Source organism: Xyrauchen texanus, chromosome 44 (genome assembly GCF_025860055.1).
Source record: "Xyrauchen texanus isolate HMW12.3.18 chromosome 44, RBS_HiC_50CHRs, whole genome shotgun sequence".
In the NCBI taxonomy this organism is placed as follows: Eukaryota; Metazoa; Chordata; class Actinopteri; order Cypriniformes; family Catostomidae; genus Xyrauchen; species Xyrauchen texanus.
Window position 1 is genome coordinate 15,943,501 of NC_068319.1, and position 144,179 is coordinate 16,087,679.

The window sequence follows — 144,179 nt, forward strand, 5'->3', positions numbered from 1 at the left end:
TCTCAAAAATGCTTCAGGATATCATAATGTTGTTAAAGCTTTGGCCAGAGATGATAGATATGGTCATAAATGACTAAAACTCAAACATTTTGTGCTTTTTAATGAGGAAAACCATGGCAATACCGCCCCTGATTTCTCTGCATTTGAGGCAGTCTTTCTCTGGCAAAGGCTGTGTTGCTTTGCATTATTTTTTATCTTTACTCTGAAATGCACTAAAAGCTGCCAGATTCTTTCTTTTATGTACCTTCAAAGTCAAAATGTGTGTGTATTCAGTTCAATCTGTTATTAGTAGCATTAGTAGCCTTTGATGATCCATCAGGATGCTGAATGAATAAGTTACTCATTGATGCCCTCTGTAGGTGATGGAGTTTTACTGCGAGTCGTGTGAGACGGCCATGTGCCTGGACTGCACTGAGGGAGAACACAGGGAGCATGTGACCGTTCCGCTGCGGGATGTTCTGGAACAGCACAAAGCAGCGCTAAAGATCCAGCTGGATGCCATACGCAACAGGTACAAATTCTCAGTGCATAACAGTCAGCTGCTATATACAATTCATCTCTGATGAAATAACTCATTACATATTGCTCTGTGGCTGCAAAAAAAGTTCAGATTAGTCTAAATACATAACATAATGACTTTAGTGGAGCTGCAATTACACACTTAATCATTAATGATCCTTGATGGCACAATATCATTGTGAAAATGTGTATACCTGAATAAGATTGCTGACCCGCATTTCATTTTTTCCTTAGTCACTTTTTATCCATTAATCATTCTTATTAAAGATAGGCTTCTTCATGGGACCTATATTCAAACCTGCATTTGTTCTATTTTTCCTTGGTCAGGCTGCCCCAGCTAACAGCGGCCATCGAGCTGGTGAATGAGATCTCTAAACAGCTGATAGAAAGGAAGAGCGAAGCAGTCAATGAGATCAATTTGACATTTGAGGAGCTGGAGAGAGCACTGCACCAACGCAAAGCTGCACTCATAACAGACATGGAGAACATCTGCAGCACCAAGCAGAAGGTCAGAAATCGCACAGTGGATCAATTCTAAGGCTGTCAATTTAATGTTAATCCAGTTAATTAATTAAACTAAAAAATAACATGTTAAAGAATTAATACATTCAATAATACCCTGACCATACATGAGCAATTCAAGCTTGAAATACCACCTAAATCATCATTTTTTTGTGAGTCAAACACTGAACCACACTTAAGCCTAATTTATATAATGGAAGTAGTCAATTTTTTTATCACCTAAATGAACTAAAGCAACCCTAAGCAAATTAAACACTATTTAATCAACAAAGGGTCGAATCTATAGTAGTAGTGCAATCTATTGACAGCCCAGACAAATTCACATATTGTCACGTATCTATCTCACTCGCTTTTCTGGTGCATTCTCTGCAGGTTTTGCAGGCACAGTTATCCTCCCTTCTGCAGGGAAAGGAGCACATCCAGAGCAGCTGCAGTTTCACCGAGCAAGCCCTGAACCATGGCAGTGCCACCGAAGTCCTACTGGTACAAAAACAGATGAGCGAGCGTGTTGGCACCCTCGCCTGCCACGAATTCCCTGAACGGCCGCATGAGAACTCTCACTTGGACTGCCAGATAGAAACAGAAGGCCTACGTCGCTCCATTCAAAACCTTGGTGTGCTGCTGACGACGGGTGCTGTGGGACACATGAGTGTAGCCACGGGCGAAGGGCTCAGACATGCCCTGGTGGGTCAACACGTGACCGTAACTGTTACCACTAAGGATAAGGACAGCGAACTTGTGCGAACTGGTAATGCGGTGCTCCGAGGGGAGATAACTGGGCAGGAGGGAGCACGGGTGACTGAAGTAGAAGTTGTGGACAATAAAAATGGAACTTATGAGGTAGGGTACACACTTAAAAGTGAAGGAGAGTTTTTGTTTTCTCTGATGCTGTACGGACAACCCGTGAGGGGCAGCCCATTCAGGTTACGGGCGATAAAGCAGTCCGATGTGCCCCAGTCTCCGGACGATGTGAAGAGGAGGGTAAAATCACCCAGCGGGACAGGTGGGCACATCAGGCAGAAAGCAATGCGGAGACCCAACAGCATGTACAGCACAACTAAGAAGAAGGAAAATCCTATTGAAGATGAGCTGATTTACAGAGTAGGTATGTAAAAGTAGAGCCAAGATGGAAAAATCATAAAAAAATCTGTGAAAAACCTAACGCTCATTACAAACAAATCAGATCAAGTCTTGACAGTATGGGATTAGATTTAAAAATGTTGTATACAATTTGTAAATGATTAATATAGTTGAAAGTGTACACTTCTTTCATCTGTGCCATGGCCTAGCTTTTATTATACAACAGTTAGTTTTTGTCCTCTAATCTGATTTGACATTGATATACATTGAAAAATAAGCAAAATTTGAAAACAAAAACTGGCCAGATTGTGTCTAAAGTGTAAGTTACTCTATATTAAATTCTTGTTTATCAAATAGATGTGTAAAAACTATATTGAGCCATGGTTCTCATGTCGGAAATGCAGGTTTAAATCTGGCTCCTGTCACGTCCAGTTACCTTCTCTCCATGTCCTGTTATCTCTCCACTTTGACTATCAATGAAAAAAATAATTGCAGAAAGTCCCAAAACAAGTAACTACTGTTAGCATGTCACAGGAATTATTCTCTGGTCTTGTTGCAAGTTGTATTAAGTAGTAGATTTCCTCCAAATCTTTGTCTGACCCCTCAGGCTCTCGGGGTAGAGAGAAGGGAGAGTTCACTAATCTACAAGGCATCTCTGCCTCCACCAGTGGGAGGGTCATTGTAGCAGACAGCAACAACCAGTGTATACAGGTTAGTCATCTGGCAATGCATGGCAATATTGTATCTATACCAGTTTAGCAGACATTAAAGTAATGAACCAGTACGTCACTGTAATTAGTCTTGCATCAATACAGAAAGATCTTTGTGAAGCTTGATTGTAAAATCTGATCATCTGTTTTTATAAAGGTGTTTACAAATGATGGCCTGTTCAAAGCACGCTTTGGGGTCAGAGGCCGCTCACCGGGTCAACTGCAGAGGCCAACAGGAGTGGCAGTTGACACAAACGGAGACATTATTGTAGCTGATTATGATAACAGGTGGATCAGCATCTTTTCTCCTGATGGAAAATTCAAGGTAATGTTTATATTCAGTTATACACGATACAGTTGTCCGTGGTGATTTAAAAGTAGATTTTTAAAAGATTTCTTATTTTCAACACGTGACGATTTTGTAGAAATGAAATCTTTGTGTCCATGTTGGTTTCGTAAATGTTTTTTGAAAAACCGTTCTAGCATTTTCTACAACAAATTTAATGAATCACTTTGAAAGTGGTGTAACCAAGTAAAATGTATCAAAATACTTGTTTTACTCCTTGAATACATGTGTGCACAACTTGAATTTCTTAACTCAATTAAAGTTAAAATGTATTTTCCTCTTTAAATTCAGTGAATGTCATTTAGAGGTATTTTAAAAATGTTATTTTGTCCTTTTATTTTTAGTAAGCAAGTTTTAATACAACATTTTAAGTCGGGACACAAGCTGAATAATTGGTTAAGAGCTAATGATTAATTGCCAAATAATTGTTTGATTAATCGATTATCAGAATAATTGTTAGTTGCAGCCCTAATGGAAACCCAGCTATTTACTGGGTAGACATTTTTTCCCAATAATTTTTTTTTTAAATGACTTTGAAATCAGAAATTGCAAACCATTATATGTGACAACCAGTGTTTGGTAGCGTTACTTTTTAAATAACTTGTTAGAATATTGCTTTACTCCATAAAGTAACTAAATGAAGTTACATTCTGTGGAAAGTAAAGCGTTACATTACTTTTTTTCTCGCCGCCACACACTTCTGCTGTGCATTCAATACAAATACAAGAGATATGTAGAGACATTACAGGTCATGCTATCTACTGTACAATACTCCTGTCAAAACAACACTAAACAAACCGATATTTAGAAAGTCTACAATCAGTAGGTCTTCACATCATATTTATAATAAAAGACTCAATAACTGGAATATGCATGATTTGTTTTTCCATCAACATGGCAGCCAATATGAATAATGAAGAATAACCACTGTCTTACCTAAAGCAGCAAAGTCCAACACTTGAACCTGCATCATATATGTCATCATGTGCATCATGAATGTCATCATGTGCTGTACCCATCAACAATATCGGAGTCAAATGAAGATGTTTTTCAAAAGTCAGGATAAAATTCAGTGGGGAATGCCAGCCTAAAATTTTCAAGGAATAAATCTGATGAATCAATATTTTTCACTTAAGTCATCTCCGTGCACGCTTGTTTTTTGTTGATCCATGGTGCGTACAGATGCCACTGGTTGATCACAGAACTGCAAACACGCATGTTGATGCACCATGAATGGAATCAATTTTAAAGCTACCAAAATTTTGTTCAAAACTTTGTTTCATGAATCAAATCACTTGTTTATTATAGAACAAAAAAATTGTATCTTTTAAAAAATTCTGATATTTTTGATGTGGAACATTGCTTGCAGTTGCTGATCCAGAGTCAGCTTTCTCATCCCAGTTAATCCCTCTGCCTAGAAGTGTTTGGAAATTTTCTTTTTTAATTAAATGCACCATGTATTTACACATGAATCAATCATGTTTCACTCAACCAAATGTTAAATGCTTTAACACGGCAGTTCGAATGCAATGATTCTAGAGTAGTAGTTACGGGCAGCTTTAAAACAAAGCAATTCGGAAGCACAAACAGTCAGCGATCATTCCACAGTGAATGTATCTGTATAATCATGCTGTGGCAATGGGAAGACTTCTCCGGGCTTATGACTGTGATGTATTATACCACGAAAATGTGTTTACTCTCTTTGATTCATGTAGGCTGCATTTAAAAATATCACTGTTCAATGTTCAATTTTTGGCAAAATGTTGCTTTATGAGAACACATTTCTTAACTCTTGCTGTGATTTGTCTTGATGGCAAAATTTATGACGGTTTCTCAAGTGCACAAAAAAATCCACCACTGCAAATGATGAGTACAACTGGATTCCACTGAAGCGTTCAGTTTACATTAATTTACCAGCAATATTTAGCCTTTTTTTTTTTTAAACTGAACAAAATCTCAGGGTGGGCAAAAAGAACACTTGTTGTGCTTTGCCATTGCTGATAAGCATGGCTCATACTCTCTAGAACTACAATGACCATCATGCCCCTCGAAGTTTGCACACTTTTACTCCTGCTTTATCACATACAGGGAAAGGAGAGGTGTACTAAAGTATTACTTATTTTCAAACAATAACTCTGATATTATGGTTTAAAATAAAAATAACTATGTTCCTAATAAAGTGCCTGACGTGGTCTTCTGCTGTTGTAGTCCATCCGCCTCAAGGTTTAATGTGTTCTGCATTCTGAGATGTTATTCTGCTCACTACAATTGTACAATTGAGTGGTTATCTGAGTTACTGTAGACTTTCAGTCAGCTCGAGCCAGTCTGGCCATTCTCCGTTGACCTCTCATCAACAAGGTGTTTCCGTCCACATAACTGCCGCTCACTGGATGTTTTTTGTTTTTGAAACCAGAGACTGATGTGAAAATCCCAGGAGATCATCAGTTACAGAAATACTCACCCCAGCCTGTCTGGCACCAAATATTATGCCAAGGTCGAAATCACAGAGATAATTTTTATTTTCCCCAATTCTGATTGGTTGATTTGAACATTAACTAAAGCTCCTGACCTGTATCTGCATGATTTTATGCTTTGCACTTCTACTACATGAATGATTGGCTGATTAGATAATCGAATGAATAAGCAGGTGTACTTAATAAATTGGTCAGTGAGTGTATGTGTTCTTATAACCCTCCCTTTTTTCTTTTTGTCCATGTCCCATGCAGAATAAGATCGGGGCTGGCCGTTTGATGGGACCTAAGGGTGTGGCTGTGGATAGGAATGGTCATATCATTGCAGTAGACAACAAGGCCTGCTGTGTTTTCATCTTTCAGTCCAATGGCAAACTAGTGACCAAGTTTGGAGCCAGAGGCAACTCAGACAGACAGTTTGCAGGTGAAATTGCATTAAATGTCAATAGATCAGACATTTATGTCACGCAGCTCTTATATTGTGGTGTATAACCTGTCTTGGTTTGAACAAAGTTTGGTCTTTAAATGTGTATGGTTGTGATGCACAGCTGCATTAATGTTTGCACTTAACCAAGTATGAAGCCTTTTCCAACTCAAACACCCCATGTTGTGTGTTTTTACCCCCTCCTAATACTCACCATACCTCATTTTAAGTGTTTATTCAGTTCAGGAACTCTGGTTGTGGCCTAAAATGTCAGCATTGAACAAAGAGTGTGAAACAGGATAGAAAAAGCATTTCGATTCACGGGAACAATTATTGCTGTTTGCAACAACTGGGAACCATTCTGGGAAAACAAACAATGCTGTCTACATATTGGAGTGTTTCATAACACAAAAATGGCCAGATTTACCCAGGCTTCAGTTCCAGTGTTTAAAGAGATGTAAACACAGACATCTCCCTTGCCTCAGTTCTATTCCTGCGTTTTCTACTTAGCCTTCATTTTCAGTTGCATCTTATGCCTTAATGGTAAATAATGAAGACTAGTTTATGCAAATACAGTATGTATGAACCTGTATGCTCTTTCGGAGATTGACATTTCATGGAGACTTTAACTGATAGATGCACTCGCATTAATCATGCTTTTTAGTTTATCCAACAATTTTTACTTTCCTCCTAATTTAAACTGTTTGAATATGGCAACATACTTATACTAACCCCTATTTTTTGCATGTGGTCTCCAAGTTATGTGTGGATTGAAATGCGACGTCTACATTTCTCAAGGCATTTTAAAGATGGTTTTGCATCCCTGCATCACTTGAAATATTTTTGAAGTAGCTTGTGCTCCTTTTCTTTGTGGAAACTCCCTCTGCTCTATCATTTATTTGTTTCAGCTTACCCTTGTTTGTGTTTTTCCCATTCCTTTGTAGAAAAAAGTGTTGCAAAGTTTGCACTGGAGCAAAAGTTTAGTAAATCTGGTCCTGTTTTCAGTAAGTATTGAGTGAATTCTCATCCCTGAAATCTGGTGAATTGTCTAAATGAATATTCTGGATACCTCAATTGGTAGACATTTGTTTTCTTATTAATCTGGGAGAAAACACTATATGTACAATGATTAAACTTCATGGGATCTTTACTTGTCAAGTGTCACTCCAGAACTGAATTCAAAAGAATATGATTTAAATGAATTAAGTCCAAATCAAAATGTAGCCTTTAAAAACCAAATCACTCAGCAGCGATCAGTCCAGTGATAATGGATAGTTGAAGTCTTCCCATACACACTTGATCACCTGTGGGATCTTCTAGATCACATGACATCTCTTTTCCCTTCTCCTTACTCTATTGTCTCAACTCTGCATTCCATCTGTCGTCTTGATCTCTTGTTTTCTCCCAATCAGGTCCACACTTTGTTGCTGTTAACAACAAAAATGAAATTGTTGTGACAGACTTCCATAACCATTCTGTTAAGGTGAGCGTGTCTCATTTATATAGATACATGTTCAGTATTATTGTCAAAATATACATTGATTATTATGATATTATAAGGTATTCATTTACTACTAACTGGATTTTGAATCCTATTACAGTCAAAGATGACGTATGTAATATCTGGGCCTCTAGTGGCAACAAATGGAATTACAAAAATAATTGCTGCTCAAACAAACTGGTGTTTTGTTGGCACCATGATGTTTACAGTTTTTCAGGGAAATGAACCTACCGTTGGCTTACTTGAGGACCATTCCAACTGAAAGCCTTTTTGCGGTTAAAAAAACTATGCTGCACCAAATGATGCACTTACATTTTATACTGTGCACTCGACCATGTAGTGTATGAATTTTTAATGTAATGGTACTCTTCTAAGTGGAAAACTAACTTTTTCTTCTTTTTTTTTGCTGTCAGAAGTGACTTCACACACACAATGTGTTGCCACTAGCTTTAGTTTAACACTTCTATCTCAAATAACGTCTATAATCACACAGTGTGGGGTGATACTAGTGTTCACTCATGTTTGTAAGATGCGGTTTACACAGGGTTTTGCTAGTTGCCACATGCACGATTTATTACAATTGTTTTGTTAGACCAGCGTTGCAGCCAGATAAGCCCGGCCCTCTGCTACGCCTAGTGTCCAACATTTCACACACCGTTTTATCATTTGTAGTAGTACATCTTTGTTGCATTTTCAGTGTGAACCTTATGTGCACTAGCTGTCAACTGATATTGCGCCTTGGACGATGTTTGGTATTTTTTAATTATTAGCCGATACATTTTTCTGTTTTTCCGATTAGTTTCAAAAGCTGCACTTGCACCAAGAATCAACTGTATCAACATCTCAGAGCTGTTCATGTGCATTGTGTTGCTGGTTCATACATCTCTAAATGGTAGAAAGTCATTTGTGACGAGCAGGGTGTGCCCGGGCTATGATAACGCATGCCTGGCGCTGAGTTGACTTATCAGTGGGAGAGAGATTATCCGAAGATAAGAGAGAGACGCACGCAGCAGTGTTTGTGTGTGCATCTTATTTTTATCAAAGTTTCAGCACTTGATTTTTTTCTTGTTGCTCTGGTGTGAAGACAATAATTTCACAAGCTAAATGCTAAACCATTCAAAAGGCAAAGCATCCCATAGAGGCTAAGTAACCGCAGCTTTGCACACTGGTGGTGGAGACTTCCCAGTTCACTATGTAAGGCGCTTTCACTGTAGTGTCAGAAAAGCACTACAAAATTGGTATAAGATATTAATAATGCACCGTGTGAACAATTCTGTATAGTTGTCTATGCGTATTTAACTGGGATCTGAGAAATTATTTTAACTGAAAGTTCATAAGATATCAAGACATGCATCACCTTTAATTTGTGGTAAATGTTTATGGCATATATTGTATATGAAATTCCCCACTGGAAAAATAAAGGTTAAACTGAAATGGATATTAATAAGTGACGATGTATTTGTTTTGCAATCATGTTACCATTTGTATCTTCTCAGGTCTACAGTGCGGATGGGGAGTTTTTGTTTAAATTTGGCTCCCATGGAGAGGGAAATGGCCAGTTTAATGCTCCCACAGGGGTAGCTGTTGATGTTAATGGCAACATCATCGTAGCAGACTGGGGCAACAGCAGAATACAGGTAAGGAATTCTCTAAACTCACATTTCTTTTTTACAATCTCTACAGAACATGTAAGGAGTTATTAGAGGACAATCTTTACAACATTGCGTAAGGAACATTTTTCTGTAGCACTAAGAACTGGCTGCTTCAAATCACTTAAAAAAATTGTGTAATTTTTTCCCCCTCAGGTGTTTGACTGCTCAGGCTCATTTCTCTCCTACATCAACACAAGTGCTGATCCCCTGTATGGGCCGCAGGGTCTGGCTTTAACTTCTGATGGCCATGTTGTGGTGGCCGACTCTGGTAACCACTGCTTCAAAGTGTACCGTTATCTGCAGTAATGCACGAGGCCTTCTCCACCTCAGGACGTGCCACAGGGAGCCAAAACCTCTCCAGCAATTTCATCAAAAATACTCCTATCAGCTAAGTCCTCATCTAAACCAGAGAGGATGAATCGAATGAACAAAAAGCACTTTTCTTTACTCTTCTAATTTTCATGTTCCAAAAAGGACTGCCTCTCTACTAAACCAAGAATGTTGATTTGTAAATAACAGAAACCATATCAATAAGCACAGATTCTTACTGGACATCAACATGTAATTTAAAGTTGTGTATAAATAAAATTAATATTTAGCAAAACATTTTATCCACGTTCTTTTAACCCTTCCAGAAACGTTATTTCCACGATTATAAACTTGCTAATAAAATAATTTACTAGAATCATATCAGTTCCTATCCTTTCCCATAGTGATCACTAAACTGCAAAAAAAAAAAATCTGTATATTTGTCTTGTTTTCCATTTAAAAATATCTAAACATGCTTATTAAGAGATTTACTTGAGAAGAAAAACTTTAAGATAATAAGACTCTTCAGAGAATTATATCTTTATATATTTGTTTAATGTTATATTAAATATTTTAAATATCAATTACACTTATAAAGTATTATATACCGTTCCTAAAATAATTCTTAAATCATAAAAAAACACACAAAGGAACACTGCTAGTTTTATGCATCACACAAGAAAAATCTATTTGACAGTGCGGTAAAGTCACTGTCAAATAGGTTCATCTTGTTTTACTAAAGTTTATGTAATTTTACTGTAAAACAACACAAACACTGATTTAAATGACTTTTGCATTCTATACCCAACCACTGCAAGAGCAAATGTGAAATTTTGTTATTGCTGTTATGTTTTGCATTTGTAAATACTCATTTGTGTACATATTGTATTTGGTGTATGTTTCCTGTAAATGACACTTGCTTCTTGTATTGTCCTAACTATGACAGCATTTACCACTAAGATTTCATTATACCTGAGCCAATCACAGTGAGCACTTTTTGTCAGCCTATTGTTCAAAACATGCGTACTGCAGCCTGTACCGCTGCACTCATGGCACACATCGACAGCACAGGAAGTGAAGCGCACCTCTACTGTGTGCTCAAACCAATAGGAGCCAAAAATGAAATTAATTTTTCTTTCATTCCAAATTTGTTTAAAGCACAAGGCTACTTAACAAGGAGTAACCCAACTATTTCAAGTATATTGCTTCTGATTTCTAATGTTCTATAAAGATGCTTGCCTACAGAGATATATAAATAATCATTCAGATGCATTTATCATTCTGTTCTCTGTGTAGCAACCAAATGTTGTCTTTAGTCAGTATTACAGTTTTTATTTATGTTTTATAAGAGTTTTTTTTTCTCCTAACAGTTTGTTTTCATGTCCCACATCTTCATCGACAGCTAAAGATATAAAATTATTCCTCCTTTTAATTGTGAAAATGTTCTTTTCTCTATTTGAAGATTGATGCCATATCTCCTTAAAGGGATAGTTCACCCAAAAATGAAAATTCTGTCAATTACTCACCCTCATATAATTCCAAACCCATATGACTTTCATGATGAACTCACAATTTAGTGCTAAAAAAAAACAATGCTAATTCTCAGGTGAACTCACAAGCCACAGTGAACAAGTAATGGACATCAAGATTTTCACTGTACACTTTCGGGTTTTTATCACTAAAAGAGTAGGTCTTCAGAAGACTTGGAATATCTGCATGAGTTGCATATTTCAATTACTTTTATGATATTTTTGGGTCCTTTTTCAAGCTTTAAGTGAGTCTCTATCCACTGCCATTGTATTGAAAAGATGGACCGGGATAGTCATAAAAATATTTCCATTTTGTGTTCTTAAGATACATACGGGTTTGGATTGGGAACAACAGTATGGTGAGTAAATAATGATTTTTTTTAATAATATATTTTCTATATAATACTGTTTAGGAAATGTGGATTACAGTAGAAATGGTTAACATATATCGTAATATCTGCGCATAGAACTTTTATTTTTTTGGCATGTTAACAATTATTTTACTAGCAGTCTAAATATGTTTTCACCAGCAGTTAGATATGACAATAAATGTTAAACTTAAAATCATATGTACAGTACCGTGTACAAGGTACAATTAAATTCTTGCTTGAATGCTTCTCCACAGACTATAGACAAGACAGGATACTATAGATACTACCACTAAGCTTACCAGAGGGCAGAAAAGTGCTACTGAAGGTCTAGAGTGCAGCTCTGTAAAATGACTTCCACATTCGTACACCATGCGTTGTTTATTAGAAAATATTGTTGTTCACGGGAGAGGGAAGGCAGCAACTCAAGCTCTCTAACACCAAAAACTGCATCTAGTCAGACCATTTCATCTGTTTTCAGAAGTGTTTGGCGGTCATAAGGGATAAGAGCGTAAACTGGCTGAAGAATTTAATAATTCCTATTGCCAGGCTGGCAATTTAAATATCTAATAACCAAAAAATATTCTATATATTGGTACATAATATATGCGAATGACAATCTGATATAATTAGTTGCCTCTGTTTACACAGGGTTGTCTTGAATCATTAATTCCAAGGTATGATATAGTGCTTGGATATATGATTTAACAGCGTATAAAGAAGATCTTGTATAACACATGAAGAATCAAGGGTGTTCAATTTAGTGGTCATATTAAAATATACTCATATTTAGATCGCTTCTTCTGTCCCTCACTTGAAATGATTACTAATCGCAGAAGATTTTAATATACAAAGATTAAGAATATCTCAGCTTAGAATTTCGAGAAAAAAGTCGAAATACAATCTTGAGAATAAACTCATTAAATATCGAGAATAAAGTCATTATAATGCGAGATTAAACTTAACGAGTTTTTTCTCGAAACACAACGACTTTATTCTCGATATTTAATGAGTTTATTCTCAAGATTGTATTTCGACTTTTTTCTCGAAATTTAACGAGTTTAATCTCGCATTATAATGACTTTAATCTCGAGATGGCTTTATTTTTTTTATTATTGCTTGGCCCTAATCCTCTTCCGTAGTACAGTGACATCTGCAGTCTCCTCGGCAATCATTTTTTTTTAAGCTCGATTACACTTCCTAGTGCTTGATTTATGCTTAGAGTGCTAGATGGCGCTGTGGGAAGTGTAACCGAGCTTGAAATCATGATTGCCAAGGAGACTGCAGATGTCAAGGTTTATGGTGAAAAATAAGTTATATTATGCTGACTTTATCTCCTTTTTGGAGCTTTTGGAGTTCTGGTCACCATTCACTTGCAAACAGGCTAACAATGGCTTACTTCCTACCATCAAGATTGATTGACTTCTCGTAGTCCTCCTGAGTGATTTCAGGCATGTAGGTGAAATCTGTTGATCTCAACTATGCTTTCTTCTATTTTAATCAGTGTTGATGTAAAACCATGAGGTTCGATTTTGGTGCCAAAATTCTGTGAGAAGTTTTATCGCTGATATTTCACCACACACATAAAGAAATCATGAAACACAACAAAACTTTATTCGTAATGAATGCAGCATAGCAAAAGACCATTAAGAACCTATAACTTTAACTTTAACTTAGTTGCTTCAGTTTGCAGTTGAGTACGATGCTTGAACCGAAACGCTCCATTATGTTTGCAGATAGGGATGGGCGGATTGATCCTGAAGTATCGATACTTCCGATACTGATGTGTCGAAAATATCGATCGTTGCATAAAGATTCTTTACTAGTGATATTATTTAATTACATTTATTCATAAAAATGAATGCTTCTCATATCTTCAATGGTATAAGTAGTATTGGTAAATGGTTGCACTTGTGCTCATCGAACAGTAATGACATGAAACAAATGGCATCTGGGCAATTCCTCAATGTCAAACGTACCATGGAATAATGGTGATTTCAAACTTCAGTTCATCATGCAGCCTTAAGTATAATCTCAGAGGTCAAAGTCTGCATATTTCAAAGTGTTTTGAATGGTTCCCCTCATGATGTATGCTGCTTTCAAAACGGACACCTCCGTCACGAAGAGATGTCACATCTGTAACACCGGTTTTCCCCATTTATGTGAAAACGACAATGAAGAACATGTAGGCCTAATATAAATTTTTTATTCAGAGTGCCTAGTCTTCTACATTCTGTGGCCATTACTATATCTGGATTGTGCATTTCACTTCACAGAGTTTTTACAAAGTATTTCCCATAAACTCGTGTCTATTTTTTGTCACATCCATAATGCAAGCCCATTTCCTGATCTAAACTGGGAAAAAAAACTCCAGACTGAAACTTTTCTGATGACTGGACTCTATCTGCAGGGGTCTATGATTATACATAAAATAGTTTTATATACTGCTAATTAGATTTTTATCCCTAAAACAGGGAACGTGCACCACAAGATGCATACACTTTTCTTATAGGGGGTGTAAGAGTGTTTCTCACCCCAATCTTGTTATCATTTATCATAGTTGGGTCTGTTTTGAGAATGTGGGTCACATGACGATTCAAATTTTCTGTGATGTTAAGTCAGCCTGATCTAAAACCAACATGGCCGCCATGACGCAGGACATGCTGACTTTGTGATAATTCATTGTGTATTAATCTTACTTAAGTAACATAATAAACACAATAAAACTGCTAATATTCATTGTGAAAATTGTCTTAAGATGCCGAAGAAGAAAATGAAGTCATATGTTGTTCATGCTCTTATTTAGCACATTTTGAATTGTGCATATCCCCTGAGATACATTGCCAGATTAAGGGAATAAAAAGGGTTCATCTGCAATATTACACACACACACACACACATTTATTACACTTAAACATGCAACATGTCGTACATGCAACATTAAATCTAAACTTTTCTCAGTTTTGTTACACACAGTGCTGGGTAGTAACAAATTACATGTGAACTGGATTATGTAATCCGATTACAAAATGAAGTACTTGTAATTGGATTAAATTGTAAAAAATTTGTACTAGGGCTACCATTACTTTTTTGGTTTACATGATTACATATAATGAAGGCAACAGCAGTAAATGTTTCTGTTGTTTTATGCACTTAAAATCTATACCTTAACTGTAACGAAGGGTGAATGACATGAGAAGTTGGTCATAGATGTCGTACAGAGATATTTTTAATGACTTTGTGTTGTCTCTCGGAGTTTCATATCAGTACATCCACAGCAAGTAGGATTTGTAGATAAATGAAGTACTCTTGTTTTAACATCTCCCGCTCTGCTTCCAGAATGGAGCACAGCCGGTAGTAAACACCATTTTGCAGGCTAGAGCTCCGTCCAGAAGATGCCTCTGCATTAAAATGGCACGTGTTTAAAGATTGATGTTCCTCACACAACAAGGAACCAGTGAATTGCTCCAGAGCTTACATTCCTTGAAGAGCAGCAGTACGCAGGTCTTACTCCATCAAAAGCTGATCACGCTTATGGCTACCTGTCAGCAGCCTAGTGGCGGGACTTCAGACTGTCTGCAGGCGAGACAATGAAGATTGACTGACTCCGATGTAGAGAGAATTACAGTAATCCAATCTTGAGAAGAAGAAAAAAAATGCTTGAATCACCTTTTAAAAATTGGCAAAAAAAAAGTAAGGGCTTAACTTTTGCCAATAATCTTAAATGAAAAAAACTAGATTTGACAACTGAATTTACCAGTTTTTCACATTTCAAAGAGTTGTCAAATACAACACCTAGATTCTTCACCACTGGTTTATAATGCTTCTAATATTGAGATGTTATGGACATCAGAGCCTCCGAACCAAGGGGCTGAGGATGATAAAACATGACCAATATTAATTGAATAACTCTGTTGGAAAAGAAAGACTTAAACCATTTAATGGCAGTGCCATGGACATGGGACCGACTCAAGGCGGGAGATAAGGTTACCATTATCTGTGGTGTCAAATGCTGCATTTTGTCTCCCACGTCAACCAATAGCAAAATATCATTAAGAACTTTTAAAAGTTCTGTAATATGGCGTGATCTAAACCCAGATTGAAAGACCTTAAAATCAGAATATTTATCGAAGTAACTCAAAAAGCAAAGAGCAACCTTCTCCAGGACCTTTGAAAGAAAAGGCAGTTTAGAAATCGGTCTAAAATTGAAAGTAGAGTGGGGTCCAGATTAGGCTTTTTAAGAAGTGGCTGCATGTTTAAAATATGCCGTAACAGACTCAGTTACAAGACAACTGTTAATTATATTCAGGATACTAGTTCCAATAGTATCAAAAACTTCTTTTAGACACCTGTATGGAATAATGTCAAATGGGCAGTTGCAAGGCTTCAAGTGGTCTATTATTTCTGCCAGAAAAGAAATAGAAACAGGCTCAAAATGATTAAAAACAGTAGGACTTTTAAGAGACAGAAGGGTCATAAGTGGAAGACAAGATAAGAAATCTAATATCAGCAATCATAATAACATAAAAGCAGCTAAGATCATTTTTACACGTATCTAAAACACATCAATACATAATTTAACCAGAGCTCAGATTTGGGTTTAACACACTTTACTTTTAACGGAGCAACAGAATTTAAAATAGTGGAACTGCCCGGCGGACCCGTGACCTCATATACATATTCTTTTACAAGTGCTTATACCCTGGTGTATCTCTGACGTCATGTAGTGCGGCACGATGGGACTCTGTTCTCCAAAAGCATTTACCGCAATGTTGAGTAAACTGTAATTGAAAGGGAACACCTCCGGTGACACATGTACCCTTGGTTCCCTGAGACATTGTGAAAGCTGGCCACACTACTACTTCAGAGTTTCGAGGTATGAGCGATGCACTCTTGTCCTTCAGTCAGAAAATTTGGAAGAAATGGTGATTGAGCACCCACTTATATAGGCCAACTACACGCCTAGAGGCGAGGCTCAAACACCACATCCAATCATAGGATTGGCGCCATTACAAAAGATCTTCTATTAGGTCATCGGAGAAGGAATTCCTCAAAAGTGTTTACCACAATGTCTTGTTCTCTATCTCAGAGAACGGAGATTAGACATGTACCCGGAGACATTTTTCACACCATCTCTGGCCCTGTTTGAAATTCTGTGTTGCCCCTTTAAGACTTCAATATTCACACCCACTCTGTTACGATTGGCTAACATTTTTGAAGCACAAACACACTTTCCAAAAAAGAAAACATTATGTTTGTGACAAGGGGACAATTACACTCTTCATCTTTTAAAATACAACTACTATGGTTGCGGTTTGTGACATTGAAATATATATATATATATATATATAAAAAATAATAATCATATTTTAATATTTCAGATATTATTTTCAAGACATTTTTATTACTGCAGAGGAAAAAACATATTGCAGTGATTTAAACAAGTAAAACACAAATAAAATGTACACATGGTGGCATCCAGCAGTTAGCTCGATGATGATGACGTAACAGTTCTTACATCACTGATAAAGGAATTAAAGTCAAATCAGATTACACATACAGAGATTACACTCAATGTCTTCAAGTGGAACACATTAGAAAGTAGACAGTGATTAATAAAAGTACTCTAAATTTTAAAGCTTAGATCATAGAAATCACCATAGAGTTAGACAAAAGAAAGTGAACATCACAGATTGTATTAAGTGTATCAGAGCTGGAAATCTCATCATTGTAGAGCAAATGGTTGTAAAATACCATATGTACACAAAATCATTATATTGAGAAGGAATCTCTTCTGGTGTTCTTCTCATTAACATTTTGGTCCATTGAATAATTATAGCAGTAGTTCTTTAAATATTAACGTGCCAAGAAAAACAACCCATCTGAGCTCCAGTCAAAAGGTGCAAGATTGTGACCGATTCTTTGTGCTTATTCCAGTATGTATGAGAAGTGGACATGTAAAAACAAGTATCAATTCTAAGCACTTAACCAACATTTTTTGGTAGTGAAATTAAAACTGATTTAAATAATGTAAAATAAAAGCCCATGAAAATTGCTTATCAAATTAAATCATAACATGAAATAGCACACAGCTTTATGACACTTAATTATGCAGAAATAAACTTTAGTATGAATATAGGGATATTCCTCACAGGATATCTGACCTACTTTGTCGTCAAAAACTCGCCACACGTACTTAAGTTGCATAGCACCTATTGAAATCTGAGCTATTTAGATATTAGGATGTGATCTTACAACGTAAAACCTTAACTCATACATCATGATGGGGTAAATCAAATATGCCGTATCCCATAAGCTGCGTTCACACTGCCAGCAACTTTGTCACTGCATGTCGCCGGTTCTAAACAGCACTGTTTCTTTACAATTAATAATATTATTATTAAATATTAGGATCAGGTGATCGCTCCCGAAAGTTACCATTTGCGTTAAGTTAAACATTTCTCAACTTTGGCGCGTTGCTGGCCAATCGCTCGTATTGCCGGCTCTCATTGAAAATGAAGGAGATGAGGTTGTGTCGCTGAAAGTGTGAACGCAGCTTTACAAATACAGATGAATAAAATAAGGTTCAATAACAAATAAAAACAAATGTCTGAATATATGCCATATAATGGGATACATAGTGTTGAGAAAGTTACTTTTGTTAAACAGCAAATTTAATCACTTGCTGATTTTCTCTGTGGATTTAAATTCAGTTCATATCAACTGCTGATACATTTCTGACCTGACAAACAGAGTTCAAGCCTTATTTTCACCTGTATATTGATGTACAACAGACAACACTGAGGTCAAAGACTAGAGACTACATAGAGCAGCTAAAGTCGACACTAATGTGAAAACCTGTAATGCCTCTACCTGAATTTCAGTGGGGCTACATCATAATTCAATAGTAAGAGAAATTCAATGAACTCCTTCGGATTATGGTGCATCAAAGCTCTACACCGGTTCTTAATTCAGATTAACTGAATCCACTCCCTCCCTCCCTCCCTCCCTCCTTTCATGAGAAAAATGCCCTGACATTTTTACTTGGGATAGAAGCAACAACAGGAGTACAATGTTCAGTAGAAATGACATATCTGTAGTCGACTGCCTGGGTCGTTTTTGCCAGGGCTAAAGAAAGGTGACACAGGCTCGTCAAAGTACGTAACAAAGTTATAGATGCGTTTCATAGTGACGGCATCGAAGAAAGTAACATGACCCCTGTCGTAATCCAGAAAGACTCCAACACGCGGGGAGTTCCAATAGTCTGCTACGGGCACGCGGGAGTCCTCCTCATTGGCGTACAGTCGGTCTTGGAGACACAAGCTCCAGTACCCGGCTGAGGGCGAAAGGTTAACGAAACCTTTGCGGTTGCTGTACTCAGTGGTGACGCCCAGATACCAGACCCCCTTGTCCCGTACGTCCACCTCCCAGTAGTGCTGCCCGCTGGAATACTGAGCAGTGGCGAGCACCCCAAAGAAACGTGTGAAACGCTGCAGCATGTCGGGCTCCTGGGACCGACCACGGCCCTCCTCTACTTTGGTGTCAAAGTCGCTGATGGCCAAGGAGGGGTGGGCGGTGTCTAAATCTAGAGTCAGATTCTGAGGCACTGGAGGACAGAGAAACATTGGTTATCTAAATTATATTTTAAGGGTCTTTGGTACAAATGTTTTTGAAATAATATTTTTTTTTAATTATTGTTTCACTACTTAAAATAAATAAATCCAAACTACTAATTTCTTTTTCCAGAATTTCAGGTTTTAATGATAATTGCTATGTTTCATATCACACTAGAGGTGTATGCAAGTAATTGACTTTAACCTTGTGCAACCCTATGTGCACATACGTGGATGTTGTATTTTAGCTTTGCTATACACGACGCATAATTTTAATTAATTTAAACCAACTGATCTCAGTTCAGGAGACTCTGTGCTGTCATTAAAGAGTTACACACACACACACACACACACACACACACACACACACACACACACACACACACACACACACACACACACACACACACACACACACAGTCCACTCGGCTCGCTTCTCTCTCACGTTTTCTCCGCTGCATTTGTGTGTCGCAAGTTGACGAGTCTGACAGGCAGACAAGAAGGAATGGAGATGCGCATACGAGATTCTTCGTCCGGTTGCATTTTTTTCTCAATACCGTAGATAAGCAAATGTACATGGTATGATAACAGTCCATTTTCAAACCGCGGTATACCGTGAAACTGGTATACCGCTGCAACCCCAAGTGCATCTAGACTGTGATCTGTGTCATTCTTCCTCTTATCAGTCAGGCACAAGCAGCAGAGCTGCTCTCGTGCGCCATCATTAGAGTTTAATGTGATCTCATGTTACGTTAAATTAGATCAAATGACTATTCCACAACGAAAATGTGTTGACAATTGTTTTTATTGTTGACATTGTAAATAACGTTGACTAAATGTTTCTCATGATCTTAAAAATCTTTTGATCTGAAGGTGAATGCTTAAATGTTTGAAATAAATTTTGTAGACAAAAATATAAGTGTGCCAACATATTACATTTATTTAATTACAAAACTAAAATAATAATAAAAAAAGTTAAAGTTTGTGAAATTGATGACTTGGAAAGCAGCAACTAAGTGCTCAACATAGATGGGAACTCCTTTAATACAGTTTAAAAAGCATCCCAGGGTGATACCTCAAGAAGTTGGTTGAAATAATGTCAAGAATACATGTCTGCAAATTCTAGGCAAAGGGTGACTACTTTGAAGATGCTCAAATATAACAGTTTTTATTTATTATGGATTTTGTTTAGTCACAACATAATTTCCATTTATGTTATTCCATAGTCATGATGACTTTACTATTATTCTATAATGGGTTTTTTATGAGTAAGTGACCCTAAACTTTTACACACACACAATATTCCTATGATTAAGATTTGGCCTGGAGATCACAATTCTGAAATTCCCTTACATTTCCAGGTTTTCCATGACCACGAGAACCCTGCTACTTTCCAGTGTATTTTCACTCAAATCACATGACTAGACGCAAGATATCTGAATCATGGGAGCCAATCATTTGCTTATAATTTGGGTCATAAGGGACAACAGCTGTCAGGTCACCAAACACCCACATGTCACAGTTGACATATAAGCCAAGTAATGAGTTAACAGCACTCACTTGTGTGTAACACATGCATCATTTTCTTCCACATGATGAGCTGAAAGGGGCCTGTGAACTCAGAGTAATCTGGAGGGCTGTTAGACACTTGAACACTGACATTGATGTGGCAGGGGCTAAGGGGAAGATAAACACATTATGGGAGACAAAATCCCCAAAATCCCCAGGATATAGGTTAAGGAATTAACTTTCATTCAAATAGAGATCCACATACCTGGTGTATGAATTACTAATACTCTGGAAAAAGAACACAAAAATGTTAAGTGTTAACAAATAAGAAAATGACATTACAGCACATTTAGTCAAATTTACTACAATTAAATAAAGATAGATGACAGGAGAGTTCTTCACCTCAAAGTTAACGCTATCACTCAGCTGTTTCTGAATTTCAGTAATAGCTTTGTCCACTTTGGCAGCTTCGCTCTCCACAAGCTTCAGGTTCCCATCGATAAGCCCAATAGTGGCCACTGCTTCAAACTCCAAATGTTCCAAGAGATCATCTTTCTCATCCAACAGAAACTGAACCAGGGCACCAACATCTTCCTCGATCTTCTCCTTTAGGGCTTGTTTCTTGAGCTGTTGTCAAGTAAATGTAAAATTTAGGCCCCTTTTCTTGGGAGCATACAATTCAAAACGTGTTGTCTAACAGTGTGGCGAGTCTGTCGTACCTTAACATCGGCTTTGACCTGCTCCTCAGTGCTCTTTACTCTGGCACACATGGACTTCTGCCAATTGAGCTTGATGAGCCTTAGCTTGAGCTCACTCTGCATATGACATAGAAATAAAACAGAGAACTTAAAATGCAGTATTATAGCATCTATTCATCCATTTATCTAAAATACAATCTGATGATACCAAATAAGAACACAATTTACATGAATGATTTTACACAGCATTTGATAAATGTATTATCTATTGACACAGCAGACCGTAGCTTTTAGAATTGACACTAAGAGCAATGACGACAACTGTTAAGTTATTAAAAATATTTCAGATTTTAATTTACGACTTGCGCGTGTATATATATATATATATATATATATGCATGTACATTGGGTACGGAAAGTATTCAGACCCCCTTAAATTTTTCACTCTTTGTTATATTGTAGCCATTTGCTAAAATCATTTAAGTTCATTTTTTTTCCTCATTATTGTACACACAGCACCCCATATTGACAGAAAAACACAGAATTGTTGACATTTTTGCACATTTATTAAAAAAGAAAAACTGAAATATCACATGGTCTTAAGTATTCAGACCCTTTGTTCAGTATTTAGTAGAAGCACCCTTTTGATCTAATACAGCCATGAGTCTTTTTGGGAAAGATGCAACAAGTTTTTCACATCTGGATTTGGGTATCCTCTGCCATTCCTCCTTGCAGATCCTCTCCAGTTCTGTCAGGTTGGATGGTAAACGTTGGTGGACAGCCATTTTCAGGTCTCTCCAGAGATGCTCAATTGGGTTTAAGTCAGGGCTCTGGCTGGGCCATTCAAGAACAGTCACGGAGTTGTTGTGAAGCCACTCCTTCGTTAATTTAGCGGTGTGCTTAGGGTCATTGTCTTGTTGGAAGGTGAACCTTCGGCCCAGTCTGAGGTCCAGAGCACTCTGGAGAAGGTTTTCGTCCAGGATATCCCTGTACTTGGCCGCATTCATCTTTCCCTCGATTGCAACCAGTCGTCCTGTCCCTGCAGCTGAAAAACACCCCCACAGCATGATGCTGCCACCACCATGCTTCACTGTTGAGACTGTATTGGACAGGTGATGAGCAGTGCCTGGTTTTCTCCACACATACCGCTTAGAACTTTTTGGCCTTAATTCTATCTTGGTCTCATCAGACCAGAGAATCTTATTTATCACCATCTTGGAGTCCTTCAGGTGTTTTTTAGCAAACTCCATGCGGGCTTTCATGTGTCTTGCACTGAGGAGAGGCTTCCGTCGGGCCACTCTGCCATAAAGCCCCGACTGGTGGATGGCTGCAGTGATGGTTGACTTACTACAACTTTCTCCCATCTCCCGACTGCATCTCTGGAGCTCAGCCACAGTGATCTTTGGGTTCTTCTTTACCTCTCTCACCAAGGCTCTTCTCCCCCGATAGCTCAGTTTGGCCGGATGGCCAGCTCTAGGAAGGGTTCTGGTCATCCCAAACGTCTTCCATTTAAGGATTATGGAGGCCACTGTGCTCTTATGAACCTTAAGGGCAGCAGACATTTTTTGTAACCTTGGCCAGATCTGTGCCTTGCCACAATTCTGTCTCTGAGCTCTTCAGGCAGTTCCTTTGACCTCATGATTCTCATTTGCTCTTACATGCACTGTTAGCTGTAAGGTCTTATATAGACAGGTGTGTGGCTTTCCTAATCAAGTCCAATCAGTATAATCAAACACAGCTGGACTCAAATGTATGTGTAGAACCATCTCAAGGATGATCAGAAGAAATGGACAGCACCTGAGTTAAATATATGAGTGTCACAGCAAAGGGTCTGAATACTTAGGACCATGTGATATTTCAGTTTTTCTTTTTTAATAAATGTGCAAAAATGTCAACAATTCTGTGTTTTTCTGTCAATATGGGGTGCTGTGTGTACAATAATGAGGAAAAAAAATGAACTTAAATGATTTTAGCAAATAGCTGCAATATAACAAAGAGTGAAAAATTTAAGGGGGTCTGAATACTTTCCGTACCCACTGTATATAATGGTCTATATTTGGCCATTTTGAGCTGAAATATTTTAAAAATAATTTGACTTAGCTAAAATGTTTTGCTAAGTACAATCAACAATAGAAATAAAGGCTATAGGGAGAATCTTGTGGTCAAATTGAAAATATAACTGATATTAACCTAAGGAATGCATTACAGAGTTGCTTTTATATTAGGGCTGGGTGGGTATTGATACAGATGTTCCAATTCTGATTCAAAAGTTCTCGATTTGATTCCATATCGATTCAAACATTGACTTGCATTGTAGAGGGTTGCGCATAGAGTAAAAGATTGATCTATGGATTTAAAAACTGATAATGTGATCGTTCAAATGAAGATCGTGAGGCATCGTAAAATGTATGTTTTTACCCAGTCCTACATAGCATGATGTTGATATACATACTCATTTTCAGTTCTCTCAACACAACAAAAGTGCATTTCTTCATTTTGATACGCCCTTCTGTTGCTTTGCGCTTGCAACGGCACAGCGGTTCAATATCTGAACATGTTTGATCAAGTAGCATCACTACGAGCCTGAAGAATAGATACTGCTATACATATGAAAGAAGTCTGGAAAATAAAAAGCAATCTAGAACTAACCTTCATGTCTTCAACAACCTCTGGAACAGGAGCAACATCATGGTGTCTAAAAAAAATAAATACAAATGTTTTATTAATGATCCTAATTTTGAGGACAATTTCAATAAACTGCTACAATGGTAGATCAGGTCTTCTAGACAGTGGAAGTGCCACAAAACCTAGTGAGCAACCTACCTATACAAGGCTTTGGGCATCATAGATGCCTTTTATGCCCAAAAATGATGTTTATTTAGGCAGTTCTCGAAGTTGAGACATTCTGAGGTTTAGCTTGATGAAAATATAACGATTGTGAATGTGTTCAAACACAAAGAGTCGGCTTCACCTGTGGGTTCTAGACTCTCTGCAGACCACGCATATGGGCTTTCTGTCCGTGTGGCAGTACAGTTTGAGTTCCTCGTGGTGTCGCTCACATTTTCCGTCCATTTTCACCGGTTTCGCGGGTGCAGAGGGCCTACACGTCTTCAGGTAATCGAAGTCGCTCAGTTTATCCACCAAGTTCTTCACTAAGTAGTTCTTGGTAAAACTGATTTTGGAGAACACCTGCAAAAAATGAATAAATATATACAATTTGGCATAACGCTGCAGAGTACTATGTATGATTTAAAACAACCTTTAAAATACCACATTAATGACCGGATCGTCCCGACAGCTCATTATCTCATATGATGCTTATTAGACTATATGTTTAGAATCGTTTGCATTAAATAGACACAAACTGTATATATTGTCGTTATTTGCGTTCAAACAGCTATTTAACTAACCAACCCTGAATCAAGCAAGGTTTATCAAAACAAACAACACACCATCCTGCATTCCGGACACTGGTAACCCACATCGTCGCCTCCATTTTCCTCCCAGTGCATCAAAATGCACATGCGGCAGAAATTGTGGCCGCATTTCAAAATCACAGGGTCGTCGAAATAATCGAGGCAAATTGAGCACACTAATTCCTTCTGCAGTTCGACCCTCGAGTCTCCAGCGGTGGCCATGTTTCCCCGAGCAACCGTTGCGTGCTGCAACTGCCTAACGGGGCCAGAGATATTCTCGACGGAACGAGGATCCCTCTATGTATTCACTTCCTGCTCCAGTCACGTGGTGCTCACAGTGGCGAATCAGATTGATTTGTATGATCGAAGCTTGCTCATGTTTTGCACATTAAATCTGACAAAAGACAGTAATGTCTCATCAACCAAGATTTTCAACCAGCGTTCCGTGAAGATACTTCTAACTAACATTATTACACAACATTATATTTTATTAAATATTTTTCTGAATATTTATATATGCCATTTATTTTCCAGATGTGTATGACATTCTTTCTTCTGCTGAACACAAACGAAGATTTGTAGAAGAATATCTTGGCACTGTAGGTCCATACAATGCAAGTGAATAGTGGCTAGAATGTTTAAGCCCAAAAAAGCACATAAAGGCAGCATAAATGTAATCCTCAAGACTCCAGTGGTTAAATCCATGTCCACTGGATATATTATAGTAATTATAGTAAAAATAATTTACTATAATTTAAATTCTAGTCACCATTGGTGACAGTTGGGTTGTGTGCGTTCATATGCGGTTTCGTGCATCTTGTGAGTTATTGAATACGTCTATAGGACTAGTGTGTCTCGCGACTCTTCTCATCCCTTCTGGTTCAGACGAGCTCGCTGCACCACACGCAACAACAATCCCAGAACAAGAGTGTCGTGAACAAATGACTCTTTTGAACCGGATCTTTTTATAAAAGAACTGAGGGTTTGAACCCAGGAGCTCAGGTTAGCAGTTTGAATCAGATTCACTGTCACAGCGAATCAGCCATCAGTGAACTCACAACTGGGAGTGCAGACATTTCAAAATAAGAGTTCCATGTGTTATTTTTCTCCATTAACCAACATCTTATGGAGTTTTGTGTTCTTTGTCACAGTCGCCTTCAGCTTGCTCACTGGGTTTCTAAATACAATTATTATTTAATTATTAAATTTTTATACATATTTTACAATCATATTTTATCAAACTACACAATGATGACTAAGACTTTATAGATATTACAGTTTCATTTTTTTGTTAATGTCTGATCTTATGTAAAGCTGCTTTGAAACGATGAGATGTGAAAAGTGTTATACAAATAACAATGATTAAACCACTGGAGTCATGTAGATTACTCCTATGATCTGTTTCTTACCCACAGTGAAATCAAGTTGTTACTTTTATGCTGCGTTTATGGACCTTCTAAGTTCTGGCCACCATTCACTTGCATTGTAACAGAGTTGAGATATTCTTCTAAAAAATTGTGTTTGTGTTCAGCAGAAGAAAGAAAGTCTTAACACATGTGAGATGGCATGAGGGAGAGTAAATTATTTTCAATTTTGTGTGAACTATCCCTTTGAATGAGAAGCTCTTTTTAGTCTGTATTTATTAAGTTGTTTAAAAAAATTAAAATTAAATTCACACAAAATAATAACTTGAATACACCTGTACTATGATAAATGTTGAGTTCAAAGCCAATTAGATTTTTTTCTTTTCTTTTTTTCTGGGGGCTACAGTCATATAAGTCTAAGTGGTTTAACCATCCAGAGACAGTAATAAATAAATAAAAGTCTCATTAAAGGTGCACTCAGTAATTGTTTCCAAATTAAAACAGTTGAACTCCTAAAGACATGAATTGTAATTTTGCAATATATGTATGAAATCATGAGCACTCACATTAAGATGAAGACTCCAGTCATATCAGTAACCTTATAAAAGCTGTTTTATTCTACATGGAGAGGGTCCACACATGGGGGCTGCCATGTTAGAATCACATGACCAGCCGAATACTACTCGCTTAACCTCAGTAACCATCCTGTTATTTGACACTTTCACTCATTGATTAAAGGAATCATGTCTGACTTTGAATACTAAAGTTCTACAATAACATCTGAAACTGAAAACTATTGATTTTGAATGATGCTGCATCCAAGCCACTAGGTGTCAGTGTAAGTCCAAGATGACAAAGACAAAAGTTACTGAGTGCACCTTTAAACAGACTTTTTAAACAAAAGTCAGTCTGTAATGACAGATGAGAAAGACACAGGAAGGTCTAAAAACTGAAGCAGGAGAGCCCAATAAAAAAACATGCTGTCGAATTCCAATTTCAGCCTGTTATAGGCAGTTTGAGCCAAGAGTTTTGTCAAGTAAGCTGGAAAAACGAGGCTAATTCTGGTCTATTATGTTAAGTGCTTTGTGGTGAACTTCCTCCAATCTAGGGAATTCTTTATTGCTATTCTTATTTAAATGCAGGCTATTTTATTTGATATACCTCACCAGAGATTTAAAATGGCTGCATTTGCTCTAAAGGTAATTCAATTAGATTCCTCATGCATTAAATACATTTGCATTGCAAAAATAAGTCTTTCAAAGTTACTGAGACTCAAGACTTCGTTTATTTTGTGCTTCAAGGCCCATTACATAAAAACTGCATTTAGCATTGAAAATATTAAGCAGTGAACAATGTACAAAAGCACAACATATCACCATAAATACAATTTCACACATAGAAAAGAATATTTAATTGTGCCCAAAGTGTCGTGCTTATGTCTGTTAGTCAGCCTCACAATCCTCTGCAAATACTGTATGGGAAAGTATCCACAGATTTCATTGCATAGCACATTTCTTTTTAAATATCAAAAGCCTGATGATGAGTATATTAACAGTATTTGTTAAATGAGACAGAAAATTCTAAACCAATTCCTTGTTTGGATGCATACACAAACACTTGAATAATTGTCTGGCAATGACAACACAAATGTAACAGTTAATACAACAATTTCAGAGATTAGTGTACTGAAGCGCATAAGAGAAAAGTGAAAAATGGTCATGAGTGAAACAGATCAATTTGGAAATCTAAATGATTTCCTGAATCACAGTTTTCCCCTTGGTTTATAACACTCAAATGAATCCTCTCAGAGTGTAAAATTGCAATATTTAAGATTTAATGCTTGAGTATGCATGCAGCTCTCAAGAATACTAATGAACAAATCAATATTAATACACAACAGAGGCAACAATATAGATGGCATCACATCTGACTTAAATGTAAACTTAGGAATGACTGTAGTTTGTGTCTGTAGTAAATGTATGAATGTAAAGTGAAACACAATATCAGTACCAGTGTCAGTGTAATTATCAGTTCATACCTTTAAGGAATATTCCAGGTTCGATACAAATTAAGCTAAATAGAAGGCATTTGTGGCATAATATTGATTACCACCAACACCACTACCAAATTCTGACTTGTCTTTTAAAAAATTTCTTTAAAAAAAAGGCAAAAATCTAGGTTCCAATGAGGCACTTACAATGGAAGTGAATGGGGCCAATACGTAAAACAGTAAAATACTCACTGTTTCAAAAGTATAGACACAAGACATAAACAACATGAATTTTAACATGATTTTAGAGTGATAAAATCACTACCTAGCCTTTTCTGTGGATAGTTATAGCCAATTTTGTAACTCTGTTGATATGGCGACGTAATGACGTTAACACTTAAACCCTAAAACAACCATAAAAATGATGATTTAAACAACTTTATAGCTTAAATAATATACGCATTTTAACAGAAGAATTCGTGTAAGTGCTTTTTTTTTTGTGGTAATCAACATTCAGTCAATTTAGCCTAACTTGTATCCTTTCGGAAGTACATATACTTTAGATTCCCTCTTTATCATCCATTTGCAGGTAGACACTTTGCCCATGATTGATAAGCATATTGACTATGAAATAAAACCTCTGTAGAACATGGCATGAGGACTGAATGGAGAATTCTTTGGGCTGGTGTTGAACTCTGTCATGAGCTCTTCTTATGATCACACCTGTCAGAGGCACTTGTTTAAAACAAAGAAAACAAAACAAAAGAATTCATCCATCGTATGATTAAGGAGTCCATTAGTTCCTCAAACCTCCGAACTGTCACCAACATCAAGGCTACTTCGAACTACAACAGGCTGCATTCTAGACAAAACCCTTGGGGCCTGTTTAGCAGGCATCCGCCTTGAGCGAACCACCAGTGCCAACACTACAACAACAAGGACAGTTAGAAGCAGTCCGACAAGAGCTCCCGCCACTGTTACCGCATTCTCTTCTGCATCTCGTCCGCTGAGCTCCCGTGGAGACAGTCCGTCTGCGAACAAATCCTCCCCAGACGCAGCACGCCAACGACTGCGGTCCAGGGCTATGTGCATGATATTTGTTCCTCGGTTGTTATCCGGTCCGATCTCCTCTGCCAGTATGGGGTCTTCTCTGTTGGACCGCTTAGCACGTCCTCTGGCGTCCATTGGTTGAAGATCACCTGGTGTTATTGAGTGGTACTTTACACTTCGCTTGCCAATGCCACGTTTGGCGTTGTCTTTTGAACGTACTGTGTAGATGGTGTGAATATACCACTCCCTCCCAGCTGCCACCTTGAGGATGAGGAAGATAGTTAAGTATTTGCACAAGTCTTGACAATCTTTAACACATGGTAAATAATTTCTTCTATTACAATAACCTAAAGACCCCATGAAATCAAGGTTTTGAGGCTTTTAGTTCATGTGTATTAGCTATATGCAGAAAAGGACAGCAAGTAGCAAATAATAGTTTATTACTGTGACATAAAGCCTATCTTAAAAAAAGGTTTTTGATTTGTTTCTGTTTTTACTATGTAAGCATTAACACAGGAAAGAAAACGGTCAACTGATTTCATGGGGTCTTTAAATGTAATTTAAACTTCTATTAAACATCATGAAGATTAGACCTGGAATAGGGGAGTTGAATCCAGCCTAAATCCATCAGAGCCTGGCTGTTTCACCAGAGAGAGGGCAGAGGGGTCGTCCACAGCCAGCAGGGCATTGAAACCCACGTCTCCAAAACTCTTGGCCTGAGTCTCCGGCTGAGCTTTGTCCTAGAGGCAAGGTGGATTCATGGGACCATTTTCACACAGAACAATTTAAAATGTACCACACATCAGCCAAATATTACAGAAAACTTTATTTACATTATAACCATTTGAAAAAATTATTCTTTATTACAATATATTATATTGTGCTGACCTTCTTATATGGATGTTCTTATTCTTATTTGCTCGCATTTTATTTTGAAGACTACTCACAATAATTTTGAATCGGTAGAGGAGGGAAGGAGAGTCTGCGAGGCATCCAAACTCAAACTTGGTGGGGTTGTATTTTGGAACATATCCATCAGCTCCAGTGCACAGATGCACCTTCTCAATGTTACAGTAGAAGGAGTCACCCAAGTTCTGTACAGGGTCCACCATCACCCGTCCATAGATTGTGTCACCTTGAGGAGAATAAGTGTCAGCATTACACAGTATAATCCAGAACTGTGACAGAAACATAATTCACAAAAAATGTGATTGATTCTAGGCTTTCATTGTAAAGAATTACACACTGATTAAATCTGGTTTGACTAAAACAGGAAGCCACAACTTCCCTTACTGTGTGAAAAACTCTCAACTCTAGACAATAAAGTGTATTTCATTTAATTTAATACCTGATCAAGTCTAAAAAGATTTAGCTTGACAATCTACACACATACACACACTGAATGAATTACATAGCGACATGCATAATTACCAGGGCTGTCAATCGATTTACATTTTTAATCGAATTAATTACATGGTATGCCAATTTATTAACCAGATTAATAACATTTAATCACATATATAAATACTTGCGGTGAAAGCCTCCTAAATAATAATAATGTAATATATAATGATGAAATAATTATAAATATATATATTTAAATAATTACATATAAAATATATATATTATAAAAAAATATTAATTCCGATAATTATAATGATTCACATTATTGTGGCAGATGAGTAAGCAATGATAAGACAGAACAATAAGTGGCTTTAGAATATAATTTATTGTTTATTTCCATATTATTGAACATAAGCCTATCTTTGGCCTGAAATTCACAGCAATCTGAGAGCAACTTTTCATGCTACAGTCTCCTTAAGATAGCTTATGTTGTATCCTGGATACAAGCATCTGCTAAATGAATGCCACCTAAATGTAAATGTAGCAATCCATTTTGCAATTGCAGATTGAGATTTATTACATCCTTTACTAAGGATGTGCCAATGTACGCCTGCGTCAGATCACTTTACTGCCCCCTGGAGAAAACAGGAGGTACTTCAAGATTGAATTGCTCCGATGGTAGGAATCTTCCTTATTATGGTCAGGGAACATGATTAATTGCGTTAATTGTTTATATAATTAAATGAGTTAAATCGACAGCCCTAATAATTACATAGGTGTTTGTAGTGTGGGTACCCTGAGAGAAAGCCGCATCACTCTCTTGGCTGAAGCCCATAGATCCATCTGACAGCCACAATGCTTTCTTAGACAACAGGAACATCTGTGTGTTGAGACTGAACTCCACAGCGACAGGGTCGCTCACCTAAGTGAAGAAAGTGAAGAAAACAAGGCTGTTTTAGGTTTAACTGTTGTCTATAGATCTGCTCATAAAATCCTATATATACAATTAATCTGCATATTATATAAAGAGATATAATCATTTAAGCAATGCATACATATGATATATATATATATATATATATATATATATATATATATATACAAATATTAGATTGTCAATAGAAATTATTACATTAATTACATTACACATCTATCAATAATTAACAACAATTAAAAATGATTAAATATATAATGATTAAATAATGATAAATAATCATATTGAAATAATATAAACATTATATATAATAAATATTTCACATATTAAAATACACTACATTATTGTGGCAGATAAGTAGAGCAATGATAAGACAACACAAAAAGTGGCTTTGGAAGGCAATATATTGTTTAATTCCATAATACTAAACACAAGCCTATCATTGGCCTACAGTCCACAGCAACCAAACTAATCCCAATTACAATTGTTTTACCTGCTGAAAGCGGATATCAAGATCAAAGGTAACCGGCTCTCTAGGGTTACAAACTGGAAGTACAGAGTACTCCACCTTCAGCGCTGCTATACAGGGGATCAACTTCACTGTGTATGTGCCCGAATAATCACGAACCTGCAGGTGATGGATGGCACAGATGAGTTAATAATAAATACTAACAAATGAGACATTTATAACACTTTACATAATGAAAACTGTTTGTATTTGTGTTGTTTGATTAAGCTCTGTGAGAGCACATGGTTAAAAGAGACTTACGGCAAAGTCAGATATGAACATCCATTGCTGGACAGGCTGACTGTAAGTGGGCTCAGTCCTGATCAGAGAGAGGTTAAAGGTCAAGCCTGGGTGGTCTGCACTTAACACCATGGACCTCACAGGGGATGCTGGGTAATCAGGTGAGATTAAGTTAATATATTAAACTGGAGAGATAATTTAGTTTTGAAGTTCTATATGTTGTATTTAACCACCTCAGATTTACTGCTAGAAAAAAGACAAATTATTGTTAAAGCACTTGTGCTTCATCTTTGTTTTCAGAAAAAATATATTAATGAATGAAATAGGGTAACTTTGAGCATCTATTTGGGAGGAGGATATTAAAAAACCTACCAGGATGTGCCACCACAAACAAGCCCCTGAAGCGAGCTTCTGTTCGGAAGTTTACAACAATTCTCCCCTGCTCATTAATCCTCATGCTGGTTGGATACATGGCACCTGCATAAATGACACATTTTTAAAGCCTTTAATTTAGCATGTGGCTACATGTGACATCTATATCACTAAAATATACAGGGGCCCCTTAAGTATTTGGATACTTGAGTGACACTGAACGATCACTTCTTAAAGAAGCATAATCATGTAGATTTACATCCCATCCGTGAAGCAGACTCACTCTCGGTCTTCAAAAAATTGCTAAAAACACATCTTATCCATGACCACTTAACCATGCATTCATCAAATGATGTCTGGGATCCTACTATACTGATGCTAGTGAAACATTGTCATGCAGCACTTTTCATACTGCGGCCTCCTTAAGATGAATCGCTTATGATGTATTATTCCTCTTTTGTAAGTCGCTTTGGATAAAAGCATCTGCCAAATGAATAAATGTAAAAGTAATGTAAATGTGTATGGTAACTAGATCCACAACTTATGATTGGAAAGTCAGATTTTCCAACTTCCTACTATGAAAAGTGTAATGGAACACCACTTGAAGACGGAATTACAACTTGAGTCCTTGTGTGGAAATGTTCAACTCGATTTCGCCGAGATGCAGGTGTCAAACATGTCGGCACTCAGGAAGATATACACTGATCAGCCACAGCCTTTAAACCACTGACAGTTGAAGTGAATAACATTTATTATCTCGTTACAATGTCACCTGTCAAGGGGTGGGATATACACCTATCAGCCACAACATTTAAACCACCTGCCTAATATTGCATAAGTCCCCTTCGTGCTGCCAAAACGGCTCTGACCCGTTGAGGCATGGACTCCACAAGATCTCTGAAGGTGTCCTGTGGTATCTGGCACCAAGACTTTTAGTCTTGTAAGTTGTGTGGTGGGGCCTCCATGGCTCAGATTGAGATCTGGGGAATTTGGAGACCAAGGTAACTACATTGAACTCTTTGTGAAGTTCCTCAAACCATTCCTGAACAATTTTTGCAGTGTGGCAGGGCGCATTATCCTGCTGAAAGAGGCCACTGCCATTAGGGAATACTGTTGCCATGAAGGGGGGGTACGTGGTCTGCAACAATCTTTAGGTTGGTGGTAGGTGATGCTCTGGCCTCTAAATTCCCAAGATCTCAATTCAATTGAGCATCTATGGGAGGTGCTGGACCAACAAGTCCGATACATGGAGGCCCCACCTCGCAACTTTCAGGATTTAAAGGTTCTACTGCTAACGTCTTGAAGCCAGATACCACAGGACACCTTCAGAGATCTTGTGGAGTCCATGCCTCGATGGGCAAGAGCTGTTTTGGCGGCACAAGTGGGACCTACACGATATTAGGCAGGTGGTTTTAATGTTGTGGCTGATCGGGTTACATCCAGAATCCAGAATCCAGAATTGGTCTGTCTTCGCCGGCCAAAGGTGGTCAGCGCAGACCACAACGATCTGCCCAGGTCTGTCGGTCCTGGGCGAGTCCCATCCAATTGTGTTCCAGATCTTGTCGTAGCGAGTCGCGCCATCGTTTTGCAGGGCGCCCGCGTGGCCGCTTGATGTCGATCGGCAACCAGACGGTGACTTCGCGTGTCCATCTTTTTTCGGCCGTCCGCCGCATCAGGTGCCCAGCCCAGCGCTTCTTGGCCAGGTCCACCGCGTTGGCCACCCTGGTCATGGCCCGCAGCTGCTCGTTGCGGACGTGGTCGATCCTTTTAACCCCGACCATGTGGCGCTCCATTGCGCGTTCAGTCACGGCCAGCTTTTGTCGGTCGGCCGCCGTTGTTGCCCAGGTCTCGGCCCCGTAGAGCATGGCCGGCAGGAAGGTGCTGTTGAATAGGGCGGCCCTGATGTCCGGGTCGATGGCTCTGTTAGTGGCCGTCTCGGCAATTGAGCCAAAGCTGACCCAGGCGGCTCGGCGTCGTCGTGCCAGTTCTTGACCAATCTTGTGGTCGGTAGTCAGCTCCTGGCCCAAGTAGATGTATCTATCGACTTGCTGGAGCTGGTGCTGACCGACATGAAGGGTAGTGTCGGCCACCTGGTCGTTGCGCATCCACTTGGTTTTGGCCAGATTGATTTTGAGGCCGCACCGAGCGCCAGCCTGGTTGAGTTGGTCGAGCCGCTGCTGTACATCGACTGCCGAGCAGCCTATCAGCACGATGTCGTCGGCAAAGCGCAGGTGATTGAGCCAGCGGCCATTGATCTTGATGCCGACCTCGTCCCAGATGAGCAGCCGGAAAATTTGCTCGAGGCAGGTGGTGAAAAGCTTGGGCGAGATGGTGTCGCCCTGCTTGACCCCGCGGCCGACCTCGATGTTAAGCGGCCGGTCGAACAGGGTGATAGTAGTGGCGCAGTTGCTGTTCAGCTCCTGCAGCAGGGCCACATGCTCGTCCCCGATGCCTTGTTGTTGGAGGGCGAGCAGCACGGCGTTGATCTCGACCGAGTCGAAGGCCTTCTCGTAGTCGACGAAGGCCAGGACCAGCGGCATCTTATACTCCCTGGCCCGCTCGAGCAGCTGGTTCAGTACCTGCACATGGTCCATGGTGCTAAAGCCAGATCTGAATCCGGCCTGCTCGACGGGCTGCTGTTCGTCCAGCTGCTTGACCAACCGGTTGAGCAGCACCTTGGTGAAGATCTTATATACGGCCGACAGCAGTGTGATCGGCCGGTAGTTACTGAGCAGCTCGCGGTCGCCCTTCTTGAACAGCAGTACTGTCTTGGCCGTCTTCCACTGTTTGGGGATTTGGCATTGTGCCATGTAGCTGCTGAATCGGGCTGCCATGGCTGTCCAAAGTGAGTGGCCGCCGGCCTTAAGCAGGTCGATCTCAACGCCGTCCAGGCCGGGCGCCCGGTCCGCCTGTGCCTGCTCGACTGCATGTCGGACCTCACTTTCCAGCACTGGCAGGATGGGTGGCAGCTGGTCGAGCTGAAGGTTAGGTGGGGGGACGGGGACCTTGCTGGCGAACAGGTCACTGTAGAAGCGCCTGCACTCGGCCTCAATACCGGACCGAGTCCTGGTCGTCCGCCCGTCGGCCGTCTTCAGTGCTGGTATCTGGCCGCGCTGCTGCTGCATCGCCCGCCTGCACTTTTTCAGGCTCTTGCGGCTCTCGGCTGTCGCCAGCAGGCGCCTCTGTCTGTACTGGTCGAGGTCGGTCTTGAGCTGCTGCCGGATCTGCTTGCACAGCAGGCCGTACTCGACGTGTGTGGGTCCGTCAGCATGCATCTGCCGCCGCCTCTGCATCAGGGCCTTGGTGGCGTCCGAAATTCGGCTGGCCCGGCTGTTGGTCGGCACTGTAGCTGCATCGCGGCTTGACTTGAGCAGGCCAATTGAGCATCAATTGATCATCAATTGAGTAATAAACATTACATTTTATTCAATATTATCAATCAGCCAGTCAAAGTTCTTACATTACATGACATTAAAGCTTGTTTAACAAGCGTTTGCAGAGAGTTTGCTAAATTTAACATGAATGCCTTTATGGTTGGATATTGGAAATATCATGTAGGAATTTTCAGTGAATGTTACATCACCCTCTTGTGGTCTCCCAACGCCATTACGCCATTACATTAATCAGAAGGCACACTGACAATGAATTGGAAAGCACACAAATTAGGCTTCTAATATAAATGCCCAATAATGTTAATATATCAATGCCTTAAAAACACAACGATGTAATGATATTTTGTGACATGCCTAATATTTTGTTTTCATCAGTGTCAGAAATGAACTTCTCTATTAAGGGGCAATTGTTCTTGGAGGAATTTTCTTTTACCTTAATAAGGGCAATTTTGTCTTACCTTATAAATGTAATCAATTAATTAAATCCCCAAAAAAAGAGTCACTATAGGCCATTACCAACTAAATGAAATCAAAATGAATGAATATTTGTAGGGCTGGGATTTGGCACTGATTTCCGGATTTGATTTCGATTAATTTGGAAATATTTCAGTCACAATGTTAACAGGCAAGTTTCAATGTTATTGTTCTGTTTAAGTATTAATAATGCAATAACACAGAATCAAGAACAGAATATTAAAAACTATATCAGATGTTATATATAATACAATATAAACAGGGAGTATGTTATTATATTTAGAATTTTGTTGGCATTTTGCCCCTGACCCTGACTTTCATACATTTTTAAGTGTGGCTTATGTATCAGACTTCTTTTTGGGGCCATAGTATGTATATGTGGTTTTAAGCCATGTGTAATTGGAACCCTATGAGATCAAAATAGACTGAAATACTTGTATGTATCATAAATGTGGAAATCCTCCTCATGACTTGCCTTGCAGTTCTGTCAGCGCAGGGCTGCCGACACCATCCTGCCACAAGATGGCAGTGTCATACACGAAAGTGAGCCTCAGCTCAGAGTGCAGGTCAAAGTGCTGCCATCCTCCTGCGCCAACAGGGGAATGAAACACGTATGAGATGTGGAGAGGGACTCGCAGGGTCACATACGACTGCACCAGGTTCAGCACCTATTAAAAATCACATAGCAAAAGATGATTAAGCATAAATATACATTAAGTGTCAAAAAGTTTGGACACATGGTTCTCATGATCTTAAAAACCTTTTGATATAAATGCTTATGCTTAAATGTTTTTGTATACCAAAATATAGCAAACAATAGCAACAAAGAATGAGTAGGTGTTTAAAAAAAAAAAGGAACCGTATTGCAGCGATCGGTGACTAATTTTCCACTAGAAGAGTCCATGAATCAGTTCTTTGCCAAAGCAAATTTCATCAATAAGCCAAGATGTTTTTTTTTTTGTAATTGTTTTTTGTCATTGTTAGAGGAAAAGATGTTGTCTTGATGCAAAATCTGTTCTGATTGAATGAAACATTTGTTAATTTCCATAGTCAATTATAATCAAAATACCAGGCTATAAAATGTGCTCTCCAGTAATGAGGCTGGTCTGAACACCTGCTGGATAGAGTTAAATCAAGACTAGAAAAATCCTCAAATCCTCAAATTGCCATCCTGAGGGATGACAGTCAGGCTTTTAATACTCAACCAGCTCAGCTGGTCATTCAGATCCTCAGCAGGATCTGAAATACTTCCTTTAAATTAAGTGTTTTTTAATCCATGTCTTGTTTCAGAGGGAGCTATTGCTGATTTTAAGAATTATTTTTGTAATAGCAAATATCATTCTGAGGTTAGACACTAGACTGCGGCTAAGCCATTTAAGCTAGATCTCAAATAAAATGAAACAGAATAAATATTAAAGCACAGCGGGTTACTGCAAAGTCATTCTTGACAGCAGAACCCAAAGAGAGCTACACTTGTCAGATGGCACTGTGCATAACATATTACAAGAAAAAGTAACGAGAATGAAAGTGCTGTTTGAGTTTGAAACCCAGTCGTTCTGTTTCATTCAAATGCACTTTTCATCCATAATCACTGTTTACGAAACACCAGGTGACAGTCTGTGTACCTATAGGAACATTGTATTGGTCTTTCATAGCTTGGAAGGCTTACTATCAACTTTGTCTCAGATGTTCTTCTAAAATTTCTTAGGAGATATAAATATTCATGGAGATAAAACACTTGTTGACATTCGCGATTTATAAACCTCTCACCTGCCCATCTGTCCCGATGGTTCCCCCGCAGTCTGTGAGCAGCTCAGTCATATCATAATAACTCACAAACTCCCACAGACAAGCCTCCAAGTTCAGGTTCCTGTAAAAGCGTAGCGTGCTCGGTCCCCTGAGAGCGCTGCTATACTGATAGGGCAGAGACTCTCCGACGCTCTCTATATGCCGGGTGGCCTTGGTCAGGAAGCCGTGGTGTGTGGAGACCTCGTTAAAGTCCAGCAGATTGGAGCACCTGTGATTTCCCACGCGAGTGCCATCGGGGCTTAGGGTCAGCTCAAAATTGGACAGAGATCGAGTGGAGACCACCGGGAGCATGCCTGGTGAGCAGAGAGCAAAGACGATGATAATTAACAAACTAATACTGTAGAGTGGACTGTCGGAATCTTAGAAGGGTTAGAAGCCAAGCAATATGAATTACCTGAAATATATCCAAAGAGACGCTAATTTAGAAAAATATTAAAAGGGATAGTTCACACAAAAATAAAAATTCTGTTGCTATTTACTCATCCTCATGTTGATTCTAATGAGTATGATTGTCTGTCTTCTGTGAAATACATGAAATAAATGTTAGGCAGAGTACAATGAAATAAAAGTGAATGGAGACTCCAAAAATGTATCTATAATCTAACAAGGTTCCCACTCTTTCAAGGCACAATATTCCAGGAACTTTTATTGTGCCCAAACAGGTGTAATATTTAAGCAAAAATACATGCATACATTTAAACCGAGCTTTTATTTTGACATTTCAGTGTGTTTTGGATTGTAGATAAACAGTTCACTACATGGTCTAGTTAACCACAAAATATTTGAGTTATAAAGATCAGACACCGGTGACGGTCGGACCACTGATTTTTAAATGTTTTAAATGATTTCACACCTTGAGTATGTAGTGAGGTGATTCCGCATTCACACCTCGGGATGTGAATTAATTTTCAATAATTCGATGATCGGAGTCTACTTATACCACTGTTACCACATGTAGAATGTGGAAAACATGGATGGAATCATGGAATCCAACCATGAAAATGGCATTCGCTGTAAAATGTCACTAAATGAAAATTTTTTGAATGCACAATTCATCTTATTAAATTTGCAATATATCCTAGAGTGATTTTGTTGAACCACCTTTAGCTTTGATTAATTGTGGCATTGTTTTGACAAACTTATGCAATGTCACAACATTTATTTTCATCCAGTGTTGCGTTAATTTTTGGCCGAGATCTTGTATTGATGACGAGAGAGTCGAACCACTCCGTAAAGTCTTCTCCAGCACATCCCAAAGACTTTCAATGGAGTAAAGGTCAGGACTCTGTGGTGGACAATTCATTTGTGAAAATGATTCCTCATGCTCCCTGAACCTTTCACAGTTTGAGCCTGATGAATCTTGGCATTATCATCCTGGACTATGCCCGTGCCATCAGGGAAGAAAAATATCATTGATGGGATAACCTGGTCATTCAATACATTCAGGTAGTCAGCTGACTTCATTTTATTGCCACATAACGTTGCTGAGCCTAGACCTGACCAACTGAAGCAACCCCAGATCATAACACTGTCCAAGTCTTCTGGATTCAAATGATAGGTTTATAGTAAGACATTTAAAAAAACGCTAATCACTGAAAACCTCTCATTTGCATTTATTCAAATATGATACGTCAAAACATGCTGCACCGAGTTTAACGTCAACGTTTCAGCATCTTGGTTTCGGAAAAAGTTTTCCATACATTTCTTTCCATCGGGATTTCACAAGCATTCTAAACCATGAACCAAATCATCCAACTCTGAGATGAATCACAACATTACAACTTTACTTTGAATTGAAGCAAAAAAGTATTTGAAAATTTGAAAAAAAGGTGAATGTACAAGGTAATCAACGTCTTTAATGAGAGCATGAACTACAATCCCATAAAGCATTGCTAATGACAATCTAATTAATAACAACGGAAAAATATAAAACTATTCATTTAAATGTTAATTATAAGTATATAAACAATATATTTTAAGTTTATTGTAAAATATTCAGATATTTACAAATATATAAGTATGAGACAAATATATATAGGAGACTGACTCAAATGCGTCATTCACAGTGCATCATGGAAGTGGCCGATCGCTGCAGAGTTTGTTACATGCGTTTGTTTGCCGCAGTTCTCTGATTGGTGGAGCTTTTACAGCAGGATCATGGATAGTGTTGTTCTAAAGGGGCGGTCAGACTACACTTTGTGCTCTATTCACTCTAATTCAAACGCAATCGAATACGGGAGATCTCACAAGCTCATGTGGAAAAAATGTCATACCCCTCTGCGTATATGAGTATCCGTATGACGAGAGGCCGCGTGACCTAAACGCCATACGCTGATCACTTGGCTCAATACAAAGAGTACATATTTCAAAGCTGCATGCTTTATTGCTGCAGGAAAGTGAGTAGACAATATACTTTATCATTTTATTTGATATTTGTAATGTATTATTTACTTATACCAGAAGCCCTCCCGCGTGACATCATATCCACGTCCGTTGCATTGCCTAAAAAAATGTCCAAGCTTAAAGCCTAGTGTGACCGCCCCTTTAACCAGAAATTCTGCTATTAAACACCATTTAAAAAAAAAAATTATGAAATAACATACACTTATGACTCAACAGATACATATAGCATTGATTAGCAACATTAAAGCTTGGACTGTCTTTAACAGGTTATCATTAAAAAGCAATTAGTCTATGGAGAAAATGAATGGGATTTTTTCTTCCAGAACCAGACTGTTGTGCTATTTTGGTTTTCACTTTTTGGCTCAATTCACTTTATTGTATGGAAAAGAGCAGCAAGGGCATTCTGCCGAATACTTCCTTTTGTGTTCCACGAAAAACCAACAGCATATGGGTTTAAACAACATTAAGTCGACAGAATAATTTGTTTTTGGTGAACTATCCCTTTAATTGCACATTTTGTAAGCCGTAAAGTGAATTGTTGCCGATTATCTTCATATTGTAGGAAAATCTATGATTTCTTTTTTTTTTCTTTTTTTGAAAGGGGAAGCAGCTTTTGGTGCATTGCATAAAAGTAGCATTAATATACCTATATTTGTTAAAATACTTTTGTGCTAGATTCCTAACATGCAATAACTTTTGACAAGAATGTTTCAAAATACTTTAATATGATGTTTGCACCTTTGTATTGTTTCCATCTCAGAAATAATTTGGATGGAAGAAAAACATGTTGATGGAAAACATCTGATAATTTGCGACATGACGTTTGTTCATGTTTATGCATCATTCAGGCTTTAATTCAGTTTTTTGAGGAGGAAACTGTTTTACTTTTTGACAGCAAATAAAACAAATCCAACAGTAATACCGTTTTTTCCCCAGGGGAATGTGTTAAGATGTATTTCTCTGAAGGGTTTAACTAAGCAAACAATCTTTCAGCCAGAGGGGAAAATGATTCTCTCACCGTCTATGTGGGGCATGGTGACAGTAAGCTTGATGAGATTGGCATATTGAGGGTCTTCAGCGCCTGTATAACGTAGTTTTGCAGAAAAGGGCTCAGCACCTACTGTGCCCAATTTACGTGGCTGGCACATCCCTGCTCGGAACATCAAAGACATAAACATAGCCTCAAGCATTGTACCACCTACTGACAGTCTAATTCCACATTGCAAATGGTATATTATAACCAGCAGTTCAGGAAGAGTGTAATGTTCTTTGGTTCCATCATACAAACCAAAGCATTTTCATATGATCCCACTTAATGTGACTGTTTCAGCCTTACCTTCTTCTATGCTAATAGACACAATAGGGCTGCTCAGCTCCAGCCCCTCATTCCTGTTAGAATTCACAGCACGGGCCACACACTGAACTCTAGAGCCCGCCTGGAAATAAATGGAGTCTAGGGTGATCATCTTGGAGGAGGTAAAGAAAGTGTCAAAGTCAGCTTCTTTCATAGGGCTGGTGACGCCATCCGGGCCACTGGGGGCGCTAATGAGCCATCGGTAATGAGTCAGGGTGTCGTTGATGTGTTCGCTAATGCAGATGGAGCCTGTTTTGTCGTAGTCGGGATATTTGGGGTTGCAGGCCTAGAAGAGTCAGAAAAGAAAACAGTTCAATTAACAATACCATACCATGGTACATGAATAACATGGCAAACATTCAGTACCATCTGATACCATCATTGAACAATGGAAAAACCACAGTCATTTTTTGTAAGACAATGGGTGACATTTATTTGAAAACAAAAGCATTTATCACAAGGCGCAATATGAAGGATTTAATGATTAAAAATAATTTGAGCTTCTTGTGCTCTTTCAAGAATATCATTTCCTTTTGGAACCTTTATCTTTATTAAAAATGTTTTATAATTAAATATTAAAAAGTCTAACAATCGCTACAATCTATTTTATTTGATTGCACTTCAAGGACCTATTGAACATTTGATCAAAAGAACCCCATAATTGTCATTACGATTTTTTTTTAACAATTCTGATTCAAAGGTACTTTATAATTCTTCTGCAAATAATGATGTGCTCTACTGATATGAAATTAACAGTTACTTAGTTACAGATAACAGATACAACTAGTTTTCTCTGACGATACTGAAAAACCCACCGTGACACAGACAACGGGATATCCTGCAGGTGGATGGGCATTCTCTTTAATTTTGCTGACATCATCATAGTGTACCAGTGACACAACATGAGGCAGAGAGGGGAATGTGACATCAGCCATACTGTTGGTCTCCTCAATATAGACTATAGCTTTAGTCATCTGCCAAAACAAGAGGCTCAGCTTTAATTTAAACAAACTTCTGTGTTAACAATGTGTTAAAATATGTTAATACTTCAAAAATCAAGCAACTGTGATAAAACAAAGAAATAAGCCATGAGAAGCTGTATGTTACCATAATTTTACCATGGTTTAAGGGTGTTGTTAAGCACAGCACAAGTGGAGTACCATTATCCATTAAGTGGCCTATTGCTTTGTGGTAACAATAATATGATATAAAACTACATTTATTAATTATAATTGCAAAAAACTATTACTATTATAAACTACACTATACTAACATACTTGACTTTTCTATACTTATAAATATAGGCTTGCGTGTGGATCAGAAATGAACCAGAGACCAGGGAAAAAAATGCTAAGGAAAGTGACATAAATGCCCCAAATATTTCATATGTGGGTGCAAAAAAATCCTTCTAAATTTCACAGCTTTTTAAAATCTGTTATCTAATCTTTATATATATATATATGTGCACACCGATCAGCCACAACATTAAAACCACCTACAGAATATTGTGTAGGTCCCCCTCATGCGGCCAAAACAGCACCAACCCGCATCTCAGAATAGCATTCTGAGATGGCGCTGTTGTGGCGACACGAGGGGACCTACACAAAATTAGGCAGGTGGTTTTAATGTTGTGGCTGATTGGTGCATATATAAATGTTGTGGTTGATCGGTGTATATATATATATATATATATATATATATATATATATATATATATATATATATATATATATATATATATATGCACCGATCAGCCACAACATTAAAAACACCTGCCTAATTTTGTGTAGGTCCCCCTCATGTATATATATTTACACACACACACACACACACACACACACACACACACACACACACACACACACACACACACACACACACACACACACACACACAAATTAATTCTGCAATTAATAGTTGACTGTTTAATGCGTTAAACTGAAATATTATTATATTATATTATATGATATGCCAATCTAGTTTAGCAAGTCTTTGAATATTTGACAAATGGATGACATGCTGTGTGCTTTTATATGGTTAAGAAAAAATTCCCTCATAAAAGGAAAAGATTTCCAAGGGGGCAAGTATTGCTTAAAAAGATAGAAAAGTTTATTTCTGGTCCTCTTGTGGGTATGTATATCTGTCACTTTACAACAGCTGTGAATGTGGCACATCAGATTTTAGAGCAGGAACTATCTATTTTTACAATAGAATGTACTTTATACACACTGGACATTCAAGACATTTTTCACCTGGGTTTCAGCAACCATGTTCTCATCTGGTTTCAAGTGAACAGTGAAGGCCTCTCTCATCTCTCTTACACCATCAAACAAAACCTCCACCTCCACGACGTGCTCTGCATCACCCGCTTTAAACTCCACATCTACACAAACACAAAAAAAGCTGATTACATTACTGAAAAGATAAACACCCTTGATAAGTATTCCACTCTTGTGCTCCACCTAAACACTTCCGCTCTTGATTGCACCTGTCATTTGCATCCTGAACTCTATAAAACCTGATTTAGATAAGAACTGCACGCACATGGTAGCTGCTTGGGTGCAGCTGCTGTAAAGCATCTGCCAATCTACAAAGGATAATTAGATGTGGCATATTCAAAATGCAAACGAAGGGGTCTAGCCTTGTGAATTCTGCACGAGCCTCTATGGATTCCTCACCCTGAGAGATGGGATGATAGTCTTCTCCAGATATAGCAGAGCCATCCTTGGTGTGCACTCGCACCACGGACACCTTTGAAGTGTCTCCTTTCCTGTGGATGGGGATTTTCACCAGCATCATATGTCCTGACTCTTTTGGTTCACTCACACTGTACTTTGTCTCAGCAAACTTGATGATGGGCTCTGAGATATGAAGATAAAGGGTTTGAGAAGATATAAGAGAATCAAGAACTTGCAAAGAGCTTTTGTCTCTTAACTAAGAGAATATATCAGTTTGACCCAAATTCTGGAGATCTTAACCTAAATGTCAGGTATTTCTTTCAATACTCATCTAAAGTGCTTTTTAAATGAAAACCGCTTTGATGAATAATGCCTCTGTGTCTCTCTTACTGTCAGAGTTGTCTTTGATCTTAATGAGCATTTCGTTTTGATTGCCTATTGACGCTTCATACAGTGAGTCACTCTTCGCACTGCCCAGAACCAGCCTGAGTTCCTCCTCTTCCTCATGAATTGAGTCATCAACCATTTTCAATACACATGGCTTGTCAGCCTCACCTGGGGAGCAAAAAATGAAGACCAAAGTGTGAACACAGAAAACACATCAATATTTTTCATTGCTCAATACTTCAGGAAATAGAACCTAAAACATTACAATAAAAAACAGAAATTGTCTTCGGAGATCAAACTTGGGTAACATTCACACAGCAGCAAAATAATATTGTCAGGTCTGTTTGGAGGGCTAAAGATGGTTGAAAGAGTGTGACGATTGCTTTCTATAACAATACGTCTTCCTTACATTTTCAGGACTCACAGCTGAATTTTGAGAGTGAGTTTGGTTGATACGTATGTGCTGTAAGAACCGCAGTCAACAACTAGTTGTTTCTATTGTATCATTGACACGAGGCATGCACTTTATTCTCTGCTGTCATTCACTAATGTGAGAACTTTCAATCTCTCTCAGGTAATAAAAAATGGCAGAAAATAGGAAGTAGTGTTTAGTTGAAAAAAAAAAAAAAGCTTTTGGCTGCATATCTGAGGGGACAAAATCAGTGGCAACTGCCCGAAATAGTTTGTTTGTTTGTTCTTTAATGAATGAATGAATGAATGAATAAAATTATAAATTCATCAGTTTGTTGTGTCCCCTATAGTCCACAACCCTATTTATGTAAATGTGTGCTTACCAGCCAAGAAAGTTATGATGGATGCATCAGTATTGGGTCTCTCATCAAAGTCGGACACCACCTGTGCAGAGCCCTGCCGTGTGTAGCATCGTACAGTGGACTTGTGTCTAATGTCGCCGCTGCGGTGGACCATTGCTGTAATGTGACCTTCACTCTCCTCTGCAGTCACCACAGCCTGTTTAAACTGCACCTTTGGCACTGAAGAAAGAGAATATACAAAATCAGAAAACTCTTATACAACAATCTACCTCTATACTGTGGATAAAAGCTTGTGTGATCAAATACTATTAAGCAATACATATAAGTCCATCTGGGTAGTTGCATAATATGCCCAAAGAGTTTTTTGAATGAAAAGATTTTAAGTTAAAATTTGGTTACCATCCATCCATCCATCCATCTTCAACCGCTTATCCGAAGTCAGGTCGCGGGGGCAGCTGCTCCAGCAGGGGGCCCCAAACTTCCCTATCCCGAGCCACATTAACCAGCTCTGACTGGGGGACCCTGAGGCGTTCCCAGGCCAGTGTGGAGATGTAATCTCTCCACCTAATCCTGGGTCTTCCCCGAGGCCTCCTCCCAGCTGGACGTGCCTGAAACACCTCCCTAGGGAGGCAGCCAGGGGCCATCCTTACCAGATGCCCAAACCACCTCAACTGACTCCTTTCGACGCAAAGGAGCAGCGGCTCTACTCCGAGCTCCTCACGGATGACTGAGCTCCTCACCCTATCTCTAAGGGAGAAGCCCGCCACCCTTCTGAGGAAGCCCATTTCGGCCGCTTGTACTCGCGACCTAGTTCTTTCGGTCATGACCCAGCCTTCATGACCATAGGTGAGGGTAGGAACAAAAATTGACCGGTAGATTGAGAGCTTTGCCTTTCAGCTCAGCTCTCTTTTCGTGACAACGGTGTGATAGCGCGAGTGCAATACCACCCCCGCTACCCCAATTCTCCGGCCAACCTCCCGCTCCAATTTCCCCTCACTCGTGAACAAGACCCTGAGGTACTTGAACTCCTTCACTTGGGGCAATACCTCCTTCCCTACCTGGAGTACGCACTCCATCGGTTTCCTGCTGAGAACCCATGGCCTCAGATTTAGAGGTGCTAATCCTCATCCCAGCTGCTTCACACTCGACTGCCAAGCGATCCAGTGAGAGCTGAAGGTCAAGGACCGATGATGACATGAAGACAACATCATCTGCAAAAAGCAGCGATGAGATCCCCAGCCCACCGAACCGCACACCTTCCCCACCCCAACTACGCATTGATATCCTGTCCATGAATATCACAAACAGAATTGGTGACAAAGCGCAGCCTTGGCGGCGACCAACCCCCACATGGAATGAACTCGACTTCGTGCCAAGGACCCATGTCATTTAAATATGAAGTCTAAGTTTTCAACATATTTAATTAGCTTTTTGCCTTCACTGGTTCATTTAAAATGGTGCTCCAGTGTGGCAAATAAATTTTTAAAAGTCCATAAAAGGCGCATGCATGCCAATTAGAAAAGAAAAATCTCATGGTAAGTGAACAAGAGTTAAACCCTTTAAGGTTGTTTTTGAGATTGTATTTAAAGATTTCTTGTTTCAGTGGCATAACACCCTCCCAAAAAAATTATCCTCTCTGCCCATATTTGAGTGAATTCTACCTCTGGTTGCAACAATCTGAATTTAGTGTCCCATGACACTGGACAACATACTATCACTTCCAATGAAGCCATTTGATCCAGGAAAGCTAACGTGTTTTTAGCCAGATAGCAGATTATGTGCTGTGTGCACATTGTGCTTCGTGTGGATTATCTAATGATCTATGTATCCGATTACACTGTGTTTGTGCTCATTTTAAAGATACCTTTTCTATGTAAAGTTTTTCTATATTTAATCAATTATTTTTCTTGAACTTATAAGCAAAAACACGGCATATAAGCAACACCAGTTTACATGTAACATGTATGCCAAAGAAACAGTATACTTAACTTTTACTCACTATATTTTTGACGGTGTAAATTTGGCAAAATTATTAATTAATTATCAGAACGAAACACTTCTGATTTGTCTGCAAATTTCAAAGGACTTATTAAGTTTCAGTCATAATGCCTACATTGTAAAGTACAGCTTCTAAATTTTAAAATTATACCTATTTTGTGTTGGTCAAGACTGTAGTTATTTTTATAATTATGTTGTTCCTCAGTGGGCCCGCCGGCCCATCCAAGCTTAAAGAGTTAAATGACTGAATACATTAGACGCTCCTTATTTTATATTACACCATGACACAAATTAATAAATTAATGTTGCTATAAGATTTCTATCGGAAAGCAGAGGTAAAATATTTAGACCTTTCTAATGATGAATACTGTATAAAGATTAAGTAATGTTTTGATAGTTGAATTGTGCATTAAATCTTTAAACCAAAGAAATGGCCCACCAGTGTCACCCCAAATGTTAACAGAATAGTTTTAGATGGAGTACAGCATGTCACACTGCAGGACCAGTAAACTTCCCAAAAGTGTTTCATGTCAACTACCCATATGCTATCTATGATGTTAGAAAGAGTATTTTTTTTCTGTTTATTCTGTAGATCTAACACATAATCTTAAAAAATAAAATTTCTTCTGTCAACACTCACAGTCTGAAATTGAGTCATTGATAAAGATCGTGACTTTTGCTGGCTCTCCCAGAATTCCATTGGAGGGCATCCGGAGGATAAGCTCAAATCTCTCTGTCCCTTCCAGAACTGGCTGTCCAAGGTCGTCCAGGATGGTGACCCGGACTGTCTGCATGCTCACGCCTGGTGCAAAGTCCAAGTTTCTGCTGATTCCAACATAGTCCAGCCCCACTAGCAGAAGAGCACAGAAATAGGGGTAAGATCAGACTGTATTTAACAGCAAAAATGCAGCTTCCTGAATACCGATTAATCCTCTCTCAGAGATATTGCTGTTTCTGCAGGTTTTTTTTGTGTTTGTGTGTGTGTTTTTTTTTTTTTTAGGAATGAATGTACTGTGCAGAGCTTTCAGCTCAGTTTGGGATGATTGCACAGAGTATACGGATGAACAGAGAGATTTTTTATTATTTTTCCAGCTCAGCTAAAAGCTGTCTTTGATGCCTTATGTCAGTTGTTAAAGGACTGAGCCAAATGAGGCAATAACTCCAATCATTTACTCTTGCACTCATGCACCACCCTGCACTTGGGGTTAGTAGGTTTTCATAAAGCTCTTTCAAATCATTAAATGGGCCATATTCTACAGTTATGCCGCATTTCTTCCTTTTAAAGTCCCAAGTATCTTGTAGCAAAAAGTCACAAGTTAGTTTTTCATGACCATTTTCCTCCCTCTTAGACCCTTGGAATTAGACTGGCTATTTCTGCAACTGTATCTATATGACTTTATATGTAACTGACCTATATTATGACTGGCTAACATCTCAGCAAGTGTAAAGAGTAACAATACCCTTACCAAATTACTGAATAGGGGATGATATGTAAATGTGGGAAATCATATGTAAATGTTCTCATAGTTCTCAACAGTGACAATTGCTTTACAACATGATTTTGCAGATTTGTTTCAATAAATCGTTGAGGGAACTTTGCACTGTGAAGGTTAGAATAGGTCTATGTAATACATCAAGCTCTTTTGTTTAAAAAGAGCAGGGAAAATACTTGTTTCCATGATCTAGCACCTTTTTAATTTTAATGTAAAAATATATGGTTGGGGGGGGTTGGGGGGGTTAATGGGGAAAGCCAACAGTATTTCTCACCTTCAGCAGAAACAGGGGCTGTTTTGCGGGATCTCACAGTGACTGTAGCTGTTTTAGAGAGATCTGTCCCTGTTCTCCATACACGCACTTCAATGTGGCCGACACTCTCATCGACGTGGTACTCCTTATTTGCAAAGTAAAACACTGGAGCTTGGGGAAGAACAAACAAATAAATAAACAGTTTTTTGTAATTGTTTGTGTTTAGATGTAGTTTTATCATAGTTTTGTTTATCTAATCAGCCAATCGTGTGGCAGAAGAGGAATGCATAAAATCTTGCAGATACGGGTCAGGAGCTTCAGATAATGTTCACATCAACCATCAGAATGGGGAAAAAATGTGATCTCAGTGATTTTGACTGTGGCATGATTGTTGGTGCCAGATGGGCTGGTCTGATTATTTCTGTAACTGCTGATCTCCTGGGATTTTAATGCAAAACAGTCTCTAGAATTTACTCTGAATGGTGCCCAAAACAAAAATACATCCAGTGAGGGGCAGTTCTGTGGAAGGAAACACCTTGTAGATGAGAGATGTCAAAACAGAATGGCCAGACTGGTTCGAGCAGACAGGAAGGCTACAGTAACTCAGATAACCACTCTGTATAATTGTAGTGAGCAGAATAACATCTCAGTATGCACAACATGTCAAACATTGGGGCAGATGGGCAACAACAGCAGAAGACCGTGTTAGGCAATTTATTAGGACCATTATAGTGTTTCTAATAAAGTGCTCAGTGAGTGTATGTGTACTAAGTCAGAACCAATCCTCCTTTTCATTATGCTGCAAACCAAAACATATTAGCTGTGCTCTGAATGGGAAATGAGTATACTGTACACATATACATACTATATACTATACACTTTACTTTTTATTTGCATAGTAATGTGTGAAAAATAACCTTGAATAAGTCCTCTTGTATATTGAATAGTAAATCAACCTCATACCAAGTAATAAAAGTGTATGATAGTGCAAATCAGCCGTATTTAATAACCACCAGCTTCAGCCATCTCAGTTTGCAGACTGAACGGTGGACGGTTTCCATGACAACAAAGTGACACCTAGTTTAGGTTTGTGTTTTTCTCACTCGTAATGTCTCAGAGCAGAGGTCCCTGCGAGAGGTTTCAAGTGCTCTTCTTTCACATTATCTGCAGCAAGTCACTTGCCTTTAACCTTCCTGTAACCTTCCTAATAAGAACACGCTTCCAACACATAAGACCAGGTCACCAATTGCAGGGTTTTTTTTGTGAAAGGATTAATCTAAAAAAGCATACTGTACAGGGTAACTTACTCTGACCTCTCAAACATGATTTATTGAGGCTGTTATATCTGTGACAATTTAAAAAAACAAAACTTGATTCACTGTAAAAAAAAATAAAATAATAATAATAATAATAATTTCATATTCAATTGTGTCTTGTTTGTCTTCTAGTACAAAATATCCTTCAAACAAGATAATGTTACCTTAGAAGCAACATTGTCTTAGATAAAAAGACTCATTTTCAGAGAATATCGTTACGTCTCAATTATCTCTCTATGTCGTGAACTGGCAAGGGTGTTTATCCACTGAAGACTGGGACATTTATGACTCGTTCACCTGCGACACGATAACAAGCTAAAGGAGTGTATCTTTATACTCTTTCTAACAAATCTAATATTTAAAAGATTGTTTAACTTTCATGGTCATTGTAGATGAAAGGCATTAGAAACAACATCTCTTTTAAAGAGAAAAAAAGGCTTTAACTTCATAGTTTTACACTTGTGCGTGTCTTTTAACGACTTGGAAGACCTCAGAAGACATGACGACATATCCGGTAAGGGAATATAGTGAGCATCAATGCACCCTGGTTTTTACGGTGCATTCTGGGAATTTTTAGGGAGCGAACGTTTCAGTGCACTGCAACGATTTTGCAACTGAGACAGCCCTAAAAATGGCTGACTGTCTGATCAGTGCCTGACTACTGAACTAGGGAGCTGATTAAGATGCACCCTATATATTGAATTAAGTTTATTGGCAAAGTTTTTTGTTTAGTTTTAAGCATAAAACTAACAACATTTTATGAGGTTTTAAGCAATTAATAAAATAATTTATTTTTACAAAAATACTAAATTTTGGAGCCATGGTCTGGTAGTCAGCGCACATGCTCTGTAAACATAGAGCTATGGCTCATTAAGAGCACAAAAGTTCGATTGCTGCTCCTACTCTTTATCTCCATTTTCCCCTGCCCTTTTTATAGTCCCATCAAACATTTTATGGCAAAATACCTTCCTGCAAAAACAACATGTTTTCAAACAAATCATAATGATTTCTGTATGTTTCAATGGAGTGGCTGATAATTTAAAACACTGCTTGTTGACAAAAATATAAAGTCCAATATAAAAGAATGTTAATATTCAACCTTGTTATTATTCATTAGCATTCATATGTTTTCAGGTTGTTTTAAATTGAACCAAATGTTGAAAGGAATTACCATGTTGAAATATTCAGTACCACATGCCACAAAGTGTAAAGTTGAAGGGCAAAGCCCCTCAGGGTAAAATCTCATTGTACATTATATTTTTATTCAAGGTAGAAGCTTCAATTAAGCCCATTTTTACAGGTCTTGTAACAGTGGGAAGATGAATAATGAAATTTTAACTATGCTGAATCATACAAGCATTATCATACTCAGGGATAACAAGGTATGATTCATATAATAGATGAGAGATGACCCCTGGATCTTAACAGAGTGAGGATTTTGTCCTTGTATCTTCGATTTTATGAAGATAAAAGTTCAAAACGAAACAGATACAATTCACTTAGTTCCTAATGATCAAGATATTCTAAGCATCTGGTGATCTATTGCCAAGATTTCCAGGAGAAAATTAGGCCCAATTTTAGGACAAACTCAAACTCATCATTTTACAAAAACAGTTTGGTTTAATCTATATGTGGGTGTCCAAACAAAGAGTTTTGATTAAACAGATGCATAACAATCAACTGCATTGCTAGATCCACAACTCAATTATCATAAAAGGCTTGTGTTCTTTCAACCCCTCCATTTCATTTGGCAAATATTTCTGGCAATCTACCCTGAAATGAACCAAAGCCCACAATTTCTATTTCTGGCAGCCTTCTCTCAGGTAAGAGACTGTCAGCACAGTTTAAAGCATCAGGTGATGGACAAATGTCTGTGTGTTCTCCGATTCTGAAAATTCATGTTTGAACTTGCTAGCATGTCTGTCGTTGGCAGGGAGTGCAGACATGTTTGTGTAGTTTTGACAGCTTTGTGAAACAGCTCATGTTTCAGATTATTGCTGTATTTAGTCAGTAAGTTACTGATTATTTACTGTTAACCACAAACTGATTCGGCAAAAGGCTCATTTAATGTGTGTTGTTTTAAATACAACAGTTAATACAATGTTAATAAAGTAAAATGGCTGAAAATGTTCTCGACTGATCACACTGTGAATTTTGCCATTGAAATCAGCCCGTTTCTACCAAAATTCAAATCACTGCCCCCAGTGGCTGAAGATGAAAGTCTTGTTGAATGTATGGGCTCTTGTAAGCTCCAATTTCCAAGTTAAATGTCCACAGAGTAGCATCAAAAGCAAGCTGTTTTTAGTTGTAAATGAAATAATACAGTCAACATTAGGGGTGGGGGGACAAATTGTTTCAGTGATGCATTGCAATTAACTCAAAGGATTCTGAATCGATTCTAAGTTCAGTTTTAATCACAGCAGAGCAGTGGTGCACGCCAAAGACAGATGTGGAAACAAAGATGCAATTTAAGTGCATTTACTAAAGTCAAGTGCACAAACACGACTGTGAAAAGGGAAAAAATAGAGAGTAAAAAATACATTTTGAAGAAACTGAAAAAGAAAAAAATTGAAGGACAAGATGCATCGTGAATCATTTTATAATAAAATCGTTACCCTTTGAATCGTAATTGAATCGAATCGTGAGGCCAGTGAAGATTCACACCTCTAGTCAACATGAATGCATATTTAATTACCCTATTCCCCTACTCCCCTAACCTAACCCTAACCCGAAACCTAACCATCAGTGTAGTATAAATGCTATTTAGAGTGAAAATGCAACCTCTGAATTTTGCTCACCATTGTTTATGTGAACGTGATTACTCCCTGGTTCCCACAGGAACAGAACCCATGTCTCGGTGGATGACTGATCACAACAAATGTGATCACACTTGAACTGATGCAAAATGTCTGATGGGGAACATGTCTTAATAGAACACAAGGTCTGAACACTGGCCCACTATCTCAACATTAAATTTAAGTATTGATTTAATTTGCAGCTACACCATTGGTTTACTAATGCAAAGACAGTGTGTATGCCCTAAGGCTTCAGCAGCGCTTCACTAATTTCCCACTGACAGATATGTGTAAGCAATAATACCAGTGTGTACATTCCACACAATAATAAAAGGAAACAGCACAAAGCATTTCTTCAGACAACTGCTCTCTGATACTGCTAGTACTGCTGACTGAGAAGACTATTTTAGCTCAGCGTGGAGCTGTTTTTGGGGTGCACCTTTCCTGCTGCGTATTGACATCTATGCCCCTTAAAACTAATGTGCAAGCTGGTGAATCTGTGAAATTGTAAAGTGATGATAATGCTCATTCACAGTCAGCATGTGTGTGTTTATGTTAATGTGGCAATTTGTTATGTGCTAATATTTGAATTACTTTCAACATAAACATTGGACATTCTCTGACAATGAACATCTGGCACATCATTAGAAAGCTAACATCATCAGGGATTCATTTCAAACTACAGACAGGTGTCTCTGTAGATATACACACTTCCTTTACCAACAAACTTGACACCATTGCTGCATCCAAATACTTTCTGTTCTTCCATAGTTTTTACTTCAGGGCATGTACTTCCTACGGGCATACTGGAGAAAGAATCCCCAATCACCTGGAAGGGGGCATATTCACATATTTATAATGTACATGTTTTTCTCCCACCTTGTCTCCACAATTTGGAATGCCCAATTCGCAATGCGCGCTAAGTCCTCATGGTGGTGTAGTGACTCACATCAATCTGGGTGGCGGAGGACGAATCTCAATTGCCTCCACATCTGAGACCGTTAATCCGCACATCTTATCACGTGGCTTGTTGAACATGTTACCATGGAGGCTTCACAGTATTCTCCGCGGCATCCACGCACATCTCACCACATGCCTCACAGAGAGCGAACCACATTATAGCGACCACGAGGAGGTTACCCCATGTGATTCTACCCTCCCTAGCAACCGGGCCAATTTGGTTGCTTAGGAAACCTGGCTGGAGTCACTCAGCACACCCTGGATTCGAACTCGTGACTCCAGAGGTGGTAGTCAGCGTCTATACTCGCTGAGCTACCCAGGACACTGGTACTGTCTCTTTAAGAGTACCGGCAGTTCCACAAGAAAGTGCTTACGGTTGGGTGCACATTAATGAGAGAAGTTGCTTGGTTGTTTTTATCTCATCTGTTCAATTTGTGATTAGAATTATACTTCTTTTTACTTGTGGGACAGAGAGAGAGATTTACGGACAGCTGTCTGACACTTTTGTGTGTTTGTCTTTTTGTTTAAGTTTTTTATTAAAATATTATTTATATTCTCAAGCCGGTCCTTGCCACTACCATCCACCCCAACGGAGCAGCCGCAGCCATCCGCCGGAGGAGCCACCTGGAAGCGGAGGAACGGCCGCCGACTGTGAGGGGAGGAGGGGCTCCCAACCAACTGCCTGGAGCGGTTACTGCTGCCAGGGGCGGGCGAGACCCACCAAAAAGACAAACACACACACACAGGTGTCGGACAGCTGCCTGTAAATCTCTCTCTCTCTGTCACACTGCAGCTTTCAGTCGGCCCTTATCCCTCTCTGAGGCTTGATTAGGCTGATTAGGGCCGAGTGTGCGGAATCACAACCCCGCCCTCCCCTCTGCCGTGCCACAGGCTGTTAAGCAACAAGTGTGATGTCCTTATAACATAGGAATTGCATGTTTTGGTAGACTATCATTTGATAACTAAAAGTGGGCATTTGTCCTTCAACAACCGAAGAACAGCGCTAGCTTTAAATGTCTATGCCATTAAACCGGATGTATTAGTGTTTAGGTAAGTTGCTATAAATATATTGACTAACTTTCTTGCTCAGCAATATTCTCTGCAAATTGTTGCCCTGGCATGACAGAAGTTGACTTGAAAGAGAAAACTCACCACAGAAGCAAACAGTTTACACTAATGTCCTCTATAGCGCCCCTTGTGACAACATTGAGAATGCAATGCGTACTTGCGTTGTGTCATGAATTGCACTCGGTTATGAAAATATTTTTGACAATGGGGTGAGAAAAATAACTTAATTCGAAGAGAAAACGTGGGAAACATTTCCTTCTCATGCACATTTAGCATGTTTTAAGGATGTTTAGATATTTTACTTGAAAAAATGACAAAAACAACTAAAATATTTTTGTTTTGCAGTTTATCGTTTGCCTGTTGTATAATGATTACGGAATATTCAGACATCTTTGAAATACTTCTTTTCTAAAACTATGTAGCAGGGAAATATGCATATTCTGGTTCAATAAATCATTTAATTCGGGTCAGTTACATTGTTCACCAGTTTTCAGTGTGCTGTTTATTTTCTCACTCAGAAATGAACAACACATCTGTCGAAATCCACAGTGTGTTCTGTTGCTGTTGGCCAAACAACACTGAGCTCCATCAGGCCATGTTTGTCTCTATCCAGTTAATTAGCTCTCTCAGAGAGAGAAATTGTGGAATTGAGTGTAGCTTGCTGTCTCAGTCCACCATACAATTCTGTGACAGGACTTAGGCAATGTGTTCTATTTATTTCATGTTTATTTATAGATTATTCAGCTGATTCAATTTGTTCCCTTACACAGAGATACTGTCACACCATCCCTCATGTTTAACACACACACAGGGTACTAAATTAACACATGCCAAGGAGGCCCAGTTCCAGCTCTAAGATCTCAGGTGGGCCATAGGTCTCTTAGGGTGGGCTGTACAGTTGGAACTAACAAAAAATAAAACCATGGTGTTAGTCTTTTTTCCTTTGGAGATAGTACAATGCTAATACCACGAAAGAACATGAGCGAAGCTCATTCACAATTAACCGCATTATTTGCTTTTTGCATTGCTTCTAGCTGTGAATGAGCTTCTTTCATGAACTCATGAATGTGCAACAGAAAAGTGACTTAAATTTCATGTTGTATCGTATTCTTTCAGAAGACTTGGAATATGAGGCATGAGTCACGTGGACTACTTTTGAGAGTTAGTTCCTATCAAGTGCCATTGTACAGAAAAGGTGGAATAAATTTTTTTTTTATTAAAATTTCTTCTTTCTGCTCCTCATAGTAAAGAAAGTCATATGGGTTTGGAATGACATGAGTGTGAATAAATTATGGCAGAATTGTTATTTTCCCTCTAAATGAAACTGCGATGTCCAGTCTTCTTAGCCTGAAAAGAGCAAATAGATTAAATTGAATGCGCAGTATTTCTTAATTCACTCACAATTGGCAAGTGTGGCAAAAGTTAATGTTTTGGCCCTGCTAACACACCATACAAAACTGAGAGAGGGAAATTGAGAGAAATTTTATTAAGTAAAAATAAAAACAGAAATGATATACAACCTACTTAAGGAACCCAACCAAGGCCAGTCGATCAATAATTAATGTGTAGGAACTGTATGTCTGAGTTTAAGTGTGTGTGTGTGTGTGTGTGTGTGTGTGTGCGTGTGTGGCACAAGAGAGAGGGAGAGAGAAAATAAGAGGGGGATGATACAAATTTAAGTGGTTATATTTTCATACAGAATTTCATCTACTTTCACAGTCAGCGTTTCATATTAAAAGGTTAAAGGAAGAGTCTACATTTTTTTCATACACACATTAGCCCCATTCCTATGCCTTGCTTTATACTGCCTACATAGATAGATGCCTTCATCTATAATTTTTCAATCTACTCTTCACAAGCAGCATTTCATAATACAAAGAGTTGTAGAGCACCCGTCCTCACACAAACACATTAGTTTCAAAACTCCAAAACCTTGTAAGCTGCCTAGGTTAGGATTCTGCATAAGCATCTTAGGGGTTATTCAGACTGAAAAATGTCTTGCGCTAATAAATCTACATGCAGCACAACAGATAGAACAGAAGGCAGTTGCCTCGGGGCGCATTTTCAAATGTTGCAATTCTTTGACACGATATCAAAAAACATGACACTCCAGTGCAAGATGCAGAGAAAAAATTTTAGGTGGCACAATGGTCAAAGATGCCTGTATAGCGCACATAGGAAACATATTTAAAAACAATGCAGCCAGAGGAAAAATAAAATATAGATACTCTAAAAACATTTCAAATACATACTGAGTAAAATAGTCAACATTTTAAATATTTTATTGATACTTCTAAGAGGGAATGAAATATATATATATATATATATATATATATATATATATATATATACATATATGTATATGTATATATATATATATATATATATAACAGTTCGTCCTCGAATCTGATTGGACGAGAGACGTTCCATGAGCACTGATGGTATGACACCATCAGCACTCGGATGCTTCACTGTGTGTATCACTCCGCTTGTGTTCGTGCCATTCTAAACTAACAAGTAAGAGCAGTGCAGATGTGTTAAGAGCTTCTATTTCTCTTTCTTTTTTTTTTTACATTATATATGTTAGCTAGCAGGTGGTGGCAAAATATCATTTTTGTGTGTAATATAAGCCAGTTAGGTGACAAGGTGAATTTGCATCAGCTGTTTACACACAACAGCTCTTCATGATCGCTTGTATTCCTACTACTAAAGCTAGGAAATAGCTTTAAATGGCTTTAATTGAACAACTTCATAGTGATACTATTTCTGAAGTTACATTTTTGATTTATTAATGGAGGTTTGGGCGCATCATTTCATTTGAACCAACAACGGCAGATTCTGATCCGTCACATAAGAAAGTAGTTCCATGCACAAATGCGTTTATATGACCGTACTTAAGTTTTCCATATTGCACTCTTGCTTGTATGATATTGCTTAAATATATACACTGGCAGCCAAAAGTTTGGAAATTTTGCTGTTTGGGAAGGACATTTAATTCGCCAAAGTGGCATTCAACTGATCACAAAATATAGTCAGGACATTACTGATGTAAAAAAACAGCACCATCACTATTTGAAAAAAAAAATCATATTTGATCAAATCTAGACCAGCAGCCAACACCTTATCCTTGAGTAATCATGCCAAATTGCTAATTTTGAACTAGAAAAACACTTGCCATTATATCAAACACAACTGAAAGCTATTTGGTTTGTTAAATGAAGCTTAACATTGTCTTTGTGTTTGTTTTTGAGTTTCCACAGTATGCAATAGACTGGCCAATATTAGTCTTAAGGTCAATATTAGGACAAAAATGGCAACAAAAAAAAAACGCTTTTTAAAGAAACTCATCAGTCAGTCGTTGTTTTGAGGAATGAACACTGTACAATGCTTGAAATTGCCAAAAAACTGAAGATTTCATACAAAGGTGTGCACTACATTCTTCAAAGACAAAGGACAACTGGCTCTAACAAGGACAGAAAGAGATGTGGAAGGCCCAGATACCACTAAACAAGAGGATAAGTACACCAGAGTCACTAGTTTGAGAAATAGATGCCTCACTTGTCCTCAGCTGACAGCTTCATTGAATTCTACCCACTCAACACCAGTTTCATGTACAACAGTAAAGAGAAGACTCAGGTGTGCAGTCCTTATGGGAAGAATTGCGAAGAAAAAGACTCTTTTGAAACAGAAAAACAAAAAGAAAATGTTAGAGAGAGCAAAGAAACACAGACATTGGACAATTGATAATTGGAAAAGAGTGTTGTGGATCTTAACCCCATTCAGCTTTTGTGAGATCAGCTAGACTGTAAGGTGTGTGAGAAGTGCCCAACAAGACATCCCCATCTATGGCAAGTGCTATAGAAAGCGTGGGGTGAAATGTCACCTAAGTTTCTGGACAAACTGACAGTTAGAATGCCAAAGATCTGCAAATCTGTCATTGCACATGGAGGATGTTTTGATGAGAACTCTTTGAAGTAGCTTCAAAGAAGTTCTGAACATTTTTTTCAAATTGTAATAGTGATTTTTCACATTATTAATGTCCTGACTACACATTGTGATCAGTTGAATGCCACTTTGATGAACAAAAGTCCCAAATTCTTTCCATAAGAGCAAAATCTGTATATTATTCCAAACTTTTGTCCACCAGTGTATATATGTATACTGTATTTATATTTAAGCTGTCTAAATTGCTTCTGTTTCTTTTTGTAATCTCATAAACCAAACGGAGCGTAATGTTTAATTCCTGACCAAAGAAGTGATGATCTTATAGTAGAGCTCCACTGTAAGTTGACCACATTTATATCCATATTAATGTAATTATCTGGTTAATCCTTTATTCCAAAAATATTTAAATGCTGCATAGATATTTAAATAATTCATAGAGTGTATATCTATTCAGAATTTTCCTGCACATGGAGGATTAACAAAAAAATGCAATTTTTTGGCATTTCATTTCTAGAAATTAAATCGATCTTGCAATTTATTCCACTGCATTTCACAAATTCTGCACATGTACTTTAACTGATTAATATATAGGTGAACACAAAATAAAAGTCGAGTGTATTGTAAAACTTTCTGATAGAGATTTACGGTGCTTTCAGTTTATAGGCTATACTAATTTATTCTCATTTCTTTTAATATTCCCATTTATAGGAAGAGTTGCGTCGCACCATGAGAGGGTCGGACATGTAAACGGCAAGCTCTGTGCACTTTGCTAGTGTTTAATTATTTTTATGTCATAAACCGGTGAGATTCGATACACCCTGCTATATAACTGTTCTATGAAGTCAACATGGCAAAGAATTCAAAATCCTTGGGCTCTGGAGACATTAAAAGACACTTATATTCTCAAGCTGATCCCTCAGATAGACCAGGGACTTGGTTTGGACAGTGCAGTGGGAGAAATCCAGCGGCAACTGTCTAGCATGTCTGTGATGCTGACGAAGGTTGTTGCTGACTTAGAGGATCTTGCTCTAATAAGTCAATCAATTATGGCGATGGAGGGAAAAAAACAACAGAGTTGTTTACAAGAGGCAGATCAATTACCTAGTCATAGGAGAGGGAATTAGCTGCTAATCCACAAGAGACCAAGATAGACTTGGAAAACTTGGGTTTGGGAAAAGTTGGAAGACCTTGAGAATCGTTATTGGCGAAACAACGTCTGAACCAATCAATTGTGGCCAAACTTCTGAGATCATCCGATAAAGATCTTGTGAACTGTGAGGTGAGGAGCAAAAGAAGGCTTTCCTGGAAGAATCCAAAAATTGTCTTGTTCCCTGACTTTGCAAATTCGACAAAAGAGAAATGTGATCTATTCAATGCAAGAAACTCTTACATCAATGGAAAATCACTTTTGTACCGATGTTCCCTGCCAAATTGGACTGTTTGAGTTTAGAGGGATGGACACCAGTTGGTGCTGACGTGCGCAGGGTTAATGCACACATTTTTCTTTAGCTGTTTTTTGTTTCTGGGGGAAGTATAGGGTTTGATTGTTGCACTAATGGAGAATGTGGTCTTTATAATCTTGTTTTTGGCATACAATCTATTTTTTCTAATATGTCAAAATGTCAAATGTTAATATGAGTGGACTTTCTTTCTCCATGTGGAATGTGAATGGGTTGGGGCACCCCATAAAAAGAAGGAAGGTTTTTGAAAAATTTGGGAAGATATGGGGTGCACATATTTTCTTTAGTGCTCGCTAAGAAAATATGTAAGAGCAGGGGAGTCATTACATTGATAAGTAAACATCTGCTATTCAAATGTCTCAAGCAGATTAAAGATACATTAGGAAGAGTCATTATTGTTTTAGCTGAAATTCAGTGGCAAAGTCTGGTTTTGGCTAATATTTACACCTATTTGTAATCATGCTGATGATCAGGGCTTTTTTATAGATCTTGAAGGGATGTTGCAAGCTGCTGGCACCCCTCGTGATATAATATTGGGACGAGACTTTAATCTTTTGATGACTCAGTCCTTGATCATAGTGAAGCAAAAGTGTGTAAGCCCCCTAGAGCAACATTGACACTTCACAGGATGTGTAAAAATCGGGCTCCACTTTTGTTAGAAGACTATACTGAATCATTAAAGAATGGAAAGCTTCCGCCAACCATGACACAAGCCTGAATCAGTCTGATTCTTAAAAAGGACAAACATCCAAGTTCCCAAAAATATTGTCAAAATTTTTTTCTAACCGATTAAGTAAAGTTATGACATCTCTTATACATATCGATCAGGTGGGGTTTATTCAGGGCCAAAACTCTTCTGATAACATTAGGCATTTTAGCAATATCATGTGGTCAGTGGCAAATGATCAGACTCCTGTAGCTGCCATCGCACTTGACGCGAGAAGGCATTTTATATGGTAGAATGGGATTATCTTTTTAAGATTTTGGAAATGTATGGGTTTGGGAGTACATTTATAGGTTTAGTTGCCCTCTTTACCCATTATTGTTCTGTCTTGCCCTGGAACCCTTAGCAGCTAAGATAAGAAAGGAGGATTGTTTTCCAGGGGTGATTCCAGGAGGTATGGTGCACAAGCTTCAGCTTTATGCAGATGATACTTTATTGTTAGTCTCTGACCCTACTAGTAGTTCTCATGATACAAAGTCAATTGGTCTAAATCTGAAACTTTGGCTCTGACAGCATACTGCCCAGTAACAGTTTCATGGGTATTTTATTCAGAGCAAATTTGTCTGATTTAGTTCGAGTTCATTTTGACCCTTTAATAAAAAGGTTTTCAAATTATGTTGGCAGGTGGGCTTCATTACATTTATCGATGAATGGGAAGGTTAATGTTATTATAATGAACTGTATTCCAAAATTCAACTACATGCTACAGTCACTCCCTATAGATGTCCCCCTCTCTTATTTCAAGCAATTAGAGAGCATAGCGAAGTCTTTCATTTGGAATGGTCAGCGTCCCAGATTACATTTCAGTAAAATACATAGACTGATTGACAAAGGTGGGCAAGGCCTATCCAAGATTTTATTTTGTGGCAGGGTGGATGGTGTGGCAGTGTCATGATGCTACACCCCCCGCCCTGCCACAATATGGTTTTTTTTCTGTGTTAATTTATGAGAATCAATAAAAGATTGTTAATCTGAGAATATTAACATTTATATTAAATATTCACTGCAAAATGTGTACTTGACATTTTACAATTGCTTGACACCTCGTGCCTCAAGAATAACATTGTTACTTGCACACTGCACAGACACACCCCCATCTGTCTAGTGCATGTTTACATAGAAAATAATTAAAAAATAGCAAATATAAAATTATGTGTATACAGCCCCTAATGTTGCAGTCTATTTTTTGGAACAGCCTTCATGTTGGGAGCACAACTATGATGCCTTAAAATTCTGTCTAGGTACGCAGCTCACTTTTTCAGAACAGATCGTATACTTGAGGACTTTATCAAATCAAGATATGCACATGCATATCTTGTGCATCGGCTTGTATCATTAATAGCACACATTCAGGATTATACAGTATAAACAATATAGAAATTTTCCATAGATTCACTAATCTTGTATTATTATTCTATTTTATAATAATAATTTTTTTTTTAAGCCTTTAGGAGCCTTTAAAGATATTTGCCTCCATGCATAAATAATCACAATAGGTTAAGCCCTGAATCTATACCATCATTTATAGCCTTAACCATGACTCAAGCCTTGACTTCAAAGAGTGTTGCATGTTGTAAATTGATGTTTTAGTGGTTTATTGGTAAATTTACTGATAACAGACTTAAATAGAGGGCGATACAATCTGATGCCCTTAGGATGTTGTACCATAGACAAGAGGATTGCTCCAGAAAAAAGTTAACTTCAGTACAAGAGCCTGAGGTGCATTGTTTGTGTGTATGTGAAGTTTTTAAGGAAGACAAAGACTCAGAAAAATGTGCCAAAATAAAGCCTTAATAAGCAAATCACTACAGGTGAACGAGTTTAATACCAAGACAAAGTCCAACAGCAGGACTAAAGTTTTTCAAAGTTAAAAAGTAAAAAAAAACCATATGAACTTGGTATTGCACATTTCGGTGCTGATGCAAACGGACAACCTGAAGAGGAGAGAGATAATAAATGATGAAGAGGACAATGAAATAACTCTTGACAATCAAAGGCATGGATGACAGCAGGCCCAACATCGCAGAAATGCAGAGAGACGCACCGACATAGTATTTGGGAGAAACTATGGGGATTTCAACGAGAGGAAACATAATCAGCCTGACTTGACAATGGACTTGATAAAAAGACAATGGAGTTCTTAAACACTGGGAAGATCACTTCATACTTGAGTAATATCTAAAAATATGATCCGGAGAATCCAGCACTAAAAACTGTAAAGTCAGTAGATGTCCCCCATCGGAATAGTCCTTAAGAAACATGTACTAAATGTCAGTGAATTATCTAAACAATAACGTTATATTAAAAACTATATATACTTCTAACGGCGGGTTGCTTTAATAATGTCAGTTCATAGCATACAAGTTAATGCTGTCATTCACAAATGATGAGCGAGAAGCTAGATTATGTTTATTTGATGATCTAACCTGAACGATGGAAATAGTTAGTTAGACTGGACTAGGAGTAGCTTATGGTTGGCTACACCGTTCTGTGCACTAGACTCAATACTGAAGAACTATCGGCTTTGCACAGAGGGACCCTTTGCAGAACAATGGCTTTCCCCTCTCATTTTGGAGTTAACGGCAGACATCATGACAGGAATACCCATAAACCAACACCTATGGAAGGTTTATGCATTTCCAGAATTATACAATAATTACAGTACCTTGAATGTTAATGGGGTACTAAATCTGATTAAACGAATCAAATGTATTGCCAAGATGAAAAGAGAAATGCAATAAATTATCTTCTGACAAGAGACTCACCTCTCATTGCTTGAACATGAGAAACTGAATAAAATGGGATTTAGAACATATTATGCTTCATATAAATTGGCAACGTTAATCTCCAAAAATGTAAACTTCCAATGCTTATCAGAAATTACTGATAAAGAGGGACATTATGTTGTTCTGAAAGGGAAAATTGACCAGAAAGAAGTGACTTGGTTAACGTGTATAGACCACCCAGTGAGGATAAATCATTTATTTAAAAAGTATTTAGCCTAATCACGGAAGAGGCCTTGGTATCTTGATCTGTGGAGGTGACTGGAATGTGCAACTGCAACACAAACTTGATTCCTCTAGCCTCTCAAAACAAATTAATCAGGCAGGCAAACTTATGAGAAATATGATGAAAGAAATAGGTCTGATTGACGTTTGGAGAGAGCTGTGCCCATTAACAAAACAGTATACATTTTACTCAGCAGCGCACTCATCCCATTCAAGAATAGATTATTTATTTGTGTTTAGCTCAGACAGACATAGAATTAGAGAATGTGAGATAGGTCCAGAGACATTTCAGATCATTCAGGAGTATACATGCCACTATATTTGGACAGCATTCCAAAGTCAACTAACTGGAGATTAAACACTAATCATTTAAACAACCTTTTATGTAAAGAATATGTCCAGAAAGAGTTTTCTGACTACATGTTACAGAATGATAATGAAGAAGTATTGTATGAAAGCAGTTATTATGGGTAAGCTTATAATGTGGTCATCAAAAAAGAAAAATGAAAAACAGAAACATATAAAGCCTCGAACTGACCAACTTAAAGAATTAGAACATCAACATAGTAAAAATAAACATCCACATATTCTAAACAAGATAAAAGAGATTAAGTTAGAACTCAATGAAATCTATGACAACCAAGTCGAACCGAATAGTAAATTTGTTAGACAAAGATTTTACGAGAATTGACCGAGAGCTAAGAAACTGCTAGCTTGGAGGATAAGGAAGCCAGAATCTGAAAGAAATATCCATAAAATTATAGATCCTACAACCAAAATGATGTGTCATAAATTAGAAGATATTCAACAAGTACTTGTTGAATATCATACCACACATTATACATATTAATTATAATATAATATTATACCACACAAAACTAAAAGCTAACCTAGGAAATAACCCAAGAGGAGCTAGACATAGCAATATCCAAATTAGAGACTAATAAAGTACCAGGACTAGATGGTTAACCTGCAGATTACTAAAAGACATTTAGGCTAAAACTGAGGCCAGTGATCCTAAGGTGCTTTAATTATATGCTAAAGAGAGGTGATCCAACCAGGTCTTGGAGGGAAGCAGTAATTTCTGTGATCCCAAAGGAGGGTAAAGATAGATCGGAATGTGGCTCATATAAACCCATATCAGTACAAAATATAGATTATAGACTATATGCATCTATACTAGCAAAGAGACTAGAACACATCCTCCCAGATTTAATAGCCTTAGATCAAACAGGTTTCATTAAACACAGACAGATGTTAATGTGTGGCAGGCCCTTCATGTAGTTGACCATGTAATTCAGAACAAAACCAGTGCTCTTGTAATTAGTCTTGATGCTGATAAAGCATTCGATTCAGTAATGTGGGAGTTCCTATACATAGGGCTACATCATTTTGGATTTAGTGAGTGGGCAATTCATATTTTTAAATCCTTATACACGTCGCCCACAACGGGAATCAAAATAAATGGTAACATTTCCAATAACATTCTCCAAGAAAGAGGTTGCCGTCAAGGATGCCCCCTAAGTCCTACCCTTTTGCATTGTTCATTGAACCACTTGCACATGTAATATGAGACCACACAGAGATACTAAGGTGTATTAATGAAAGAAACAGAACATAAAAGGTTTATATGCTAATGATGTTTTGCAATTGCTAAAGAACCCTGACACCAGCCTCCCTAAAACGATGTCTATCCTATAGTAAACCCTGTTGTAACTATATTTTCCATTATTTGAACATCATTTGACAATGATTTAATTTAGTCATTGTGCAGTGGCACATTTAGTGGCTGGTTAAACTGGATGGCATTTGGTTAACGCACGCAAAAGTGCCGCAAACGTTTAGTGAATTTTATCCTTTTTGTCGGCTATACAGAATGTGGCACACTTAACTGAACTAAACTTTATGAAAATATAGCTTTCACCTTCATGTCAGATAGGAATTACCTCTAATCCACATTCAGTGTTAAGTGGAACAAGGCTTTTGACACACACAGCAGTTTATACACATATGTGCAATGTATAAATTCCTAGTCATAGTGAGCCAAGGATGAACACTCTCCCGTCCAGCTCTCTCCGAAGTGCAATTTCACGCTTTTTGTCAGAGGTAGGCTAAGCCAGCGGCTCCTATTTTCCTCAAACTTTTGAGAGACGGCATAATAACAGCAAAACAGAGATAAAAGAACAAAAATCCTTTCGCTTTCCAGTGGAAAATAATTAATTCCTTTGCTTTGAGGAGAGAAGGCTTAAGAATAACTCAACTTTATCAGTGATTTCAGGCCTCATAAACCCTGAGGAGAGACTACACCCCTGTGCAGACTCTTTGGCGTAGCCCATTTACATGAGTATTGTGTCTATTCTGGGTTCATCCGCTGTCTGCTGTGTGCAGAAATTCTGTCTCTCTACGAGTCTCTGTAAAAAGACAAATGGCTCCTTAAATAACACTGTGTGTTGTTCTAAAAAATACATAACTGTGTAGGTATGATATGGAGTTTGAATAGCTCAGCTTTGCATGATTTACAGAATGGATTGTAGGTCTACGCCACAGTCGTTGAGTCACATGTTCAACCAGCCTTCTTTTCCACAAAATTGTATTTTTGGCCTTTGTCACTTTTTATTGATAGGATGGAAGAAAGAGGGCTAGAAATGATGGGAAAAAGAGAAGGGAAATGGAAATGATGCAAGTCGGACAAAAACTCACTCCCCCACATGATTCCACTGGCTCAACAAGTCAGAATAAAGGGTACAGAAGCACTAGGCCATGGCTCTGCAATAACCAGGCCATTTTTGATATTTGAGTTTCAAAGTGTGAGTTTGAAACACATTTACACATGTACACTGACTGACCACAGTGTTATAATAATGGTCAAAGAATTTTCACATAGTTTGTGATAACTGGATAAGGAATTTAAACATAACTTTACTGAGATTTCACACAAAAAGAGCAATTAAAAGCTGATTTGTTTTACTTGGAGCTAAGCTGCTTGTTTTACCAAGATCACATGACCAGCCGAACAATAATTATTTATATTGGTAACCCGACTAGTGACCAAAATTGTCTAGTAATAAATAAATCATGGTTGACTGCAAATAGCGCATTTCAGCAATGGCATCGGTAACTATTGCTTTGGCATAATGCTGCATCCATGCCACTTTGTCAATTTAAGAATACGATGACTGTGAAAATGGCCACTGCAACATAAACATTTGAAATAACTTTAAGACATTAAATCATGCTTTTATGTAAAGCTGCTTTGAATGTATTGTGAGGCGCACAATACAAATAAATTTGGCTTGACTTTGAGAAAACACTGATTGTCAATATCAGAATAAATATTGTACTAAATATCTCCTGTTTGTTAAATAAGAAAAACTTCCTACCATCGTCCTGGTCTGGCAGTATGCGGATATGTGCGGTGTGGTATTCCAGTCCCAGACGGCCTCCCACAGGCATGCTAAGAGTAATATTGAAGCTCTCCTCTTCCTCATACAGCGAATCGTCAATGATCACCACACGGCAGTGCTTCTCTGTCTCATCCTTATCAAAGCGCAGAATGCTGGTTTGCTCCTCTGGACGGGAGATGTAGTCGGAATAGGACAAAACAGAAGTGGGGACGGTCCCTGTGGCAGAGCCTGCAGCCGACACAGAAAGAACACATAATGTACTGTAAAGAGAAATCATTTTATGGACCTGTTTATTTATGATCATTTAAATTTGCACTGCATCAATGTAAAAGGGAAAGTTTATAATGAATGGTGATTGGTCACCTTTTTTTATTCAAAATAAATACATTTAAATCGAATTTTGCCTTCACTTGTTTATTTTATATGTTTTCCTGCTGTGTGACAAATAAATATTTAAAAGTACAAATATTCCAGGTTATTAAATGTCATAAAAGTCATAGTCAAAATGCATAATAATGATAAAATAATTAGTTAATAATTTGATCAAATACTTATGAATAATTTTGTACATGTAGAAATGATCATCAACTTCCCAAAATGATTGCATGTTAACAACCCATTTGTGAAAAATCTTTGTCCCTCAAAGCCTTTTCTTTCAGCTATCAAGATCAGTAATTCTGTGATAATTATGGTAACGCTTTACAATAAGGTTCTACATGTTACCATTACATAATCCATTAGGTATCATGAATACATTTTTGATCATGAATAATAATTTTGTACAGCATTTATTAATCTTGGTTCTCATTAATTTATAAATATGCATTTGTTAATTGTTAGTTGATGTTAAATCATAATGCATTAACTAATAGTAATGCATTCAATATTTAATGTTAAAATGTATTAGCATATATCAGGGAACATTAACCAAGATGAATAAATGCTGTACAAATACTGTTCATTTGTACTCCATGTTATCTATTGTGTTAACAAATACAACTTTATTGTAAGGTGCTACCATCATTACTTTTTACAAGTCATAATATATGATAACAGATTTATGATTTCATAGGTTGCGTGTTGCACCTTGTTGAGTGTGACAGACCACCATCAGTTCCTCACTAACATCTCCCCTCCTGTGCACTGGGATCAGGAGTTCTCCAATATCCTCCTCAACAGCAAAGCTGTCCTGAGGAAAGAACACTGTGGACTCTGTCAAAGAAAAAGAAAAGATACAGCTCAGTATCAAAACTGATGTTGCCTTGCTGTTCCGTTCTATCAGCCACAGAGGGATTTAGAGGCACCCTGGGAGAAAGACTATTAGCACAGGGGTTTATAACACCACAGGCAGTGGATTGATTTTTCAATATATAATTATTTCACATCATAAGAGTCTATACTGGGCGTGTAATGGCCATTTATCTTGCACAAAAGGCAAAAACACATTTTCTATGAAAGCATTGATTTTTTTAATATTGAGTGCTTTATATTAGGTTTTTAGTGGCCTTTGGACCGTGAGGTATTGATATCTGTCCATGCCCGTTGTGTTTTGCTTGGTGTTGTGAAGGAAAGTGTCTGGCTTGAGTGGGAACTCATTCAGTCATTGCTATTTTCAAATACCGTAGGTCAGGATTGAGTCAACATCGGAAAGGAATTTTAAATCACGCCGAGCTGAAAAGAATGCTCTTGCCGAGAAGGGAAGACAGAATCAAAAGACAGAAGTCTTATGTAAACAATCTATATTTGACAAGATTAAGAATACATTTGTATCTGTTATTTAAAGAGAGAAAAGTAACTTGATTTAAATTTTTATTAATTAGACATTTTAAAATGTAATAATTCTTGTAATTAATTCATCATTAATAATTATAATTATAGTCTTGAATTTTTGCAAACCTCTGTACACATAAATTCATGTCTGAATCTGCCAGTTAATAAAATAATATATATTTATTTATAAAAAATATATAATAATAAATAAATTATTCGTTTATAATAAGTTATAATTTAAAAGGAATATTCCAGGTTCATTACAAGTTAAGCTCAAAAGACATTTGTGGAATAATGTGGATTACCATATTATTATTTTATTTTTAAAAACGAGGTTACAGTGAGGCACTTATTGTAACCTCGTTTTTAAAAAATAAAATAATAATATGGTAATCCACATTATTCCACAAATGTCTTTTGGAAGTGAATGAGGTCAATTTTTGGATGGTCTAAAGGCAGAAATGTGAAGGTTATAATTTTATAAAAACTTACATTAATTCTTCTGATAAAAATTGTTTATTATTTGAGCTGTAATGTTGTTCAAATAATTGTTTTTACGTGCATTTTAGGGTTTTAGGGTTTATGGTGTTACATCATCAAGACAAGGAAGTAATAAAATTGGATATAACTAAGCTATTATAATGCGGCTATCATTTTGAAAAAGTTTGTATTTTCATGTTTGCAGATTGGCGTGAGCCTTCTTGCGTGGGTGCTGTGCAAGGTCAGGGAGGACGAAGAACAAGTCATTCTGGTGGCCCCCTACTGGCCCACTCGGACTTGGTTCTCGGATCTCATGCTCCTCGCGACAGCCCCTCCCTGGCGAATTCCCCTGAGGATGGACCTTCTTTCTCAGAGATGGGGCACACTCTGGCATCCACGCCCAGACCTCTGGAAATTCCACGTCTGGCCCCTGGACGGGATGCGGAAGATCTAAGTGGCCTACCACCTGTTGTCGTAGACACGATCAACCAAGCCAGAGCTCCCTCAACCAGGCAACTTTACAGCCCAAATTGGCGCTTGTTCGCAAATTGGTGTTCTTCCTGGTCTGAAGACCCGCAGAGATGCGCAGTTCGGTCAGTGCTTTCATCCCTGCAAGAGAGGTGGAGGGGAGGCTGTCCCCCTCCACCTTGAAAGTGTTTGTAGCCGCTACCCCGGCCCACCACGAAACAGTGGACGGCAAGTCCTTGGGTAAGCACGACTTTATTATCAGATTGCCAGGAACCTAAAAGGTGTATGACGATTTTATGGGCATTGGGGAAGGGTACGTGCAGTCTGACGCAGCCTGTTGCTTTGGCAAGCAACTGCCTGCCCGCGCCTGCGTCAGCAGCGCACGTACACAGTTCAGCGCATGGCGTGATTAAATATGGACCCCTAGTGTCACTTCTTCGACACAACGTTGAAGTGAGCGACAGATGGGGAACGTCTAGGTTACTATTGGAACCTACGTTCCCTGATGGAGGGAACGAGACGCTGTGTCCTCCCGGCCATGACGCTGAACCGAGCCACTGTTATGGCCGAACCTCATTCTCAGCTCCTCAGGGCAAAATCCTGTATGGACAGACGCATTTTCCTCCCTTTATACCCGTAAGTCCAGGAGCAGGACATGCAAGTTCTGTCGGCCAATTTCTCATTGGCCTTTTCTCAAGTTCAGAGATGTGTGAGGCTCTCAAGAGAGACCCCTAGTGTCGCTTCTTCGACACAACATCTTGTTCCCTCCATCAGGGAACGGAGGTTACAATAGCAACCTAGACATTATTATTATTATTATTATTTTTTTTTTAAAAGAACGATCCCGCTTTCTGGCCTGTTCTGTCCCAGAACTTTCTTTCAATGTTTTGGAAGGAAATTGGTACTTTAATTCACCAAAGTGGCATTCAACTGATCACAAAGTATAGTCAGGACATTACTGATGTAAAAAAACAGCACCATCATTATTTGAATTTTTTTTTTTTTTTAATTAAGTCTAGACAGGCCCCATTTCCAGCAGCCATCAAACTAACACCTTATCCTTGAGTAATCATGCTAAATTGATCATTTGGTACTAGAAAAACACTTGCCATTATATCAAACACAGTTGAAAGCTATTTGGTTAATTAAATGAAGCTTAACGTTGTTTTTATGTTTGTTTTTGATTTGCCACAGTATGCAATAGACTGGCATGTCTTAAGGTCAAAGATCAATTATCTATGATCCTATGCAAACATCTCTGATCATCAAGTTAACAAGTGGTCATTTGGCATCAAGGGAAAGTGGAGAAAATGGAGAAAACAAGCTGATCAGGTAATAGAAAAAATTATGTATGTGAAAGAGATAGGGTGAAGAAAACAAAACATTGTTAGAAAGATGGTTTTTTTAGTGAGAGTTAGGAGTGGGAGTGATAAAAGGCTCCAGCAAAGTTAGACGGTGCAGACTCTCATGAACTCACATTCATAATCATTTCTGAGCCCAGACAGCAGCAATTGCTGTATTTAATGATAATTTATCCATTAAATCTCTCTTGCATCTTTTTTTAGACGCAACACAATGAGGCAGGAGACAATTAATCTCATTCACTATCCATGCATATGTACATATTTGTGTGTAAAACTGAACATATTATAATTAAAAATTGAATAACTAAGTGACCCAAAATGATTTGTATTTCTTAGATGACATGCATTATACTGTAACTAGATTTCTAGTCTACGCACTTTTATGAAAGGTTTTATTGTTTAATTTGGCTTTGAGAAGGCACATTTGGCTTCCGTGAAGATGAGAGTGCATCTTTACAGAGTGTACTGATATGTTTACTGGAGGAGAGTTTGTGCAGAATGCCCTTATATGGAGATGGTTTGGGTATGTATTATGCCAATTACTAACTGCAGGCACATGCGTCCTCATTTAGAATAATCTGGATTTATCAACATTATAATGAGGCAAGAACACATTTATTTGTGTATGCATTTGTTGTGAATCCGGTGTACATTTGGCATGAGAAACATTTCTACACACACAGGTACACTGTGTTCTGTGTCTGAGTGTTCAGCTCCTTAGATTAAAGAACAAATCTTAGAGCCCTCAAGATTCACCTCAAGATAACAATGAGGTGAATCTATGCAACCTCTCAGGTGCATGATGCACTTATTTAGAGCATCTCTTGCACTCACACAACAAATTCTCATGCATCAGGGGCCAAAACAATGACCTTGTTTTGCAAGGAACAAATCTTGTTAATTTGCTATCAGCTCTTGGTTAAGTTATGCAGTTACGTGGTCATATGAAATGGCATTTGCAGTGCAAGTATTTTACAGAATAAAAAGTTAGGGGTATTTTCATAAAATACTTCAAGGTCCAAAAGTCTGACACCAATATAAGAATGATACTTAGTGATTTTGATTTAATACAATTCAAATTTGTAATAATTTAATTTCAGTAAAATGTTGACTTTCAGAATTACTAAGTCTCCCCTGATCTTTAATGACAGCATTTACTCGAGCTGCCATAAACTTCACAAGTTTGTGCAAAACCTTATGATCTATGTTATTCCAGCTTGATTTGAAAATGTATCTTAAGTGTAAATCCTAACTGATTGTTTATAAAGAACTATGTAAAGTATTTTAGTACTTTTTTATATTCAATTTGAATGTACATTTGAAGTTAGAAGTTTACATACACTTAGGTTGAAGTCATTAAAACTAATTTAACCACTCCACAGATTTAATATTAGCAAACTATAGTTTTGGCAAGTCGTTTAGGACATCTACTTTGTGCATGACACAAGTAAGTTTTCCAACAATTGTTTACAGACAAATTGTTTCACTTTTAATTGACTTTATCACAATTCTAGTGGGTCAGAAGTTTACATACACTAAGTTAACTGTTCCTTTAAGCAGCTTGAAAAATTCCAGAAAATATTGTCAAGCCTTTAGACAATTAGCCAATTAGCTTCTGATTGGAGTTGTACCTGTGGATGTATTTTAAGGCCGAACTCCAACCTGGTGCCTCTTTGCTTGACATCATGGGAAAAATCAAGAAATCAGAAAAAATATTGTGGACCTCCACAAGTCTGGTTCATCCTTGGGAGCAATTTCCAAATGCCTGAAGGTACCACTTTGATCTGTACAAATAATAGTACACAAGTACAAACACCATGGGACCACGCAGCCACATACCACTCAAGAAGAAGATGCATTCGGTCTGGTAGAGATGAACGTAGTTTGGTGTAAAAAGAATCAATCCCTGAACAACAGCAAAGGAACTTGTGAAGATACTGGAGGAAACAGGTAGACAAGTATCTATATCCACAGTAAAACAAGTCCTATATTGACATAACCTGAAAGGCTGCTCAGTAAGTAAGAAGCCACTGCACCAAAACCACCATAAAAAAGCCAGACTACAGTTTGCAAGTGCACATGGGGACAAAGACCTTACTTTTTGGAGAAATGTCCTCTGGTCTGATGAAACAAAAATGTAACTATTTGGCCATAATGACCATCCCAAGCCGAAGAACACCATCCCAACTGTGAATCATGGGGGTGGCAGCATCATGTTGTGGGGGTGCTTTGCTGCAGGAGGGACTGGTGCACCTCACAAAATAAATGGCATCATGAGGAAGGAAAAGTATGTGGATATAATGAAGCAACATCTCAAGACATCAGCCAGGAAGTTAAAGCTCGGTCACAAATGGGTCTTCCAAATGGACAATGACCCCAAACATACCTCCAAAGTTGTTGCAAAATGGCTTAAGGACAGCAACGTTAAGGTATTGGAGTGGCCATCACAAAGCCCTGACCTCAGTCTGATTGAAAATTTGTGGGCAGAACTGAAAAAGCGTGTGCAGCAAGGAGGCCGACAAACCTGACTCAGTTACACCAGTTCTGTCCGGAGGAATGGGCCACAATTCCAGCAACTTATTATCAACTTATAGCCTTGTGGAAGGCTACCCAAAACGTTTGACCCAAGTTAAACAATTTAAAGGCAATGCTACCAAATACTAACAAAGTGTTTGTAAACTTCTGACCCACTGGGAATGTGATGAAAGAAATAAAGGCTGAAATAAATCATTCTCCCTAATACTAAACTGACATTTCACATTCTTAAAATAAAGTAGTGATCATAACTGACCTAAGACAACGAACGTTTTCTACGATTAAATGTCAGAAATTTTTAAGGAGTTTAAATGTATTTGCCTACGGTGTATGTAAATTTCTGACTTCAACTCTAGATAATGTATGTGACAATCCATTAGCTGAACAGCTGCTGCTTAATGTATACTGCTATATACATCAAAGTCATTACCAACTCATTCAAACTGTGTGAGATCTTGCATTGCACGGTCTCTGTAAAACTAACAACTCAACATTGCTTTTTAACGATTAAATGCATTAAATGCCTTCTCTTGCCAATTGCTGTTAAATACAACTACATGTTTAGAGATTGCTTGATTTTTGAAACCACATGATCTTTGCAATGAAGCATTTCAGTTTTCATCGCCTTTTCGAACCCATTTTCAACAAGACATTAAAACTACTAAGTAAAGTTGAAATAAGCATCTTTAAAATGTCTTTCCCCTTCCCTTCCTTGATGACACTCTGCGCTAATGAACAGTGAAAGAATCTGGTTGGGATGCAGGAAGCCTGTCACATCGCAACCCTCCCAGTCACAGATGGAGCTCCAGATGTAGGCTTTTGTCTGCACCTGCAGGTCGATGTAAGCCATCATGTGTGAACTGCTCTGTGGCAACTGGGTCAGACAGGTCTCTGAAGGCCCTTGACGGAAGAAAACCACCTCCCTATCACATAAAAAAATTAATGTGCAAGGATGGCAAGTTCAACTGTGAAGGGGGTGACCTCACTGCTTCCATACAAACACCAAATTGATAATTAAAGGGATTTTTAAACTGTAAATTAAAATTCTGTCATTATTGACTGAACATCATGACCAAACCCATATTAATTTGTCCATGGAACAGAAAATAAGTTTCTGCTCCCTTCCTTCTAATGAAAATGGATAGGGAACAGGTTCTTTCAAGCTCCAAAAAGGACAAAAAAGCACTATTAAGTATTATACCACTCTTGCTTTATACCAAGTTTTCTGGTCACTATTCAGTTTCATTGTATGGAAAAGAGCAGCTTGGACATTGTGCTATAAAAAAATAATTTTGTGTTAAAAGAGGTAGTAAATGATGACAGAATTTTCATTTTTGGCCAAACTATACATTTTAGCTGAAAGCATGTGGACAAATAGGATTGCAGCTGGCATACAGGTCCTGTCTCACTCCCATCTTCGCCCCTCTCGCCAGTACAAGGAGCAGCCAGTCTCTGTCATGTTAAACCTCCCATGGGGCCCACAGCCTCAGCAAACAAACCCCGCTGTAAGACTGATAATTAGCACACTGGGGACGAAGTAGAGTTTTCTTTCTTTTTTACTTATTTATTATCATTTTTTATATGGAGAAATAAATTTGGGCATAAGTAACATTTAGATCGAAATTATTGCAGTGTTTGGCCTGATGGATGAAAATCTTAACTATCTAGGGAGCTCATGGAGGCGATAAAGACAAAAACACTGAATAAAACAAAGTAAGCCCAAGGTTATTCGTGCTACACATCTAAATATGCTCATAATTGTGAGAATGTATAATGCCCCTGATGATGAATAAGCAAATAATTCTTCCAGGGCTTTCAACAAGAAAACTCAAAGCAGACAGAGTGAGTCAGTTTGATCAACAGACTGAAAAAGCCATATTTTGTGACAACAGCTTCACTGAGATAAAAAGTTTAGTCTAGGGATGGGTCACAAGAGTAGTCGCGAAATTGTGTTTACAATAGTTGCCGCTAATCGACAATCAATTTTTTCCTTGGTACAGTTTGTGGTCTGCCCTTCAACAATCACGAATGAGAAGAACTACTTGACAAGTTTGCAAAACAACCATGAAATCGCAATATGAAGCAAGATATTTATCTACCAGTCAGATCGAAAAAAGCTGCAAATGCAATGACGAGTTCGCTGTTGCTTTCCTTAACAAGATAGAAAACATTCAAGACACTTTCACGAACTACAGTGATGTGAAAAAGTATTCTTGATTTCTTCTATTTTTGTGCATCTAAATTGGGTTCAAGTCAGAACTTCAAACCAAAACTTTTATTTCGCTTCTTTTGAGCCATTCAGACGTGGACTTACTTTCATGCTTTGGGACATTGTCTTGCTGCACAATCCAGTTGCACTTGAGCTTCAACTCACGGACTGGTGACCAGATGTTCCCCTTTAGGATTTTCTGGTAGAGAGCAGAATTCATGTTTCCCTCAATTATTACAAGTCTCCCTGGCCCTGAAGCAGCAAAGCATCCCCACACAATCACACTTCCACCATCATCCTTGACTGTAGTTATGATGTTCTTTTTGTGGAATTCTGTGTTTGATTTATGCCAGATGTAATAGGACCCCTGTCTTCCAAACCGTTCCACTTTTGACTCATCAGTCCACAGAACATTCTTCCAAAAGGGTTGAGGATCATCAAGGTGTGTTTTGGCAAAATTCAGTCAAGCCTTAATGTTCTTCTGGGTTAGCAATTGTTTTTGCCTCGCCACACTTTCATGGATGCCATTCTTGGCCAGTGTCTTTCTGATAGTGGAGTCATGAACAGTGACATTTATTGATGCAAGAGAGGCCTGCAGTTCCTTGGATGTTGTCCTTGGCTTTTTTGTGACTTCCTGGATGAGTTGTCACTGTGCTGTTGGAGGAATTGTGGAAGGTCGGCCACTTCTGGGAAAGTTCACTACTGTGCCAAGTTTTCTCCATTTGGAGATAATGGCTCTCACTGTGGTTCTGTGGAGTACCAGAGCCTTTGAAATAGGCTAAACACAGTTGTAATCTATTTTCATAAATGTACATTTCTGTGTTTTGACATATTTCCTATGGAAGCAGAACATATCGCAGGGCTTGTCCATTTTTAAAACCTAGCAAATAGGCTTTAATTATGTCACAGTTTTAAACCATTATTTGCTACTTGCTTGATAGTTACTGGTGGCTTTTGGAGGAGGTACATTCTCATTCTAGAGTGCATTTGAGTGAACAAATATCTGTGTAGTAGTGCAACAAAAGTCATCAGTATTTTTGGTCTATATTCCCATCAGAATTGTTTATGTACATATATGCTAAAAGGGAATTTTGACAATGTTTATGAGTACACTAATATAAAGATGGCATCACAGCTAATAAGCATGCACTAAAAGTTACAAAACAAAATTTTTATCAAGACATGGCGCATTTGTCAATTGCTGTATAGGACGACTCTCACAAAACCTGTCAATAAATGTCCTTGTTATGTTTTAACCCAAATCAATACCTACATTGAGGACCATTAAGGTTTTTTTTGCCTTTTAACCCTTCCCAGACTAATGAATTCTAATCACCTTTTTTCCTCATCATTTACGGAATTTCTTTCGACCTTGGGATAGTGTGCTACTGGGTGAAACCTTTTAACTAGGGATGCACCGTTACCACTTTTTCTCTTCCGATCTGATTCCGATATCGGAAATCTCAGTATCGGCCGATACAGATCCTGATCCGATACAAGTGTTGTTTTTTTGCATAATCAGTTTAGAATATCTTTACATTATTGTGTGGAACTAATTGGGAGTACTCTTTAATATGTAAAGAAACACAAACCTCAAACTACACATTATTTCAATATAAATGTATAGCTTATAAAAAACACTTTATTTTTAACTAGTATACTGGATAATGTAGCAGCAAAATCAACAGTAATTCCAGTCTTCAAGTCTTCAGTAGAAAAGAAACCAGTGTTTTATTTTTGCCTTTTTTTTTCTCAAATTTTTTTAAAACTCGCATCTGGACTTTAAAGGACTCAGATCTTTTTTTTTCAATTTAGTTGTAAGACATCAGTCCACTTTTCATTGAACCCATTCAACTTAAATATTGCTATAAATTGTAAACAAATATTAATGATGACAATAATAATAACAATGATAATAATAATAACAATAATAATAATTTGTTATTAATATTTTTATTATTGACTGTTAATTTCAAATTATATTACAAATGTAATGTATTAAATCGTGCACTTTTCAAATCCTCACGCTTTTATTTTGACATTCTAAACTCTCCAGGAAGTCCTGTAAGTGTCTGTTTGTAGACAAGTTCACAGTAGTTTAATTCACTTATTCAAATTCTGGAAGAATGCACCTCCTCTGCTGTTCTAAATGCATATTATAAGTGAACCGAACTATTGAGCATCTACATCTGAGATGCTGTTCTTGAGTAGTGCTCAAATATTGCGCAGTGCGTGAAGGCTAAAAATAGCTGTGAGTGCATCACCAGCCTGCGCGTGAGTTTGTGTCAACAGAGCAGCACCAGTCACTGGTGGCGAATAGTATATATTTACTTATTAAACAGCCTTTTGTGATTCACAGAGCTATCACACGTCTTCAGGTGGCTTTGAAGAAAATGCACGAGTCATATGAACTGCTATATTTGTGTTTTATTATGTTTTTTTTATGTCATTTTGGGTGCTCGACAGTAACGAACATGACTAACACACAGTATCAGATTTGGATCAGGCTCGTCGGACCGATACTTGATCTGTCTAAAAGCTTCAGAATCGGATCGGTGCATCCCTACTTTTAGACAACTTCAAGTTGCTGGAAAAGTTCGATTTAGGTGTTGATTTGATTGAACAGGGCTGGCAGTAATCAGGCCTGAGTGTATCTAGTCCAGCTGAATGGGGATATCTGGGATAAACACAAACATAAGAAATCAGGATGGTCGCAAATACTTTTTCTCAGCACTGTATTTCAGTTCACCTTCAGGACAAGTTACCTGTACATATAATAATGTATTTACTTGTGTATCATGTCTGAGGGGAGATTAGAAATAGTGTAAAAAAATAATATTAATGGTTAAAACATATGAACAATTAGAATTAAAACATATGATCATTTTTGCTGCATCTTTGTTTCCATTCAGTTAAAGTAAATGGTGACTGTGACTGGACATCTCCTCATGTGTTCCACTTTTTGGAACAACATAAGGTGAGTAAACTATGACTTTTTGATCATTTTGAGGTGAACTATCAGTTTAAATATTTTTTCAGGAAATGTTTGTTAAATTTGTGTTGAACTTACCATCTCCTGGATCCACAATTTCTACTATGGCCATTGCTGGTGACTCAAGAATGCCCATCACCGGCTCAGTCAGAACGATCTGGAAGGTCTCAGACTGCTCGTATTTCCCATCTGAGAGGATCCTCACTCTCCATGTAGCTGTAGCCTGGCCGGGGTTAAACTGCACCTGCTTCTGAGATTTTCCCAGGAAATCCTTTTCCTTCTCTGCGCTGCCATCCAGAGTACCAATCCCTTAAAAACACACACACACACAAATATCACAATTTGTCTTCAAACTGAACAAACTTTCCTAACTTCATATCTCCAGTCTCCAGATGTCACAACTCATGAGTTTGAGAAGGATCTAGTCAAAGAAGCATGTTATCAAATGTATGAAGAGTTACAGACATTTGCAGATTAACAATGCCATATAGAGAGATACAGACTTCCTATGGAAGTCCTAGGTTATAAAAGGCCATTTACACACTGCAGCTAATTACAGTTGTAATCCATTTTCTTTTCCATTTTGACATACTTCCCATTGAAACAGAACATATCGCAGGGCTTGTCCATTTTTAAAACCTAGCAAATAGGCTTTAATTATGTCACAGTTTTAAACCATTATTTGCTACTTGTTTGATGGTTACTGGTGGCATGAGGAGGAGGGACGTTCTCATTCTAGATTGCATTTGATTGAACAAATATCTGTGTAGTAGTGCAACAAAAGTCATCAGTATTTTTGGTCTATATTCCCATCAGAATTTTAAATGTGCATATCTGCAATTTTTTACAATGTTTAAAGATGGCCTCACAGCTAATAAGCATGCGCTAAAAGTTACACATTGGCTTTTGAACAAAATATGGTGCATCGGGATGCTTTCACACTTGGTTTGATTGCTTGGACCGAACCCGGGTTAATTTCCTCCCACTTCCACTGCCCCTGCTGGTCTGTGTTCACATCATATAATTTAGGTCCAAACCGTGTTTTAATTACATCATCAACATGCGTATGAGCAGCAGCTGTTTTTCACTGTAACTAGGTAACAACTTGAAGACGTGAAGACGTCACAGTGTTAAGTATTATAGTTTATCTTTTTGGATTTACCACAGAAACTTGCCATTCACAGAACAACACTTGTGTTAATCTCCCATGGATGCATTGAATGTGCAATGATGTGATGAATATTACCATTTGTCTGCTGCGAGCCCGTGGATGTGTTGCAAGAGATGTGAAGTATGTGAGCTCCTCTCTGAAGGCGGTGTATTTGGACACAAGCAGGTATTAGAAATGCATTATAACATAATAATTGTGATCGTGAGCCTGCAAAGACTCAAATTATACATCATAAAAAGCGGTTAACTTCTGCGATTTTGTACGATTGCAGTCATATTTGCAGTGACATGAACCGTACCCCAGACCACCTTGTCAAGCTGACCCGGGTGCACACCCCAATTCGGAAAACAGCATTCACATTATACAAACAAACCAAACTTTGAAGGCATTCGACCCTGGGTACGCACCAAACGGCTAGTGTGAAAGCACCTTAAAATTGCTGTATGATAACTCTCAGAAAACCTGTCAAGAAAATGTCCTGGTCATGTTTTGACCCAAACCAATACCTACACTTAGGACCATTAAGATTTTTTGCACTGACATTATTTATCAGGTCACTCAAGCAAATTGTACCACTCAATTCTCATTACTGTAACACATCCAGGACAATTTATTTTGACTATTCCCATTGTTTTCAATGATGATTTTCCTTACTGTAGCACAGTCTTTAAAAAATAAAAAATAAATATGCTATAGTACAATGATTTGAAAAATAATTTAAATCAGCAAAAATGAAAGGCAGTAACAAACACCTACAGTATTATTTATGCGATTATCTAATCAGCCAATCGTGTGGCACCAATGCAATGCATAAAATTATGCAGATATGGGTCAGGAGCTTCAGTTAATGTTCACATCAACCATCAGAATGGGGAATAAAAGTGATTTCGAGTGTGGCATGATTGTTGGCGCCAGACAGTATTTCTGTAACTGCTGATCTCCTGGGATTTTCACACAGAACAGTCTCTAGAGTTTACTCGGAATGGTGCCCAAAACAAAAAACATCCAGTGAGCAGCAGTTCTGTGGATGGAAACATCTTGTTGATGAGAGAGGTTAACAGAGAATGGCCAGGCTAGTTGAAGCTGAAAGAAAGGCAACGGTAACTCAGATAATTGAGTTGCTCAGTTTAGCTCTGCACGTCAAACATTGAGGCAGATGGGCTACAACAGCAGAAGACTAAATCGGGCAATTTTTAGGACCCTTGTGTTCCTAATAAAGTGCTCAGTGAGTGTATATTGCAGTTTAAATACCATATCGTCTATTGTGGTAACGAGAATATCGTAATGCCGTCTTTTTCTCAATGTGTAATGAGATGTGCGTAACTGTCATGAAAATAAAGTCACAATGTACGAGATCTTAATGGCCCTAAATACAGGCTTAATTTTCTATATGCAGAATATAACTTCTTATTTAATTTTGATTTGGAGTAAAAAAAAAGGGCCAGGAAATTTTCATGACAGGTTTTGTGAGAATGACCCAATACATCTCTGTTCCCAACTTACTTATAACTTAACAAAAAAATAGTTAACACCAAACGGGTTAAACTGTTGGTATCCATTTTTCGTGTTTACAACCGCGAGACGCAACAACATTACTATGGTTACTATGTTTATAATCGCAATTTTGTGAGTGACTCAGTCGAGAGTATTCCGTACACATATTTTCCAATATGTACATGGCTAAACATCCTCAGAGGCTGCAACTCACTGATGTTCTGAGGCTTGGATATAGTAACGAAATCAAGGAACATGTTCTACTAAAGTACAGCATGTACACTCAAATATCTCTCTACTGTAACAGGTAAGAAGCTGTGATGGGATTCCCACATAGTGGGGGAAACCTGCGGTGAACCTTCCCAAAAGTGTTTGATCTCTGATACGTCAAGCAGAGTCACTGTAAGGGATCCGTCTGACTGAGCCTCCCAAACAGTTGTGAGGAATTATATTACCCTTGTCTTCCAGATCAATGCTGGATGGAATGCTAATCTTCAATCCATAACAGTTAAATGGTATTCGTGATGATTTTATCAGTTACTACATGACAGCAAAAGGAACATGACATAGAATGTAGATATAGCCATCTAATTATAGATAATGATGTTTATACTGACCGAGCATTCAAATTCAACATAGAATGAGACATAATGATAACGACCGATTTTTCTAACTACATACAAAGCTTTGAATGGTCTAGCTCCACAGTACTTAAATGACCTTCTGACATGCTATATTCCATCATGTTCACTTCGATCACAAGGAGGTAGATCCTTTTCCTATTTGGCTCCTAAACTACGGAATAGTCTCCCTAACACTGTTCCGGATGCAGACACACTCACTCAGTTTAAGTCTAGACTAAAGACTCATCTGTTTAGCCAGGCATACACCTCATTTATTCATCAACTCACAATTAGGCTGCATTAGTTAGGTCTGCCGGAACCAGAAACATCCATCATGATCTATAACTGCATAAAATTGAATGGCATCTATGCTAATATTATTCTATTTGTTTCCATGTCTCAACCTCTGGATTCATATCCCGAGGTCACCAGAACCGGTCAGATCCAGCTCCGTTACTGCTTGGTGTCAGACTCCACTGCTACGTGTCTCTGAGTGATGATGACTAATAGCAACCAGTGCCAGACAAACATCACTTCAGTCTATTACGATGGACTTCAGAGGATGAACTGATGCCAACTCCAACCATAAGATACTTCATATGCAATTTAGACTTAGAATGGACAAGTCATGGACTTAGAATGGACCCCACCGAACCTCATCAAAATGACCTGCCATTTGAACTGCGATGCACCTCATTGATCTCTGCCTGTCTATTGATGGACTACACTCTTGAAATGGAATACATAGACTATTGTTTAATTGCAAACAAAAGCCTTCATCAGCCAACTAACAAGGACAATTGCATCTATGTGAACTTCTGCAGTTAATCCAGGATGGACTTCAAAGATATTAATCATTAATCTTACATTTCATAATTTATCTTTTTTTTTTTAAACACTGACCCTTAACACTTACTTAGTTTACTAATCTTAATCCAAGACCTGCACTGGACATAAATGACTAATATTGGTATTGTATTCATGCTGTTTAGCCAGAGGGGAACTGGCCCCCACAGTGAGTCTGGTTTCTCCCAAGGTTATTTTTCTCCATTAACAACATCTTATGGAATTTTGTGTTCCTTTCCACAGACGCTTTCAGCTTGCTCACTGGGGTTATTAATACAATTTTTATTTAATTATTACATTTTTATGCACAATTTACAATCACATTTGATCAAACTACACAATGACGACTCTTATTTTTATTACAGTTTTATTTTTTTGTTAATGCATGATTTCCTGTAAAGTTGCTTTGAAATAATGTGTGTTGTGAAAAGCGCTATACAAATAAAAATGACTTGACTTGATGATCCAGATTGATCAGAGTTTTAGTGAATGTTCATTCTTGGTTTGAAAGTCTCATATACTGCAGCCAATCTCAAGCTGTTTTCCACCTGCTAAAAGTGCTACATATTTAGAAAACTTAAATATCTAAAATAAAAATTTGTAATTCCATTTCTGCACTGCAATTTTTTTTTCTTCAAAAATAAGAAATAAAATAATACATTTAGAGACAGAATCTTTTTATTCACTTTTATTTGTATTTCCTAATCTGTTATGTTAGGATCCTTTAGAACAATATGCAGAGGTGTAGGTGCTACACACCACCAGTTTGACAAACTTTACCGCATTTTAGTCTCATAATTAGTTTGTCTGGTGTTTAGGAACAATATTAATAATATCCTACATCTTCCGTATTACCTCATTATAACTGAGTGACCAACTATCTGATTACTAAGAGGCGTCATTGGGGAATAAATATGGGTGATTATGTATTGAGCTGTCTGATGTCAGATAGTTCTGGAAGCTTGGAGCAAGATGGGTTTTGTGGTCTTTTCAGGAGCAGGAACAGTGTTAGGGAAGTAATCAACTAGAAATGACTTATTAATTAATCCAAAAAAAAATTATCACATTACTAATTATTTTTCTTTTAATTTTTTTTCGAAATCACTTTTCCCAGAAAAGTTTTTGGTTTCCTGCTTAAATCCAAAACTTCTATATTCCCTCCTTGTTCATTGTCGCACACCCTTTGGCTGTCACAGAAACGCTAACAGACGTACATATGAATTCATATTTTAAATGTATTATACATATTACTTTAGTGCAAGTAATGTACTTAAATTACTTAATTGAAAGTCAGTAACTGTAATCTTATTATAAGAATTTAAAATGTAATGCGTTAAACTACTTTTTAAACTAAAAAGTTATTGGATTACAGTGCCTAATTACTTTGCAACTGGATACACCCAACACTGCTAAGTTACAATATATGCATAGTATAATGAAATCTTTTATCTCAAAGGATAAAGGAACATTTGATTCCTCATGATAATTCCCCTTTAAAACAAGTGAAAAAAGAAATCAGCCAATGAAACAAGACATAATACACCTGGTAATTCTTCTTAAAACAAGTAGACTTCAAACAAAGATGTCATACAACAGAGATGTTATAATTAGATTTGAGCTTTGATCTGAAAATGTAAGACTTTTTCTGCATTTTTAAAGGAGTTACTCCTGAAGTTACCATGCTATTTTCTGTACATTTAATTCAAGATCAATTAACTTACATTAATATTTATTCATTTAGCAGTCATTTATATCCACAGACATACAGTGCATTCTAGATATTTATTGCATCAGTAGCTTAAAAGCATTCTCTATACAGTCTTTGTATTAATTCATCAATTGCTCTGCATTAAAAACAGAACTTCTCATCACTACAAAAGAGAACAAAAGCCTTTACATGTTTTGTCCAACCATGTCCTTACATGTGGAGAAATCTTCTAAGAAAAAGCCAAGGAAGCAGGGTGCAGGCAAAGGTATAAATTGACAGAAAGATATAAGCGGAGAGCAATAAAAAGAGAACGGGGTAGAGTTCACTTTCAATTCCATTTCTCTAACAGCAGGGGGGCCCATTCCAACCACAACAACAGGCAGAGGACGGCAGCTACAGCAAAGTAAAATGTGAAGAAAAGGAGAGAAAAGGAACAAGGCATACTAGGAGGAGTGTGTGAAAAAGTAGAACAAAATGACCATGTATAGTAAAGTAATGTTTACCGCAGACTTTATTTTACTGCTAAGTTCAGATACCCCCAAAGGAAAATCCTGAGGGAACCCATGGTGTATTCTCTTCCGGGTTTGTGGACTACAATCTTTGCAGCACTATTGATCTGTTGGAAGCAAAATTCCTTATTATGGAATTTTCATATGGTCAGGAGGCATGATTAATTGTGTTATTTTGCATTATAATTAAGCACACTGAATTAACATGCTAAAATCGTCAGCCTTACACCGTGCCTACACCGGACGCGAGCGTAATGTAAAAAGCAAAAGAACCCCATTATAATTAATGATGCTGTCTACTCTGGAAGCGTCTGCTGCAGTGCGTTGCTTTGCGCCGACAGTAAACGGGTGTCCCGTTCCATTTTGTGCAGCACACGCTGACGATACTCCTACCAACAACACAAATAAACAGTTTAGATTGTTCGTGTTGACGTGCCCAGTCTAGACAGATGAGTAAGTCATTGAGTTTTCATTAGTTGACATGCTATTTTATATAAACATGTACATATTTTACTAGTGGGACTGTTTTCAGACTTGCCAGACAGGATTCAGAGTATTGACATTTGATATATGACTCCTAATAAGCAAGTTTTTGTTACATTAATTACTGTTTCGGCTAAAGCAGGTATTTAAATTGTATGCTGTATAATATAAATATGGTATGTAATATGAATGTTTAGATGATATTTTATCTAGTGTTTATGCTGCCTCATTATCATCAACAAAGCTTGTGCTTGCAAATGTGTGTTCAGGTTAAATTAGTCAAATGCACTTTAAATATGCCCATATTAGAAAATCTGCATATTATAATGATTTCTTTTAAATTGTAAAAAGAGTTCAGAATATCAATTTTGTTTTTGTATTTTGGATCAAATAAATCCAGTCTTGGTGAGCAGAAGAGACTTCTTTTAACGGTAGTGTAGGTCTAAAATTAAGTAAAGTCTTTATGTAAAGAAAATGTATAGTCAGATTTCTTATTTTAACTTAAAACTTGATTTTGATCATTAAGTCTCCTCACATTCATTCTCTATCCCTCATTGATAGGCCCAGGGGAGGGGTCTTTTGTCTCTCAGGTGTGAATTACATCCATATTCATGATCATTCATGCCTCCTCGCATATTACCATTCAACACTAAAATTGTCTTACAAAAGTTAAATTACTATATTGTTTTTTATGAATAAGTGATCAGGATGGTTTTCACATAATTTTGTTGCAAAAACTCTAGGCTACAAGATCCAATTCTCAAAAGGCTTGTGGACAAATGCTTAGTATGTGTTATATGGCCTTATATCAATGACTTAACATTTTAGTTTTTTCAAAAACCATGCATAAACATTATTTTCTAAAAAATACAAACCGGTACACACATGTTGCTCACATATTATTGTAGCCCAGTTTGTGCTGAATACAGTGTTATCAGACTTTGCAACTGAAAAAAGCACAAATGTCAAGGCATGTCAAAACTTCTCCAGGGCCCAAAATACCCTCAGACCCCAGAGGGTTAATAAAACATATGGGTTTAAACAACACGATGGTGAGTAAATGGTGACAAAAATGTCATTTTTGGTTGAGCTATCCCTTTAATTTGAGACTTTCACTTTTCTGTTGATTAAAGGAATCATGTTTATCATGTGACTGTATACTTCATTTCTACAGTGGCATCTGAAACTGAAAACTATTGATTTTAAATGATGCTGCATCCAAGCTACTTGGTGTCAGTGAAAGTTCAAGATGACACAAAAAGAAAAGATACTAAGTGTACCTTTAATGTCAGGATAAATCTGTAGTGCTCAACTGAAATTAGGCTATTCACAGACTATATATTGGAATAAAATGGAGTGAAATACACATGATTGATCGCTCGTTGGTGACATCATCCGCAAAAATATGTGGATTGATTAAGTCAGAAAGGAGAGAGATTGATTACTCTACTGCCCCCCAGAGACAGGGAGCTTCATTCAGTTTCATTTACCTGCATTAGTCTGGACTATCATTAAAACAGCCCTTCTCCTTCTCTCCATCTGTCCCCCTCCCTTGTTCCCTCTCTAGCAGCATTCTGCTCCATACATATTTCTACTTTTCACATTGCCACTTTTCAACAGACTTTAACCACACACACCACAAATCCAATGCTGCTTGAACAAAGCCCCACGGTTTCATGAATACTGACCACATGTTGGGTGCGCTGAGCACAGTGCAGAGCAAGATAAGCAGGTATACAGTCAGAAAAGCATTCAGACATTTCTACAGATTCTAGAGAGAGAGCGAGTGCTTTCATCTCTGACTCGCAGACACAAAGAAGCTCAAACCACTTATAAGAACATCTCTAACAGCTCCCTGTTGATAAGCTTAAGTAATAACAGCTCTCGCTGTGTGCACTGGCACAATTGAATGCTAATGATTCACTGTTAACGTGTTTACGCTTTGACTTTTTGTCTGGTTTAATAATTTTTAGACATTATGGGCTTTCTAATTTGTTTTTTTGCAGCAGAAACTAGGCCAAAGATAACTGAGAATCTAACAAAATAAACCTCAGAACTACTTCACTGACAGAAACTCAAATAAAGGATAACTGATTTAAATATGAGCTAAGCAGAAGACTTCCACAAACAAGAAGATATACGCACCTACAAAGGAAGTTTCTCCCAAGAAACCTCTACGTCTGAGGACCACCTCAAAAACTTTGTCCAGCTCATCGACCATGTAGCTGGGCTTCTCCAGAGATATCCAAGCCCAGTTCAGATGAAATTGCTGGTCCTTCAGTTTGTTTCCTCCTAAAAAACAGATCCGAGTTATTACTACCTTATGAATATGACCTTCATATTGGACTCATAATGGATTAGAGATAATAATTAAAACATAATCTGTATATCAAGTTCACACAAAAAGGAAAATTTGGTCATAATTTACTCACACCAATGTTGCTCCAATCTCACGTGACTCTCTTTGCTCCATGGAACACAATAAAAGATGTTAGGCAGAAGGTTCATCTTTAGTCACCATTCTGTCTAACATCATTTTTTGTGTTCCATGGAAGAAAGAAAGTCATACAGGTTTAGAACAACATTAGTGTGAGTATAAGTCCTTAACCCATGTAAACTATTAATAAAGATTAGTTTGTATTGGGATAGAATGCAGTAATGTACAGTGCAAAACAGATACATGAAATATTTATTTGCACTTCTCATGCTTGGTTTCACAACTCTGTTTATCTCACATTATACACATCATCAAGCCGTTTTACAAGCTGATTCAACATCATTACTTATGCCAATAGTTTTAAACTGTATAAATCATCAATGTATTGGAGCCCTTACAAAACAGTACTGTGCCAGCACCATGGTACAGGGATGGTATCAAGTGGTATTTTGGTACCATTAACATATCACTTCAAAAGATCTATTGTGCGATAGACTTGCCACGATATCATAATTTTCACAACGATGCGGTGTTCACGTTCAAACCGACTAAAACCAGTTTTACCGTTGGTTGGACGCTAAGTGGTACTATGGGGTAATTTTCGTTAAGCAATATCCTACACAATAATGCAAGGCAGCTTTATTTCAAACTTTGAACTTTATTTTACCCGTCTATGTTGGGCACTTCTTTATTATTTGGTCCAGGTCATCAATTTCCAAAATGTTGTAATGAAATCAATTAATATGGTGGTACAATTATATTTTTGTCAACAAAACTAATTTCAAACATTTAAGGGGGCTTTCACACTTGGTTCGATTGCCTGTTCCGAACCCGAGTTCGATTGCTCCCCCCTGCCCCCGATGGACTGTGTTCACATTATATATTTGTATCCGAACCGCGGTACGCTTGCGTCATCAAGCTGCAGCTGGTGCGTAATCGTGTTGCTTGATAACCGCGAAATGAAAAGGTGTCAAAATTCAATGAATAGACTTGCTCGGTTCACATTTGTTCTTCTTTTTTTTAACCTTTGGTTTTGTTTTCAACATCAAGATACAGAAACACACTTGCGTCTGTCTGCCGCAAAAATACTGAAATCGTTCAAAAGACAGCGGGCTGTCCGCCGAAGACAATTTTTGCGAAGGCAAGCAGAAATCATCTCTCTGCTTGCAGTGCGTGTGCGTGTGCGTCAATCCCGCTTTTCGTCAAGGTAAGTGTATACACACACACACACACACACACACACACACGCACGCACGCGACGCACGCACGAAAGTAAACTCTTTCCGCTCATTTTGAAAGTGACGCGTGTGAGACTGACGACCACATTATACGTCATCAATAGCGGTTCACTTCCGCGGTTTGGTTCGATTGCGTTCATATCAGCAGCGAACCGTACTGGAGTTCACATGAACCGTACCCCAGACCACCTTTTTAAGCGGACCCGAGTACGGTTCGCGGGTGCGCACCCGAGTTCGGAAGATAGCGTTCACATCATCCAAACGAACCGAACTCTGACGTCATTCGAACCGGGGTGCGCACCAAAAGTGCTAGTGTGAAAGCCCCCTTAGTATACTCCTTCAGATCAAAAGATTTTTAAGATCATGAGAAACACTTCAGGCAAGTGACCACAAACTATTGAATGGTAGCTTGTGTGTAATTTACATACATACATACATACATACATACATACAACAATATCCAATTACATTGTCAACCCCCCAGCTGAGGGATCGGTGAATATTCTTGCTTTAGTGATTTTGCACTGAAAATGAAGTTCATTTATTTAAAAAACTAAAAACTTAAACCAAAAGGCATTTCTAAATTCAAACTGCACTTCAAACGAAACGAAAAAGCAATCAAAATAAAGAAGTGGTCAAAAATCATATCCACCCACCTTTCCATTTAGCGTCAGGAAAGTATCCTTCAATGATGATAGGCGGAAAATTACTAATGCATATTAAGATATAAAAACAATTATAAATGTAAACATAATAACTATAATGATGATAATATTCACTGAAATAGAAATCATGGTTCGAGGTGAATGTGTTTTTGTATTATTTTATGATTTAATCATGGATATATAGGCTGCAGAGTTGCTTACAGTGAGCTCTGTGGAAATAAAGCGAAATGAACTCAAAGGACCTCCTGCTGAGATGGTCTGAGGTCTTTTGCAGCACTCTTAGATTATACTATTCTTGCAAAATTTTGGCTGAAACAAAGAAAGTGTAAGAACCCTTTACATACATGTTCCATGAGACTGCACACCTCTGAACAAACAGCACGTCAGACATGCGCATAGATGTCTTTTCTCTCATCTGTTCTTAATAATATAATAAAGTGTGTTTCTTCAAGCGCGTGTCTGTGTGTCTATCAGCATTTCTCGTGTCATTCCGAATCCGAGACGCCATGCACATTAAGTGCATGTACTTTGCTGCCAGTGTAATTTGATAAGTTGGTAAAGAACATCTAGCTTTCAATGCGTTATTTAGGTTCATTTATCATGGGTCGCAAAACAGTTCATTTGGAAACTGTTCTTTATTTAAGGTGATTATATTCGTTAGGCTATTGTATTGACACTGGAAGCTCCATTCATAGATTTTCTCCAATTTAAACCAGTATAAAATTTCACACCGGTGTTGTCCCTTGTATAGAGTAAAATCGGTAACACCATACACTGTGGCAAGAACTTATTCGATTTTTAATTGGAATCACTTCAATGACACAAACTGTATAAAGCTCCTAGATCATATCTGATTTTCCGCAACTCATGTTGTCTGGAGTTCTTTGTATGCTGAATGTCCTTGGTCAGACATTTTATCAATGTTTTGTCTGTTGATTGATCCAAAAACACTTTAAACTGCAGTACAGTCCATTGAAGTGACTGTACATCTATCCCTCACAGCCTCGTTGTCATTCCCATTATAAGGTAAAGATGGTGCTAGCGTGAATAAGGTCTATTGTGCAATGGATGTTATGGTATTTGGAAAGCACAAAGAATATCATGCATAGTGCTTCAAAGATTACCATGCATGCCAAAAAGATGTCTCAAATGAACCAAACAAAGTGTAAATTGAGTTCTAAAAAAAAAAAGCAAGAACTCATGCTTTATGCATATGCATATATGAAAGGACATAAGGAAGACCCTTATGCCTTCAAAGGCAGTCCACACTCTCCCAAGATTAAAAAAGAGGGAATACCAAAAGAACAAAGAGCAATAACTTACAGATTTACGAAAGCTGTGATAAAAATCTGTGTCAAAGGCAAAAGACTGTTTAAAGTTAGGCCTTTAAAACCAGGGCTGATCGCATTAAAGGGTTAGTTCACTAAAAAATTAAAATAATGCCATATGTTTCTTTCTTCCTTAGAACATAAATGGAGATGGTAGGCATCTGAATATTAGCCTCAGTCACTATTTACTTTCATTGTATGGAAAAAAGTTGCAATGACAGAGAGGCTCTTAATATCTCACTCTCCAACCTTGCCTGAGAGATGTCATGTCTGAAAAATGGACATAATTCCAATACCAATGTATTTCTAACTCAATATTAGTCACTAATGGTGCATGGTTGCCAGGTGATAACTGTGCAGCAGGTGATATACAGTGTTTACAAATCCAGACTGTTTTGGAGGAAAATAAATAATTTTACCCATTAAAGCCATTATATATGACATTTGACGAAGATTATCAGCATATGCCGCATAGTATGTTGAATTATCATATGGTCCAGTGTCAGATGGGATGCATCACATTTAGAGGCCATACAAATGTGGATTGAAGGTACATTTTCAGCAGTAACTGTAGCAATTGTACCACATTTCATTTCACAATCTTTGATTCAGAAGTCAAGAAGAGACATTGCTATTTCCACTATGAGACTGGCTACAATTTAGCCAAATACAAAAGTTTGTATTTCTGGATTTAATAGCCAAAAATGTAAAATTCTGCAATGCTTTATTCAACCTCATGCTATTCCAAAGCTGTGTGACTTTCTTATGAGGAACAAAAATGGAGATGTCCATAGCAGAATGTCCAAGCTGCTCTTTTCCATACTGTGAAAGAAACAAAGCTATCATATGGCTTCAGAAGACTTGGAATATAATGAGTCTTATTGAGTAATTTTTAGGGCTGTCAATTGATATTTTTTTTTAAATCAAATTAATTACATGGTATGCCTATTTATTAATCAAATAATCACAATAAAATTGCATATATAAATATTTGCAGAGGAAGCCCCTAAAATAACAATAATTTATTATATAATGATGAAATAATTATAAATAGTTATATTTAAATAATAAAAAATAATATATACACTACTGTTCAAGAGTGTGAGGTCACTTGCCTGAAATGTTTCTCATGATCTTAAAAACCTTTTGATCTGAGGGCGTATGCTTAAATGTTTGAAATTAGTTGATGCAGGTTGGCCTGTATATATATATATACAGTTGAAGTCAGAAGTTTACATACACCTTAGCCAAATACATTTAAACTCAGTTTTTCACAATTCCTGACATTTAATTGTAGAAAACATTCCCTGTCTTAGGTCAGTTAGGATCACTGTTTTATTTTAAGAATGTGAAATGTCAGAATAATAGTAGAGAGAATTATTTATTTCAGATATTATTTCTTTCATCACATTCCCAGTGGGTCAGAAGTTTAGATACACTTTGTTAGTATTTGGTAGCATTGCCTTTAGACTGTTTAACTTGGGTCAAATATTTTGGGTAGCCTTCCACAAGCTTCTCACAAGTTGAGTTGCTGGAATTGTGGCCCATTCCTCCAGACAGAACTGGTGTAACTGAGTCAGGTTTGTCGGCCTCCTTGCTCGCACACACTTTTTCAGTTCTGACCACAAATTTTCAATCAGACTGAGGTCAGGGCTTTGTGATGGCCACTCTAATACCTTGAATTTTTTGTCCTTAAGCCATTTTGCCACAACTTTGGTGGTATGCTTGGGATCAAAGCCCATTTGGAAGACCCATTTGTGACCGAGCTTTAACTTTCTGGCTGATGTCTTGAGATGTTGCTTCAATATATCCACATAATTTTCCTTCCTAATGATGCCATCTATTTTGTGAAGTGCACCAGTCCCTCCTGCAGCAAAGCACCCCAAAACATGATGCTGCCACACCCCTGCCTCAAGGTTGGGATGGTGTTCTTTGGCTTGCAAACCTCACCATTTTTTCTCCAAACATAAATATGGTCATATACATACACTTGCAAACTGTAGTCTGACTTTTAATGGTGGTTTTGGAGCAGTGGCTTCTTCCTTGCAAAGCAGCCTTTCAGGTTATGTTGATATTGGACTCGTTTTACTGTGGATATAGATGGATATACTTGTCCATCTGTTTCCTCCAGCATCTTCACAAGGTCCTTTCTGTTGTTCTGGGATTGATTTGCACCAAACTACGTTCATTTCTAGGAGAAAGAATGTGTCTTCTTCCTGAGTGTTATGATGGATGCATGGTCCCATGGTGTTTGTACTTGCATACTATTGTTTGTAAATAAATATACAGTTGAAATCATAAGTTCACATACACTTAGGTTGAAGTCATTGAAACAAAATTTTTTAACAACTCCACAAATTTCATATTAGCAAACTATAGTTTTGGCAAGTCGTTTAGGACATCTACTTTGTGCATGACACAAGTAAGTTTTCCAACAATTGTTTACAGATAGACTGTTTCACTTTTAATTGACTACATCACAGTTCCAGTGGGTCAGAAGTTTACATACACTAAGTTAACTGTTCCTTTAACCAGGGGCACGTTCAGCCCTGACAAAAATGTAGCAAAACGTTTATTTAAACGGAAATGGTGGTGCGTTGAACACACTAGCATTGCAACTATGGCAGCTGAGAAGGCCATTCTTTTCGAAGAATTTTGGGATCCTGATGAAATCGGTTTAAAAGACGTGTTTAATACTACAAAATACACTCAATGTTACAGTCACTGCCCTTGCCATCCACAATAGCAGAGAACATCCCAATCGAGTGAAGGGATATGTGAAAACTGTGGTTCCTAATTATGGTGAGCCAACATTTGTGTCGCATTTCAGGATGACAAGGCAAACATTTCTTCTAATGTCTTAAATTTTTGCATACACCAAGCTGCAGTGGTCACATTTGTAAAGGACTTTTGTTGGATCCATTGTGTGCACTGCATTTTTAATACGGCTGGGTTTATATACACATCACTGCTGATGAGGTAACACCTTTGACACACCCACCAAACGAGAGAGAACATACCTCAAAGCCCGTTGCACAACGTTTCACACCATTTCGAGGAAACACGCCTTTCAACCCAGAAACCGTAGCAAAATGGTGCACACCGTTTTGAGATTGAATGTGTCCCAGCTTGGAAAATTCCAGAAAATGATGTCAAGCCTTTAGGCAATTAGCCATTTAGCTTCTGATAATTAACTGGCTAATTGGAGTCAATTGGACGTGTACTTGTGGATGTATTTTAAGGCCTACCTTCAAACTCAGTGCGTCTTTGCACTGTTTTGCACTGCATGTTTTAGTATACCATTTTGAGTGGATATACCAGGTTAAAAGAATTTCTTTCATCATTTCTGCAGTCAATGCCAAAGTATTAATGCATTATCCTTTTCAAAGTTACAATGCTGCTATTTCCTCTTGTCAGGTTCTATCAACTTAGGAAATAGGTGACGAATAGGGTGGTTTCAATGAAAAATGTCTGCAATACCCATTTGAGTGCAAAGAAAAGCTCTTGGACTCCACTATTCACTAAGCTTACTGCATTCAGGTCTTTGAGGATACATTTTTTGACTTGGGCCAGTAAGGAACCACATAGCAACACTATAGCGATCACACAGAACACCTTAGTAACCGCATAACAACCCGCTAAATCGTTCATAAACTTTGCAACCACCTGGACACCAACCACAACACCCTTGTATCATGGTGGTAAGTTTTACATGGGCAAGCACCACTCCCCTTGCCTTCAGATAATCTTAAAATCTAGATCCATAATATGAAAACAAATAGTGGATCAAAATACGTTGCGAAAGTGAAAACGCACCGTTTTTGCTCTGATGAACTAATATCATAACTGTGAATTCAGAGTTCTGCTGTATTTACTGTGTTGTCAAGCTGAACAAAACTGAGCTCTCATTAGCTTTGCTTCTAAAAACAAAACAAAAAAGCACTGACAGTTGCTTTGAAGCCCAGTGGATTTGTCCACACCCTGAGGATAGAGAGAGTATCCATACAGCCTCTCACACAAACAGCCCCTAATGACTTTATTAAACAGGAGAGATTCAGAATTAGTTTAGACAGTTTCTGCTATAAAGACATGGCAATACAATCAGAACAACGCATTAAAAGCTAATATTAGTATATTAGTAACCACAAAGATTACCATAGTATTACTAGAGTAACCATATTTTAACAATGAGATTCATGACTAACAATGAATATAGTATTAATACAGGAAAATCCTGTTATGGTAAGGTCAGCATAAAAGTAATCCATATGACTCCAGTGATTAAATACATACAGTGAGGAAAATAAGTATTTGAACACCCTGCTATTTTGCAAGTTCTCCCACTTGGAAATCATGGAGGGGTCTGAAATTGTCATCGTAGGTGCATGTCCACTGTGAGAGACATAATCTAAAAAAAAAATCCAGAAATCACAATGTATGATTTTTTAACTATTTATTTGTATGATACAGCTGCAAATAAGTATTTGAACACCTGTCTATCAGCTAGAATTCTGACCCTCAAAGACCTGTTAGTCTGCCTTTAAAATGTCCACCTCCACTCCATTTATTATCCTAAATTAGATGCACCTGTTTGAGGTCGTTAGCTGCATAAAGACACCTGTCCACCCCATACAATCGGTAAGAATCCAACTACTAACATGGCCAAGACCAAAGAGCTGTCCAAAGACACTAGAGACAAAATTGTACACCTCCACAAGGCTGGAAAGGGCTACGGGGAAATTGCCAAGCAACTTGGTGAAAAAAGGTCCACTGTTGGAGCAATCATTAGAAAATGGAAGAAGCTAAACATGACTGTCAATCTCCCTCGGACTGGGGCTCCATGCAAGATCTCACCTCGTGGGGTCTCAATGATCCTAAGAAAGGTGAGAAATCAGCCCAGAACTACACGGAAGGAGCTGGTCAATGACCTGAAAAGAGCTGGGACCACCGTTTCCAAGGTTACTGTTGGTAATACACTAAGACGTCATGGTTTGAAATCATGCATGGCACGGAAGGTTCCCCTGCTTAAACCAGCACATGTCAAGGCCCGTCTTAAGTTTGCCAATGACCATTTGGATGATCCAGAGGAGTCATGGGAGAAAGTCATGTGGTCAGATGAGACCAAAATAGAACTTTTTGGTCATAATTCCACTAACCGTGTTTGGAGGAAGAAGAATGATGAGTACCATCCCAAGAACACCATCCCTACTGTGAAGCATGGGGGTGGTAGCATCATGCTTTGGGGGTGTTTTTCTGCACATGGGACAGGGCTGACTGCACTGTATTAAGGGGAGGATGACCGGGCCATGTATTGCGAGAGTTTGGGGAACAACCTCCTTCCCTCAGTTAGAGCATTGAAGATGGGTCGAGGCTGGGTCTTCCAACATGACAATGACCCAAGCGCACAGCCAGGATAACCAAGGAGTGGCTCTGTAAGAAGCATATCAAGGTTCTGGCGTGGCCTAGCCAGTCTCCAGACCTAAACCCAATAGAGAATCTTTGGAGGGAGCTCAAACTCCGTGTTTCTCAGCGACAGCCCAGAAACCTGACTGATCTAGAGAAGATCTGTGTGGAGGAGTGGGCCAAAATCCCTCCTGCAGTGTGTGCAAACCTGGTGAAAAACTACAGGAAACGTTTGACCTCTGTAATTGCAAACAAAGGCTACTGTACCAAATATTAACATTGATTTTCTCAGGTGTTCAAATACTTATTTGCAGCTGTATCATACAAATAAATAGTTAAAAAATCATACATTGTGATTTCTGGATTTTTTTTTTTAGATTATGTCTCTCACAGTGGACATGCACCTACGATGACAATTTCAGACCCCTCCATGATTTCGAAGTGGGAGAACTTGCAAAATAGCAGGGTGTTCAAATACTTATTTTCCTCACTGTATATTCAGAAGAGATCTGATAAGTGTGGGTGAGAAACAGATCAATATTTAAGTCCTTTTTTACTATAAACCTCCACTTACACTTTCACTTTCAAATGTGAAACTAAACAGGTGCCACTTATGACTTTCAGATGTTAATGTGAAAGTGGAGATTTACAGTGAAACAGGACTTAAATATTGATCTGTTTCTCACCCACACCTATCATATTGCTTTTGAAGATATGGATCTATCCAATAGAGTTTGGATTACTTTTATGCTGCTTTTATCTGCTTTTTGGATCTTCAGATTTCTGGCCATCATTCACTTGCTTTGAAATGACCAACAGAGCTAAGATATTCTTCTAAAAACCTTAATTTGTGTTCTACAGAAGAAAGTCATACACATCTGTGACAGCATGAGGGTGAGTAAATGATGAGAGAATTAAAATGTTTTGGCGTGAACTGTCCCTTTAAAAAAACATTAACCATGGTATTGTGAAGGAATGCAAATTATTGCGAGGGAATTATTGTAGCTATTTAAGAAAATAAATTCCCTCACTGTCCTCTAAAGGTGGTCGCACACCGGACGAGAAGTTCCACGCCACGTCGCGGGTAGGACATGGCACAGGTATCAGACAAAAGCCACGTCAATGAGGTTCAGGTGGCAGACCAAGGCTTTTTCCTTCTTCAAGAATGTTCAAAGTGATGTTGATGAGTTTTCAGGTTAGCGTATGAAACTGGTGTGACTGTGCAAACTGAATGATTAGAAATTGTCTTTTGTGGAAAACAAAAGGAGATGTTAGGCAGAATCTTCACTTCACTATTCACTTTCATTGCATTTTTCACCATACAATAAAAACAAATGGTGACTGAGGCTACCATTCCGCCTAACATCTCCTTTTGTGTTCCACGGAAGACAGAAAGTAATCTGGGTTTGTAACGACATGTGGGTGAGTCAATGATGACAGAATTTTCATGTTTGAGTGAACTGTCTAGATGCTGTCAAGCTAGAGCAGAGAGCCTTTGTTTGGAGAATAACAGGTCTTTTTGGCTGTCAGCAGTCCCCACTGAAGACCGACTAAAGATACTAGTCACAGATGCCTCATTGGTCCAACACCTGTCCACTCGATCAGAGACACTTCAAAATGTTTAAACAGGAAAGGCAGTTTCTGGAATACCTTTTGAGCAGGTGTGGTCTCACCACTGAATCAGTCAGCCATGCAGGTCTAAGGTTAATCCAGAGTATCACATCTCTGACCCTAAATTCCTGTGCTACCCTCACAACCAAACAAAACCTCACCTTTGACTGTCTCTTTAAGGCGTTCAGAGAAAACTCAAAGCCAGTTCTCACTAATCCACATATGTTTGCCAGCCAATTAGTCTAGCTTATGTACCATAGCTTTTTGGGAAAAAGAGCTAGAAAAACATCCATTTACAACATTATTCCTAGTTAATTTTAAATGCAAGAAAACAGAAACAGAAACAGTTCAAACATGTGGTTGTCTACATTCACACTTAATTGCCATTGTTCTTTATTGTTCATAGGGTTTCCTTTGCCAAACCCTCAACAAAAAGCCTTCACAATAGCAGATACACACTGGGAAAAACATGGCCAGGAAAGTGAATTTTCTGTTCTGCCAGACGCAACAGAGTTTTAGCAACTAAAAGGTGTTGAACAGCTTGTGAAATTGCTTTCAGCTAAAAGCCGGAAGCAAAAATAGTATAAATGGTACAGAATGGTGATCAAAGCAGATGTTGATGGTCAGGTCTGTTGAAAATAAACAGAGCTTTATTTTTAAAGGAGTAGATAATGGCATTTTTTGCTTTAGAGAGAAAATTGAGCTAGATTCACATCAACAAATATTGAAAAAAAATTATTCCCTCAGTCTCACAGCACAAAAAAACAACCCGAGCTATGACATGCCATGTAAAAATGTCCTCTGCAGCCTCTGTGTCCCTGTAGCCAGTCCTGTCATCTTTCTTAATCTGCCTTTGAGGCATGATTTTAGTGAGGGCGATAAGAGCATTCAGGATGAGTGTAATTCGTCACAACCTTTAGAAAAGGAAGGCTAACTGATTAATCTGTCCTCTTATACCCCATTAAGTTTTGGGGCTCCAGTTTGCAAAAACATTTAAGTGGAGGCCGGTATTCAATAGTGTCAGTCAGAGGGTGTGTATCTGTCAAATAGATTGTTCAATGGTGAAGTTTGTCCTATTTTCAATGGTAACATACTAATATCAGTTAATACGCAGAGACAACTATAAACAAGTAATTCGTAGGTTGATTTCTCTGAAAAGTGTACACACTGTCTGTGTGTTGCTTTAAAAATATTGCTGTTTGTTTGAGCATCCCAAGATGTCTGAATCAGTAAGATTGACTCAACCAATGGCATTAGTTTGGGAGATTTCACCTGTGCCTCGTTTTCTGTGATCTATTTAAGTTGGTTGTTTCTGTTCATTCCTTGCTCAGTTTTTGAGTTTCCCTGACCTGTTCTCCGTTGAGCCTGAGACTCTGTGGATTACTGACTGTTATTGTTTGGAAATACTTTTTGTTTTCTGGATTTATGTTATTTGAAACCCTGTGGATTTTTACTGCCATGAACTTTGTTTACTGGATTTACTTTTTGGCATTGCTCCTGAGTTTTCCTTTGGATTATTAAACACTTGTTCTTGTTTTATCCCTGACTTACTTGCGTTCTTTGCAACTGGATACACATTCCACGTTTTCCCCGAGCTTAGTTCCCTTGACATCACTTCGCCCCGAGTTTATGACACAGTGTCGCAGGAATTAAAAACTTAACTATGGGTGAACGCAACCAATTTGTTTTTGTTTTTTTATCCGATACCTTGCACGATCAATGTCAATATCACCCATAATGACAGATAATGATCTATTACATTGTGATTTATAGGATAAAATGGTAAATTATAGCCATTTAACTTAAGAATGTCATTTTTTATATAAATATGGAGTCTGATAATTCGCAGTTTAGGCATTTTTAGTTTTCAGTATTCCAGTTAAGTCCTTGAAAAGTCCTTAAACTCCCTGAAGCTACCAGAGCAGCAGAGATATAAAGTGATAAAAAGAATGGGATGAAGAAGGAAGAGACAGAGGCAAAGAAAAACAAAAACAAGATAATCTAGGACCAATTCTGAAGGACAGGAGACAAATTAAGATGGAAAATAACCTTAGTGTTCAGCCTAAAGGCCAAAATATACTTCGGTTAGATGACACATAAAGCAAATTTCAGCATCGGCAAAGTGCTCAAGCACTGAACGCGCAGCCCGATTTTTCTAACCGCGTGTCTTTGAACGCGCAGAATGTGCATGTGCCTGGAATTATTAGCAATAATTAGTGGGTCCACAAGGTGGCAAAACTCACATTTGAGTCGTTGCTGTCACAAAAACACATTAGAAGAAGATGTAATCGCCGCTAAACAACAGTAGATGAATATGAAAACAAAAATAGTGGATGTGCTCGTCAAGAACACGTGTGAGGAGGTCAGGAGATACCTGCATTTGTATAACTGGAGTCTCAAGGAATATAAAGTCATTATGTGTATAAACCCTTGAGGATAAATAGCCTGTGCATGCGCCTGTGTATGCAGAGTCAAATGAAGTATACTTTGACTGGCTTGCGTTCGACCGTATGCAGACGCAACGCGTTCATGAAAAACCGAAGCATACTTTGGGCTTAAGCCATACACCAATAGGAAGGGTTTTATAGGAGAAAACATCGACAAACACAACAGTACATGTAGAGATATCCTCAGGCTACAATCTCACTTTGTTTCCTCTAAACCCCTCTAAGCTGCAAGTGGAAATAGTGATAATTCTACAATTATGAGAAAGCAACTCTGCATTGAAAACCAGCCCCACCATCATTATCGTCTATGCCAGAGAAGAACATTTAGAAAAACAAAACAGTTAATTAAAACCCCTCTGGAATACTACTTGTAATAAATATGTAAGTCACAGTCTAACAGAGATCATTAAATGAATGCAGCTGTTTAACACATATTGGCTGTATAGCAGAGATTATGGAGTTTGCTATTTGTATCAGGCTCTTTGGAAAAGCAGAATCTAAAATGCCCTAATTAGCTCAGCTTTTTAAGACATTAAAATGTGGCAGGGAGTTTGTAATCTTTGAAGTTCATGCTGAACCTCTATATTACTGCACGAATGTCAAAAGAAGAAAGGTCCTAGGAGAAAGCCTTGAGGCACCACATGAAAAAACAGCTCTGTTGAGCCCTTTTGTGTTTGTACAATTAGTCGGTATAAAGAGATGAGAAAGAGAGAGAGAGCGAGAGTACCATAACTGTTTGGGGTCTTCCCTTAAAAGAAATGCTACTTCCTCCAGTGGAATGAAACAATCCCCAGGAATGTATGAAAAAACAAAACCAGTAATTACTAACAGGGCTCAAGGGTCAGACAGCAAAATACCATGGAGTTTCTTCTCTTCAGGCTTTTCTACCTGAATAGAGACACTTCCTTAAGGTGAGATATGACTGACAATAGTGTTGTCTTGGTACCAAAAAAGGCTGAAATGCGTAATAAAACACTTTTTAAGTCATTTTTATTGAAAATTCTGTTTGTAATTATCCTACTGCATGGCCATCATTATTGTATTCAATTCGAAGTGCCCTGTTAAGGCATTAATTATGGCGTTCAGAGCTCTGTATGTTTCTCATCACAAAACCTGACGTATAACAAACGAAAAAGAAAAAACATGAAATCCGTTCTGACCTTTCAGAAAAAAATCTGATTTTAATCGGATTCCAAATCACCTATGAATGTGGTTTGGATGAGGCTTGTAAAAAACTAATTTTATGTGTTTTTGCCCTGTTCAGACTACAAAAACCTAAACGGATTTCAGTGACAGCATCCCAAAAATTTGATTTTTTCAGCCTGTGTGAACATAGCCTAAAGCCCCTTTCACACTGCCAGTGACATTGCACGAGACAGCGACACCATCCCATACATTTTTCCATACATTAGAGCGGTGGCAGCAATAGGAACATCCAACAGTGACACAAATCGCAAAGTCTAGCGACATGCCACCTGCGGTGACAGGGCTCCAGACTGTGACTAAAATGGTCACAAATGCAACCAAAAATAATTGATTGCGACAATAATTTAACATCTAGTCGCCATTGGCGACAGTCAGGTTGTGTGCGTTCATATGCGTTTTTTTAGATATCATCTTGTGAGTTACTGAATACATCTTTAGAGCACGCACTAGGGTGTCTCGCGCTGCTGTTTACACATTCTGTTTCTGATAAGCTTGCTTCTTCTTCGGTTGACCATCGAACTCCGATGAAAGATGTGTCGATGTTGTGACACTAGGGGTCTCTCTAGAGAGCCTCGGTTACCTCTTATCTTTGAGAAAAGGCCAATGAGAATTGGCAAACAGAATTTGCATGCCCTCCCCCAGACATACGGGTATAAAAGGAAGGAAACGTGCATCTGTTCAGACAGGTTTTGAGCTGAGGATCCGAGAGTAAGGTTCCGGCCCTTTCAGCGGCTTAGTAAAGTGTTGTGGCAAGAGGGACAGAACCGTTCCCCTTCTGTCATACACTCAACGTTGTGTCAATGTAGTGACACTAGGGGTCCCTATTTAAAAACACCACAACACTGAACGTGTTACGTGGAGTGCTGATGCAGGTGCAAGCAAGCTGTTGCGTGCGAAAATAGCAGGTGCATCAGACGGCACGTAATCTTCCCCAATGCCCCAAGAGACGTCATATAGTTCCCCACATCCCTGAGGGAGGGAGCATGAGATCTGAAAGCTAAGTCCGAGTGGGCCAGTGAGGGGTCACAAGAATGACTTGTTCCTCGACCTCCCTGACCTTGCACAGGACATGTGCAAGTAAGCTTACTGGAGGAAAATGCATATTTGCACAGCCCCAGGGGCCAGCTGTGGGTCAGAGCGTCTGTACCGAGTGGGGCTTCTGTCAGAGGGTACCAGAGTGGGTGGAATCTCGGGAGGCAGACAGATCTACCCGTGCTCTGCCGAACCGAGCCCAAATCAGCTAGACCACCTGAGAGAGGTGTCTCCACTCTCCGCTGAGCATTACCTGACATTATTTGTTTAGGCTGCCTGGGATATGAGTGGCGTGCAGTGACCTCAGCCACTGCTGACTCCAAAGGAGGATATGGCGGGCTAGTTGCGACGGGAGCGAACGCCGCCCTGGCGATTTATATACGCTAGTGACGCTGTGTTGTCCAAGCGAATCAACACGTGCTTGCTGCGTATCAATGGCAGAAATCTGCGCAGGGCAAGAAATACAGCCAGCAACTCTAGGCAGTTGATGTTCCAACCCAGCCGGGGCCCCATCCAGAAGCCAGCGGCTGCGTGCCTGTTGCACACGGCACCCCAGCCCAACTGGGAGGCATCCGTAGTAACTATGAAGCATCTGAACCCCTGCTGTAGGGGGACTCCTGTCCGTAGCTTTAAAACAGAAGTCTGTCCAAGGGCTGAATAAGTGATGGCAGGAAGGGTGAGGGTCACACAATATCTGCAGTGGCGCTGTGCCCCTCTCGGGACTCGAGACTGAGGCCAGTGCTGAAGTGGTCTCATATGCATCAACCCGAGTGGCGCGACTGTCGTTGAGGATGCCATATGCCCCAGGAGCCTCTGAAATTGTTTCTGTGGAACCGCTGTGCCCAGCTCGGGGGCTCAGAGAGAGACATCAGACTGGCCGTAAGGCGAGCCTGTCTCATCTCGGAACCGGACGGGGGCAAACGAGTGTGCTGGGGAACGGGTGGTCAGCGGGGATTTAACCGGCGAAACCGCGCCCATTAAAATACCAAAATCGGGTAGCTGGAGTGGCTTTCCCTCGGAAGGAGAGCCGCGACTGCAACATTGCCATGGTCATGTTCTCGCAATGAGAACATGAGCCGTCCACAAATGCTGCCTCTGTGTGATCTCTGCCCAGATACGAGAGGAAGTGCCTGTGGCCATCAGAAGCGGAGAGGTAATGACCACATCCAGGAATGACACAAAGACGGAAGGGCATCTTGAAAAAGACGTGTCTTTAAAAAGACATTCAACGTCAATGTGTTTACTCTTTTAGAGGGCTGTCGAAGCACTCAGGTGTGTAGTCTGCACTGGCGTGCAGAAGAAGAGAAAATCCGCTGAAATGCGGCATATTTCCAACAGCATATGCTCTTTAGAGGGGAGTGGAACAGCAGTGGGTTATACTCAGCTCGCTGAAACACAATCGCTCTGCTCCGAAGAAAAAATCTGTCTGAACAGACGCACGCTTCCCTCCTGTTAGAACCCGTATGTCCAGGGGAGAGGCATGCAAATTCTGTTTGCCAATTCTCATTGGCCTGTTCTCAAAGATAAGAGTTAACTGAGGCTCTCAAAAACGACCCCTAGTGTCACTACATCGACACAACATCGAGTGAGTGATAGAAGGGGAACAAGTGTTTCCACTGGGGAAGAGAGGGAAAAGAGAAGACATAAAGGGGACAAATAGAAACTTAAGCCAACACGTAGGAAAGTATTGCTTACTCTATATATATGCTGTGTCCCAATATCCATACTTCCCTACTATAAAGTATGCCAAAAACAGTATGCTGATGGAGTAGTATGTCAGAATCCACAGTATTCACGAAGCAGTAAGCAAAAAATACTTGGCTGACCTACAGAAAACATCTAACGGTGAGATTTTGAAGAGCAGATTGAGTGGACACTTAATCCCATAATCCCTAGGGAGTTGAGGTGACGTCACATTCAAAACCCTGGATTTTAACGAATAGCAGTGAATCACGAGGCGAACGGCTCTTCTCAAATGTAACTGTTATATATAACAAGATAATTAATGATTGTGCTTAAATGGTGCTTGTTTTACAAAACCAGAGCAGATAGTTTTTGCAGTTGTAATTCTTATGTCATATATTCAGCTCACGAGATGATGCCAACATCCCTGGATGAAGTATGTCCAAAATCTTTTCATACTACTCACATGCATACCTAAAAGAATGTACTGTTTTGCCAGCAGATAAGTGCGTCCTTCATCAAATACAATACATACTATGACAGTACTTGGTTTCGGACGCAGCAATAGTTACCATGTCAGTTATCGGTCAATGTTAGTGAGCGCTATTTTAAGATTGCTAGCACTAAGCGACAAGTCAATGGGCATGGCCACTAAGTTTTGGTATTTTTGTGCAAGCATGCGGTAAGTCTAGGCACAAGTGGATTTAGCAAAAATATGCATGCAAAGAACTAATGGGCTGGGTCAAGTGCAATTTAATTCTGAGGTTCTTCTCCAGTAATTGAAGCATCTGTGTCCTATTCTATAGTCCATCGAGCACCAGTGATATAAACAAAGACAGCACATTCATAAGAAGTTGGTGGTGTAAATGGCCTGTATGCAAAAATGATTAATAAATTAATATAATAAATATAACGGAGGTAAAAAAAATCATACCAAATCCAAACCTTTTAAACTCTCCAATTTCTTCCTTCTGCCCCTTTTGCAGTGACTTAAAAATCACTCAATGACAGCAGGTGGAAAAATATAAATATAAATTAGAAACAACTAAAATTTTGAAATTTGCTGAAAACATGTTTAGATGTTTAGTTGAACATCTTAGCGCAATTACCTATTTCTCAGGAAAATAGCTAATTGCACTTTGCGGCACTTCATTACCATACAATTCACCCAAAGACAGTGTAAACACTCCCACCCACGCCCACTTGTGCTTAGGGCTGGCATGAAAATTGTGCATAAATTTAGCGCTCTCACGAAACGTTGATAAGACGTAGTGCATGGTCATTCCTCGTAGCACTGTGCTTTCTGCATTAATGAAAATAGAGCCCATTGATTTATTTATTTATCGTTATAGTCAATATTGGATAGTCAGACAATATTGGACATTTAACATCTATATTATTAACCAAAGTGCAAATTGAAATTCTTCCCCCTGCATACTGTAGTTAATTTAGTTTAGAATCTTTGTTAAAATAATTACTGTGTTTATTATTCAGGGCAATTTTAAATAAATAGTTTATCTGTTATAATTATTGTCTGTATTACACACAATTTATAATTTAAATCCATAGGTTATACGTAACTCTCCAAGCTCTACTCTTTAGCCAGAGTAACCCGATTATATGTACAGTCTAACCAGCATCTCAATGGTGCAATGTTTGTAATGAATATGTATTTTACGGTTTAATTATGATAGCCGATTTCAAAATGAATAGTTATCCATCTTCGAAGATCCATATTGTGTTTCTCTGCCTTTTATTTGCTATATACTTCCACAGCCCTATCAATAAGCATAATCATTCAATTGACTCCTAACCAGAAATGTGGTTCTTTTTACTTAAAGTATATTATACTGGATTTCATTTTTTTTTTATATATTATGAAAGCCATTTTTTTTAAAAGAACGGTCAATATTGTGGTTGTAAAATAGCACGTATATTCTGATACAAATACCCCAGTTTTGTTGTTGTTGTGAAATTAACTTAACTTATAACAATATAAAACTACTGATATATGTTTTTTGTAAGTTTATCTATACAAAATAGTTATATAGATATCTGGTTATCAATAAAAAGATGATATTAATAGTTTATCAGTATTGGCCAAAAATGTGGTACATTATTACAAACTTTAATGCTACAAAAACCATTTAGCCATGTAAGTTACTGTGCAATCGATCATCCTTTCAAACGGTTAATACCTCTTGACTTGAAGGTGCTACCCAGACAGTAATGATTATCTTTATTCATGCCACAACAGATTATTTCATGACACAACTGGTGATTGTGAGCGTGAGAGAGCTGCAGCAATGGAAGTCTTTATAACGCAGTGAGTTTCAACCAGCTGTTTCTGCATAAAACTTGTGTTTTCCAAACTCTTTCCAATGCCAGAGACCCTCTAATACTCAGAATAATTGTAAGTCTGAAAAGAGGCTTGGCTTAAACTCTCAGCTAAAAGGCTCTAATTATGGGTCATCTTAACTCTAGTTTTATATATCAAATGGCCCTTTGTGTTGGGAGTATGTGGACCCTACAACCCACTACATGCCCTTTAGAGGCACTAAAACAGACAATACACCTAGTTACCCCTGTAGTGTGCTTCTTGAAAAGAAAAAGACTTCCTGTATATAAGACTACGTTTATATTTGGCCTATAAAAAAAAAATTAATTTACACATACTAAGCTTTCCAATTAAACCACAAATCATTAGTTAGTGTTTAGCAAGTTCTATGACTATGATATCTTCCAGCGACAGTGACTGGATCCTCACGTGGAATCTAATTTATGCATGATTATATATGCTTTGCCACATGACAGATATAATCCTACATTAGTATGTTCTTAGGGTCATTCCGACCAACAGTGAGTCACTTTTAAGTTTTTCTTTGATGTATTAAAAACTAATTTAGCATTTTTTACCACCGTCACATAGCAGAGCAAGTAATAATGAGCACTTACAGACGGTTCACCTACCTAAATGCCACACATGTAAATATATCCCTTTCTGGTCTAAAAGATTCACCATTAATCATCCAAACTAGTCCGTTTGGAAGGTAACCAACCTACTGTTAAACTACACATTTTATTATTCATGAATTTATATAATTTGTGTTGAATTATTCCTCACTTGATGGGAAACGATGATCTGCTTAATTATTAAATGTAAATGTACACCCCAATCTTTTTCTTGTGTCAAATGCAAAAATGCATGCAAATAAGATTTTTAGGACTTACCACTGTCTTCCACGGTGAAACTAAAGAGGTCACTGGTGGCATTGTTGCTGTCTTTCAGGATATAGCAGATCTTAAGTTCATCTATGTCAGCTGAGAACACAGAAAAAAAAAATCTAATTAAAAAAAGAGATATTTAAATAATGTAAACTGCAAGTATTTATGATTCATTTGAAAGAAAATATATATCAAACACGCTATTAAATACATCAATTTTTATGATGATGTACAGTCCCTGGTGTGAAATGTTGAAAGATAAAATAGTTTTATGGCCAGCTCAACCCATACATTTCTCAAAGCCCTTTTCATTCAAACCGCTTGCATACACTAAATCAATTTAACCTAAAAATGAAGTAACAACTAAATTAACTGGTTTGGCACAATAGATTACGCCAACTAATTTTTAGATTTAGACTAGTTAGAAATAGCTCCTTAAGGTAACAATCGCAGGTTACAACTTTTTACAGTGAAAAAAACTACTGTTTTTAACTTTGAATAAAATCAGTTAGGAATTCTCACCAAAGACACAAAACAATCATCAGAACAGGTGATAAGCAGTTGCCTAATGACAGACAAGACCAAGAATTTTAAACACAGGACTCCACAACTCATCCACATCTGGTCTGTTGCATCTCCAAAAATTAGACCCCTTTAACCACATTTACACTGATACACTAAACCTAGGTGTGTACAATTAACAACCTGACTCTCTGCTCTGACCCACTTCCTTAAATTATTGATACCAGAGGAAGAAGCCTCATTAAAATGTAAACCTGTGATTCTTTAGGCACGCATGAAACCGCATTTCATATTGATAATTAAATGTGTCCTTTCATTGCCAGAGTGCACTCTTATCATGAAATATTTAGCAAATGTCACAGAGCAAGCGGTAGCAGAATATGGTGAAAGGGCAAAGTAAATAAAGGGAAGTGATTGTCCCTTCTGCTTCACTGCTTGTACTGATAAGGCCGAGTAAGGTTTGCCAGCTCTCTTCTTTTCACACTTTTTCCAATGTCTGGAACACTTATCAGACTAAGTTAGCCTAACAGACTTTGCACTTTCTCACTAGGCACTCATGGTCGAATGCGTGTGTTTATGCTTTAGCTGTTAGGAGCCATAAACTTGTGCTGAATGGTACACTTAACTTCAGGGCAAAAATGTTATTCTGGCTGATAGTTACAGATTTTACCATTGCATTTGCTAACAACAAGAGAGAGATACACTCACTTAGGAACACCTGTTCACCCAAATATTCATACAATTATCTAATCAGTCAATTGTGTGACAGCAGTGCAATGCATAAAATCATGCAGATATAGGTCAGGAGCTTTAGTTAATGTTCACATCAACCATCAGAATGGGGAAAAATGGGATCTCAGTGATTTCGACCATGGCATGCTTGTTGGTGCCAGACGGGCTGGTTTGAGTATTTCTGTAACTGCTGATCTCAGAAGTTCACCCAAAAATGAAAAATATGTAATTATATATTTCCACGTATATTTCCAAACTCGATGACTTAACAACTCAACAACTCTCTTGAAAAATAACAAGTCACTACAGAGATGTTAGAATACAAAAGTATGATAAATTAATAACTGAAAAGAGATGATGTTCACACACGCAGAAAAAATCTGATTTTTGGACGCAGTCACTCAAATCCGTTAAGTTTTAAGTAGTCTGAACAGGACAAAAACACATTAAATCTATTAAATCATTAAAGCCTCATCCAAACCACATGCGTAGAGGGTTTAGAATCTGATTAAAATCAGATTTGTCTTGCTGAGTGACTCCAGTAAGGTCTCCTAAGCAACCAAATTGGCCCGGTTGCAAGGGAGGGTCACATGGGGTAACCTCCTCATGATCGCTATGATGTGGTTCGCTCTCGGTGGGGCACGTGGTGAGTTGTGAGTGGATGCCGCGGAGAATAGCGTGAAACCTCCACATGCGCGGTCTCCATGGTAACGGTTGTTCTAGGTCAGGTTTTGCGATGAGAAAATATACTGCACTCCGAACGGCATAATTAATGCCTTCACAGGGCACTTTGGATACTGCCCTCGTGAAAAGCATAATCAATGGTAAAACATCCCATGTTTTCTGCATTACCATGACAACTCATGTGGATGTGATCACAAAATCGACTGTAGTCTGAACAGAAACAAATCTGAACTGTCCACATATAACTTGCAGTTTGAACAGTCACTCAAAAAAATGTTTGAGGAAAAATCTGATTTTTCCTGCAGTTTGAACAAAGACTAGTTGTCTCAATCACACATCTTGCGGCTTGTACTCTTGACTAAGGGTAAAATGCCTGTTTTAAAAATTTACTTTATTTCAAGCATTAATTAGAGCAGAGAACCTGTCCTAGAACATGATTTATACTTCAATACATGTATATCTTCAAATTACGGTTCTACAGAACAATAAATTGCTCAGATCTAAAATTCTAAAACATAGACATTACATTTATTGAAAAGTATAAGTAGAGATAGGTTTCACAGGATCCAATAATAGATTTCATTTGCAACAATAATATTATTGTGCTCAAAATACATTACCTTGTGTTAAAGTGTTGATAGAGTCATTCCCTCTGTCCAGGTTGATCAGGAAGCCATGCTCTGGCTGTGTGGCGATGTGAAAAACCAAAGCCTCAGGGCCGCTGTCTCTATCCACTGCCTTTAATACTTTGTTTGTGATCTGATAACCCAAGTGACCTGTGGACAACACCTTTAAAGTCAGAGCAACTTCGTTAACCACAATCTGAGGAACACCATTGTCCACAGATAAAATGGTGATCTTCATGGTTTGAGGCCTTTGTGTCTCAAATATTGTATCAGGGAAGACGTAAAAGTCTATGTGAGTTCCATCTGTGACTGTAAAAGAAAAGCTGTCTTCTTCTGACTCTGTGCCATCATGTTTGTAGCTGATCATATTCTCATTCAGGTCCTGCTTTGTGAACGAAGTAACTGGTCGGCTATTGTTGAAAAGCAGTTTGCCGTAAATGGGCAGTTGGGTGACTGTGAACTTCAAAAGGTGCTCAGCTGTATCTTGGTCTTCAACGGTCAACTCAAATGGTGTAATAAGTTTTGTCTTTCCTTCGGTCACCAGAAGGTCATGAACAGTCAGTACTGGCTTTTTGTTATCAATATCAACAATTGAAACCCGGAATGTACGGAACACAGGGTTGTAGCCATCAGTGACTTCAAACTCAAAGCTGTCCATCTTGACTTCATCGCCTGTGGTATGAATGTAGTATATCTTGCTCCCAGCAAGCTGTAGCTGGGTAAAGGACACAATCGGCATGCCTGGTGTGTCTGTGCTTTCCAAATGCCCCCTCACTGGAGCTCTGGTGATGGTGAACACTAAGTTCTCATCAGGGCTATTTAGATCACTAGTACTGAGAAGGTTTGTAGTGAGTGTCACTTTGCCACCTTCTTTTAGAGACACCCCCTTACTAATGACCTCAGGAAACACCATATCAATGCTGCCCACAGTAATATAGAAGTATCTGTCAATTAACGGATTGATTCCATCGGTTACATCGAATTTCACAAGGTCACGAATGCCTTCCTGTCCATTATGAGTGTACAAAATGAGATCCATGTTCACCTCACTTTGAGTAAAGTTCATGCCAATAGTTATGTTCTCTACAGACCTACCTGATCTCTTCTCTACATTTCCTGATGTTTTTCTATGAAGGAAGCCCTGATTGGGGCCATAGCGAATAATGTAAGTAAGGGACTCATCATCTGAGTCTAGATCAGTAGCCTTTAGTACTTTACTATTTATCTCTTTGGTCTCACCAATCTCGATTTCAAGTCCATCATTAATGGCAAGCCTTGGCGTTTCATCATCCACTGGAATGATCATTATTGTGATAGTACCCTCAACAGAATGCTTTCCGTCTGTAAGAAGGACATCAAACTTGTCTTCTGTAGTTTCAGAATCATCATGTTCATAAATTATGCTAGAGGCCTCCTTGATTTGTTCCAAAGTGAAGTTTGTGATTGGAACAGAGCCTGTTGTGAGCTGATTGAAGATAAAGCCATAAGCTGGTGGTTTGTTGATGATAAACGTCAACGTTTCGGCAGGAACATCAACGTCAATTCCGTTTAGAAGAGGTGTGTCGATGATAACATTCATGCCCTCCATTACGACAAACTCTCGCATAAAGATCTCTGGTTTTTCATCATTCGTGGGAATAATGACAATGGGAAAGAATTGTCTCTCTGAGAAGTTTACGCCATCAGAGCATCTAAACGTGATTCTGTCCTCTATCGGCTCAACTCCTTTGTGTATGCTTTGGACGTAATGAATGTGACCTTCATTAACATCGCTGATGGTGAAAGCACTCACCGCTGACCCCGACCTTGACTTCTCTGAGCCTGGTGCTGGAGAGATATTCTCCACATATCCTGATGTTGGTTGAACAATAATGGTACACAGAATGTCCTCTATTGGGGTGTCTGCATCATTAACCATTATTTGATGCCTACCAATTGTGTTCTTGTCCCCTTCAAAGACTTTAAAGGTTGGTCCAACTGTGACCACTGGAGTCTGGCTATTCACGGGGAGAATGTTTACATGAACGCGCACTCCGTTTACTCTGTTACCCCCAACATTCCACTCATCAGACATGTCTGATAGAGTTAGGTTGAAAACGTCCTCTATTGAAGCAAGACCAATTTCTCCACTGGTATGAGCATACACTACCAGACCACTGATAATATCAGCTTGGGTGAACCTGCTTGTGGAAACACCATTTACTAGAATTTCTCCAAACTTAGGGGTCTCCTCCACAATGAACGTCAATATCAAGTCATCAGTGTCCTCATCTTTTCCCTGTATGACATTGGTGGTAATTTCTGTGGCACCATTTTCCAACACGTCCAAGTGAGAGCCAACGGTGCCCTTTGTGATGCTAAGCGTTGGCGTTTCGTCATCAATAGGTTTCACTACAACTTTTACAGTGATTGGTACGGCATGGACGCCATCACTAACACCCAATTTAAAAGAGTCACTCATTGTCTCATCCCCATTGTGGACATATGACACTTTGCCATCAGATATATCCATCAAATTGAAGCTACTTCCTTCTTTCAAGTCAGTAAATGTATTTTGGATGTGGCCATGCAGGGGAACTTGGCTCAGTGTAAATAAAATTTGCTTAGTATCAGTGTCAAGGTCATTTGCATCAAGTTCGGCACTTGTGATGACATGCACCCCCCTCTCAAAAACCGTGAATCCTGTGTTAGTAATCTCTGGGGGTTTGTTGTTTACAGGCTGAAGAAAAATTTTAAAAACTCCATCAACACTGTTTCCAGCAGTGTCTTCTACTGTAAAATGTAACTGCATCACATGTGGTATGATGCCTAGCTCAAGGTCAGGAGGGCTATAGGAAATCTTATGATGGTTAATTTGTGCTTGAGTAAATACTTTTACCTCAACGTCAGAGCTTTCAGTTAAAACAACAGACCCCAATTTAACTGGATTATTCTCATCTGTGTCAGTTGGTGGCCGGGTTATTGTATATTTCAGGTCGCGATCTTCAGAATCCAAATCAGTGTAACGCAAAGCATTCTTGCTGAAATGAGTCAACTGGTACTCGTATACTGTCATATGCAAAGTCGTGCCAGGGAACAGCACAGGTGGAACATCATCAATAGGAAGAATTTTAATAATAAATGCATTCTCACCAGATTGGTTGGGAGGATCGGCACCATCTTGTACTTTAAACACAAACTGATCTGTAACTGTTTCAGTGAGGTGTGGACCAGTGTGTCTATAGAAGAGCTTTTCATCAGTAATATCTTTCTGGAGCCACTGTGTCACTACTTTCTCATACAAACCATCTTGTGCATTAAATTTCCAAGAAGATGGGTCTTCTGGAGCTTCTGATTGTCTCATCAGGACCTCGCCAATAGCAGAGAGTGGAGGCTCGATAGTAAATTTAATTGTGGAGTCTTCAGAGTCAATATCCACTGCACTGAGCAGAAGCTGTGAAATGGGCACTATCTGGTTTTTGAATAAAATCAGCCCTGTATTTGCATTTATAATGGGCGGTTCGTCATCTGTGGGTACAATTGTGATGGGGAACAAAAACTCGACTTCGTTTTTGCCATCTGACATTCTGAAAATTATATTATCGCTGTACGTGTCACTGCCATCATGTTGGTAAACCACAATGCCCACTTCCAGGTCAGCTGGTGTAAAATAATTCCTGTTGGTGCCCAGCACAATTAAGTGACCATGACGCAGGCCATCAAGCACTGTTATCCGCACATTGTCCAGGTTGTCCTCATCACTAATTTCCAAATTGCTCTGAGTGAACAGAGCCCTAGATTGGCCTTCATACAAGAGCTGACCAGTATTCTTAGTCACTACTGGCGCCAAAGTGTTCATGGGCTTCACAACAATCATGAATGCAAAAGGATCCGAGATACCACCATCTGTGTCTATGACCTCAAACTCTATTTGAAAGATCCTCTCTGTGTCAGAGTCCAGCGAGGGAGGTTTGTAGGCTATATTCAGATCTGTTAGATCTCTCTGATAAAAAGATGTGATAGGCAAATTTCTGTCATCTGTACTCACAATATAACCCTCCTCAAAGGATAGAGGAGAGGTGATGTTGAAAATTAGATAATCAGGATTGGATTCAGTATCTTCAGCAGCCAACATATCAGGAGTTAAAGCTGTCATGACAAACTGATCAATCTCCATCATCATCATGGCCACAAAACTTGGTCTGGGAGGAGTGTTTTCCTCACCCTCTTTAATTCGGATCATCACATGAAAATACTCCTGTTTCAGTAAATTGTTTTCTTTGCTCCGTAGTTCCACAACCATTGGGACATAATCCTTATTAGGAGACTTGTGAGTAGAAGTGTGTTCATAACGGATATTTGCTCTGAGAAACTGATCACAGTCCATCATTTTCTCCAATTTGCTGTCATCAATAACTTTACCATATTTTGGCAGCACACTACTGGCAGTCAATGATGTGACTTCACATTTCTCAGATTCTCTATCATAAGTAAAATTAAGCACCTTTTTGTCAACAGGATTACTAGTCCCACGTAGATTATTAACAATAATAGGCAAGTTTTTTGTAACAATCTCCAATTGTGTGAAAACCACCTCCACCTCCATCATAAAAGGAATGATTATAGTTTCAGTCTGAGTGTCGTATCTGAGTTGTAGCTTCACTCTGTCTTCCGCAGGGCTTCTGGAACCGAAATGAGAGTATCTGACATCGTTATGACCAAATCCACACGGGAATTTTTTAGGAGACAGGTGCCCGGGTCTCTGAGACAGCGGATCATTATCCAGTACTGTAATACTGCACCGATCTCCTGGCTGAACTTCAATAACCAAATCGTTGATCGGATCGATATAAACAGATCGCCCAAAAGGCACGTGTATTCTGTTGTTTGCCACCAGTATCGCATCCTCCGAGAGTTGTGGTGTGTAGGCGTACGACAGTCCGTGTTTATCAACTCCTTGCGTAGAACTACCTGTCAATGAAAGCAAAATAATTAATAATATATAAAGTTCCATTGTTCATGAGAATGTACAGAGCTACAGGAGGGTTTTCTGTAGAAATTAAAATGTCCAAATGAAGCGCAAGCTGTGCTGCTATGCTTTAAATCCACGCGAGGAGAGGAGAAAAGGATGTAAAGTTGAGAAATCCCACAGCTCGTCAGGATGCACGCGCGCCATTCCCTCAGAACCAGCGCGAGCGCGGTTTTAACTTCTGCGGATCTGTAGGATGGGAGCACGAGAACACGCCCACAGCCTCATTCAATTGGATGCTGCATCACATTCTCACGACCACAAGTGAGATTATATATTTTCTTAAAATAAACGAAATACTATTTGAATGCGACATCAAGTATGTTCATAGAAAAGCTTTAAGAACAATTACAATTCGCTCTGCTTTTAAACTTTTACCCTAGTTCATGTATAAATTACTATATTTTTATTGACCTCTTTTATTTTTTATTTCCTAACTTTGATTTACATTTCCTTGTCACTCATCTGGGATCTGATGTTTCTTTATTTAGTCTTGTTACACATGTACTCTGACAATTCCATTGTTTTTGATAAACAAGGATGTCAAGGAAGTTAATTCCTTGTTTTATTAATTAATTTAAAAAAACATTTACAGCATTTTGTACAAAAATTATTTAATTACTTTAAAATTACTAAAGTAAGTAAAACCAATTTAAGTATTTTCCTTGCATATAGGATTCACAATGTGTACCAACTTAATCATTCGTTTCAAAAAAAGTTTTATAATGTATTTGATATCATACATATTTGAGTAAAGAATATAAATACGTTTTCTAAGGGGTACTCCAGTTGACCTGAACAAAACATGGGGACATGACATCTGTTGCAGAGCTCCCTGTTCTTCTATTCTAATCTTTTCTATTTGCAAAAGAAATGTTTGGGATTATAAAATGTATATTTCCTATTGACACTAAAGCTGAAGATTTAAATAACCATATTAAGACAAATGTTTTTGTGAAACATCTAATGTGCCTTAGACTTTTGCACAGTACTGTATATATTCAGACAAAAAATATGAGAGTCATTGTAAAACAGTTAAAGGATGGGCAAGGAGGAGGCGAGAACCGGCTTGTCAACATAAATTATATTTAATGAGAACTTAAACCAAAAGCATACACAAACACACACATGACGGACATGCCCGTAATTCTCTCTCTCTCGAACCATCGTTACCGGCCGCCTTTATCCCTCGCGCGCATCATCAGGCCGATTGGGGACCGGGCGCGCGATACTCCGACCGGCCCCGCCCCCCTCCGCTCCACAGTCATGTCATTAAACCTGATGCTGATTGTCATTGTAGCCCATTGTTTTATGTTAACAATTTTAAAAAAAAAATGTTTTTGTCCATATGATGTTTATCAAATGCATTGTTTTGAATTTCATTTGATGAGCATTGTCTGTTATCAAGCATTCCAGGTTTGTTTCATTTGTCTAGAAAAAAGAAAACTATCTTTTGGGCAATTTAAACATATGCCTTTTGATGACACTATTCTTTTGATATGTGTTGATGAAAATAATCATTAAACTTACATTGTAATATCCCAAATTCTAAGATTCGTGTGTGTGTGTGTGTGTGTGTGTGTGTGTGTGTGTGTGTGTGTGTGTGTGTGTGTGTGTGTGTGTGTGTGTGTGAGCGTGTATTTATCACTTTGTGGGGACCAAATGTCCCCATAAGGATTGTAAAAGCCGAAATTTTTGACCTTGTGGGGACATTTTGTCGGTCCCCATGAGGAAAACAGCTTATAAATCATACTAAATTATGTTTTTTGAAAATGTAAAAATGCAGAAAGTTTTCTGTGAGGGTTAGGTTTAGGGGTATAGGTTTAGGGGTCAGTATGTTTTCACATGTGTTCCCTGTAATCAATCATCTGTTCAGACACCATAAAAACTCCTGATGGCTCAGCTCAGTTTGGCTCTTAGTATTCTCTCTCACTATCTCACTTTTGTTTTCCAATGTAATCTTTTGTCTGAATTGAGCCCTGGGAAAATATGTCCTCTTTATTGCATTGGAGGTAGACAGAATCAATCAGACCTTTAATCTCTGTGATCAAATATATAACAACTTAGTCCATAGGGACCAAATGTACCTTGACCTTGTTTGAGCCAAGAGTTCATTAAAAGTATAAAAAGTTTGAGCTCTAAAAAATATAAAAAAAATTCTAAAAGGACTGAAACTGTTGCAAATTGTCAGTTACACATTTTAAGTTCAAACGGTGGGAAAAAATAACAACTGTTTGAACAGAAAACTATTGGCCCAGAATGTGCCTTAATATAATGTGTATTTTAGCATTAGTATGTAGTTAGGTCTGGACTGCACACTGATATAAAGAAAAATATTAACTAATTTAATATAGGAAATATTAGACAACATTTACTTGTGCTTGTCTTTTTCATATAGACATGACATTATCTGCATCCATCTGAATGAACATCCACACGTATGAAAGTTCTCAGTTTTTGGGCGAGAGGTTGCCTCTGTTCCACTGTACTTGCAATGGCGGCCTGTTGTCCGTTTCTGTTAAACACTGCAGTTTATTATAATGACTTATTAGAATTACAATGCAAGTATGCACTCACTGAGCACTTAATTAGGAACACTTTGGACCTAGTAAAGTGCCCAACGTGGTTTTCTTCTGTTGCAGCCCTCAAGATTTGTCATGTTGTGCATTCTGAGATGTTATTCTGCTCACTACAATTGTACAGAGTGGATATCTGAGTTATCATAGCCTATCTGTCAGCTCGAACCAGTCTGGCCATTCTCTGCTGACCTCTCTCATCAACATCACTGCCGCTCACTGGATGTTTTGTGTTTTTGGCACCATTCTGAGTAAATTCTAGAGCATGCTGTGTGTGAAAATCCCATGAGATCAGCAGTTACAGAAATACTCAAACCAGCCCACCTGGCACCAACAATTATGTCACTGTCAAAATCACTGAAATCACATTTTTCCCCATTCTGATGATTGATGTGAACATTAACTGAAGTTCCTGACCCATATTTGCATGATTTTTTGCATTGCACTGCTGTCACATGATTGGCTGATAGATAATCTCATGAATAAGTACGTGTACAGGTGTTCCTAATAACGTTCACAGTGAGTGTGTCTGTGATTCTCTTTTGACAGCAGGAAAAATTCCTCCCCAAAAACACATTCAAAGAGACCTCGTGTCTGGCAGTCTAACTGAATGAGTCATAGTTGGCAGATGACAAGTCTTTGTTCTTTATAACTGTCTTCTGAAATCATTGTTGTGCATCAAAGATGAGACAGACAGAGAGACAGAGAAACAGAGTTAATGTTAAATGCCCCGAACAAAAAGGGTGGGCGATAGATAGATGGATAGATGGATGATAAGACTAAAGGTAATCTCTCTTTTATTTTTTACTGTATTTAAAAGCATAGAAGCCACTCACAGAATTGCCATCATTTCATCTCACTTCATTTCTTGTGCTATAAATACAAAACGCACACAGGTAAGATTGTTAAGAACAAACACATTCTTTCCAAAGGACATGTACTGTTTACAGAGCACTGTCTGTCTGTCTTGGTAATGCAATAATGAAAACATTTAGTTGGTTTTGTTCCCCCAATGCATCCCCTATAAATATCTCTTGTTAAAGCCAACAGTGCATCTTTGCACCTTGAAAACCACTGAACAGAGTAAAACATCATCAGAGGGATTTGTGAGAAAGTAATAGAACGTTGAGATGCATTTTACGAAAGGTCACTCATTCCCCTTGAGAGCTGTTGCCATTTCTGTCAGAGATGCTTGAAGGGAAGGGAAAAATACTCTTAGGCCAGAAAATGTTTTTGTCGAAATGTTGAGAATGTAAATTCAACAGTATCTTTTTTAGGTACTCTCATTTAGAAGAAATGGGAACCGTGTGGGAAGGTGTTACCCACCTTCAGTGCTTTAGGTTTAAATTAGAACTCTGTTTGGAACTAAATGACTGAATTACAGATTCTAGAAATACTGTTCTGCTGGATGCAGATATGTCCTAGTCAGACCAGACATGCATTTGCTATGTGGTTTGCTGTATTTTGCTCCTTCTATCATCACAGAGACAACCAGACAACTATTAATGATTTTCTTCTCATTGTGTGGAAAAAAAACAAAACATAATAGACAACCTATGTGCCACAAATTGTTCATCCAATTATGATCAAATACGTATAAAATGACTGGCTGTGTTTAATCCTTAATATATTGTTTGTGTTTATTCCCTATTGAGAAAAAAACTAAATATTATAATCCATGTGTTCCAACATCTTTGGAATAATTGCCCGATTTTATTACTTTAATTTCCTCACTATCTTTTTGTTGTTGTTGTTGTTGTTTGTTTACATGTTTTAATAATTTTGTACACATTATTACTTTAAATGATTTGTTTGTTGAATAAATAAATACATTGGAAATAAGTTAATGGAATAAACAACTAAATACATAAATGATTTTGAATGTAGAACTGGACAGTACAGACCTCATCAGCTCAATGGCACAGAGTAATAATTAGGCATTATTACAACTGCATGGCAAATATCCAAAAAATCCTCAAGCAATAAGTTTCAATATACAGAAGAGGGCACTGTTGTACCGTTCTACATCATTCACATATAAAGTAGTAAATTATTCCACTGATTACTGTTTGAATACAAAAAAAATCACAGACTTCCAAGGGATATTGCAGTGTCATGAAATTGAAAGAATACGTATGGATGAGGGTTAAAAAAGAGCTATGGAAGACAAAAACAACTAATGTGTTTGTTTAAACCCTGCTGGTGAAAGGTCCATTGAATTTCCATTAGAGGCAGGTAATCTAAAATGAGATCTAATGCAGGTTCTGTGGAGGGTGGACAGATAGGGGAAGATCTGCTCAACCTGTGAGAGCTGTTCGACATTACAGAGGGCTAATACTTTCTAATATCATTGGGAATTGGAGAGAATGTGATAAATTACACATGCGCACACACACACACACACACACACACACACACACACACACACACACACACACACACACACACACACACATGTTGTGTTTCCATGTTTTATGGGGACTTTCCATAGACATAATGGTTTTTATACTGTACAAACTTTATATTCTATCCCCTAAACCTAACCCTACCCCTAAACCTAACCCTCACAGAAAACTTTCTGCATTTTTACATTTTCAAAAAACATAATTTAGTATGATTTATAAGCTGTTTTCCTCATAGGGACCGACAAAATGTCCCCACAAGGTCAAAAAGTTTGGGTTTTACTATCCTTATGGGGACATTTGGTCCCCACAAAGTGATAAATACACGCTCACACACACACGTTTTACAATTGGTTACATGCTTTACTTAATATCTAGTATACTGTTCATATGTCAACACATCATCAGTGTCTGTGGATCATCTTGTCAATGCTTTGATATTATACTAAATGCAACCATTAGATGAACTCTGTGCATCTGCAGCCAATTTTGCACACTTTTACATACTGTTTTCAAAGCTGTTTCTGTCAATTTATGTTCAAAACAGTAAGATACTAGCAATATGCTTTAGGCTATTTCAACAATAATTCTTTATAGAGTTCTCGAAGTATATAAAAAACTAGAATATCTTACAATTAGTCAAATCTACCAGTCTACTAGAACAGGTGGTGCAACCAAATTAAGCACTGACTTAGTCACAAACTAACTAGTAGTTACTAAGCCCTTAGTGTGAACTTTACGTCTCAACTTAAGTGCGACCTTACGCACAGCTGGTGCAACCCTACCCAGGGCCTTCCACATCTCTTTCTGTCCTTGTTAGAGCCTTGTCCTAGTAGACAGTCCTTGTTGTTGTCCTTTGTCTTTGAAGACTGTAGTGTCAATTTCAAGCATTGTACAGCCTTCATTCCTCAAAACAATGATTGACTGTCGAGTCTGTAGAGAAAGCAGTTTCTTTTTTGCCATTTTTTACCTAATATTGACCTTAAGACATGCCAGTCTATTGCACACTGTGGAAACTCAAAAACAAACACAAAGACAATGTTAAGCTTCATTTAACAAACCACATAGCTTTTAGCTGTGTTTGATATAATGGTAAGTGTTTTTCTAGGTCAAAATGATAAATGTAGCATGATTACTCAAGGATAAGCTGCTGGAGTGATGGCTGCTGGAAATGGGGTCTGTCTAGATTCAATCAAATATGATTTTTTTTTTTTCAAATAGTGACGGTGCTGTTTTTTACATCAGTAATGTCCTGACTATACTTTGTGATAAGTTGAATGCCACTTTGGTGAATTAAAGTACCAATTTCCTACTGAAACAGTCAAATCTGTACATTATTCTCTCAACATTCTCTTTCTAATGCCATCCCATATGTGTATGACTTTCTTTCTTCTGCTGAACACAAACACAGATTTTTAGAAGAAGATTTCAGATCTATAGGTCCATACAATGCAAATGATCCATAACTTTATATATAATTCACAAGACTCCAGTGGTTAAATCCATGTCTTCAGAAGTGATATGGTAGGTGTGGGTAAGTTCTTTTTAACTATCAATCTCAACTTTCACATTCTTCTTCTTTTGTTTTTGATGATTTGCATTCTTTGTATATATTGTACATATATATTTTTGCTTATCATGGCCCATTCGGCACGTTTTGTGGCTGACCCACCAACTCGCTCAGTTCACCCGGTGGCCAGTCCGCCCCCGATTGGCCCCAAAGTGTGTTGGCCCACCGGGAAAATACCTGGTATGCAAGATCGCCGGTCCAGCCCTGCCCATAGTTATTATATTGCTTCTGAAGATATAGATTTAAAAACTTGAGTCATTTGGATTACTTTTATGAGGTACACCTGTACACCTATTCATGCAATTATCTTATCAGCCAATCATGTGGCAGCAGTGCAACACAGCAAATCAAACAGATATAGGTCAAAAGCTTGATGCACTTAGTAATTAAATTTACATATACACTCTGGTCAGTTTGCCCTCATCCCTTAACATCAACCACGTATTTCCCAAGTCTAAGTCATACTGAAAATGAAAGGCTTTATATGGCTCATTGAAAAATGTAATTGACTGTTGCATTAAACTGACAGGGGAAAAGGCTGTTTAATTTTTTTTTATATTCCAGCTATGGGCACTGTGAATATTGTCTTAAGCCGTGTCACATTTATTAAGAACCCTCTTGGTTTTCTAATCAAACATGCTGAACATTATTAATAACCTTAAATGAATTCCTGTCTTGGAGGCACCAAGAGGATCTCAGCTAGCAAACACATGTTCACAAAGCACTCTACAATCCAATCATTATGTACAAAGACAAAGTGCCTCAACTGGATTATACTTCAATCTGTGGTGTACAAAATGAATTTATGGACAGTAATACATCAGTTGCTGCTGAGTGAAATGGTCATTAAAGAGACAGACAATAGAAGGGGCAGGCTGACCACTCACACTCTCTCTCTCTATCTCTCTCTTGCTGAACTTTACTCTAATCTTGATCTCTGGAGAGCCTTGCTGCTGCTTTGTAGTGCCAACGTTCAACCTCAAGCCTTTGCTCTCTGTGCAGCCGCTGTAGAAAACAGGCTGTTATAATTGGTGCCACCACATTGTACTTTTTTTCTGTCCAAAGTAATGGGAAGAAATCAAGGAGGGAGGAGTGGGGTAAGAAAAAGAAAGTGAGAGAGAAAGAAAGAGGTTAATTATAGGCCACATGCTGTAAAGGGTGGCTGGTCGATGCAGTAGACTGGCATAAATGAGCTTTCATAAGAGTTTGCTTTTTATAGAAATAGCTGTATAGACTCTTCCACACACACAAAAAAACCTTAAACCAGTCAAAGCTGGTTTGCTGGTCTTAGCTGGTTTCCGAGTTTGGTCCAGCTGGTCCGGTTTGCTGGTTTCAGGTGGGCTTTGAGCACTTGATAGTTTGTCAGACTGAACTTACAAAAAATCTGTGACAGCAGGCAAAACATTTTGTCTGCTAAAATCAATCTAATTTCCAAATTGCTCCCAGTTGTGTGAAGGAATACAAATCTAAATATTTTCATTTTGAAACTGTACAGTGGCAAGAAAAATATGTGAACCCTTTGGAATACCTGCATTTATGTATAAATTTGTCTCAAAATCTGGTTTGATAATGCAAGTTAAAATAATGAAAAAACAATCTGTTTTAACTAATAACACACAAATGATTGTATTGTTCTTGTGCATATTGAATACATCATTCACACACTCACAGTGTAGGTTGGAAAATGTATATGAACCCCTAGGCTAATAAAAGCTAATAAGAGGCAGGAGTTGGCATACCTGGCATACAATTAATGAAACATGATTAGAGGTGTGGGATAGTTACTTTGACTTATAAAAAGCACTCAAAATATTTAAGTTTACTATTCACAAGAAGCATCTGCTGACATGGACCATGCCTCATAAAAAAAAAGATCTCTGAAGAACTATGATCAAGCATTGTTGCTTTGCATATAGGGTTACATAGTTATCTCAAACAGCTTAGATATTCATCTGTCCACAGTTAGACAAATTGTCTATATATGGAGATGATTTAGTACTGTAGCTCCTCTCCCTAGAAGTGGCCGTCCAGCAAGATGAATCAGGAGGAACATTGCAGAATGCTCAATGAGATAAAAAATAACCCTACAGTGACGGCTAAAGACTTGAAGGAATCATTGGAACTGGTTAATATCTCTGTTCATGAGTCTACTATACAGAAAACATTAAACAGGCATAGTGCCTATGACAGGATACTACAAAGGAAGCTGCTGCTTTCCAACAAAAACATTCCTGCATGCCTGAAGTTTGCCAAAGACTACGTTGACACTTCACAATGCTACTGGGAAACTAAGGTCTAATTAATAATTGTTTGGGAAGAACGCAGCACTACATATGGCATAAAAGAGCACCGCCAACATGAAAACATCATCTCAACGGTGAAGTATGGGTGGAGGGAGCATCATGATTTGGGGGGCTACTTTGCTGCTTCAGGGCCTGTACTTCTTGCCATCATCGATGTTTATCAAGATATTCTACAGGATAATGTCAGGGTGGCTGTGCACCAGAAGTTGGATGATGCAGCAGGACAATGACCCTAAACACTAAACATCGAAGTAAATCCACTACAGAAAGGCTTAAAAAAAAAAGAAAATCCAACTTTGGAGGGGCCCAGTCAGAGCCCAAACCTGAACCCAATAGAGATGCTGTGGAATGACCTCAAGAGGGCCGCTCACACCAGACATCTTAAGAATATGGCTGAACTGAAGCAGTTCTGTAATGAAGAATGGTCCAATATTCCTTCTGAACGTTGTGCAGGTCTAATCCGCAACTACCGGAACCAATTGGTTGAGGTTATTGCTCCCAAAGGAAGATCGAGTTATTAAATCCAATGGTTCATTTACTTTTCCACAGCACTGTGAATGTTTAATGGGATGTGTCAAATAAAGACATGAAAGATTATAGTTGTTTGTGTGTTGTTTCTTGTGTTTGTCTACTCTTGTGACTTTGATGAAGATGAGATCAAATTTTTTATCAAATGAATGCAGAAAACCAGCTAAGAAAACTGTTTTTTATTCTGAAGATGGTACTGAAGTGGATATGGTGCCCCTTTTCAGATTCACCTGAAAGTCTCATGAATGCACAGTCACATCTTGAGAGAAAAATCCTCTTGAAATCCAGCTCAGCACAACTCATCAAACAGGGAACAGGTGTCTACTTATGAAAAAGAAAAACCATTGCCTGTTGATGACACACACACACACACACACACACCACACACACACACACACCTTTCTTCATAGGCATTTCACTACCCAAGAGCTTCATTATCACTTGAACTGTCCAAGCCTTTTTATTTCCATTTTCAGTACCAATTGCTCACCGTGACATAAGCCTTGCATTTCCTTTTCATCTTGAGCAATGACAAACCTTTTAAAGGAGGGTGCCTGCCATTTTAATAGCCGGTTCCTTTTCCATTCTCTATTGTTTGTCTATAGTTGTTTTGTAATATATGTAGGCTAATTTATATCCTATTTCATTACATCATCACTTTATTTTCTAGCTAGGAACACAATGTTAATTTAGTTGTGCTGCTAGCAGGATATTGTTGAATAATTAGTGTCAAATTGCTCGAGCAACATCGGAACCTAATGTGATTCTCAATTAATGGTTAAATCTGAAGCGTCTGTCAACCAGGAATAATTTACATTTTTACAACATATTACACTGAATCAACACTGCCTGAACCTCTCATTATTCCACACACCACTGCTAAGGTCCTGTTCACTCATTGCGGTCACAATTCTAAAATGAAACTGAAGCTGGGCTTTAAGATGGTTCAACCCAATGCTGGCGTGACATTTCATCTGATAGAATCCAAAGCAGATCATGACACTCAAGAATACAGAACAAAAAAAATTAACCAAGGTGCCAGGGCCAATACAGCTCATATTTTAGGATGACCTCTGAAAGATCATGTTAGAAAAGAACATTTAAAGAGAATGTTAAGAGAAATTGTAGCCTTTTCTATATTTAAAGGAATATTCCAGGTTCGTTACAAGTTAATCTCAATTGACAGCATTTGTGACATTATGCTGAATGTTTGTCCCCTTTCTTAATAAAAGTGCAAAAATCTTGGTTAAAGTGAGGCATATACAATGGGAGTGAATGGGAGCAATCCTTAAACATACTCAATGTTTCAAAACAATAGCCACAATACGTGAATGCCATGTGTGGACGCATGAGTTTAGGGTGCTAATCACCAATGATCTGTGTTAAATTATAGCCAATTTACAGCTTTGTTGAAATGACAACGTGTCACAGATAAATCCTGTAATTCCACCAAAATATGATTTTAACAACTTTACAGCTCAAATAATACACAAGTTTTAACAAAATACATTTACATTCCCAGAGCACTTTATAAGGAAGACTATGGTCCTAATAAAGAGCCCGACATGGTCTTCTGTTGTTGTCCATCCGCCTCAATGTTTGAGGTGTTGTGCATACTAAGATGCAGAGTTATATATGCCGCTCACTGGATGTTTTTTGTTTTCGGCACCATTCTAAGTAAATTCTAGGGACTGCTGTGTGTGTGAAAATCCCAGGAGATCAACAGTTACAGAAACACTCAAACCAGCCACACTGGCACCAACTATCCTGCCACGCTCCAAATCACTGAGATCACATTTTATCCCCATTCTGATGGTTTTATGCGGTACATTGCTGTCACACGATTGGCTGATTAGATAATTGCATGAATAAGTAGCTGTACAGGTGTTCCTAATAAAGTTCACAATGACTGTAAATGCTTTAATAAACTTATAAGCATCACATTTCTGCCTTTAAATCAGGGGTGGGGAACCTTTTTTCCACTTAGGACCATTTGAGAATTTACTAAATTATTTGCAGGCCATACACTTGCTTGCAATTTCTGATTGTGGGTTGAAATTAATGTACGCATTCCATTATGTGCTCACACACCAAAAATATTAAAGGTCTGTCTATTATACAATATTCTGTGTTGTTATCATTTAAAATGTAAAAATATTTGTAAACATTATTTGAAAGGGATTTTTCTTCAGGTTAATTGAATCAAGGCCATTTTTTGCTTTTCAAATTATTTCTCAAATGGCCTCGCGGGCCTTATACGGCCCTGAGGTCTGACGTTCCCCACCCCTGCTTTAAACTATCCAAAAATTGGCCCCAATTCACTTCCTTTTTAAGTGCCTCACTGTAACCTTGATTTAGTTTTTTTTAAAGAAAAGAAAGAATGAGGCAAAATACATTTTTGTGGTAATCATTATTATGCCACAAATGCTGTTGCTTCAGCTTCACTTGTATTAAACAGAATATTCCTTTTAGTGCATACGGTGGCATCAAGGTAGACTAGAATTAACAGACATACAGAAAACTTTGAACTGAAATAAAGTATTTTTTTTGTGCTGAAAAAACACAACAGCACAAAAATTATTTTAAAGGCTAAACCAATTTTCCTCTGTTCATTACCAAAGCCAGTGTTCCCTTTGCTTGAAAACCCCAGAAAATAAATGACTTCAGTAAACACAAGAAAATAAATCTGCTGGTTGAGTGCGCGAGAAGGACACGCTGAATCTAAATTCATGTCAAGGATCTTTCCATCTCAGAGATACATTGACTGAGATGCAGAATTGACAGGAAGCAATAGCTTACCTGTAATACATGTGGACAAAAACCAGCCACTGAGGAGGTGGGAGAAAAAATGACTTATTTGACAACAGCAACTAAGAGAGCCAATTTTTGTGTGTGCATTCAAAGCTTTCTTTTCAAGAACAAAGAAAACAAAACCTCTTCTGCTCGACTGGATAAGGAGTTGCTATAGAAATATGAAGACTACTGTTTCTTAAGCTTAGCTTAGCTTACAAATTCAAGACGACACTCTTACGGACAGGTTGCCAGGCAATGGTCCATTTAACCCTCTCAGAACAGACAATTGTGTCTATAATACTTTTATAAAATCAACATCTAACATTAATATTTAACAGTTCTGTCATTCGTTTGCTCAAGTACGCCTCTTAAAGATGACGAGGAGTTGAATTTATGCAAATGACAACATCACTGCTCACCTGTTTTGAAATCTGTCCTTTCCATTACAAGTGTTAAAGCATTGTTCATTTTAATCGATTCAATTCAAAAAGTTCAAAAGGTCTTGAATTGCACAATGGAAAGTACAAAAACAGACATTGTGTTTAAAGCTTTCTTCTTTTAAAGCACAAGGCAAATACATCTACAAGAGTATTTGTAATAACATTTATTTAAAAATAATTATTTATGTGAGCAAGTTCATTCGTTTCTGTAAAAGCACAAATTGCTCCATGGCTAATTAACAAACCGCCTAATTTCCTGCCAAATAAGGCTGGAGGCAAGCCATGCCTTTTCAAATGTTATCCAGAGTAGCATGTCTGCGTTTGAATAATGTTGGCCTTGCTGTTATAATGAACTTCTCCCCTTTCCTCAGTAATAAGTGGCAGGGAAAGGGCACTGCATGCCTGCTCTTTCATTAAAACAAATGAAAGATCCATTATGAAATCCGACAGAATAGTGAGAACCTCCTCCACTGCCTAGTACTAATGCAGGGTGTAAGTGCATAGGATAGAGGCCTGTCCTTTATCAGTCTAATGCTCTGTTCAGATTTTGCAGTAAGCGATGGTTTTCAACCTTAATGCAAGAAAAGAACTGCTGACTTGAGTGACTTGTGAAGTTACGAATGTGGACTTTTAGAAATGACAATCAGAGACGTCAAATTGATTTATGCAACATTGCAATTTTTAATACCTATGGGAAGATAATGTTAATTCACTAAACATGGGTTTTCCATAGTAAGTTTATTGTGAAATGCTTGTGTTGTAACCTATTTAGAGCTTTATTGTGTACCCCTACTTTTATATATTTAGGGGCCTACAAAATGGCAGTGTAATGAATTTCATCACATTGACATTTTTATTATCTGACAACCACTGTTTTCAGCCAATTTGCCTCATCTTACATTAAATACATTTCGACCACTGGTAAATAAACATTAAAGTGGTAATGATATATATATCACCAGTATTTGAAATAATCTGATGCAAACTTGGCACATTTAAGACATTAAATTGATTTTGAAAATGTGTGTTATGAATACAATGACCATAAACAACTAGACCGTCTGAAACGTCACTAGAAAATATGGAAAGTGTTGTGAGAGACCAGAGTTGTATCTAGTCTTTCTAAATTCTGGGGCACAAAAATAATTGTTCTTTGTCATTTATGTCCTGCAAACATAGACCTTTGGTGGGTGGAGGTTGGGCACTGTAAGATCTCTGAGGCACTCTGACAGATTTGTAACTGCATCAGTGTTTGTTAGAGCAGGTGAGAGTTGACAAGGCCGGACAATAAATGCACAGAACAGTGACAGAACTTCACTGGCCAGTCACATCCTTGGACAGTGTCTTTCTCCAACTCGATCTCTGGGAATGATGCGAAGCTCTGATCCGTGTTTCAGGAACACATTTCCTGTAGATTTGGAGAGATATAGTAGTTTACTCACAGCATGCACTGTAATATATACTGTATAAACCAATTAGCCAAAATTAAACAAATAATGCTGATCATCTCCCAACAAGGCCACATGACAAGGTCTGGGTAGATGAGATGGTAGGCGAACAATCAGTTCTCGTAGTCAATGTGTTGAATGCAGGAGAAATGGGCAGGAATTAAGACCTGAGTGACTTGGAATACGGCCACACACACACACTTATTTTTGGCATTTGCCGAAACAATGTCTTCTTGGCTGATAAATCTGGTTTAATCTACCAACAGCTTTGTCAATGGATAATAGTTATCAATGGTTATTGTGTAAAATGTGTTCATTTCAGCATTTTATGCAAACGTTATTTTCAGTGATTACATCGTTTTGAGCATATTTCAGAATTTTTTTTCAGCCACGCTGTTTTCTAGATATTGGTCACAGCATTGGCCATTGAAAAGCTCTAGGTCAACAACTACTGCTTTCATCAGCATTTGTTAAACAATGGCATTTCCAACTTTCAACATAACTTATAATCATTTATACAAGATGGCGAAATTGAAGATATCATATGACTTGGCTTGTATGAAAAGGTATGACTTTTATTCCTATAGAGACTGACCAATCAACAAACAGAATTTCAAATCGATACAATACAGGCATCAAATTTTAGCTAGCCTCCTATCCAACACTTTAATTTAAGAAAGGAAACATCATTTGTTACTCATTCCAACAAGTTATTTTCCTATTAAAACCATGGTTAGGTTTAGGGTTTGGGTAAGGTGTTAGAATTTACTGTTACGTTTAGTCTTAGGTAAGGTGTTTTACTTTACATTTATTTTTCTCTTTGGGAGTAAACTAGGACTGGCCGACAGGACGATGCAACAGGATATCAACGATGTCTTATAAATGCCATTTTAATGCCTTCTGATGCCATTTTCAACAATCATTGACAGACGATGATCAACAATATCGGTAAATGGCAAAACCATGGATCTGGGAAGTCGCCAGATATATTAAACAGTAACCCAGGGTGTGAAATTTGCACACGCCACCCGCCAAATGCAACATGCTGAATCCAGCTCCTTATTTCGCAAGATCCTTGTCCAAAAAAAGCAGGTATTTCAAGCATGGGTAATTTTGCTCATCTACTCGCAACAGTGGTGGGCGACCTCTAACACGTCTCGACTGAAACACATGACATGGATAGAAATACTGTAAAACACAAAGACATGTGCTTGAAGAAACACACATTATTATATTTTTAAGAACAGACAAAAGAAAAGCCGCTAATGCCCATGTCTGATGTGCCGTTTGTTCAGAGGCGTACAGCATGAGCTTGTCTCGTGGTACATGTGCATGTTAAAAGTTATCACACTTTTATCACTCTTTCTTCTCTGTTTTAGTCCACTGAAAACTGTTTGCAAGAATAGTGTCATGTATGAGAATGCTGAAAAAGATATAAGACCATCTCAGGAGGTGCCCAAAGATTAGTTCGCTTTATTTCCATGGAGCAGTTTGCGCTAAACATGCATTGTGAACAACTCTGCATGCTCGCACAAATATGTCTTTGCATTAAAGAAACAAAGATGAAAGTGATTAAATCATAAAATAATACAAGACAACGTTCACCTTGAACCTAAAATTGAGATCTATATCATTTTCTTTAGGCAGCATTAACTATATTAACGAAATGCAATACAAACACAATTTCAATAAGAACACGTTTGGCTGCATTATTTTGGGAACACAAGGGATACACAAGGGTTTTGATATAATCAGATATCGCAATATTTTTTAAGGCAATTACAGATCAAATATTTTTTTACATATCGCCCAGCCCTAGAGTAAACGTAGTACCTTTTTGTGCGAGCAAACTCGTTTGATTTCGTACTATTTTTCAATCTTGTACTATTATTAAGACTTGTCATGAAACTGGGTTGGCCTTTCACATAATGATACGAAAACACTTGGTCACTTATAAGACATGCTGTTGCTTGGTTCAACACCCTGTAAGAATTTCACTCACCATGTGAAAAAGAAATCGGATATTCAAATGTCTGAATATAGGTTATATTTAGTATGTGATTGAGTAACTTGCAGAGCAATACTGAATGTACAGGCTTCTCCATAAAACCTGCTACACACTGGGGTCAGGCTAAACATGCGGTTACTATAAAACTAATCTATTACAGCTCAGCTGACAATTAAGGGCTAAACCCATGACATGATTAAAATATTATGGCCCATTACCATGTGATTACATGCAGTACATTGCTGAGAAAGGTGAAAACCTGCTGACAGTTCGCCATTGGGTTAACATATTACAGATCCTGATACATCGTTTCCTTTTTTGTGTACATTTAAAGTTAAAAGTGTTGCTCCTCTCTGCCACTCACTGAATGGAGTAAACACAGAGAGAGGTGTGCCTGCGGTGGGAAAGCAAGACCTTGTGCTCGCGGGGCAGTACTGGCGACTCTCTTCAACAGAAAGTAACTAAGGTTTGTCCAAAAAGTCACTAGATTTGTCGCTAGGTGCTTTTTGGAAAAAAGGCACTAAAAGGGTCTGTTGGAAACACTGTGGACTGAATGGGAGTGAGAGACGCTTTGCCGAAGCAACGGTGAACAAAACAACGTTAGAGATCTTTTATGTTATTATGAGAAGTGTAAAAATATTTTAGTTTCATTATTAAACTGTTCGGGACAAATTAGATGCCACAGTTTAGGTAATTAATGCAAATGGATTAGTTGCAGGCTGCCATGTTAAATGGCAAGTAAACTAGGATGGAAAACATCTATAAAGAAACATTTAGTCATGGGAATAATCTCATAGTTAAGGGGATTGATATTATTGGCACAAGCATCATTGAGGCACATCATCAATATTAATTAGGTAATATGTGAAATTTACATTCAAGGCCTATTGAATGATTCTATCAGCATATCATCTGATCTCCCAAAAGGTCCCCCAGGCGGACAAAGATAAACAATATCAGGCAGTAAGAAGAAGCGAGTCATCTTAGCATTTGCATGCAGAAGATTATGGAGGACAGGCAGGGAAATGGGAAAATATCAGTTACACAAGTGAACGGCTGACAGTGAGATGAAATCATTTCATAAGATTGCTATGAAAGAACACAGGCAAGATGAAGTAAACAACATAGTATAGTTAATCAGGGTTGACAGAAGGTGAACTAAAGAAACAAAGTCTTGCACAATCCTTGGATATATTAAAACAAATTTTTGTTTATAAAATGACATTATAGCCAGATGCTGCTGGGACTTTATACAACAAATCCATTTAGTTTTGTAGTTTGAACAGCAAAATATTCAAAGATACAAATAACATATATTTTTGGTTTGAAACATGGTTAAAATAAATGTTTTTCTTTTGGACTTTGTCTCATTCTTAATGGTCAGATTGAAATTTAAGCCGATTTTTTCATCATTTGGGATGCGACGCAAGTCATACCAAGTGCACAATATTGTCTGAAGTGGTGTCCGAATACACTTTATTTTTATTCACTCTTTTCTTATATAGCAATTGGCAAATTATAAGAATTCACTACATAGTAGGGCTCAGTATTGATAACAGATTTCCCGATTTGATTAGACTCACAAGCTATCAATTGGTTTCAATTACGATTAAATTCGGATTAATTTGGGTATATTTCAGTTATAATGTCCGTTTTGATTACATTTGGAAGAAATTCTCTCTCAGCTAATGCTGTTAATTATACAGGGGACCTTTTAACTTGGTATGAAACTTTTTATTTTATCATTAGTTTTTCAGCATTTTGGTCACATTTTAGCTTGTAAAAATGTACATATTCTATATATTCCACCAATAAAAATTATGTCTTGAAAGTAGCGATTGACCAATAAAGGTTGTTTAATGGCTGATGCCGAGATCCAGACAGCAGGGTGGCCGATAGGCTGATATATCACACAATTTAATATAGTAAATAACATAAACATAAAATTGCAAAGAAATGAATAAACTCTTATTTAGTACTATATTTACTCAATTTCACACTAGACTATAACTTTGTAAAAGATAATCTAAAAGAAAATATTGTATTTTAAATGGTAGATTTTTCTGATTTCTGTTTAGTCATCCATTTTTTGGAAGTTATTTGCCCATGAATAAATTGTTAATATATTAGGAAGAAGGAAATAACAGTACACACTGTAGTCCAGCAACCATGGATGGCATGTCCACATTAGCAATCGCATTTTCTCATAAATTTCGAATCAAAGCAATTGCACATATAGTACACAGTGAATATTACATTTACTTAGAGCACACGTGAAGCGCTATTACTTTGAAGTTACACCCATGCGTCATTATCTGTGAATCAGCAGAACTTTAGATCCTGATACTGAAGTTTTGATTCTAGCTGATAGAATACACGATTCAGAGGAAGATATCAGATGATCGCTCGATGGGAAGAAAACAGAATTTTCGTGAGGTTCATGAATGATATCCGTTTAAACAAGATATCTGCATATTTGCAGATGGTATATAATAGAAGTTTTATTGATATTTGCCTTTCATCATTTTAAATGTTACAGGGAACTGTGAGGAGAGACTGCTAGAATACATGCTTCAGAGAAACATTTATGAGTGCTCTCACAGGATGCTGGATCTGCTCAAGTTTTGTGAGGTTTGCTTATTACATCTGTTTAAATGAGATGTTCATGAATGATATCCGTTTAAACAAGATATCTGCATATTTGCAGATGGTATATAATATTAGTTTTAGTGATATTTGCCTTTTTATCATTAGACAAGACAGTTAAAAGCTACAGGGAACTGTTGAGTAGAGAAAGGGAGACTGAAACAGGCGAGCACTTTAACATTGAGCTCAAACACGTCTATCTGATATCTATCTGATATGCAGACCTTTTAAATGAGACTGTGTCCATTATTGCAGTAACACGACGGCACGTAATAACAAAAAGAACCGTGAATGATCGTTTACATGTCTCACATGCTTCAAATGCAAGCAGGCTATTCTCAAGAGTCCACAAGAAACAAATCGGCCAAACAGGAAAATGTTATTAAAAAATTCTGAATATCGGCTGATTTATCGGACTCGGCGATAAATCGGTCGTCCACTACTTGAAAGTGCATAAATTTAACTGCATATATTTATTTTGTTACATGTTTATTGTTTACATGCATAATTTGTGCTATTTGCAAGTATTTACATTGACTTGTAGAACAAGTGCTAAAACGGCACTGTCTCTTTAAGAATACTGGCAGTTCAGTGAGCGTCAGCAATTTTTGGTTGAGGATTAAAGAGAGGACTCACATGGTTTCTTAACCGTATCTGTGCAATGTGTGGTTAGAATTAAATGTTTCTATTTTTGTTGTTTTTGTTCAACAACTGACTATAAATAACAGAAAGGATACTAATAGTCTTTATTCAATGACAAACTGATTGAGTGGATCTCATCTTTGGACACACATTAGACGGAATGACTCAGTGAAAGGATGCTTAACTTCTTCACCATTATACTACTCAATCGCTAGTGAAATCTGAAAATTTAACAGCCAATGGCTAATCACTGACATTTTTAGTTACATAGTGCAAAATTTTTTCATATATGCGAGTGCTTTACTTGCATTGATCTTGGAATTTAAGAATTGATAATGGGATTGTTCAAATGAAGATCAAGATGCATCACAAAATCAAAATTTTTACCCACCCATTCTATATGAAGGAGTGAGTGAGTTGCTGGATCGAATTTGAAAACTAAAATGGATTTGTGTGCAGTGGGAACAAAGCCAGAATGCAGCCTTGACCAAGTGAAGAAACAACACTGACCTGCTGTCTGCGCGGGGTTGATTCCGATGCCATCTACAGAAAAAATGTATTAGAGATAACATCAACATTGCCATCTGAGCACATTTACAAAACAATCACAATGAAATACAATCAATATATCAGACAGATGGGTAAACACATAAAGAAACCCTCGATGTGGGTGATCCACCGAAATGCTGGACAATCACATTTCAAATTTTCTAAATTACATGAACTGTCCGTCTGTGCTGGGCCAGAACAGGGAGTTATGGCTTTTAGTTTATCATTTCTTCAATAATTATTACAGAAGAACACACAACGCAGCATTACCTCTTGATTTAGCCTGAATGAGAAGCCAGGATCAACTTCATCACATCTCCGTGGTGTTAAACAATACGTCACTACTACATCAGTGAAGAAAATGTGAGTGGTGCTTGCTAATGCAAAATTCGCAAACACAATACTACGGTGTTGTGGTTGGTTGCCAAGTTGTTGCTAGTCGGTTGCTTACTGGCTAAAGTAAAAAAAATAGCCCACCCCCATGTCTTTATGATATTCTGGTCCCTAGTTATGGCTTAGATTCAATTTTCGATTTTATTGGGTTTCGTTTTATCGTCTGCCAGGCTGCAAAAAAAATCGTAGTCTTTTCACTTAGAAAAGTGATAATATAACACACCTCTACTTAACAAACCAGTTTTTAGGGTTCAATACAAGTTAATTTCAATCGAAAGCATTTGTGGCATAATGTTGAGAACCACAAAAATGAATTTCAACTTGCAAAAAAAGAGAAAATTGAGGTTACAGAGAGGCACTTACAATGAAAGTGAATGGGGCCAATTTTTTGAGGGTTAAAAAGGCAGAAATGTGAAGCTGATAATTTTATAAAAAGCAATTACATAAATTTTTCTGCTAAAACTCATGTGTTATTTGAGCTGTAATGTTGTTAAAATCATAATTTTTACACATTTTTTTGAGTTTGTTGACATTACATCGTTTAGAATTTCACACAGATAAGGTTAGTAAACGATTTTATCACTTTAAAATCATATTAAAGGGTTAGTTCACCCAAAAATTTAAATGATCCCATAATTTACTCAGCCTCAATCCATCCTAGTTGTATATGACTTTCCTCTTTCAGCCAAAAACAATCAGAGCTATATTAATAATATCCTGACTCTTCCAAGCTTTATAATTGGAATGAATGGTACCTTAGATTTTGAAGCACAAAAAAGATCATCTATCCATCAAAAAAGTACTACATACGGCTCCAGGGGGTTAATAAAGGCCTTCTGAAGCGAAGCGATGCGTTTTTGTAAGAAAAATATCCATATTTATAACTTTATAAACTATAATCACTGGGATTCGGTAACGGCCGTCCGCGTGTTCACTGGCTTCCTCTATCCTCTGCACTTCTGCATTCGTCACTTCCTACTAGAGCTTACACTACACCATATATATACATATATATATATATATATATATATATATATATATATATATATATATAGAGAAAAGGAGGTGCAAGTCAAAATTAAGTATTCAACATTATGCCACAAATCAACCTGGAATATAGGCATAATTCATGTTCCTAGCAAAAACTGCCTCAGAAAACACCAGTAATAACTATCACAATCCCCAAATAAACAAACAAATGACTTACCGTTTGTAATGATGGCACTGGTGGCTGCAGGCACTTTAAACTTTAAATGAAAGAAAACAAGAGGAATTGTTTTATTGCATCCATCAACCATACAGGCTGACAGTTAGTCACCTCACATAAACAACAGTCCTGCACAAAATGTCTCTGTCAAGCCGGGGAAAAATCTTCACATCAGGTAATTTAAAGAGTCAGTACTAAAGAGTAGAGGCACGAGGAAAGAACATTCTGGACTTTCTGTGCAGAAGAAAGTGTCACTGTCACAAAGAGCTGTGGAAAGTAAAAACAATTTGCAAATCCATTCTGAAGGGGCTTTGAAAAACTCTCCAGACACTTTTAAGGCATTTCTTCACACTTAAGAGCACAAAAGCGATGGGAAGGGGCACGCCTGGCTTCTGCGAAAATTTCTTTTAGATTTAGAAAACAGACGTTTTAATTGTTTCAGCTGCCTGAAGTAAATACCAATGTCTAATTCTGGATACAAATGCATACTAGTTTATTAACAAAGACTTTGGGGGGGTTTATTCAATAAGTTTTCTTTTTTTTCTGACCTTTTGTCACTCGACAAGTCACCAATAAGCGCAAGAGATTACTAAAAAATTACATAATCTTAATTTTTACAATCACTCAAAGCTGAAATACCAAGGACTTCTGAGAACACAAAGAAAAAGCTGAAAATGAGCCTGTGCATTTTCTATGCATTTAGTCATTCTTTCTGGCTTCCTCTTGACGCATTATGTCTTCCTATTATGAGGCTGTCAGATTTGAAATTTCATTATTTCAAGAAAGAATCGACGACCCAAGCTAATCTGCAATGTCATTCTGCCATGCTGTGGGTCTGTGTGCCCTCCATATTGCTGTAAAGGAGACCAGAGAGCCCACAGGGAATAAAGAGGGTTTTATCAACTTTTTATTAGATCATTTCTAAAATGTTTAAGGCTAAACACAATCTTTCAGGTGAGCAATCATTGGTCTTACAGTTTCAAAGCGAATCCGTTTCAACTGATTCTGCATTGATCCTGTTCTCATTTTAACAAAGGAGGCTGTGGACACAGAGATAAGCCTAAACATGTGTCTTAAATGTAGGGATGCTCCAATACCCCTTTTTCTCTTCCTATTCCATTCCAATACCTGAACTCTCAGAATCGGCTGATACCGATATCGATTCCAATACCAGTACTGTTTTTTTCTTAATCAGTTTAGAATATCTATACCTAACTGTGTGGAACTGATTGGTGTACTCTTCTACATATAAAGAAACAAAAACATCTAAATACACATTATTACATTATAAAACAAAGAAAACAAAAACATTCACACAAAAACTGTGCAGCTTATTAAGAAAACTTTTAAATACTCTGATAATGCAACAGCAAAATTAACAGTAATTCTAGTGAAAGTCTTGTGTAGTAAAGAAACCAGTTCTCTTTACACTTTTTTGTTTAACATTTTTATCCGGACTTAAAAAATAGTTAGTTAAAATGAACAACAACAATAAGAAGAAGAAGAATCCTAACAATAACAAATATTTGAATTATATTATACAATAGTCATTTATTTCAGTCGTAATTTCTTAACTTTAAAACCCTGGGGCTTTTATTTTGACGGAGCATTCCAGGAAGACAGTAACCTTAGAGTGTTTGGTCTAGTTCACAGTGGTTTAATACACATTTTATTCAAAGTCTGGTTGATTGCTCCTCCAGTTCTCATCTCAATGCATGTTATAAACCAACCGAACTATCAAGCATCTACATCTGAGGTGTAGTTCGTGTGGAGCACTCAAATATGGCCGGTGACCAACAGTAGTGCATGATCAGTCAGCGCATGCTTTATGTGTGTGTGTGTGTCACAACAGAGCACCGCTCGCTTACTGAAGTGCACTGCGCATGCAGAGTATATATTTATTTATTAAACGCAGTCTATTGAGATTCACAAAGCTATTGCACAATAGAGACCTTAATTAAAATGAGTCATAGGGACACTTTAATGGTGCTTTTATGGTTCTGTCATTTTTTGAAGCTTGACGGTAACTAGGACTGTCCTTAAGATGTGTTTTAAAGTTATTTTTAACTTGACACGGGATCTAAAAAACAGTGCTCCTGCTCAAGACATTCATCTAGTGTGTTTACAAAGAAAAACAAATGGAAAACTTGATGGTTGCAAAAGCTTTTGGTGTTAACAGCCCCTTAGAGTAGGTTGAGGTCTTTGGCCATTGCGTCTTCCTCTCTTAGCAGCATTTCTCAGATTAAGCAATGGGTTTGTCTGTAAAGGAGTTCTAGTTGAAAAAGTCAGTCTCGAAATCCTAGCCTTCCGTTCCATTCTGTTGTGTTCCATCTGTATGAACAGCCCCTGATCAGGGATCATGAGCCGCTTTACCACCAATTTCAGCCGAATACCGCTGCTATCTGGGAGTCTTTGAGACTCTGGTAGCATATACTGTGGCACCAGTGCAAGTATAACCCCATGCTAACACAGAACTGCCTAATGAAGCGTTTCCCTCCTCGTCTTACTTTTGACTTAAAATTTGAGAATATGAACAGACTAAAACTTTTTATTTATATGCACATTAGTTTAAAATGGAATGTTTTTTAACAGCCAGGAATGTTCTTTGCAATATTATAACATGGTGCTGTATGGTTATATGTATTCAATGTGCCCTCTTGTGGACTAAGGAAATAATGTCAATTTAAAAAACGTCTGACTTTAAAAATTGAGTTTAGAAAATATTTAAGGGCAAAATATTCATTTAGTTTCTCTACCCAATTGACAGCCCTAACAATAGCAACCATGACTAAAATATGGTATTGGATTATTCACCTCGACCCTCCTTTACAAAAAATGTATTATTCACCTCGTACCTCCTTTAAAAAAACAAAATTGAGGTTACAGTGAGGCATTTACAACGGAAGGGAATGAGACCAATTTTCAGAGAGTTTAAAAAGTGAGAAATATGGAGCTTATAATTTAATAAAAGCCCTTATATTAATTCTGTTCAAACAGAAGAGCTGTAAAGTTGTTTAAGTATTCAATAGTGTGCGTGACAAGTTGTGCGTGGATTGCAGAGAGTAGCATGAGCCTCCACATGCTGGGAGTCTCCATGGTGTCATGCAAAACTAGCCACATGATAAGATACTGATTGACTGTCTCAGAAGCGGAGGCAACTGAGACTTGTCCTCCGACACCGGACTGAGGTGAGTAACTGCACCACCGCGAGGACCTAGTACGAAGTGGGAATTGGGCATTCCAAATTGGGGAGAAAAGTGGATGAAGAAAAGTCTGGACAAGTCACATTATTTTTTGTGTGGTAATGAATATTACAAAACAAGTGCTATTAATTAAGGTTAACTTGTATTGAACACGGATTATCCCTTAAATTCATATAATGCATACTGATGCTATTGACTAAAGTCTATTGGGGGGTGTTATTCAATCAGTTTTCTGTTATTCGACAAGTCACCAATAAGCGCAAGAAATTACTGAAAAATTACATAATCTTAATTTTTACAATCACTCAAAGCTGAAATACCAAGGACTTCTGAGAGCACAAAAAGAAAAATCATATTTTTCTAATGTCATGTTACTAATTTCAAACAGACACATTAAAACTCAGAAGCAAAAACATTGCTCTACATCTCAACAAATCCAAATACCTTTTCAAAGACGTCTGCAAAAGGACAAATTTGAAGACGTATCTGCTCGATTGAACTGTTAAACCCTGACATGGGCAACATACAGCGCACGGTCCGGATCAGGCCCTCCACATGGTTTAATCATTTATCATTTATTAACTCATTTATCGTAAAAGCTTTTTTTTAATTGGATATTTCAGTTAACTTGCATTGGGACCTAACACGTCTCTACAAGTGTTTAACATGCTCAGGGTTGACAGATAAGAGACGCAACACCCTCAGTTTGAGATTTACACTTGCGCAAATTGGAAATATTCCACCTAATGTTATACTTATTTTGTGCAATCTGGCAACCATGCACGTCTCGCTTTCCCCATTGAACAAACTTGGTGATCTGTAGTGCAATATTCTGCTCAAGGAAAAGTGTTATACGGCTACTCTGTGTCCATTCTTGAGGCTGCTTGTGATGTTTGGTGCTACTAATTTAGCAGGTAAACCTTCTCAGTGATTAAATTAACTATAGAAGTACATCTCGGCATCATTGACATGCGAGCAAAAGTAAGCCAGAGACAAATATTTATATGTATTTTTTATTTGTGCAACAGAGAAATGTTGAAGTCCCTTTGCACCTGTATGTTCATCTAATTCTTGCAGTAATCATTTATCATAGTCATAGTCATACTGAAAGTCAAACGTTGACATCAACAACAAAAATAATGTCACTTGAAGCATGTCCTTGTACTGGAAAACCATGAACAAAACTATGCAACATAAAAGGAAATGCGACCCAGGATATATTAAATACAGGTTATGTTTAATCTATGGCAGGTCAACACTTGATGTTCAATGTAAAATCTGTCCTGAAGCAAAACCAGTTGAGAACCACTGACATAAAGGTACAGACAGGAGCTGTCTACAGTATATGTAAATTATTAATAATCATAGGACATTAATTCAAAAGCTCACACAGCTGATGTCATTTTTATTTAGTAGTTAATTTAACATACAAACTAACATGCTTTAGTTATTTAACATGTTATAGTTACATTTTTATCATGTTTATAATTTGATTTATTATTATAATTCTGTTAGCTTTCTTATTTTTTCTACTTATTTTATTTTCAAAAGGGAGACTTTTTTACACATACTTCAATAAAATAAATGGTTTCAATTATAATAAAGTGTTTGCTCAAAAATAATTTAATAACCCTTTTGTTTTCACTGATAATAGAAATTGCGTAATACCGTGAAATTTTCTGAGACTGTTATCATACCGTGAAAATCTCATACCTTTGCAACTCAAAGCACAAGTGATGAATAATGAATCAACTCACCTCTTCTGCTGCAAACTTTAAAACTGCTGTAAACGGCGTGCTCTCAGGCACACTTAATCTGAAACACAATAATGCCAATGAATAACCGTGCAATAAAACAACAAAAAGAACAACTACTACACCTGTTAAAAAAGTTCTGACAAAATGTGTTGTATCATTATGACAAATTCATAAACTATAAATCTAATGAGTTTAGGTTTAGATTTAGGAATGTATATATTTCTCAAACATTATTTTCCTTGTCTTTCTGGTAAATTATAATTCTTAAAATAAAACTGAAAATCCTTCTTTTGCAACCATGAAATATGGGTGAGGTGGATACACAATGCAATTTCCTCAAAAGTTTCATTATAGCTTTAATACAGTAAAATATATATAGACATAAATGAAAATGTATGCATAAAACTTTATTTTTCCATGGTACGATTGATATATGTATGCATATGCCCATCCATGAAATTGCCCCTATATTACCTGAATTCCAAGTAATATAATTTTCTTCTGCCATCACTTAGAGACATTAAGCTGCAGTCATTTTAACAAGCTCATGTCTGCAATGGCAACTCACAGAGCACAATCAAATTTGCAAAAAACTTGGCCACATGTTAAATCAATCAAACTAGCAGGTGACCAGCACTGCAGGTGTCAATCCAATCTGAATGACACTTGAGAGCAGACCACTCACACCCACTCAACCTTCAGTCCAGCCTGTGGCCATCAACAGTACCAGCACTGACCAAGCCGTCACACACTACAATGCAAACACAGCATGTTGGACTACCACAGACCACGCTAACACTGATTGCAATCAATATGGTATAAAATAAGAACAACTGTCTAAATGCACGGACTTGCAGCTAACAGCTAAGGCCAAATTCAACAGTGGTCCTGGCACAATGTACTGTAATTCCCTGATTTTATGCTATTATTTGATGAATGAAATAAAGAAGAATAAACTACTGAATTAACTAATCACGTAAAATAACTGTATTCAGCTCATCCAGCATTACAGAAACCTTAGCTGAGAGCAGAGCACATAATAATCAATGCTA

The 144,179-nt window shown here is 37.9% G+C and overlaps 4 protein-coding genes across 7 annotated transcripts in view; 1 reads left to right on the plus strand and 3 right to left on the minus strand.

Annotated features, from left to right (window-relative positions):
• The window catches only part of LOC127636473 (tripartite motif-containing protein 3-like), a 37,393-nt gene extending 26,421 nt beyond the window's left edge, over positions 1-10,972 (plus strand). For 2 of the 3 annotated variants that reach the window (XM_052116944.1, XM_052116946.1), the window contains exons 4-13: positions 360-511; positions 847-1,027; positions 1,414-2,146; positions 2,729-2,832; positions 2,989-3,156; positions 5,904-6,072; positions 7,017-7,076; positions 7,485-7,555; positions 9,070-9,210; positions 9,379-10,971. In XM_052116944.1, the coding sequence (XP_051972904.1) occupies positions 360-511; positions 847-1,027; positions 1,414-2,146; positions 2,729-2,832; positions 2,989-3,156; positions 5,904-6,072; positions 7,017-7,076; positions 7,485-7,555; positions 9,070-9,210; positions 9,379-9,531 (1,932 nt within the window). In that variant the 3' untranslated portion in view covers positions 9,532-10,971. Of the gene's footprint in view, positions 1-359; positions 512-846; positions 1,028-1,413; positions 2,147-2,728; positions 2,833-2,988; positions 3,157-5,903; positions 6,073-7,016; positions 7,077-7,484; positions 7,556-9,069; positions 9,211-9,378 lie in introns of all 3 variants that reach the window. The other variant, XM_052116945.1, reaches the window with a different exon arrangement.
• A 7,472-nt stretch (positions 10,973-18,444) lies between these two features.
• LOC127636474 (nuclear factor 7, brain-like) lies at positions 18,445-24,959 on the minus strand. Its single transcript, XM_052116947.1, has 8 exons — positions 24,704-24,959; positions 24,223-24,440; positions 23,901-23,946; positions 21,273-21,368; positions 20,956-21,180; positions 20,819-20,841; positions 20,605-20,720; positions 18,445-19,037 (listed from the first exon to the last, which is right to left on the minus strand). The coding sequence occupies exons 1-8, from the start codon at positions 24,887-24,889 to the stop codon at positions 18,508-18,510; spliced, it is 1,440 nt and encodes a 479-aa protein (XP_051972907.1). The 5' UTR covers positions 24,890-24,959; the 3' UTR covers positions 18,445-18,507.
• A 2,350-nt stretch (positions 24,960-27,309) lies between these two features.
• On the minus strand, positions 27,310-116,647 carry LOC127636471 (FRAS1-related extracellular matrix protein 2-like). 2 transcript variants are annotated; one of them, XM_052116942.1, is made up of 25 exons: positions 111,649-116,647; positions 109,097-109,186; positions 88,961-89,107; positions 80,060-80,290; positions 69,250-69,375; positions 68,140-68,391; positions 49,505-49,654; positions 48,378-48,587; positions 45,761-45,958; positions 44,970-45,134; positions 44,580-44,762; positions 44,154-44,284; positions 42,717-42,875; positions 41,884-42,187; positions 41,566-41,697; positions 38,106-38,437; positions 36,811-37,003; positions 32,470-32,574; positions 32,317-32,340; positions 32,119-32,249; positions 31,843-31,977; positions 31,211-31,337; positions 30,019-30,206; positions 29,665-29,811; positions 27,310-29,332 (listed from the first exon to the last, which is right to left on the minus strand). In XM_052116942.1, exons 1-25 carry the CDS (start codon positions 116,645-116,647, stop codon positions 28,826-28,828), a joined length of 9,366 nt encoding a protein of 3,121 aa, XP_051972902.1. In that variant the 3' UTR covers positions 27,310-28,825. The 2 variants fall into 2 exon arrangements, with proteins under 2 accessions (XP_051972902.1, XP_051972903.1); XM_052116943.1 differs by lacking the exon at positions 32,317-32,340 and adding an exon at positions 33,394-33,398 and having other exon boundaries at positions 32,119-32,246; positions 36,807-37,003.
• A 12,664-nt stretch (positions 116,648-129,311) lies between these two features.
• Positions 129,312-144,179, minus strand: part of LOC127636476 (ubiquitin-fold modifier 1-like) — a 15,655-nt gene continuing 787 nt past the window's right edge. Inside the window, exons 3-6 of the mRNA XM_052116948.1 lie at positions 143,128-143,185; positions 138,168-138,207; positions 136,529-136,561; positions 129,312-130,682 (exon numbers count right to left, since the gene is read on the minus strand). Of these exons, the coding sequence (XP_051972908.1) occupies positions 130,600-130,682; positions 136,529-136,561; positions 138,168-138,207; positions 143,128-143,185 (214 nt within the window). The 3' untranslated portion in view covers positions 129,312-130,599. The remainder of the gene's footprint in view (positions 130,683-136,528; positions 136,562-138,167; positions 138,208-143,127; positions 143,186-144,179) is intronic.

Coding starts and splice junctions, on each gene's coding strand:
- LOC127636474 (XM_052116947.1), bottom strand. CDS start 24,889: ATGGCCACCGCTGGAGACTCGAGGGTCGAACTGCAGAAGGAATTAGTG. Junction 24,441..24,703: donor AGTGTCCGGAATGCAGGATG/GTGTGTTGTTTG, acceptor CATTTTTTGCAG/GTGTTCTCCAAAATCAGTTT. Junction 21,369..23,900: donor AGGTTGTTGAAGACATGAAG/GTTAGTTCTAGA, acceptor TGTCATATGCAG/AGTGAGCTCAAGCTAAGGCT.
- LOC127636471 (XM_052116942.1), bottom strand. CDS start 116,647: ATGGAACTTTATATATTATTAATTATTTTGCTTTCATTGACAGGTAGT. Junction 44,285..44,579: donor CTATCATCCCATCTCTCAGG/GTGAGGAATCCA, acceptor GTGTTTGTGTAG/ATGTGGAGTTTAAAGCGGGT. Junction 29,812..30,018: donor TCTACCGATTCAAAATTATT/GTGAGTAGTCTT, acceptor CCTTGCCTCTAG/GACAAAGCTCAGCCGGAGAC.